Raw genomic sequence first — 144,179 nt, forward strand, 5'->3', positions numbered from 1 at the left:
ATATTATACAATCTACTTACTTGTGTTTGTTGTCTGTCTAACACAGACAAACACATACTAGTACACTCATAGAAGGTAAGCTTGCTGGAGGCAGGGATCTTTGTGTGTTTTGTCATTGATGTATCTCATGCTTTTAAAACAACTCTGGCCCTGGATAGGTAGTTCTGTTGGTTAGAGCGTCATCCTGATACGCCAAAGTTGCGGTTCAATCCCCTGTCAGGGCACACCCAAGAATCAACCAATGACTGCATAAATCAGTGGAACACAAATCAGTGTTTCTCTCTCCTTTCTTCTCTCTCTAAAATCAATCAATTAATAAATTACCGAAAAAATAAAAACAGCCCTGTTTTGTTTTGTTTTGGAGAGCAAAGAAAGGGTGAGGGGAGGGGAAGAGGGAGGGGGAGAGGGAGAGAGAGACAGAGAGAGAGACATTGATTTGTTCCACTTATTTATGCATTCATTGGTTGACTCTTGTATGTCCCATGACTGGGACTGAATCTGCAACCTTGGCATATCCAGACAATGCTCTAACTAACTGAGCTACCCAGCAAGGGTCTACCCCAGTAGTCTTTAAATGTTTCCTTGCATTTTGGCATAACAAAATGTCCTAGGCATATCTTGCATATTTCTTGTTCCAGGCTTGGAATCAGCAATTTCTCAGAGGAGCTCTGGTTTCTTTTATTGGGAAATAGCACTCATAGAATTCAATCAGGACACCATCTGACAGAAAAGCAACCTGATGCTGGTAAGTCATAGAGCGGTAAATATTAGAACGAAAATGTAAACACTGGTTTTCTGATTATATATCTCAACTTTCCCACTAGCCCATGAAAACCTTGCATTTCAATTCCATATTTTTAGAAGCTTAACACCAGAATGCTATGGGACTATGTGAAGCATTTTGAATCACAGATAACATTTTGGAAAAATTTAGGTTTTTTTTTTTTTCATTTATTGATTGATTTTAGAGACAGAGAGGAAGAGAGAAAGAGAGAAACATCAACCTGTTGTTCCACTTATTTATATATTCACTAGAGGCCCAGTGCACAAAATCGCACGCAGTGGCCCACCACTGCTCGCTATGCAAACCACTCCGCCCCGCCGCCGCAAGCCACTACTCGCAGGCCAGGGGGAGGGACTGAGAGGTGCTCAATGCACCTCATGGTGACCTGTTGTTTGGTCGTCCTGGTCGTCATGGACACTGGCTTTTTAAATATATAGATTGGTTGTATGTGCCCTGGCAGACCAAACCTGCAGCCTTAGCGTATTGGGACAATGCTCCAACCAACTGAGCTACCTGGCCAGGGCTGGCAAAGTTTAATTGGAGTAATTCTGAGTTACCAGCTTGGAGGCAGGAAGTAAGAGGACAAATGCAGAAATGTGTACATGTGGTCCCAAACTATATTAGATATTTGCCAAGATTGTAATTGTTTTACTAAGAAGCAAGGAATAAGTAAAAACAGCTTATTCTTCACTGTCACAAATGAACATTCAAGCAATATGCAATTAATCACAAGCTGTTTCTTATGCAAATATTATTTCAATGTGAAATCACTTCCATAAGTGCAACTGTGAAATCCTTCAGGAAATTGAAACAGAACACAGTTCAACTGTTACCAGTGAGCCTTGCTCTCTAGATATGTTTCCTAAATGAGAGCTGAATTTTCAAATCTAGTTTCTCATTGACTTTTATTACAAATTTAAAGATACTTTTCCATTTTTTTCAAGTAATATACATATTTTCCATTGCAGACTGTGTTGCAATATGAATGGAACTATTTACCACTATATACAAAGGAACACAGCCTGACCCATTTTATAATTAAAGCCAAGAAAAACAGGGCAAGGTGCTTTTAATAGTGACTATTCTATTATGGTGATTAAATGTAAAAGTCACCCTAGCTGAGTGACTTGAGCTTATTTCAACTCTTTCAGCCTTAATTTCCTTAACTGTAAAATGGGGATAATACCTACTTAATGGCATGATTGTGATTCCAACCTTAAAAGCCAGATGCAAGATGCCTCATCCAATAAGGGCTCAATAAATAATAATAGTAGAAATAGGAGAGAGAATAGTAGCAATAGTCATTGTAGTAGTAATACAGCAGTAATAGTAGCAGTAACAGAAATCATCAGAATCGAGGAGACCACTGGCAAAAGGTGAGACCCTGAACTCACGAGCGATGAGAGGAATTTGGAGGACTCTCCTGAGAGGAAGTGGGGAGAAGGAAGGAAAGGGGAGGGAAGAGAGAACAAGAACAAGGCGAAGATCTGGGCCATTCAAGGGTAAAGGCGAATGGAGAAACCCCCTGTGGTGGGCCAAGCAAAGGACATTTCAAAACAAAATTTCTAATCTGTTTTTTTCGGCTGAATTTGGCCAAGCAGTATGCTCAGTGGGATCCCTCCTGGTGACCCCTAAATGCTGAAGAAAGTTAAGTTCATAACAAATTCTTTTTTTGTGTGTAAGATTTTCTTTTCTTTTTTTTAAATATATTGTATTGATTTTTTACAGAGAGGAAGGGAGAGGGACAGAGAGTTAGAAACATCAACGAGAGAGAAACATCGATCAGCTGCCTCCTGCCCAACACCTCCTGGGGATGTGCCCGCAACCAAGGTACATGCTCTTAACCGGAATCAAACCCGGCACCCTTCAGTCCGCAGGCCGACGCTCTATCCACTGAGCCAAACCAGTCAGGGCGATAACAAATTCTTTGTGTGAGTAGATTTTTGTAGCCATGAAGGAAAGGGCAGAGCTTGACAGGGACGGCAGGCACCGACCCAAGAACAGTCCCAGAGATCTTGAGGTAGACTTTGAACTTCTGTGGGATGTGGAATGGACACCAGAGTTCATCCTAACTAGATCTTAGCCGAAGGGAGACATCGCTGACATCTGTTAGACATTTGCTCCCTAAATTCCTTTTAATTCCCATTCATCACCATCACCACCAACTCTAAATTCCCTTGGTTAGCTCCTAGGCACTGTTCTGATTGTTACTGGTCCAAAGTCCGTGTGTCCGACACTTTGAAAGACCAAAACGTCAGAACGTCAGAGTTTGGAGTAAGGAAATGTTTATTGATCAAGAGGGCGCCAACTGAGGAGATGAGAGGCCTAATGGTGCCTTGAATCCAGCTTTAGAAAGCACAGAGTTCGGGCTCCTTTCATGTCAAGGGAAGGGAAAATGGGAGGGGCAAGAGATGATTGACAACCACAGACATCTGGGCATCAGCAGGGGCCTGAGGAAGAAATCTCTAAATCTCTTTGTTCCCTGTAGGTTAACTCCAGCTGATCTGAGTCTGGGCTTGTGGCTCCTGCAACTCTTTGATAAACAATCATTATTTTTGTACATATGTCCCCCTCCCCCCTGGAGTGGCACCTTCCAGAGAAGGGCTGTTTTTGTGAAAACTCAAGCTGCAGCAGAATTCCTCTAAGGAGTCGCCTATGTATATGCAAGAACACGGCAAGCTTGAAAAAGATGGGAGTCAGAGAGGCTAAGCACTTCACTCTGTCACAAGATCTCAGTTTTCAAGCTACTGAAGGTCCTTCCTGACCCTCCTGTGTCCAGGTTCGGTATCTCTGCTGAGCTCTATAATAGCACCCTATATACTTACCCTGGCATAGCACTTTCCACCTTTATAATACGTGAGTCATTGACTCTCCCCCCAAATAGACTTTAAACTCTATGAAGACAAAAACTGTATCTTTTTGTGTACCTCATTCTATTTCCAGCACAGAGCACTGAACTCAATAGGAACTCAGTAAATCTTTAAAAGGGAAAACAAGTTGAAGAGGGAAGAAGGGAGCTAATACCATTGTAATAATCCTATATAATAAAAGGCTAATATGCAAATAGACCAAATGTCAAAACAACCAGAACAACTGAACAACTGGTCACTATGACATGCACTGACCGCCAGGGAACATGTGAGAAACATGGCGGGCATTGGCCCTGGCGGGATGGTGGAGCAGGTGAGCAGGGGCGCCAGACCAAGGCAGGGTACCAGTCCCTGTCATCAGGGCGAGCCTCTGGTGGTTACTGAAAATTCCTTGTTCCCACGCACCACGGTCCCTCCCGGTGCTTGCACCTGCTGCCAGCACCAGCCCCGCTCACACCTGCAGCAACCGCCGCCCCCACCCTGACGGCACGGGCCCCAATCGCTCTGTGCTGTCAGCAGGTGTGAGCAGGGCTGGCACCACCAGCATGTGGGAGCGGGGCTGCCAGCAGACAGGGGACCAGGGGCTGTGGTAGGAGGGGCCAGGCAGGGGCAGAGAATGGGCCAAGACCCGCCCCTGTGCCTACCACAGCCTTATGGCCCACAGTTCCTTTCAAAGTGCATGAATTTGTGCACTGGGCCCCTAGTCTTGTTATAAATAACTGGAAAGGAACAAAGGGAAGGCCAACTAGTATAGCCATGCCATTTGTGCAGCTTTGCCAGGAAGCTGCAGTTTCACACTCCCCAGGGTACCACAGGTTTGTCCCCTGCTGGGGGAAGGGACTGGACAGGGGAAGAATAGATGCGTGCCCAGTAAAGTCTGGGTGATATAGGGAAGGTACCTGCTTGTCAGTCACACCTGGGAACAGGTCATTGGCCAGAGTAGGCGTGGCCACTGCAAGCACGGGAGATTTGATGATGTAAAATTAAGGGGGTTCCCCTCCAAGGTCCCGTCTCTGTCTGTCCCACCGTGGGAAAAGTCCAATCTTGTCTTTGCCAGGGCTAGAATGAAGGCCACTGCCCAGAATTTCTGCTCCATGTTTAAGTCTAGTCCAGTCCAGCATCTAGCTAGCTTAGATTGTGTTCCCAGCTGCAGGTTATTGTATGTGGGGTCCGCATGGCTCATGGCTGCTTAAAGCCTCATGGCTATAAAGAGAACACAGGAGACCACATGGGCAAGTGCAGGTCACAGAGCAAGAGAGAAAAGGGGAGAGGGAACTCTTTAGGGATTTTAACTTTCCAAGATTTTGCGAGTTTCTGATGGGGTCTACCCCCAGCCAATCCATTGTTCACAGGCTAGACTGATAGGCAAGCACCCTCCCTACATCATCCCGACTTCACTGCCCGTGCACCCTTCCCCCAGGGATCTGCAGGGAATGGATTGGTAGTTCCCTGGGAAGCGTGAAACTGTAGCTTCCTGGTGAAGCTGCCCAGAGGACCATGCTTACAATGTCTAGTCTCCCCTTGGCTCTCTTCCTATTACTGATATTAATAAACCAGTTCATCATGATGATAATGAAAGTGGATCTCAATTTTCCCCCAGACTACCTCCCTTAGTGCCGACATAAGAAATGGGTGAGATTTGGACGGCCAGGAATAGGACAGCTTGGGTGCCATGCAGCCATCCACCTCAGTAAGCTCTTCATTGACCTGAGCAAGTCCGCCTGCTTCGGAACTGGATGTTAGGAGTTACACTGGTACACAGGAGAAAGCAGTCGGGGAAGTTTAGCCTGGGGAGGCTGAAGATGTAATCTTGAAGCAGCCTGGAACACAGAAACCCTGAGTGGTCGTGAGGCAACCAGTGAAGAAGGGAAAATTAGATGCCTTCAAAAACATGGAAGGCAGAGAGATGCTCCTATTTCTTGCCTGGAAAGGTGTCCCATTTTACCAGGCTCTGAAGCAAAGGGAGACAACTGAACGGGAAAATTACTACCCCTGCCTGGCATCTGGGAAGACAGGAGTCTCCAGGAAGGATTCAGCCTCTTGGTGGTGTAACCTGAGAAGCACTGGAAGAGGAATTCATTCATGTGTGTAAGGTGTCATTCTTCCCCCGCCCCCCCCCCCCCCCCCCCCATTCTTAGAGTGAAGAGACCAATTCAAACAAGAAAAATGTGAGGAATTCCTGTGCTGAGTCGGATGAGGTCAGCATCTGTCTACTGCTCAACATGGCGGAAAACCTGCTTGATCTTTATCAGATGATGAGATAAACAATTGTATAGAATCTGTAGGTTTCCTTTTTATTTGGGTTTTTTTTGTTTGTTTGTTTGTTTTTTCTATTTATTTTATTTGTTATTGTACACTTCTTTTTAAAATAATTTTAATTTGGTAACTGTATATCAAAGGAGCTAGTGACGTTTAATTATTGAGGTACAGAGCATTTTAAAAATAATTTTGAGGAGGTTACTACAAATTTGAGGAATGGATGGAGTATAGATGTTGACGTATTAAGTAATAACCATTTTTTGGTTCACGGTAAAAATGAAATAAATAAAAATGAGTCAAAATTAATTATAAAATTAGATTTGTTTTTAAACATCACCTATAAAATATATAATACTAAAATTGAAATACAAATATGCATGGGCCTTCAAAATTATTTCCATCTATTTATTTATTTTAAATATATTCTTATTGATTCCAGAGAGGAAGGGAGAGGGAGAGAGGGATAGAAACATCAATGATGAGAGAGAATCATTGATCGGCTTCTCCTGCATCCCTTCTCCCCGCTCCTGGGGGATAGAGCCCACAACCCAGGCATGTGCCCTGACTAGGAATTGAACTGTGACCTTCTGGTTCATAGGTCGACGCTCAATCACTGAGCCATGCCAGTAGGGCTATTTCCATCTATTTACCTGATAAATACTGACTCAAGAAATTTCTATGTTGAATTCAATCAATTATCTTTAGGTCCTCTAGCTACAGTTTAATTGTTCTTGTGTAGCTTTGGTTTTTTTAGTGCAAACACTATACTCAGTTTCCCACACATAGTACACTACTAACATATGGTTCCATGCATGATTTACTACTAAAACCTGCTTGCAGAGGAGGTCTGCAAATGAAGATTTCTCAGACGTCTGTGAGGATTCTTCTGCGCCTGCTGTTAAAACATATTTTGTAGATTTAAAATATATGTATGGAATCAGGTCTTCTGACTTTTCATCATCTATGACTGGATTTCTCAGTGTGCCAAGTATTTTTTTTTATGTTGCTCATTTTAGTAAACCTTTTTGTATCCCCTGAGTCCTCAATACAATGACACCCTGCCCATCTGTTCTTCTGTCTCTCTCCTCTGTAACTCCCCTGCTATGTTGCCAAGGCAACATTACCTGCTCCGACATCATAACGAATGGTTATCCCTTCACTGGACTTCTGATACCAAATGCAACTCTTGGCTTTCAAAACCGTGGCATTTCCTCCTTAGGGTTAAGGTTTCCTCTCTGGGAGACAGCTGCCTAGTGAGGCTGGAGGCATTGTTAAGAGTCATCTTCCCGCTGTTTCCTTAGCCAAGAGCTTCCTCTCACAGTTAGGAAGCCAATACCATCCCATCTTTCACCCTAGCAGACTCAATCACCCACAAAAGCATCTAGAATTGCTGGGGATAAAACAAGCCACTAGCAGGAATGGCATATTTCACAGAACAAATAATCCAAACATGTATATCAAACCAAAAAAGACCCCCTAATAGCCACAACAATCTTGAGAAAGAAGAACAAAGTTGGAGGAATCATGCTATCTGATCTCAAACTATACAACATGGCCACAGTAACCAAAGCAACAGGATACTGGCATGAAAACCGAAATATAAATCCATGGAACAGAATAGAGAGCCCAGAAATAAACCCACACCTTTCAATTAATCTTTGACACAGAAGACAAAAACATTCAATGGGGTAAAGACAGTCTATTCAACAAATGGTGTTTGGAAAATTGGCCAGATATGTGCAAAAAAAAAAAAAAAAATGGAACTAGACCACCTTCTTACACCATCCACAAGAATAAACTCCGGCATGTTCTCCCTCCCAGGAGCAGGCCCACCAGGCCTTTCCCCTCTCCTCTTCTTTCCCCACAAGCATGCATCTCCTCAACTCTAAGGGACCCACAAGACTTACAATCAGGGGAGCAATGGGAAGCAATGGGAAGCGGCAGCTCATCCTAAGCTAACCTCCCGGAACCAAGGCCTCTTCTGTAATTTTCCAGTGAACTGACACAGCGCCCCCTTAGCTCACTTCTCTCCCTGTGACTTCTCTTTCTCATTGAGCCAGAGCAGCCCCACCCAGGCTCTCTCCTGTTGCATCTTCTGTCCTAACCCCGTCCTTATTTCTTCCTAGATCAGACAAGATCGGGCGTGTTCAGGGTGGTATGGCCGTAGACCCGTCCTTATTTCATTGTCCCTGGCTTCAATAAAAGTTCTCTCAAATAATAATAATTACTATTATTATTATTATTATTATTACACATAAACTCAAAGTAGATTAAAGACTTAAATGTTAGACTCGGAACCATAAAAATCCTGAAGCAAACCTAGGCATAAAATCTCAGTCATTTCTTGTAGCAATATTTTTTCTAATATATCTCCTCGGGCGAGGGAAACAAAATAAACAAATGATGCTGTGGAAAGGAAACCATCAACAAAATGAGAAGACAACCTACTACATGGGAGAACATATTTGCCAATGATACATCTGATAAGGGGTTAAAATTTATAAAAACAGCAAAAAAAAAAAAAAAAAAAAAACAACCAAAAACACCTCATATAATCCAATTTAAAAATGGGCAAAGGACCTGAACAGACACTTCTCCAAAGAGGACATACAGATGGGCAACAGACATGAAAAGATGCTCAACATCACTAATCATCAGATAAATTCAAATTAAAACCACAAGGAGATATCACCTCACACCTGTCAGAATGGCCATCATCAAGAAAACAACAAACCCTAAGTGTTGGCGAGGATGTGGAGAAAAGGGAACCCTTGTGCACTGTTGGTGGGAATGCAGACTGGTGCAGCCATTATGGAAAAGCAGTGTGGAGTTTCCTCAAAAAGTTAAAAATGGCACTGCCTTATGACTCAGCAATTCCGCTTCTGGGAATATATCCAAAGAAACCCAAAACACTAATTTGAAATATATATATACACCCCTATCTATGTTTGTTGCAGCATTATTTACAATAACCAAAATTTGGAAGCAGCCCAAGTGTCCATCAGTAGATGAGTACATTCACACAGTGGAATACTACTTGGCCAGAAAAAAAAAGGAAATCTTACCCTTTGCAACTGCATGGAATGGACCTGGAGAGTGTTATCATAAGTGAAAGAAGCCAGTCAGAGAAAGACAAATACCATATGATGTCACTTACATGTGGGATGTACTGAACAAAATAAACTAGCAAACAAAATAGAAACAGACTCATAGATACAGAGAGCAGGCAGATAGCTGTCAGAGGGAGAGGTGTTGGGGGAAAGGGGCTGGGTGAAAAACGGTGAAGGGATTAAGCAAAACAAAACAAAACTACAAAAACAAAAACTCATAGAGAGAAACAACAGTATGGTGATTACCAGAGGGAAAGGGGGTTAGGGAGAGGTAGAAGAGGGTAAATGGGGGATAAATGGTGATGGAAGACTTGACTTGGAGTGGTAAATACACAATATAATATACAGATGATGTATTATAGAATTGTATACCTGAAACCTATGTAATTTTATTAACCAACTAGAGGCCTGGTGCATGAATTCGTACATGGGTGGGGTCCCTAAGCCTGGAGGGCAATCAGGGCTGATCGTGGCATCTCGCCCAATCCTGATCAGGGCTGGCGGGCTGGGGAGGGACCGTGGAAGGGCTCCAGGGCATGTCCAGCCTTCTTACCCAGTCCCCATTGGCCAGACCCCAGCAGCAAGCTAACCTACCGGTGGGAGTGTCTGCCCCCTGATGGTCAGTGCACATCATAGCGACTGGTCGAGCGATCGACCGAATGACCAATCGATCAGTCGGACATTTAGCATATTATGCTTTTATTATATAGGATTATATAGAATGTCACCTCAATAAATTAAATTTAAAAAAAAGAAAATCACTGGCAGGAACTCATACCAGTGGATTTCAAACTTCAGTGTGACTTGGAATACCCCAGTCTGCATGTTAACAATATAACGGCTGAAATCTGCTCTTCCCTGATTCTCATTTTCTTTTCCACAAGCTCCTGGGTAGATGCACAACAGAGCTTAGGGTAAGTGACCTGGATTTCCTAATTCAGGGAGCCACAGGCTCAGATAATTAGGTGATGTTTTGTGTGCATAGGACTTGAGTTACCTATGTCAGCTTTGCTGGGATATTTGATTTAAAATGCAGATTCCTGGGCCTCGCCTCCTAAATCAGAATCTGAACTTAGGGTCCGGATATCTGTATTTTAAACAAGCATGTGATGCCATTGTGATGACACTAGAGAGACCAACCAGATCTAGATTCAAATCCCAGCTCTACCACCTAGGTAACTGTAACACATTAAAAAAAAAATTCTCTGTATCTGTTTTATCTGTAAAATGATGGTGTACAGAAGGCCAAGAGACATATGAAAACATGCTCAAAGTCACTAATCATCCGAGAGATGCAAATCAAAACGACAATGAGGTACCATCTCACACCTGTCAGAATGGCTATCATCAACAAATCAATAAACGACAAGTTCTGGAGAGGATGCACCGCTGGTGAGAATGCAGACTGGTGCAGCCACTGTGGAGAACAGTATGGTGTTTCCTCTAAAAGTTAAAAATGGAACTGCCATTTGACCCAGTAATCCCACTTCTAGGAATATATCCCCAGAAATCAGAAACACCAATCAGAAAGGACATGTACACCCCTGTGTTCATAGCAGCACAATTATCAATAGCTAAGATTTGGAAACAGCCTAAGTGCCCATCAGCAGGTGAGTGGATTAAAAAAACAGTGGTACATCTACACAATGGAATACTACCATTCGCAACAGCATGGATGGACCTGGAGAGCATTATGCTAAGCGAAATACACCAGTCAGAGAAAGATAAAAATCACATCATCTCACTCATTTGTAGAATATAATGACCAACATAAACGGATGAACAAAAACAGATCCAGAGACAGGAGAATCAAACAGAGTGTCAAACCTCAGAGGGAAGGCAGGGGAGGGTGGGGTAAGGGGGAGAGATCAACCAAAGGACTTGTAATCATGCATATAAGCATAAACAATGGTCACAGACAACAGGGGGGTGAGGGCATGTGCTGGGAGGTGGGAGTGGCTGGGGAGAGGTCAATGGGGGGAAAAGGACACATATGTAATACTGTAAACAACAAAAATTTTTTTAAAAAATAAATAAAAACAGGTTTATTGAACAAGAAAAAAATGAGGGTGTTAATATCTATCTTATAAAGGGATTGTGCCCATGAAATAATGAGAAGCTGTGCATTGGGGCTATTTCTGAATTAGTCAAGGTGCAGCTAGAGAGGATATTGAATAGAGTTGGGCAAAAACACCATCTCGTCTGGTCATTATTCCTGAGTAATGATGGAGTCTTCTTAAGGACAACCCGGGGGGTACTTTCTTCCAACCAAAAGCCATGCTATAAAACTCCAGCACAGTTTTGAGAGACAGAGCAAAGGGCCACAGAAGTGAAGATGAGATTTCAATCATTTCAAGAATCTACCGATCCAGAAAATATGTCTGTATTTCATAAAAACCTGGATACGGGACGGTGTTGCGTATATATAATCCCAGGAGGGAGAAAGGTAAAGAACCGCCGTGCGGAATGGTGTTTGGACACGTTCTCTTCCCCTCCGGGCTGCTCCCCCAGCAGGGTATTTCCTGGACCGAAGAGGAAGAACACTTCTCTCTACCTGACTCTTGTTTCCTGAGTCAAGTTAAAGGTCTTTCTCCAGCAGTCACTGCCCTTCCAGGTCTCCCAGACGCTTTCATAAAGATGTATCCATCATGAAGAATGGCAGTTATTCCCTGGAGGTTTGCGTTGGCCATCTCACAGATTTGGGGGTGCAAAGTCAAGGCTATCTGGAGTTAGGGTAGAAGCAAAGTGTGACCTTCGGATTCCTCTGTTTCCAATTTCAGTGGGGCAGGGTCCTGCTCAGTTGAAGGTTGCTGTTCATTTCTAAACGGCCCTCTGAAAATAAAAAGCTCCCAGAAAAAAGAAGAAAAAAAAAGGAAAAAGATGCCTCCAAAGTAGCAGTGGTGACCTTAACCACCCATAACCCTTCCCACTGGCCAGCCTCCTCCGCTCGAGGTGGATGGAGAACAGAGGCCCTGATGTTGAGAGAAACACTAGGAAGACAATTAAATAATGGGGAAATAAAACCTTCGGGGAAGGGCTAAAGGAAATAAGGTATTTAGCCTGAAGAAGAGAAGGCTGAGGAAAGACCTAATTACAGGCTTCAAGTACATGAAGAATTAATCTACTCCAGATGGTGGCCAGCTGTTTTCAATTCCCATTGAATACAGTACAACAGAAAATTGGCTTAGAGGGTTAAAATAAAGGACTTAGGGTAGATAAAAGAAGGAATTTACTGGGTTTTGAGGGTCACGAAGGTTAAGAGGAGATAGGCTCTGTTACTTAGGGAGATGACAGCCACTCCTTTGAGTTTCCTGGTTTGGATTGGTTTGTTGAAGAGCACTGAGGGGGAAAGAGAGCTTTCTTGCGTTTGGCGAAGGCCAGACCCACTCTGTGGTTGCTCGTCACACCTGTGCATTTCATTCTTGCACCTTCTTATGGTTGTGTTTTTGTTATCAAGTGCCATGTGTATGCCAGGCGTGGTGAAAGGAAACTACACAGATTCCACTCTTTATCCTTCAAACATGTGCCATTGAATGGCTACATACATTTATTGAGTGCCCTCTGAGTGTCAGGCACACTGTTTCAAGAACAGGGGCCTATCCAGATTAATAAAATGGTTGTTCTCAACAGCAGTGGAAAGTATCTATGCGTGTGTGTGTGTGTGTGTGTGTGTGTGTGTGTGTGTGTGTGTGTTAGTAGCAAGGGAGGCAACTTACAATCAGGAATTTAAAAACACACACAAATGACATGCCTTTAGTGGCATATCATTCTGATACATTCTACCAAATCATATTCATCACCTGCAACTTGAGAATCCCCATTTTTTACTACAAAATGTGATAAGGAATACATTTTAAATTGTGATACAGTGTACACTCACATAGACATAGACATTCACTAGAGGCCCGATACACGAAATTCGTGTAAGAGTAGGCCTTCCTTCCCCCGGCTGCCATCACCGGCTTCCCTCTGGCACCCAGGATCCAGGCTTCCCTTGCAACCCTGGCTTCGTCTGGAAGGTCGTCTGGAAGGATGTCTGGAAGAACATCCAGTTTAATTAGCATATTATACTTTTATTATTATAAATAGTCACAGAATAGTACTTTACTGCCACTTTCATATTTTATTCATTTTTTATGTTGGTCAACTTCAATACATTGATTTTATAACTCTCTAATTGGTTATGACCCAGAGTTTGGAAATCACTAATATGGGAAAGTTTGCTAAAGCCTGAGGGACAATAACTCATATTTTTATTACCACTGGGACTTTTGTCCCCATACTCTTTCACCTTGGTGACTTGGATGGAACATATATGCCCTTTTAGTTTAAGGTTTGGAGAGGAGTGAAAGACTCTTGGCTTATTTCTCTTAGTGTGGAGATCCACACCCTACATTCTGCCCTGTGAGTGAGGCATAAAGTATGAGGTATTGAGCCAAAAGGAGAGAGAGAGAGAGAGAGAGAGAGAGAGAGAGAGAGAGAAACAACTCATGGACACCGACTGTGGCAGGGAGAGGGGTTAGGTGGAGGTGGAGAGGGTAGAGTGGGGGATAAATGGTGATGGAAAAAAATAAAGGGAAAAGAGAAACAAAAAGATACAGAGAACATATTGACAGTTGCTAGATGGGAGAAGTGTTGGGGAGGTGGGGGTGGTAATAAAGGTGAAGGGGGCCCTAGCTGGTTTGGCTCAGTGGATAAAGCATCAGACTGTGGACTGAAGGGTCTCGGGTTTGATGCTGGTCAAGGGCACATGCCCAGGTTGCGGGCTCAATCCCCAGTAGGGGGCGTACAAGAGATAGCCAATCAATGATTCTCATCATTGATGTTTTTCTCTCTCTCCCCTCTCCCTTCCTCTCTGAAATCAATAAAAAAAATATTTTTTTAAAAAAAAAAAGGTGAAGGGATTAAGAAGTACAAACTGGTTGTTACAGAATAGTCATGGGGTTGTTAAGTGCGGCATAGGGAATATAGTCAGTAATATTCTAATAACTATGCATGGTGTCGGATGGGTATAAGATCAGGATGATCACATAGTAAGTTAAATAATGTCTAATCAATGGGGTTATACACCTGAAACTAATATAATATTGTATGTCAACTGTAATTGAAAAATAAAAAAATATTAAATAGCTAAAAAAAAAAAAAACCACAAAACCCACAAAAACAAAAAGAAATGTGTCACATAATTTTGGTTGTCAGATGTCTTAGTTCATTTGGGCTGCCACAACAAAATACCACAGACTACATAGCTTACAAGCAACAGACATTTATTTGTCACAGTTCTGGAAGCTGGAAGTCCAAGATCAGAGCGACAGCATGGCCGGATGTGGGCCCTCTCCTGGTCACAGACTTCTCACTGTGTGTTTACGCGGCCAAAGGAACTAGGGAGCTCTGCGGGGCCTCTGCTAAACGTTTAAGGAAACAATAATGCCAATTCTACAGAAACCCCTTCAGGATTTTTTAAAATATATTTTTATTGATTTCAGAGAGGAAGGGAGAGGAAGAGAGAGATAGAAACATCAATGATAAGAGAGAATCACTGAACGGCTGCCTCCTGCATGCTCCCAACTGGGGATCAAGCCCGCAACCCGGGCATGTGCCCTTAACCAGAATCGAACCTGGGACCCTTCAGTCCACAGTCTGACGCTCTAGCCACTGAGCCAAACCAGCTAGGGCCCCTTCAGAATTTTTTAAGTGAAGGAAATGCTTACTCCATGAGGTCAGTATTAATTACCTTGGTAACAAAATCAGACACAGACATTTTGAATAAGGAAAACTATAGACCAGTATTCTTCATGACTATATGTACAAAAATTCTTAACAAAATTTTAGCAAATTGAATCAGCAATGTAAAAAAAAATCAACTGTCTTTATTCACAGATGACATCAGTTAGGTAGAAAATTCAATAAAACTTACTAGGAAAAGCTACTAGAACTAATAAGTGAATGGAGCAAGGTTGCAAGATATAAGATCAATACACAATATAATGGTATTTTAATTTTAGCAACAGTCTAAAATTGAATACCATTTACAAAGCATCAAAAAATATGAAATACTTAGGGATAAAAAGATATAAAAGATCTACAAACGTTATGGAAGACTTACATAGTGAAAACTACAAATCATTACAGTGAGGATTACAGAAACCCAAATAGAGAGAAATACCTTGTTCATGAATGGAAAATTAATGTTAAGATAGCAATTCTACCCCAAACTGATCTATAGATTCAAATAATGCCAATAAAAAAAAAATTTGGGGGGGGGGGTGGGTACAAATTAACAAGCCGATTCTAAAATGCATATGGAAATGCAAACCACCTAGGATAGCCAAGGCAACTTTGAAAAAAAAACCCACAAATTTTGAGAGCTAATCCCATGTGCTATCAAGGCTTACAATAAAACTCTATTAGTCAAGACAGTGTGCTATTGACATAAAGATAAATAAGCAGATCGATGAAATAGAACAGAAATTCAAGAAATAGACCCACATATGTATGAACAACTGATTTTTTACAAAGGTGCAAAGGCACTTGTGTTATAGTAAATTTTCAATAAATATTTGTAGTAGTAGTAATAGTACCTTGCACTTCTATGCGGTTGGAAAGGAGTAAGTGAAACATGATTGTGCCCATAGACGTCCATTCGTTAGCTGCTAGATGCATACTGCTTTGTGATGGAGAGATCACAGGCAAGGCAGCTCTCCCTGCAGCCAGGACACAGATCCCTCTTCCTCAAGCCAGCTGGGGCCGCACGTCAGAGATCACCACAGGGCACACCAGCAATGGTAGGGTGACAAAAAGCTTTGTGCCAGGTCCCCTGCATTAGAGGGTACACCACATTAATGATTTTATTCTAGTAAATGTTATATCTAATCAGTAAGCATGGCTAATTAAAATTACGAAGTTGGCTTGAGAGAAGTTTTGTCCTTTTAGCCGGAGTGCCAAAACAGCTGGCTAGGGCTCTGCTTGTCGGCCATTTTTGTGGTTGTATCCTGTGGGGATCCTGAACGATCTGGAACCTGGCTACCATTTCTAAGGGGATAAAGATGAGCCAGCCTGAAGGTATTTATGACTCCCAAGGCTTCCGAGTAATAGCCAGTCCTTAGGGCATATGGGTCCTTCCAGCTGAGTTGTCTTTATCTGGATGGACACGTGTTTAGGTAGATAATGAGCTTAATCTTTCTCTGCAATTTACAGATTGTGTGATTTCAACAGAAGACAATCAGGTATCCTCACAGCATGGAGCTGTAGCGGGGAGGGATGATACCGGAAGTCTAGTGTTGGAACAGCCTCACCAAGGAAAAATAAGAATGTCTTTCCTTCACCTTCCAGGCTTGTCAGTACCCATGAATCACAGCAGTTGGCAGTGAAAGATTATTAATCACATCAACAATTTTTAAAAGCACTTGGTAGGAGACAGGGCTCAGAAGGAATGAACTTGTATGGATAGAGAATTTCCAGCATTATCACTGGAAATATAACATGTGAAGGAGTGATTGGTCAGAACCATAGGTGGGGAAAATATTCAGCTGATGAGCAAGTAAGACATACAGTGAATAATGCTTAAGACTTTCAGAGTTCATGCGTTAATCTCTAACTGAAAAAGGTATTTGGAAGTGGATTGCACATTAGAAATAAAAAAATAATTCACCAGATGACTCATAAAACCATGAACCTATGGCTTCAATATTTAGAATGCATTTTGTTTACAACAACGTTTCTAATGTAAGAGGTTTTTGTTGGTAATATTGGTGGGTTTGGCTTTTGTTTTGCTTTTTCATCAGAAAAATCCAAGGATCTATAGTCTCAAGTTGTCATGTTTTCTTATAATTGCACATGACTGTGCATATAAATGTGCTCACTTGATTCAAAGATTTGAATTCAAGAAATGTAAACTCACAACTACCAATTTTTCAGTGTATGCTAATAAGTCAGGAAAAGTAGAAAAGACTGTAGTTATTTGCAGTCAGGCAGATCCGGGTTCATTTCTAAGCTCTGCCACTTATTAGCCATGTGGCTTTATGCAAGTTCCTTAATCTGTCTGAGCCAATTTACTTATCCGTAAATGGATCCAACAGAGTACCTATCATGTAGGGTAATCACAGGTATTAAATGAGACAACACAGGCCAAGTGGTTAGCACAGAGCCCAGGGAACAGTATCTGCCCACTAAACAGTAGCTGCTGCTACACTGCTGCTCACATCAGTTCTGCCACTAGCTGACTTCTGTTTACCCAGGGTTTTTCCTTTCTTACACTTCAGATTGGCAGGAAGGAAATCTGTATTACTTTTACAGCATGAGTTACTCTTCACCTCAATTCTTTTAGGACTCCAAACCTTTTGACATCAGCACACATGAAGTATTAGTACAGTACTATAAAATAAATAGTGATGCCTTGGCCGAATGGTTCATTTGGTTAAGCATTGTTCCATGCATCAAAAGGTCACAGGTTCAATTCCCGGTCAGGACACATGCCAGACCTGTGAGCTTAATCCCCAGTAGGGGGCATGCAGGAGGCAGCTGATCAGTTTCTCTTTCACATCAATGTTTCTCTCCCTTCCTCACGCTCTAAAAATCAATAAAAACATTTCAAAAAATACTAGTAAAATAAATATTGATGTCCTGGGCGGGTGGTTCAGTTGGTTGAAGCCTTGTCCCAATATGAAAAGGTTGGGGGTTCAATCTCTGGTCAGGGCATATACAAGAATCAACCAATGATTGCATAAATAGGAAGAACACGAATCTCTCTCTCTCTCTCTCTCATCAATAATTTTTTTAAATAAAAATAAAATATATATTGATAAATACTTTTTGGAGGGGCTCATGATAGTCACAATATAATCTGCATGCTAATTCTGTCATCATTTGCTGTTTTTACTACTTCTTTTCCAGCAAATCCCAAAGCAACCTGAACTGCAAGAGGGTTAATGACTTGTCCAAGGTAAATTAACTCCAGGTTGAGCCAGGAGGACTCATGTAATTGAACTCCTAGAACAATGTTCTTTCTTTTCCTCTAGTTTTATTGAGATGTTACTGATAAAGAAAATTATAAGATATTTAAAGTGCACATCATGATAATTTGATATACGTATACATTGTGAAAGGATTCCTTTCAGCTAGTTAACTAATACATCCATCACCTCACATATTTATACATGTTTTTGTGTGTGTTAGGGAACATTTAAGTTCTATTCTCAGCAAACTTCAATTATATATATCTAAAGAACCAAGATATACATTCACAAAAGACTACATATTGTATAATTTCATTTATATGACATTCTGGAAAAGATAAAACTACAGGAACATAAATCAGATTTGTAGTTGCCAGGGACTGGGAGTGGGGGAGGAAATTTGGGGATGACAAAAATGTTTTATATCTTGGTTTTTGTTGGCTTTATAAAACTGTATATATTTTTCAAAAGCATCAAATTGAGCACTTAAAAGGGGATAAGTTTTACTGCATGTAAATTATATTCAATAAGTCTGACCTAAAAAAAGTAACTGTAAAAATTTGTTTTAAATTTTATTTATTGATTGAGAGAGAGAGAGAGAGAGAGAGAGAGAGAGAGAACCACTGATTTGTTGTTCCACTTATTTATGCGTTCATTGGTTAATTCTTATATATGCCCTGACCGGGGATTGAACTCACAACCTTGGGGTATCAGGACAATGCTCTAACCAACTGAGCTACCTGGCCAGAGCTAGAAAAATATTTAATGACATAGAATGATGACCATGGGATATTACTAAAGGAAGAAAGCAGATTATAAAATAATCTATATTCATTTTTATAGGTCAAGCATTTTATGTAAAAATCGATAATACATAAATTCATGTACAGAGGAAAGAACACAAGAACATACACCAGTATTTCAACTATAGTTGCTTTAGAGACTCATGGGTGGATTTTAATTTTATATTTTTGAGCATATGCATTTTCTAAATTTTCTTTAATATGTACATATAATTTTTAAGTGGATTTTTGTTGATGGTGGTAGGGTTGAGGGTTTTTTAAGAACATATGAGAAGTGGGGGATCCAGACACAGAGATTCTAACCTGTTCTGACAGGCTTGGCTATTTAGGGAACTATTAGGAAGAGACTCAGCTCAAGGGAAGCATTTTTGTTTTGTTTTGTTTTGCCTTATTTAAATAAAAGGAGAGAGAGAGAGAGAGAGAGAGAGAGAGAGAGAGAGAGAGAGAGAGAGAGAGAGACTGACTTTGCTGTCTGGGAAGAGTGAGAACAAGATGCCCAGGCAATCGAGCACTGACATGATACTTACTCCCTGGGAGACACAGCCAGGAAACAGTGTTGGGAGCAAGATTCAATTATGCTCAAAGAATTGATGACTCATCTCTTCCCGAATAATGCTTTCGTTTTCCCTGGTACCCACCCACATATACTCTGTGTTCTCACCAAGAGTTTACTCAGCACTCCCAACCACAGCAGGCCTGAACTCCTGCTCCATGCCTCTACTCTGTTCTTCTGTCTGGAATGCTCTCACATCCCTCTCTCCTCAAATGAGAAACAACAGTTAGTCCCATGCACTCTACAAGAGGCCTGTACCTCTGACTCTGAAACCTAGCTATACTGTCTCACAGTTGTCCGTGACTCCTCTCTCCCTCATTAATCTTAACTTCTTTTTTTTTTTAAATATATTTTATTGATTTTTTACAGAGAGGAAGGGAAAGGGATAGAGAGTTAGAAACATCGATGAGAGCGAAACATCGGTCAGCTGCCTCCTGCACACTCCCTGCTGGGGATGTGCCCGCAACCAAGGTACATGCCCTTGACCGGAATCGAACCTGCGACCCTTCAGTCTGCAGGCCGATGCTCTATCCACTGAGCCAAACCAGTCAGGGCTAATCTTAACTTCTTAGGCTCTTTATATCCTCCACAACACAGAGCACATAAATGTGCTGTATAAATGTTTGTTGACTTTCATTGAAGATGGCATCAGATTGAGGGCACCATATTATGGTACAGCCATAAACTGAAATGTTTATATAATGAACAAGTTCTATTCCACAGTGATTAGCAAAAAAAAATAATAATAATAATAATAATAATAATAATAATAAAGATCTCTGTTTTCATGGGTCTTAGGGTCTATTGAGAGAGAGAAAATAACAAACAAAATATAAAATTGCAAACAGTGATGAGTACTATGAAGGAAAGTGTCACTGGATGTGGTAGACTTTGGTGGTGCCCAGTGAACCATGCCTCCTGATATTTTGCCCTTGTGTAATCCCCATGTTGGGGATTACTGGTTGGCCATATAATTAATTTTTGCTATTGAGACATTACATACGTGGCTCAAGCAAAGGCTTGATGAACACTTGCACAACGGGACTAGACCTCCTCGAATGCACTTTCTTAGAATCCAGTTATCATTCTGTGAAGAAGCTCACCAGCCACGTGGTCCATGTGGAAGATAAAAAGGGCCCTGGCCAACGACCCCAGATGAGCTTCCAGTAGGTGGTATGCCAGCCTTGTGACCTTCCAGCTACCTCAGCACTTCAGTGAAGACCATGTAAAGCAGAACCACATGATCAACCAAAAAAAAACAAAAAATCACGGTAAATAATAGCATTAGTATTTAAACCACTGAATTTTGGAGTGGTTTGTAACACTGCAATAGATAGCAAAAACACAAGGCTATGAGAACAAAACACAAAAAGTCCTATCTAGGCTTGAAAATTGAGAGGCCTTTCCAGAGAAATTGATGATTTACATGGACTCTGAAAAAAAAGTAGGAGTTATCCTCCCAACAGAGAACAGTATGCACAAAAGCTCATGTTTGAAGGGAAGAAAATGCATTTAAAACCAGAATGAAGGTAATTTTCTTATGAACCTTTGCCTAATTATGAAACATATAGAAAGGCAAACATATGTGTGCATACATATTTGTATTTTATACAGAAATAGTACATTTAAATAGGAGATGAAAGCCCAAAGCTAAAATTGATACGCCTATTCTTGTTATTACTCCAGACCTGCTATTATGAACCATCTGGGACATGAACACTTTGTGCAGGGACCATCTGTAATGCTCCTAATCTAATGGTTTGAACGATAGCTCATGCTATCATTAGAAGATATTAGCACCTCAAAAAACATTTGCTGGAAATAGCAAGGTACTGATCCCTTCAGATCCTAGCAAGTGGCTACACTGTAAACTAATGCACAAAAGAGCAGGAAGAAAGGACACCAACACTCACTGAGACCCTTCTATGGACCAGGCCATTTATATTGTCTCATTAATCCTCTCAGTAATCTCATGAGGTAGGTATTTTTATTCCATGTTCACTTATCAAACAAAATAAGGCCTTTTAAGGTTCATTAACTTGCTCAAGATCACACAGCTCCAAAGTGGCAGAGCCAGGATTTAAACCCCAGGCCCTCTGCTTCTAAGATCTGTATCTAGCTGTTGTTGGCTGCCTCCCCCGTACCCATTTGTCCCTTACTTCCAGAATTTTGTTCAGTTTTCCCAAACCCTCCAAGCAATTCTCCAATTCTCAGTGTACATCAACTGTGTGTCCTACAAATTTAACTCAATTCTGACACTATCTACTTGGAGACAGCATCAGATCCCACAGCTTCAGGGCTCAGTCCCCCAGACTCCTCCCACGTTAGATAACAGTCACAAGTCCAAGGGGCCACCTGTACTGCTTGCTGACTAACTGGTTATAAATTGGACCCTCACCAGGACTCTCACCTCAGGTCCGATAATTTGCTAGACTGTCTCACAAAGCTCAGGGAAATATTTACTTAACATTTACCTGTTTATTATAAAAGGATACTGCTCAGGAACAGCCAGATGGAAGAGAAGCAGTCTCCAGGCACACCACCCTCCAAGCTCCTCCATGTGTTCACCAATCTAGAAGTTCATCAAATCTCTCATTGTCCAAGAGTCTTGTTGTTGTTGTTGTTGTTTTATGTTTATACTAGAGGCCCAGTGCACAGATTCGTGCACCGGTGGGGTCCCTTGGCGTGGCTTGTGGGGATTGGGCCGAAACTGGCAGTCCAATGCCACCTGCTGCTCCTGCCTGCTGATCCTGCCTGCCACTCCCGCTCATCCCAGCCCCGCGCCAGGCCAGTCAGTCCCGATTGGGAGAGTCAGTCCCAGCCATGAGCCCTGCATCTAGCGCCTATCGGTCAGCTGAGTAGCACTCCTGCATTGAGCATCTGCCCCCTGGTGGTCAGTGCACATCATAGCAACTGGTCAACCAGTCATTCGGTCGCTTAGGCTTTTATATATATAGATTAATTTCATACAGGGGAAAGGAAAGGGAGAGAGACAGAACTGGCATTTTGGGCTGGCCAGTTCTCTTGCTCTGCAAGAAACTACTGTTATCTGATTTATGCCCCCACCTTAAGTCACCTCATTAGCATAAATTCAGGTGTGATAAAAAATGGGGGGGGGCTCCTTATGAATAACAAAATAACTCCTATCACTCAGGAATTCTCTAATGAAACTGCACTGGTAATGTGCACTAACACCTAAATGATAAATCCAATAGGCATTTTCATTTTTAGAATTTATAGTCTTTCTGTTAAGTGGGTTAATCAAGTCTTCCTTCAAAAATTCTCTCTTCTTTTGGTGTCTGGACTACCACCCACTGATGCACAGAGAACCTATCTGGGGTTTGGGACCACCTAGATATGGATGGGGTGGGGAAACTGCTTCAAAACCACATGTGACAGTGCAGTCAATGGGTTTTACAGCAAGGGTTCACCTAAGGACTTGGAAATAAGTTTCTACCCTGAAAGTTTATTTTAAAATTCAATACATAATGACATGTGGTAGTCCTATATAATAAAACCTAATATAAAAATCGACTGAACGGCAGAATGACCGGTCGCTATGATGTGCACTGACCACCAAGGGGCAAATGATCAATGCAGGAGCTGCCCCCTGATGGTCAACGCGTTCCCACAGGGGGAGCGCCGCTCAGCCAGAAGCCAGGCTCATGGCTGGCGAGCCCAGTGGCAGTGGCGGGAGCCTCTCCTGCCACCTCCGCTGCAGGCAAATGGTAAGGAGCGAGGGGTCCCAGACTGCAAGAGGGATGTCCGACTGCCGTCTTAAGCCCGCTTCCCAGGCAGACATCCCCCGAGGGGTCCCAGACTGTGAGAGGGCACAGGCTGGGCTGAGGGACCTACCCCCCCGCTCATGCATGAAATTTCGTGTACCAGGCCTCTAGTAATAACATACTAGATATAATAACATAATAATATACTGTAAGTTTCGTACATCCTCGGCACTCTATGGTAACCCTATGACTCTGATATTATCTTCCCATTTTACAGATTAAGAAACTGAAGTGCAGATGGAATCGGTGGCTTAGCTAAGTCATATAGTCAGAAATGAATGAGAGAGAGGGCATAATATACTGCAAAATGAAGTTACAGGAGTGACCTAAAGATCCAGATTGGATCCCAGGGCCAGAACTTGATGGTAATTTGAATTTGTCAAGGTATTAGAAGCAACTGTCCATCCGAAGGAGGGTTGGTCAGCCTTAGAAGCTCAAAAACTGAAAGATCTCAGAGATAAAAACTGGCATTATCTATTGAAAAACTACTCAAAGGTTTTCACTCATCAGAGTATTTGGTTCTTGGTTAAGGCTATTGGGCCAGGCTTAGAAATGCCTTCAGAGGCCACACAGATATGCCATGCAGCTCAGAGTGAGACAACAGCGTGTGGTCAGACTGATGAAATGAGAGAGTGAATGAGATGACAAAAGGCACTAGGAGTTACAGATTTTCTTCCCTGGAAAGAGGATCTCAAAAGTGAGATGCAAGCTTCATGTTCTCTTAGCTTGAAGTCATTAAATATTTCCACACATTTTACTTTTTGTCCAGGACAAGAAAAAGCAAATTGCATGGATTTTACATATTCCTGTCTCTTGAACAGTGATTTCTCATTGCAATCTGCTTTTAAAAATCAGACTCATAAACTAGGTGAATGCAAGTCCATTCCTGAAAGATGGGTTCACTCCTGCTGTAAGACTAATCAGGTTTCTAAGCCTGAGTTACTATCTATGCCATCCTGTGAGTTCCCTTGGGAGACTCAATACATCCTTTCTGCATGAACATGAAGTGTCCATCACTTCCTGTTGGAGGATAACTACATTTTTCTTATGTGTTACAGGCTGATGACTTCTAAGTTTGTATGTGGAGGTCAAAACTCTCATTAGACCCATATATCCAGCTTCCAGCACTGCCACGTAGCTGTCATAACATGAGAAATTATTTAATTTCTTTAAGCCTCAGATTCTTTCTCTATAAAATAAAGATTTTAAATGTAAAAATAACTGTATCGGATTTGTTGTGAAGTTTAGATGACTTGGAGTAGGCTGTTACATATTTTAATCTTGTGAGATGCTGAGTAGAGAACCCATTCACACCATGCCAGACTTCTGCCCTGCAGGTTAGTGAGATTAAAAAAAAAAAAAATGGGCTAAGCAAAATAACAAAACAAAAACCTCATAGACACAGACAATAGTATGGTAATTATCAGAGGGAAAGTTGGGGGGGGAGGAGAGGAAAGGTTGAAGAAGGTTTAGAGGGGATAAATGGTGATGGAAGGAGACTTGACTTAGGGTTGTGAACACACAGTACAATATACAGATGATGTATTATAGAATTGTACACCTGAAACCTACATAATTTTATTAACCAATGTCACCCTGTCGGAGCAAGTTTCTCCTTGATCCTGCTTAACTATATCAACTGTGGGAGCACGGTTTCCCTGCCAGGAACTGGACCTTCATGGATGCCGGATATTAGATGGAGAAGATATGAGAAGTCATCATCCCATATAATAAAAGGCTAATATGCAAAAAGACCAAATGGTGGAACAACCAAACAACCGGTTGCTATGATGTGTGTTGACCACCAGGGGACACGCACGGAACATGGTGGGCGTTGGCAGCAGGCAGGATGGTGGAGCAGGTGAGCAGAGGCACCAGACCAACACGGGGCGTTGGGCGCTGTCATCAGGGTGAGTCTGGTGGTTACTGAAAATTCTTTGCTCCCACACACCGCGGTCCTGCCCAGCACTTGCACCTGCTGCCAGCACCAGCCCCGCTCACACCCGCTGCCAGCACCCAGCGCCGGCCCTAACCACTCGGTGCCATCAGTGGGTGCGAGCGATAGCTGCCAACCCCAATCACCCCTCAGGGCTTCTCCACCTCCCCCTGCTCCTGAGGGGCAATCGGGCCTGGCAGCCACCACTCACACCTGCTGCCAGAGACGGCCCCACACATACCCGTGCTGGAGCCGCCGCTGACACCCACTGCCAGCGCCCAGCGCCTGTCCTGATCACTCGGCGCCATCAGTGGGTGCAAGCCACGGCTGCTGGCCCCAATAGCCCCTGAGGGCTTCTCCACCTTCCCCTGCTCCTGAGGGGCAATCGGAGCAGCAGCCACTGCTCACACCCGCTGACAAGACCAGCCCCGCTTGCACCTGCTGCTGGCACCAGCCCCAATCGCTCCGCGCCATCAGCGGTTATGAGGGGGCCGGAGCCATCAGCACGTGGGAGCAGCCGCAGTGGGAGCGAGGCTGCCGGCAGACAGGGAACTGGGTGCCACGGCCAGAGGGGCTGGGTGGGGGAGCGGAGGATGGGCCAAGACCCGCCCCTGTATCCACAGCAGCCTCGAAACCCACAGTTCCTTTCAAGGTGCACGAATTCATGCACTGGGCCCCTAGTTGGGTATATAAGAGAGACTTTATTGCAGATCATGTAGCCATTGCTGCCAAGTAGCCATCAGACAAAACAGTTCTTCATAAAGTAGCTGTACAAACATAGCAGCTATTGCTAATAAAGTAGCCCGACCAAGTAGCCGCAGTAAACATAGGAGCCGTTACACAAAGTAGTCCAGCACCAGCTGGTCAGTAACACATCGTTATATCAACTTAGACAAAAGAGGCTTCTTGCCAAATAGTGACATCAGTATTTGGGTTATAGAAAAGATACGCCTGAGCAGTGTGTACAGTATAATCACTATGTCCTTGCTCAGATTGGCCTGGGACATCTGGCGTACTCTGGACAGGGCCCCCACACCCCCCAATAAATTTAATTAAAAAGAAAAAAAAACATTGTTTTCAATTTAAAAATATGGTTTGTTTGTTTTTGTTGTGTTGGGTTTTTTTTTTGTTGTTGTTGTTGTTTTTTGCCCCTAAGTCTGTGATATTTTGTTATGCAGCAATAGAACACTAATCCAGTAGGACGTGCTTACACTGAGATGTGACCTCTACACTATATGATGTGGTGTGAGTCAGCACAGAAGGGCTTGTGGCACTCCTGGGAGCCTTTTCTACCCTGGACAACTTGCAATAATTCAAACTACACACAAGAGCGACTGAATAAATATTTTTCTTTTTCTTTTTTTTCCATACAAGGAATTTTACCTATTGTGCAAAGAGAGGATTATTGGCTCCCCAGAAGGTCTGGGCTCCATTAAGACTGTCCATTTCACAATTCTAGCTCCAGTTCTTCTTAGAAATTAAGAAAGAGATCCAAAGGCCTGGATGGGCACTGATGAGAGCAGCTCACTCTTTGGCTCCAGTTATATGTCTGATGCTTGAGGAGTTTGCCAACTGTGGGTGCTGGCTCCCTGGTCCTGCCGCACTCCTGAAGTAGCTGGTTTAGGAGTGTAAGGTTGCTGCGGGTGGGAGGCAGTTCCCTTTAGTCTAGATCACTGCTTTCTTGGCCTGATCCTGCTGATTCCGATTTGGGACCTGCAGCATTCTCGTGTAGCCCCCATTCTGACCTTTGTCAGCACTTGAAACAGCTTTGGGATCAAATCTTTCTCTGTGAGTCAGAAGTCCGTTATGCATGTGGCTCTTCCATACACACCCTTGACACTTCAAAGCGTCCATGTGGCCCTAGTCCCATAAGCCAGTTGAGCAATAGTGGGTCTCGGGGCCAAGGCCCAGGTGGCAGAATAGGTGGCCATGGGAGAAGGTGGCAGTGACTAACGGCAGCATGTTGCATAAATATTTCTTTTTTTATGTTTTATTTATTTATTTTAAATATATTTGTATTGATTTAAGGGAGAGAGAGATAGAAACATCAGTGAGAGAGAATCATTGATCAGCTGCCTCCTGCATGCACCATCCTGGGGCTCGAGCCCGGAATCAGGGCATATGGCCTGACTGGGAATTGAACCAGTGACCTCTTGGTTCATAGGTCGATGCTCAATCACTGAACCACACCAGCCAGCCTGCATAAATATTTCTTATGAAGCTAAATGTGTCCCCAACTCAACTCTTCCTTAATAAATACTATATATATACCTGTGGACACTCGCACCTCCCAACACAAGGGGAAGTATAACAGATAAGAAGTCTGAGTAGAGAGAAAGAACAGCATTCATAAATTAAGGTTTAAATATTTAACTTTTGCAGATTTTACACACACAAAAAAAGAAAGAAAATTGACTATATGAATACATTTGCCTTGGAAAAGATTCATGCAAGTGAGGGACCTTGAGCTTAAGCTTCATTAGCTTCATGGCAAATCCTTAGCGCCTGGCCTATGACTGGTAGGTCTCAGTTCTTTCTTATACACTCCATTAAATTAATCATTGTATAAGTTGTTTACTTCAGTGATTTGCTGACTTCAAAATTTTCTTAAGTGAACTAATGTTAATTGAGGGATGCCTAGATAGTGAGTCCACTTTCAATTAAAAAATGGATCACTTATAGTAACATGTATTATATATTTGTTTCCTCATCTCTGCTTGTTTCCAAGAAAGAGAAGGTAAATAATTCAGTTTTTGTGTTTCAAAGAGTAATTCAAGAACCTCTGTCTGTTCTTTTATAAGTAAGCAAAATAGCTTATCTCAGGGTTTAGATGAGACCATCTCACATTTGGTGTTTGCATTCAGTGTCTTTTGGAGTGAAGTGAAAGAAGAGCCTTCCAGAAACGCAGTCAATTCAAAGAGAGGAAGCAGGATCTAGTTCTAAAGAGGGTTTTGTCTGTAATTGGTTTTTCTAAAGGAAAGGTTAACCAAAAGTATAGTATATCAATGCTGAATAATCTGCTCTTTCTAACAGACACTTTTGTATTATAATTTGTGTCAAATGCAGTATCAAGAAAATTAAAATATCCATTTACTAAGAGTAACAAATGTTCTCCATTAAGTCTAGTAATGAAAACTTCAAGATAAAATTCTAAAAATGGCATAAGCCTGCAGTTCTTCTACTAAAGATTACTACACTGTAGTACCAGAAAAGACTACTTCTAGCGAATAAGATGATAGTCAAACTTCTACTTGTTTGTACCTTAAACTTGCTTAATTAAAGGCAGTACTTCCCCTACCTCTATTTAATGTAGATTTTTTTAACCTGAAACTTATATTGCATAACCAACTACTATAATATTTTGATATGAGTTTTTATAGGTAAGAAAATATTGAGGTCCCATAAAAGTATTTTTAAAAGTTGATGAAAAAGTAGAAATAAGTTGCTTACTCTGTTGAATCACATGAATCCTAAGGATGGAAACAAACACTTATCTTAAAATTTTTTAAAAAACAAATATCCTGAAGATATGTTTATTGATGAGAGAGAGAAAGAGAGAGAGAGAAGGAGGGAGAGAGACATTGATCAGTTACCTCCCGTATGCACCGGACTAGAATTCAAACCTTTTTGGTGCATGGGATGATGCCCAACCAATTTTTTTTTTTTTAATCTTAGAGAGAGGACAGAACTGGGAGGGAGGGAGACAGAGAGAGAAAAACTTAAATGTGAGAGAGAAACATGGATTGGCTGCCTCCTGCAAGTGCCCTGACCTGGAATAGAACTCGCAACTTGGGTATGTTCTCTGACCAGGAATCAAACCCACCACTCTTTGGTATAGGGGGTGACAATCCAACCAAGTGAACTATACTGGCTAGGGCACAATAGGCTTCTTTATAGACTAATCTATTTACAGTAAATTTGTATTATAGACAGGTTAAGTGAACCTGATTTGACCCAAAATGTATCTAATTTCAGGTGGTTAAACATTTATTAGATCTCTGTTTTTACTTCTTGATCTCTTCAGGTTGCGGAAGCCAGCTTCTAAGATAACCCCCAATGATCCCTTGAGCAGTCCCTTCCTACATTTTACCATAGTGGGTCTATGGAACCAAAAGAATGCAGAAGTGATGGTACATGACTTCCAAGACTAGATCATAAACGACTTTGAGGTTTGGCCTTGTACTTTCTCTCATATCACTTACTCTTGGAGAAATCAGCTTCCATGTCATCAGGATACTCAAGCAGTCCTATGGAGGCCCACGTGGTAAAAAACTAAGGCCTTCACCAACAGCCATGTGAATGAGCCATCCTAGAAGTGGATCCTCCAGCCCCAGTCAAGCCTTCACACGACTGCAGCCCTAGCTGAAAGATTAACTACAACCTCATGAGAGACCCCAAGCCAAAACCACCCAGCTAAGTTGCTCCTAGATTTTCGATGCACAAAAATTATGTAAGAATAAATGATGATTATTTTAAGGTTGTACTATACTTTCTCATAATCTGTTTATTTGAAGAAATTCTTGAGAATTGATTGCCAGATTCCTTAAATTGAGAAATTTAAAAGAGCAGCAGAAGTGTGAAACAATTCTTGAAACAAATCTAAATTAGCCTTGCAGATTTTTAAATGTGAGCCTTCAGATGTAATCTTAAATTTTTTTTAAATAATTTTTTATTGATTTATTTAGAGAAAGAGGAATGGAGAGGGAGAGAGCGAGAGACAGAAACATTGATGAGACAGAGAAACATTCTTCAGCTGCCTCCTGCAGGCCCCCTACAGGGGATGGAGCCTGCAGCCCCGGCATATTCCCTTACCTGGAAATGAACCGGCAACTTTTCAGTGCACAGGACAATGCTCAACCAACTGAACCACACAGGCCAGGGCTATAATCTCAATTTTTGAAGAACAGATTTATTCTTTTAATAAATTTTTAAATATATTTTTTATTGACTTCAGAGAGAAAGTGAGAGGGAAAGAGATCTAGAAACATCAATGATGAGAGAGAATCATTGATTGGCTGCCTCTTACACAACTCACACAGAGGATTGAGCCTGCAACCTGGGAATGTGCCCTGACCGGGAATTGAACCATGACCTTCTGATTCATAGGTCAGTGCTCAACCACTGAGCCACACCAGCTGGGCAATAATTTAATTGAATTTTTTAAAATAAGAAAATTTGAGCCCTGGCTGGTATGGCTCAGTTGCTTGAGTAGTCCAATGCACCAAGAGGTCACTGGTTCAATCGCTGGTCAGGGCACATGCCTGGGTTACAGGCTTGATAGGGGGCATGCAGGAGGCAGCCAATCGATGTTTCTCTCTCTCTTCCTCTCCCTTCCTCTGTCTCAATAAATCAATAAAAACATTTTTTAGCTCTGGCTGGTTTGGCTCAGTGGATAGAGCGCCGGCCTGCGGACTGAAGGGTCCCGGGTTCGATTCCGATCAAGGGCATGTACCTTGGTTGCGGGCACATCCCCAGTGTGGGGAGTGCAGGAGGCAGCTGATCGATATTTCTAACTCTCTATCCCTCTCCCTTCCTGTCTGTAAAAATCAATAAAATATATATATTTTTAAAAACATTTTTTAAAAGAAAATTTGGGAAAAGTGACGCCTATTTTCTCCATATTAAAAGTGAAATGTGATTATGTGGTGGTCATTTTCTTCTGACTCACTCCATATGTTGAAAATTCTGATAATGAGATTGTTAGAAGCAGAAGTAAAAATGAGATAGGAGAGAGAGGACATAGAAGAAGGTTGAAATGCGCTCTCACAATTCGCTGCTCCACTTATTTTCTAAGATCTTGTCTTCCACAAAAGAGAGTGACAGGAGGCTTTCTCTGTCTATACCTCCCAAGGGGACAGAACTAGCTTACCATTTCCTCAAAAAGAAAGAGAAAATGCAAAATGTAAAGACCTGTAAGAGTAAAGATTGAAATAAACTGAAGCACTTACGGAAGTTGTAAAGAGTTCTCTCTTCAGCACAGTTTTAAGAATGCTCCTCCATGCACCCCCATTCTCATTCCAATCCCAGCTTTTTCAAAACAAGCAATACCTACCAATTAAAACAAGACACAGAACACATCAAAGATAAACAGAGAGTAGGGTTTGAAGCAATTGCATGGTGTAGTCTCTGCTGACACACAAAAAAGCAGATAATAAAATATTACTGATGCTAAACGGTTGCCTTTTAATATACTTAGGTACATGTGCAGAAAATCGTTCACCCACGATTTAGTATACGTACCCTCTCCTAGTAATAATGTACTTTTCAGAGTGCTTTCATATCTACCTCCCAGCAATTCTATTATATAAGCCACCGGAATTATTACCTATTGAACATATGACAAAAAGTTTGAAGATAATTTTCTCAAAGTCAGCGAGGTAGTGGCAGGGAAGAAACTGTAACTCAGGCCTTATGGAATCCAATATTGGGCCTTTCTCCAGACCACTTTTCCACGGAAAGCATTATGCAAATGTTAAAGACTTAGAAGAGTAGTTAATTTAAGAAAACTACTCTGGGTTTTACTTTTCGGTTTTTTATTAATTATTAATTCAAAATATTTTATGTGCTCATATTTTTAATCCACTATTTTATAAAATAAGCTATTATTATTCCAATATTCACTGTTTCTCTGGTCCATGAACTCATGTAAATCCCTTGTATTACTAAAGTTCAGTCTATTGGTAAAAAGAATAGCCTACATATAAAAGAAAGTTTCTTCAGCCATCTACATACACATTGACTAAGTATATGAATATGTGATCATTCACTTTTAACTCTTCAAGTAAGCTTGTGAATGATGAACAGAATGGAAGAAACAGTCATATCTGGCTTTGACAAGTGGTCAAATAGATCAAGCACAGAAAAGTAAAGCAGGGAATACCAGGTGGGTTACCCAACTAGAATAGAAATGGCAGGTCAGGTGGATAAGATGAATAATATACAAAGGAGAGGGTTGAAGCAATTGGCATGACTAGGTTAAAGCAATAACCATGGAAGATTAATACCCTTAAAGGCTCAGTTTGAATAGGTCTCCTTCCATAAAATCTACTCTCATTTCCCAACACAAAATTCTGTCCTCTAAAATAACACAGGACCTCTCCTGTAGCCTTCCCAGGCCAAAGCCACGCATGACTCAGCACAAGGAGATTCTAATCTCCTTTAAGGGAGGGTCTTTTCTGGCCTCATTTAACTCCTACAGTTCTTGGTGACAAGTTGGAGGCGGAGAACACCAGAGTATGAAAGGAAGGGGGAAATGACTCTGATGTCTACTTAGTAGGCTTGACATCGTGCTAGATGCTTTACTTACGTCATCTCATGAAATAAATAAGGCTTAGAGAGTTTAGTAATTTATTCAAGATCACTCAACTGATAGGCGGTAAATTCAGGATTTGAAACCAGTTCTATCTTCCTCCAAATTTGGTATTGAGCTTATTAGTATTTGCTGAAAAATTAGTCCTGTCATGGTATTGAGAAATGGCTAAAGAGGGCCTTTCACTGTGATTCTTAATTATTTCTGGGTCATGCATGGACTCACGCAAGAATCTTTCCCATAAAATTACATGTATGCAAATACATACAACAGTTTGCATATCATTCCTGGAGGATCAGAGTTCCCAGAGTTCATTCAAGAACTGGCTATGGAAACCAAAGTAAGAACCTGTGGATTATAGTATTCCAAGTCACTCCTCTCCCATCCCATCCCTACCTTTCTTCCCACATCTCAGAGCAAACAAAACCAGAGAAAATGTAAACATATGGTAAGTTTGGCTGAGCAGTAAATGCAAATTTCCAATATTCCACTGTACTTTAAAATGTCATGGAACCCAGCTGGCATGGCTCAGTGGTTGAGGGTCAATCTAGGAACACAGAGGTCACGGTTCAATTCATGGTCCGGCCATCAGCCCTGATTTGCAGGCTCGATCCCCAGTGTGGGCCGTGCAGGAGGCAGCCGATCAATGATTCTCTCTCATCGTTGATGTTTCCATCCCTCTTCCTTCCTCTCTGAAATCAATAAAAACATATCCTTTAAAAAAAAGTCATGAAGAACTTGAATAAGGAGACCTTGGAGAATGTAGTCTTACAATTTTTACATTTCAGTTATGACCTTCACACCATATATGATGTAAGACTGAGAGATGAGGTTATTGGAATTCATACCCAAGGGGGTGAAATAGCTAAAAATCAAACTGAATGGAAAATCCCAGGAACTGCCCTACCATTTAAGGAAGAGAGGTTTATTTCTGTCATTTTGCCTGAGGAATTTTTCTTGAAAGTTGTTTCTGAATATTTGGGGTAAATGTTTTAAATGAAATTTCTGTAGTTACCCTGTATTATTTCAAAAAGACAGCATATAGGCTTAGAGAAAATATTATGGAGTACATGTAGGAAAAAGCTAGACATAATATAGAGATAGGAATGGAGCTGATTTAAAACATGAATTTATATTGTGATTAGGTCTTCACTCCCTCAAGGTACTGTAAATTTTTTTAAAATTTGCAGCACTAAGAGTTTTATGTATTAAACATATATTTTTCATAATTCACAAAATATCTTCATATACATTCTCTCATTTGATCCTAAATTTATTTTGTGAGGCAGTTATTATCTACATTTTCCAGATAAGGAAACTAAGGCACAGCGAAGGACTTAAAAATCAAGTCCTTGCTCTTTTGAGATTACACTGCTCTGCAGCAACTGATCTTTACAATTCCTGTGCACAAGTAAGTAATGCATCTCAGTTCTGTGCAAAAACAATATACATTTGACGCCTGTGGCCCTGACATCTAAATTAGACGATTATGACCTATTGTACATCTGCTTTAGATCTGGTGGTTGGATAGACATCAAATTAAAGGGCTTCAGACTTGGAACAACCCTCTTAGGTAACACTTAACTCCTTCACTTTATAGAAGAGTGCACTTACAGGCCAAATCATTTGTCACAATCATCCAATGTTAGTGGTAGGACCAAGATCAAAAGTAAAGTTTCCTAAGTTCTTTACTTCTTTATTGAATTTATTGGGTGACAGTGGTTAATAAAATTATATAGGCTTCAGGTATACAATTCCATAATGCATCATCTGTATATTGTATTGTGTTCACTATCCCATTCTTTTCTTTTTTTTAATTTTCTTTTTTTAACATATTTTTTATTGTTGGTAGAATTACAGGTTTCTCTCATTTCCCCCTTTTCTGCCCCCCCACCTCCCAGCCCATATCCATCCACCCCCAGGTCTTCAGTACCCTAATTGCCTGTGTCCATGGGCTATGCATCTAAGTATATAAGTTCTTTGGTTTATCTCTTCTCATTCCCCCAACCCCCACATCAAGGTATGTCAGTCTGTTCCATGCCTCCAGGCTTCGGGCCTTATTTTGTTAGTCAATTCATTTTGTTGATTAGATTCTACAAATAAGTGAGATCATGTGATACCCTGTTCTTTTCTTTACATACCATTGCCTCTATATCATTCTGCCCATTTCTATGACTTCTTATACACCCAATTCTGACCTTTCTCTTCAGTTTCCCTTGTGTCCATTGGGTGAAGTTCTATATGCATACTGACATGGCTACAAGACCCTGCAAGACCTGGCACCAGTGACTTCTCCAGCTACTCACCTCCTCTAACAGTATGGGAATGTTCCTGAGTTGTAAGGATGCTAGGTTTTTGTGTAATACCCTGATAGGGTTTCCTGTTGGGGCTATGAGTAAAGGCAATAGCTTTCAGAATAGTAGGAAACTGGGTTTCTCCTGGAAGGAGGGGACATTCTTGATATCTACCAGTATCACCAGAAAAGACTGAGGGAAGCACTCAGATGGGAGGGACAAGTGGGCTCTGCAACCGAGAGGCCTTGGGCAGGGACCTCCCCTCCCTCAGGGGAAAGATGAGTGAACCAGATTATGCAATTTCAGGTAACTTTTTTTTTTTTTTTTAATCCTCACATGAGGACATTTTTCCCACTGATATTTTTATTTTTATTTTTTACTAGAGGCCCGGTGCACGAAATTCATGCACGGGTAGGGTCTCTAGGCCTGGTTGGTGATCAAGGCCGATCTGTGGGGCAACCAGGGGAGTAATCAGGGGGCCACTGCTGGCACCCACCTTGTCTGGCCTGGGACCTGCGGGCTGGGGGCAGCTCTTGCATTGAGCGTCTGCCCCCTGGTGGTCAGTGCACATCCTAGCGACCAGTCAGTCGTTCCACCGTTCAGTCAATTTGCATATTAGGCTTTTATTATATAGGATTTTTCTATCACTGATCTTTAGAGAATGAAAGGGAGGGAAAAGAGGGAGAGAGAGAGAAAAAAAAAAACAAACATCGATGTGAAACACATCAACTGGTTGCCTACCTCACAGGCCCTGAACGGGACTGGGATCGAGCCTGCAATCGAGGTACCTGTCCTTGCCTGGGAATCTAACCCAAGACCATTCAGTCTGAGGGCCGATGCTCTAACCACTGAGATAAATTGGCCAGGGCCCAGATAACATTTCATGTCAAATTCTTGTATGCTGAACCTTTAGTAAAATCCCCTCCAAATACTCCAGAAAAAGTCCAGTGAGTTCACACTTTGCAAGGTCACTCAAATCGAGTAGCAACCAAGCACAGCCAGCCCAGCACGAACGTGTTAATAGAATTACATCGTGAGAGATCCCAAAAGAGAGGGAATATTAGGCAACAGGAACCAGGCCACTAAATTCCAGTCACTTCTCCCCGTTACACAACTTTAAATTCCCAGAACAGATCCATGAACTTTGCACATTTTGTTTCTTGTGCCTAAGACTTCATTCAGTTCCTTTCCCTAAAGTTTTATCCTTGTGACAAATTCCTACTCATAATTCATATGCCTGCTTCAGACATCATCTTCTAGTTTTGGGTAACCTATCCTGACACTAACACTGTCTTCTATTCTTCCCTCCTCCAAAATGTGTGCTTCTTTACAACAGGATCTGCCTTTAGTTGCAATTCCTAGGTATGCAGGAAACAAAAGATGTACTCACTAAGTATTAGCTGAATGAACAAAAAGTTATTTGTCCAGTTCCTTAACTGTGTTTTCCAATAGGTAATTTGTGAACACTGCAAAAAATTTCAAACCACACATGAATAATTCAGTGAAACACGGCTCTATCCTCCAATCACACCCCTCTCTTGGAGCCAGTTGTGTTTCCTTTCAGATTGACTATATACATATGGGTATTTAAGTATGTTCCTGTTCTTTATTTACACAATGGTAAAAATATGCATTTATATTAATGCAACAATAAAACGTAACTTATGTGTTATTTATTGCATATTGTAAGTAATTGTTATATATCATCTATGAATATATCTAGTATATACATTTATACACTGAGTCTTGTGCTTTGTTTTCGCTTACCATAAATCAGGCTTTTTATATTTTTTTACTTAAGGGAGGGCCGTGTAATACTCCAACGTAGGGGCATACCATCATATACTTCACATTCCCTCATTTACGGTCTCGAATATACAAACAGTTCATCTTCACTGTCAAGCCCTGGTCTCCAAATTCAGAAAGGTCATCGCACTCCAGCCCAGCTTATGCAGACGCCTGCATTTTCAAACACCTTTTCACGACCCCAGGGCGGGGCCCTGCTCCGAACGCGACCTTCCCACCGCGTGCCCCGCGCCCCCGCGCGCAGCGGCGACAGAACCGAACCCTCCCCTCACCTCCCCCAGCTTCTCCGGACCGCAGGGACGGCCCGCTCCTGGGCACCGGATTCACTGGCGCCCCGCCTGGCCCGGGTCGGGTGGGACGGGGCGCGGCTCGCTGGGCGCTGGGCGGGGCTAGGCCCTGTGTGGGCGGGGCTAGGCCCTGTGTGGGCGGGGCTCGGGCAGACCGGCGCAGCCGTCGTGCGGGCTCCTCCCCTTTACTCCGGCGACGCTGGCGGCCGAAGCCCTTCCGGGTCGGCGCGGAGGAGGGGCGGGGACGCCACGGCAGCTGTTATTGTTCGACTGGGCTCGGCCGGGCGCTGTCTTTCTCGTCTCCTCGGGTGTCAGTTTGTCCGGCTTCTTCTCAGCTCCTCACTCCCGGCTGCTGACGGCCACGGGCGGAGGTTGCGACGGGCGGGCCTGGCGCTTGGAGGCCCTGCGGCGGCAGGTTGAGGGGCGCGGAGGAGGAGGAGGAGCAGTAGCAGGAGGAGGAGCCGTGTGCCCTGGCACCGAGCGGCCGCGGCCATGGCGTACGCGTATCTCTTCAAGTACATCATCATCGGCGACACAGGTGAGGGGTCCCGGGCCTCCCGGGCGGGTGTCGGCGGCCTGCGGGCCGGGGCAGAGGGGCTTGACGGCGTCTGGCCCGGGCGCGGGCGCCGCCGCCGCCGGGCGCCTCCCTCCGGGCCGCGGCGCTCCCATTTCCGCAGTGCTAGCGCTGGTGACGTGGGCACTGCGAGCGCCGCGGCCTCGGGCCCGGTGCGCGGCCCCCGCCCGGAGCGCGCTGCAGCTGGGCCCGGGGCATGCAGCTGGGCCCGGGGCATGCAGCTGGGCCCGGGGCATGCAGCTGGGCCCGGGGCATGCAGCTGGGCCCGGGACAGCCGTGTGCGGTGCTCGGTCTGGGGAGTGTCTGACAGGAGCGGCCGCAGCCCAGGGCCGCCAGGGCCCGGCTCAGATGGTTGCAGTCCTTCGCCTGGGCTGCTCACTTTGGGGCCTCTTGGCCGCCCCCGAGAAAGAACAGGGGAGGCAGAGGAGGGCAGGAGGTGATGGATGGGAGGAGGGTCTGGGGGTTGCTGAAGAGTCCCACCTTCCCTGACCTACATGCATCCACCTTGGCCTGGGCATAGCGCTCCCTGGTGTGGGGCCGCCAGCTGAGGAGGAGAGGAGACCTTTAAAAAAATTTGTGTGTGTGTGTTTTTTTCAAGGCCTACAAATATATATATATAAAAATTTATTGTTTACCTTTTCTAACACCTTCACTTATTAAGTCAGAATAAATCTGATCCCATTACTTGACGGCTGAGGAATCCCTTTCGGGGTCGTTAAAGCACGAAATAGTTCCGTAGACTTTTGCCACGTGTAAACTGGGGTTATTGGATAATAATGCAAGGCCTTGGGTGCTCTGGGTGTGTGCGTGTGTGTCTGTGCGTTGGGGACATTGATTTTTTTCCATGTATCAAATCTGGGTCACAACTGCTAATTTTCGAGTTGACCTGATGACTGTCTGAAGCAGAAAGAAATTCAGTTATTCTCACTTTAAATAACATCCGAGTATATCTCACCGGTAAGTAAACAAACACGCAAAATAATTCCTCAAGGCCTGTGATTTTTGGTATTATGTGGAATCTAATAATACAACTGAGGCTTCTTCAGGTGTTATAACTATTAATATACCAGAGTCTGATTTCACTGATGACTCTTGCACAATTTTGGACGCTTTACACAACTACTTTGGAAATGTAAGATGCAGCTGTGGTTGCACTAGTGATGAAGCAGATTCAATAAGTAACACTAGGAGGATGTTGATCGCTACCTAAAAGGAAAACTTTCTGCCATAAGTAAGATTTTTCTGCTAGGTTTTTTGGTGTGTGTCTGTATGGAAACTGGATGATTTTTCTACAGAAAATCCCAGTGGTTGGCAAATGTTTAGTAGCAAATTTATATACTGTTAAAAACGCTGTGGCATGTTTTGAAGGAAAATGAAGTGGGGTTCCAAAACCCACTGACAAATTTTGATGTAGGCTGTAAATCCAAGACTGGAGAGGGACTTCACCTTAGGTGTAATATGAATGGTTTTGAAAAGTAGCGAGAAAAGTGATTGTGGACATTTGCAAGTTGCCCTCTGTCAGCTCATTTATTGAGCATGTACTCTGGGTAAGGCATGGTGTTGGGAGTAGTAGGGCTACAAATGTTAACCTGTTGGTGCTGTTCTCTTGGAGTTGGCTCTCATTTAAACACAGTCCCCAGGCAGTTCTTGCTGTTGCTGCTGTTCCCTAGTTCAAGCACTGAATATCTGACACCGGATGCTCTATTGCAGTACTTCTCCCCACACCAGTTCAGCCTGTATACTTTACTGTACGATTAATCTCACTGAATCATGACTGTTAGGACGCTGTTCCTCTGCCCACATTTTGTTTGACCTGGAAGGAACTCCGTATTTTAGCCCCGTTTACTGGTCATTATTCCTGACCTGGCTTCTGCCAGGGGCCCAGTGGCTTTTTTTCTGGCCCCTGTAGATCCCTCTGCTTGAAGTGCCTTCTCTGTGGAAATTAGATTAGTCTTTCAAAGCCTAACCTGGGTCTTCCATAATGCTTTCAGAGTCAACATATATTAAGCTCTTCAGATGTGTCAGGCTTTTCCTGGTAGCTGGCTGAAAGTGATTGCTCCTTATCTGGGTGCTATCTCACTTTGTATCATCTTTCTGTTACACGCCCCCCCCCCCCCCCCAGGCGGTACAACACTGGGTGGATGCTTGGAGTGGAAGCTCCTGTCCCATCTCCCTGCTCCAAAAGTCCATTTAATACATTGTCCTCAAGTGTAGATATCTGTTTTATCAGATTCATGTATAATCTTAGCCAGAAGACTGAGAAGTGATTCATCTTTCTGGTATTAATCCCAGAATGTTATAGAGGTACTTGTGTAGACATCTATATTTGATTATGTACTTCTTGAGGGCAGAAAAGGTGTTTTGTATGGTTTTATATTTCAGGAAGAACCTTGTAGAAGGTAGACCCTATACATTTAATTAACTTAATGCAAGAATAGCCAAACAGGCCACTGTGTAGCTATCATTATACATTAATAACTTTGACAGCAGAATTTTTTTAGCCCTATTCTGTCACTTTCTTACTGTTGATTTTGGTTGAAATGCTTTACTATAATTCCTTAATTCAAAGTACACCCATAGTTGTGAGATACACTTAATGTGGCCCTCCCCACAGAAGATGATATTATATTAGTAGTGTGAAACCCATCTTGATTTTTTTTAAGTCATAGTGTGAAAAATATACATCTTAGAATGAAGGAATCACTACTTTTCCTGTTTCACTTTCTCTAGCCTATAAAATAGTCATTAGCCTTCCCTACTCTCAGAAGTGAGAGAAAATGAGGACAGATGTGGAAGTAACATGCTCATTTTCCTTTTCAGAATCCCCTCTTTCATAGAAGAGGTGTGTGTGGTTTGTCTTTTGTTTTTAATTTCGAGAGTACGTTTATTAAAGTTGGGGACAGTGGGAAAAGGAAGGGCCTAGGATAGAGACAGCAGGAGAGAGACTAGGTGGGACTGCTTTGGCTCCCTAGAAACGTTATTGAAAAGATGTGAGCCAAGGTGGGGCTGCTGTCAGCTCACTGGAGAGTCATTGAAAAAGGGGGCCTTGGGAACAGGTTCAGGGGTTTAGCCCAGGACAAGCTGCCACTGCCCATTGCTCCCCTGGTTGCAAGTCTTGTGGGGTCCCTTAAAGTGGTTTTTTAAAATATATTTTACTGATTTTTTACAGAGAGGAAGGGAGAGGGATAGAGAGTTAGAAACATCGATGAGAGCGAAACATCTATCAGCTGCCTCCTGCACACTCCCTGCTGGGGATGTGCCCGCAACCAAGGTACATGCCCCTGTCTAGAATCGAACTGGGACCCTTCAGTCTGCAGGCTGACGCTCTATCCATTGAGCCAAACCGGTTAGGGCTCGTGGGGTCCCTTAGAGTTTAAGCGATGAATGCGTGGGTAGGGGGTGAGGGGCCATAAGAGGGAAAGGAAAGGTTAGGTCACAACTTTTTTACCTGACCAACTCTTGTACATCCATTCTTTTAAGATGATAACAAACCCACTGCTTATTGCATTTTACTGGTCCCCTTCACTCTTCATTCTTTTGAGGATAAGTGCTATATAAGAAAATAAACAAGACCAGCCTGGTTATACATTATTATATCATCTGAATATATTTTTTAAATTGAGATATAATTGGCATATAACATTGTATTAGTTCATTTTATTGATTTTAGAGACAAAGTTTTAGAGAGAGAGAATCATAGATGTGAGAGAGAAACATCAGTCTGTTGCCTCCCCCTGCACCTCAACCTGGGATTGAACCCACAACCTGGATATGTGTGTGCCTTCATCAGGAATCAAATCTGCCACCTTTTGGTGTACAGGATGATGCTCCAACCAGCTGAACCACAGCATGGGTGCTATGAGAACTTTTAAAAATTTATTCTTGCCCTAGACAGTTTTGTTCAGTGGATAGTGTCGGCCTGTGGACTGAAGGGTCCCAGGTTCGATCCCAGTCAAGGGCACATGCCTGGATTGCTGGCTCAATCTCCAGTGAGGGGCGTGCAGGAGGCAGCTGATCAGTGATTCTCTCTCATCATTGATGTTTCTATCTCTCTCCCTCTCCCTTCCTCTCTGAAATCAATTAAAATATATTTTAAAAAATTTATTCTTATCAACTTCCTGCTATATAATATAGTATTGTTAACTGCATGCTTTTCTTTACATTCCCAAGACTTACTTTTCTTATAACTGGAATTTTGTACTTGTGACCACCTTCTCCACAGACATTCTAAATAATCTTATTTTTTGTTGCTTGTCTGGAAAACTTTTGACTTTGTCTTAAATGTAAAGGTAGGCCTTTCAGTGTCAGAAATTTTTAATAGATAAGTGATGGGCCCTTGGGGGGAGATGTAGCAAGGCTTTACCTGGAAGGTGATATTTAAACTGAAATTGGAATGGTGAGTAGGGATTTGCCAGTGGAAATGAATGGTAGATAGTTGGAAGTTCATACCTGTTTTCAGCTCAGTGGATCAATCTCACCATTTGTGGTTTTAAAATGAGAGATACTGGGAAGTTAAAGATAGAGCCATTTTATTGAAGACTTTGAGTGTATAAGAGACGGAAACAATGAGAGTTGGTTGTAAGATCAGGTCGACTGGTGTGTGTATTAAGATAGGGCACACTTGAAGTTGAAAGGTTGAAAATATAAGAGAGAAAGAGCAGGAGCAAAATCCTAGAGGATTCTCTAGCACTTTAGAGGGATGAGGAACCTTTTTACTACAAAAGGTCATTTGGATATTTATAAGATCACTTGCTGGCCATACAAAATTATCAACTTAAAAATTAGCCTCCAATGTTTGGTCAAACATTTAATTAACTCACCCCTGATGCCTTGGCAGGGCCAGACCAAGTGACTTCTCGGACCTTCTCAGGCTGGATGTTCCCCACCCCTACTTTAAAGCTATAATAAAAGGAAGCCCTCTTCCTGTGAGAGACTCAGATTTGAGTTTCTTTAAATTCTTGTGAATCACCTACGGTGTTTTATGGTGTGTGTTTTTTTGTGTGTGTTTTTTTTAAGGATTCAGAGATTTTGAAAAGTTTATTAGATTATTTTCAGAAAATAAGCAGTGGAAAAAAACAAACTGGCAACTACCTGAATAGACCTAGAGAGTATTATGCTAAGTGAAATAATTCAGAGAAAGACAGATACCATATGATTTCCTTTAAATGTGGAATCTAAAAAAAATAAATGAAGAAACAAACTCATAGATACAGAGAACATATTAATGGTTGCCAGATGGGAGGAGGGGTTGGTGGAATGGGTGAAAAAGAGGAAGAAATTAAGATGTACACATTGTCTTGTATAAAAACAGCCATGGGGATGTAAAGTACAGCATAGGGAATATAGTAGTCAATAATCTATATACTAGTCTATATACTAGTATATAAAAGCCTAAGCAACTGAATGACAGATCGACCAGCAGCTATGACACTCACTGACCATCAGGGGGCAGACACTCAATGCAGGAGCTGCCCTCTGGTGGCTGGGCTCATGGCTGGCGAGCCCAGCTGCAGCAGCGCGAGCCTCTCACACCTCCGCAGCAGGGCTTCCGAAGGGCAGCAGTGGGGTCGGGATGAGCGGGAGCCGCACCCGCCGGCTGGAGCTGCTCCCCAGCCTCCTGCTGTTTTGCACACTGCTACATCCCTGAGGGGATCAGGCCTAAACTGGCAGTCCAACATCCCCTGAAGGGTCCCGGGTTGCGAGAGGGCGCAGGCCAGGCTGAGGGACCCCACCAGTGCACAAGTGGGCCTCTAGTATTGTAATAAGTACATTGGTGCCATGGATACTAGACTTATTGGGGTGATCACTTCATAAGTTACATAAATGTCGAATCACTATGTTGCACACCTGAAACTAATATAATAGTATATGTCAACTGTAAATGAAAAATTAAAAAAAATCTTTAAAAAAATTTTTAAGCCCTGGCCAGGTAGCTCATCAGTTGGTCAGAGCGTTGTCCCAACACACTAAGATTGCAGGTTTGATCTTCGGTTCGGGCACACACAAGAATCAACCAATGAATGCATAAATAAGTACAATAAGTCCATGTTTCTCTCTCTCTCTCTCTCTCTCTCTCTCTCTCTTTCTCCCTTGTTCTCCCTCCCTCTTCCTCTCACCCTTCCTTCCTATTTCTCTAAAAACCAACAAATAAAATTTATAAAATAACAACTTTTTTTAAAAAGAAAAACCAGAATTCAGAGGTAGAAAAATTCCACTAACATTTTTTTAGCTATGAAATATGAATATTTTAGTTATATAACTTCATAATTTAATAGTTTTGAAGAATAGCACTAAATTAAGCACTCATGCTAAAGAAATATAGATCCTCATCACAAATCTCTCTCTCTCCCAGGCTTCCACTAGCCTGGAGTCTGTATTAACCTTCCCTTCATGTGTCACTTATGCATCTCTAAACTATATTGTTTAGTTTGTCTGTTTTAAATGTGTTTAGTAATTTTATTAAAGGAGAGAGCTAAAACATGTCTGAAACATACCTTTTAACATCATCTAAAATTTAGACAATATACTTTTTTTGTTGTTAATCCTCACTCGAGGATATTTTTCTATTGATTTGTAGAGAGAGTGGAAGGAAGGGGGAGAGACAGAGAGAAACACATTGATATGAGAGAGACACATTAATTGGTTGCCGCGCTTCTCCCCCTCCCCTCACCCCCTCCTCTTGGACCAGGGCCAGGATGGAGTCTGCAACCAAGGTATGTGCCCTTGACTGGAATTGAATCTGGGACCCTCAAACCGGCTAGGGCAACAGTATACTTTTGTTATATTTAAATTTTTGCTTTATGCATGTTACATGTAGTCTTTCAAGATTTTTGACCAGTCTTTTCCTTTTCTGTTTCTCCTAACCAGTTTATTTGCTGCTTGCTTCCCCTAATATTTATATTGCTCCTAAGACTTTATATTGAACTATAATACCCTTGACCCTGTGTTTTTATTCTTTTTTTCTTTCTTCCCTTTCCTAGTGAACTTACCTACTCATCTCAAATAATACCCCTCTCTGCTATCTCATTGCTCTTGTCTTTTTTATCCCGTCTCCATTCCTGCTCCTGCTCCAACATGAAATTAATTTTCTTCTTTATCGTTAATTTTCTTCTTTATCGTCCCCTACTGCTCCCCCACCAGTTTATCTTGCTAGCTCTCCTCCTCTTGCTGTCGCCAGTAATTTTGCTGTTTTATTTGAGCCGATCCTGATTTTGCCAGCTCAGCTGTTTTTCCCTCTCACTCTGGCCCAGCTGTGCTTGTTCCATTTTATTTTGCTCATCCTTCTGTCTGTGAGGCTGTGTCCTTTGATACAAAAGATGCAGCCACATCCTGACCTCCCTTGCCCTTCTTTCTAGCTTTTCACTTTTTATATGAAACTTTACCTTTTGATTCCATCAACCTCATTTATTTGCAAGATTTTAAATACTCTACATTCTACTTGTAAATAAAGGATGCCTGTCAAGAAGATGCTGGATTCCCTCTGCTACCATAGATGCAAGTCAACCTTCTCCTTTGCTAGTAATTCCTGTAGTGTTTGTTAACTCAAATGACTTGGGTCTCATCCGTGGAGGTGCTGTTTTAGTAGAGCTGAAGTGAGCCTTCGACATCTTTTTCTTTTTTCTTTTTTCTTTTTATCTTAATTTTCTTTCCTTTATTGATTAAGGCAGTGGTCGGCAAACTCATTAGTCAACAGAGTCAAATATCAACAGTACAACGATTGAAATTTCTTTTGAGAGCCAAATTTTTTAAACTTAAACTTCTTCTAACACCACTTCTTCAAAATAGACTTGCCCAGGCCGTGGTATTTTGTGGAAGAGCCACATTCAAGGGGCCAAAGAGCCGCATGTGGCTCGCGAGCCGCGGTTTGTCAACCACTGGATTAAGGTATTACACATGTGTCTTTATCCCCCCATTATCTTTTTCTTTTTTAAAGCATTGTTCATTCTATGACATTTCCCTCTACTAGTCAGTCTTGGGCCTTTTTTGCTTGCCTAATTTTCTAAAATTGATTTTTTCTTTTTATTGCAAGATTTTCTGCTTTCTGGGATTTTATGGATATGCCTGAGACATATCCAGACTGAATTTATATAGAATTCTGTATCACATTAGCTTTTGGCACTGTGTCTGTAGTAGATTCTTATGAGGAATTCTCTATATTTTTTGTAGTTCATACACAATATTAAAAGCTTTTTTAAAAAAAAATCCTTCAACAGATAATATGAAGTTACTATTTTATAGATAAAGAAATTGAGCTATGTCATTTGGGACAAATTATTTATTTACTTCTTCCTTCTTCTTACCCTCACCTATCATAAGTTTTTAGTTTTCATAGCTATGATGTGATGTAGCTCTTTAAGTTTCTCCCAATTTTCTCTTCAAAATATTTCTATTTTCAGGTGTAGCTGACAATTAACTGTGTGTCTGGTCAAACCTGAGGGAGAAATGAAGAAAATTCATTGAATTTGCTGCAGCAAAATTCTTGAAAACAAGACCATGCCTGGCACAGAGTTAGTGCACCAGAGGGTGTGTGCTAGGTAGGTTAAATGCTGGGTAGGCTAAATGCACTGACCAGTTCATTTTCCCTGCTCAAGAAGAATTAAGGACACATAAATTTTTTTTAAAGTACAGTCTTTTTAATGAAAATGAGAGAAAGGGTGTATTCGTTTTGTGTTGCTACCATAAACTACCCTTAGCAGCTCAAACAACACAACTTTATCTTACAGTTCTGAAGTTCTACATAAGTTCATGTACATAACAAAAGTATGACATGTGTTTCACCAGACTAATGTCAAGGTTTTAGCAGGGCTGGGTTCCCTTGTGGAGGGTCCTTGTTCATTCATGATATTGGTAGATTATAGTTCTTTGCAGCTGCAGGGCTGATATCTCTATTTTCTTGCTGTCATCTGCGGGCTGTTCCCCACTTTCTAGAGTCCACCCGTATACCCACATTCCTTGGCATATGACTCCCTTTCTCCATCTTCAAAGCCAACAACAAGGACTCAAGTCCTTCTAGTGTCAAATCTGTCTGACTCATCGCATCTCTCTTATTGAAGCTGGAAAAGGGTTTCTGCTTTTAAAGACTCATGATTAAGTTGGGTTTGCCTGGATAATCCAGGATAATATCATCTCAAAGTCTGTAATCTTAATCACATCTGCAAAGTCCCCCTTGCCTCCTAGGGCAACATAGTCATAGGTTCTGGGGATTAGGGCATGTATATCTTTGTGTGGTGATGGTAGGGGATGGGGAGGACAGCATTATTCTGCCTACTACGGAGAGCTAGGGAGAAACATAAGATACAGTAAGTTGAAGTCAGAAGCAGCATTAATACTTGACAATGACTGTTGTGTACACCTTTTAGGTTGTTTATTTTTTGTGTTAACTTTTATTGATTGAGAAAGAGAAACATCAATTTGTTGTTCCACTTATTTGCATTCATTGGTTGATTCTTGTATGTGCCCTGACTGGAGATCAGATCCGAAACCTTGGTGTATCAGGACAACGCTTAGTGTAACTGAGCTACCTGGCCAGTGCCATGTGTATACCTTTTAGAAGTAAGCTCTGTATTTAGCACTAAGCAGTGCAAACAGAAAACTCTGCTCATTTACCCTAATTATATTATCTGTTGCTTTTTTTTAACGTATGTGCATTCATGTACTTAATTATAACTGATAATGGGTCTTAACATAGTGTAATGTAGTGAAGAATGTAAATATACAACTGGTATATTTTTTACTACAAATAATGGCCTTTTCTAATGGTCCAACTCATTGAATCTTAACAGTAATATCCACAAGGAAGGCTACATTTTACAGATGAGGAAAGGGAGACTAATCACATCACACAGCTAGTAGCTGACCAAGCTGGAATTTGAGACCAGGTCTTTCTGACTACAAAGTCCATCTCTCTCTTCCATATCATACATATCTCTTGATTTCCTCAAATTCCATCAGACCTCGTCTATTGGCTTACCGCTGCTTTGTCAGTTCCCTTTACTAAAACAGATAACCACCTCCACTCCACTCATGCAAACTAGGGATAAAGTCCTTTCTCTGCTCCTTAGTAGTTAACCTCTTGAATCTCCCTGAGTCTCAGTGTCCTCATCTATAAAAATGGAATGAATGCATGAGATAATGTATAACACTTGTCATGAATAAGGAATGGTTAATATTTCATCTTTTTGTCCTTCTTTTTAAAAATGTATTTTTTATTGATTTCAGAGAAAAAGTGTGACAGAGAAAAAGTCAATAATGAGAGAGAATCATTGATTGGCTGCCTCCTGCACACCCCCTACTGGGGATCAAGCCTAAAATACGGGCCTGCTTGTGCTCTTGACTAGGAATTGAACTGTGACCTCTTGGTTCATAGGTTAATGCTCAACCAGCTCAACCACTGAGCCAAACCGTTAGGGCCATCCTGCTTCTTTAAATGTTTCTATTCTTTCTCCATATGCATTTAAAAAACTAACCCATACTTGATCAATATTGTATAGTAATGCTGTTCATAGCAAACATTATTCTTTGCCCTTCATGTGTCCTGCTATGTTGATTTCCACTCTCCCTCTCCCCCCATCCCTGCTTGCTTTGCTCATTTGGGGCCAACTGATAACTTTGAGGAATCTGCTATACTTGACTCTAATAGTTTCCTAGCTTATGTTGGTGTTTTCTTGTACTTAGCATATTTCTTTGCATCTAGATGTTTTATGGGAAGTTCTGTAGTTTATCAGCATTTTTTAACAAGAATCAAAATTGTTTATCAAGATTTCTTTTATTCCAGGTATACATATGCAGTATTGCTTTATTTAGTCTAAATGACCACCCAACTACACTAAGGAGTTAGAAAGACTGTAGGATAAAAAAATTAGCCCAGTCGGCATGGCTCAGTGGTTGTGTCGATTTATGTATGAATCAGGAGGTCATGGTTTGATTCCTGGTCAGGGCACGTGCCGGGTTTGCGGGCTCCATCCCCAGTGGGGGGCATGCAGGAAGCAGCCGATCAATGATTCTCTCTCCTCATTGATGTTTCTATCCCCCTCTCCCTTCCTCTCTGAAATCAATAAAAAATATTAAAAAGTATATATATATTTTTTAAATTAAAAATACAAAGCCTCGGGATTTATTCTAGGAAGGACCTGTTTTATTATAAGGAACAGAAACCTATTCCAACTAGCTCACAAAAAGAGTTTTTTTGCGTGTGGGTTTTTTATTTGTTTGTTTTTAAGTGAAAGAGAGTTTATTAGTGAAACTGAGACTGAGAGAGTGACTTCTTCACAGGCATAGCAGCCATGAAAAGAGGTTTTGATAATAATTTAAAGAGTGCTCAAAGGGCCCTAGCTGGTTTGGCTCGGTGGATCGAGCATCAGCCTGCGGACTGCAGGGTCCCGGGTTTGATTTCAGTCAAGGCCACATGCCTGGGTTGTGGGCTCAATCCCCAGTGGGGGGCGTGCAGGAGGCGGCCATTCAGTGATTCTCTCTCATCATTGATGTTTCTATCTCTCTCTCCCTCTCCTTTCCTCTCTAAAATCAATAAAAATATTTTTTTTAAAAAGAGTGCTCAAAGGAACCCGGGCTGGGGGGGAGAACACACCTGTAAACAAGTCTTGGGGAACTGGCCACTCTGAAATCTTTGTTTTCTTTTTTAAAAAATATTTTTTATTGATTTTTTTACAGAGAGGAAGGGAGAGGGATAGAGAGTTAGAAACATCGATGAGAGAGAAACATCGATCAGCTGCCTCCTGCACACTCCCCACTGGGTATGTGCCCGCAACCAAGGTACATGCCCTTGACCAGAATCGAACCTGGGACCATTAAGTCTACAGGCCGTCGCTCTATCCACTGAGCCAAACCGGTTAGGGCTGTTTTCTTCTCAGAGCTTCTCTTTCAACCCTAAAGGTAATTAGGACTGTGTGTTTTGGGTTTTAAACATTCTTTTCTTTCTTTTTTTGTTTTTTGGTCTATTTTTATTTACTTCAGAGAGAAAAGTAGAGGGAGAGAGAAATAGAAACATCAATGATGAGAGAATCATCGATCAGCTTCCTCCTGCACTCCCCTTACTGGGGATTGAGCCCACAACCCGGGCATGTGCCCTTGACCAGAATTGAACCTGGGACCCTTCAGTCCACAGGCTGACGTTCTAGCCACTGAGCCAAAACTGGCTAGGGCTATTTTCTTTTTTTTAAAGACAATCTTTTTATTAATGATTTCTGATTTTATGTCATTTAGTTATGAGAACATAGACTATGTGTATTGATTCTTCAGTGTTTGAGACTAATTTTGTAGCCAAGTACTTGGTCAGTGTTTATACATATCCCATGTATGCTTGAAAGTGTTTTGTGTACATGCAGGGTTCCACACATGTCCATTAGATTAGACTTGCTATTTGTGTGTCATGTCTTCTGTATTAATAGTCTTGAATTTGGGGGTTAGATGTTAACATCTATTATGATAATGGATTTTTTTGTTGTTGTTAGTTCTGTCATATTGAATCCCCCCCCCCCCAGTAAATTTGAGTGCTTATTTGTAAGATGTATATGGACTCAGGTCTTTACATCTTGCTGAAGTTACTCTTTTGTTACTGAGTTACCTTCCACTTTCTATATTTGGTAGTGTAGTTTTTGGTATTCCGGTATTAATATTACTTTTTGAATATTAACTTTTGGTTCATATTTGCCTAATAGTATGTACTTTATTCTTTTAATCCTCACTCAAGGATATGTTTTTATTGATTTTAGAGAGAGAGGAAGGGAGAGGAAGAGAGAGAAACATCGGTTGCCTCCCATACACATTATTACTGGGGATTGAACCCGAGACCTTTCAGTGTACAGAACGACTCTCCAACTGAGCCAAATTGGCCAGGGTGCCTAGCATGTACATTTTCATCCTCTCCTTTTTTCTTGGAATCAGATGTGGTTTTTTTGTTTTGTTTTAGGAAACAAAAATTACAGATACATTCGAAGCCCCTTATATACTCTTTTACCTTTCACCTCTTCATCCCTGGAGGTAATCTTCTCCTGAATTTGGTATTTATTATTCCTATGAAAGTTTCCAAATTATTACTACATATGCATGTATTAGTAAACAATGTACAATATTTTATGTAATTTTTTCAACTTTATGTTAATGGAATTGTGCTTGCTCTGAAACTTTTTCAACATTATTTTCAGGGATTTATCTGTATTAATATGTTTTGCTCAGTTTTGTTGATATTAGTTGTTGGATTGGTTTAATTTTAATTATGTTCTATTTTCTGGCTATACTAAAATTTTCCCATTCTTTTTACTTAAGGAAATTTTAGGGTGGGTTGGTTGTTATATTGTAAAAGACAGTATTGCATGGATTATTCATGTGCCTGCCTACTTGAACACATGTGCTAGAGTTCTGGAGGTATATCTTGAAGTGGAGTTGTGGGTGGAAGGTATACATATCTTGAGTTTACCAGCTAATCTGAATCATTCTCCAGAGTAGTTATCAGTTAACTTTCATTCTTGTTCTTTTAGCCCCTATATCACCCTTTTTTTTTTAAAGCCTGCACTTTTTATGATATTAAAAAATCAATATAAAAGGCTGTCTTTTACCAGGGGAATTTAATTATAGATAAATTTGAATTTATTTCTATCAGGTACCACCTTGGTTCAATCACATGGGGGAGGGATCAAGGCATAGATCACAGGTACGTCCATTTGCCATGGGCTTTTGGGTAAGGCAGGCACACAGCAATATGGCGGCCATGTTTCCCAAGCATATATAATGTCACCTGTTTGTAGGACAATGTAGAAAGAGTAATGGAAAAAAGATACCTTCTCCTAACTCTTGTTTTTTGCAAATTATCAATTAATTTAAATCCCTAAGTTTTTTATTTATAAAATGTCTATAGTACCAATATAGTGCTCCCTATAGCGTTGTTCATCAGTTAGGTTCTTTCTGGTTATTGCAGCTTAGACAGCACACTTGAAAATTTTCCAACAGCCTGCTATTTGTAATTAGAAAATCTTGATTAGTGTGGTGGCTGCTCTGCTTACTTGTTACTTTGGTAAAGTTCAAATCACTTCAACTTTCATTTTCTCATCTAGAAAAAAAGCAGTAGAAATGCCTGGCTTATCTTAACTCAGGATTTTTGTGAGTTTGAAGTAAACAATGTATGCAGGTTCCTTCTAAGCTGCAAAGTGCTTTTATTAATAGTAGTATCTTAGAGATAATGTTTCTAATCTGTTGAGTATCCTAAAATTAAGTTGCAGGGGGAGGGAAAGGAAGTGGGAAGGTCTTGCCTGTAAAAAAAAAACTATTCACTATGCTGACTTCAAACTGTAATCACTCGAAGAAAACAAGATCATGCATTACTCTGCAAAATGGCAGTTATTTGACCCTGAAATTCTCTCTGGATTTCATAAAAGGAAAAGTCTGTTTCTATTTCAACTGTTCTCGTAGCCCACTTGAGATTGAGAAGGATATCAAGTAGGAGGTGCTCTTTTTCATTAGTCTTCAGGGAAGAGTGGTAAGGCCAATATATAGTTGTTTTATAACTTGATTTCTTTTGGTACCTTCTGATAACGTCTTGAATGATTTCTCTCAATTTTGAACCCCTTTGGGAAGAGGCAGGTGTTTAGATCTGTGGAAGTCTTCAATATAAATGAATCTGTTGATCGAAGGTTATCATCTCTTTGGACAAAGTTTTTTTAGTTCAGTTTTTACTATTTTTTTATTATTTAAATATATTTTTATTGATTTTTTTACATAGAGGAAGGGAGAGGGATAGAGAGTTAGAAACATCGGATGATGGGAGGTGGGGGGGTAATGGGGGAATAAGGACACATATGTAATACCTTAATAAAGAAATTTAAAAAAAAATCGGATGTGAGAGAAACATCGATCAGCTGCCTCCTGCACACCCCCTACTGGGGATGTGCCCACAACCAAGGTACATGCCTTGACCAGAATTGAACCTGGGACCCTTCATTCCGCAGGCCGATGCTCTATCCACTGAGCCAAACCGATTAGGGCCAGTTTCTTCAAAGGGCAAAGTAAAAGGGTAGGTGTCTAAAATTACTTAGGCTCAAACTGTGGTACATCTACACAATGGAATACTATGCTGCCATAAAAAAAGAAGGAATTCTCATCATTTGCAGCAACCTGGATGGAATTGGAGAATATTATACTAAGTGAAATAAGCCAGTCAATGAAAGAAAAATACCACATGATCTCACTCATTTATGGATAATAAAGAACATTATAAACTGATGAACAAAAAGATAGATACAGAGACAGTAAAGCAACAAACAGACTTTCAAATTACAGGGGGAAAGTTAGGGAGGGGGGGGAGATAAGAAATCAAACGAAGGACTTGTATGCATGCATATAAGCATAAACAATGGACGCAAAACTCTGGGGGGGTGAGGGTGGGGGGGGTAATGGTAAGATATGTACACATATAATACCTCAATAAAAAAGAAAAAAAAAGAAAAATAAATAAAATTACTTAGGCTCAAAGTTTTATTTAACTTGATATAAAAATTATTAAATAGGGAAATGAGTTAGTTATTAGTTACACATTGAAGCAGTAATAATTGTATGCCTGGTGAGTTGATTCACCAGTCCTTTAAAGTATTTGTTACATGTTTTCAGGATAACGTTTGGTATGAGGTAAAGAAATTCAACTGATTTTGCAGACAGAATCCAAAATGATCTTGACAAGCAGAATAATTGGCTAAATTTAGCAAAATGGAATTTAATAAAATGAAGTTTAAGTCCTATATTTACTTTTATTTTTCAAATCTTAACCCAAGGATATGCTTATTGATTTTACAAAGAGGGCAAGGGAGAGAGAGAGAGACAGGCAGACACATCTATGTGAGAGAGAACATCAATTGGTTGCCTTTTGTATGTGTCCCAATGGGGGATCAAACCCACAGCCTTTAGATATATGGTACAGTGCTCCAACCAACTGAGCCACACCGGCCAGGGCCCTATATTTACTTTTTAAAACAACCATACAAATAGAGGTCAGCTGATTAAATAGCAGCACATTTTCTAAAAACTTAGTTTGACATGACATGGTTCAATTTGAGTCAGTTGAGTGATAAAGCTAACAAAGGAATAATTGTGCTACTGGGTTAGTAAAAGTAAAACGTATAGACAAGGCAGGTAATAGTTCTATTCTTGTCAGGACTCAACTATAAGTTAGTTATGGAAACACTTTAAAAAAATTTTTTAATGTTTTTATTTATCTTTTAGAGAGAGGAGGGAGAGGGAGAGAAGATAGAAATAGGAACATTGATCAGCTGCTTCCTGCATGCCCCCTACTGGGTTTAGATTCCACCACCCGCCGATCCACTGAGCCAGGCAGTTATGGAAACTTGTTACATATTGGAGTCTGTGCTCAGGAGACTGGTCAGGGTGGTATACGAAAGCGCTATCAACCATGACATTTTAGTTACAGTTGAAATAATGGAAACATTTTAACCTAAAAAAGACTTAAAGAATATAATAATGACTTATAAATACTTAGGTGATTGTCATATAAAAGAGGGCTTAAACAGCCTTTTGTGGCTTTTCACTGGCAGAACTAGGACCATGAGTAGAAGAAAGATTGATTTGGACCCCTATGAAATGGAAAGAGCTTGTTAAATGGTGTGTTGGGCCCTAGCTGGTTTGGCTCAATGGATAGAGTGTCGGCCTGCAGACTGAAGGGTCCCAGGTTCGATTCCAGCCAAAGGCACAGGCCTGGGTTGTGGGCTCAGTTCCCAGTAGGGGGCATGCAGGTGGCAGCCAATCAATGATTCTCTCTCATTGATGTTTCTATCTCTCTCTCCCTCTCCCTTCCTCTCTAAAATCAATAAAATATATATATTTTTTAAAATGGGGAGTTGGTTTGTTACTGGAACTGTTCTGATAGGGGTTTGATTGATTTCTATTGGGGCTTGGGTGATGGAATATATGCAAAAAATAGATGATTGGATTGGGTTTTTATTGATTTTTTTTTTTTTTTTTAGCGAGAGAGAGAGGGGGGGGGGGGGGGCGGGGATCACTGTGAGAAACATCAATTGGTTGGCCTCCTGTATGCACCCGGACTGGGGATTGACTGGGGATGGAACCCAAAATCTGGGTATGTGCCCTGACTGGAGATCAAACCCAAGACCCTTCAGTGCTTGGACAACACTCCAACCAACTGAACCATTCAGGCCAGGGTGGATTTTTTTTTCTTTTTAAAGAAGTTTAAGGTACTGTTTGGGCAGTCCCTATGGTGGAGTTAGAAAAATGAACAAGACTTTTCTACCCTAAAGGGGAAACCAGTTTGCTGCAGTAATTACAAGGTAACGTAACAGAGATATGTACAAGGAGTAAGAGAGCCTGGAAAGGGTTAATTGTAACTGGAGTGAATGGCTCAGAACAGATTCAGATTTTTGGTAAGCATTTATTGAGCACCTACTGTATGCTCAGTGCTGTGCTCTGACTTTCATATGTGTTCTTACAGTAATCCTATTGACCCTATTTTACAAATGAAAAATACAGGTGTGACATAATCAGACATAGTCTCATTTGTTTGAATAATTCCCTACTTAATAATCCTGTAGAATCAGTTTGTGCTTTTGGTCCTGTTTTTTATATTTGTTATCTGTTGAGAACAGAGAATTGAGCTGAGCTGCTTACAGTCTTTTATTTCACCAAAAAAGTTGGATGTCCTTATACCAGCAATGTGATACAGAGTGTGGGGGTATAGGGTTTTTGTCAGGATTTTGTGGGGGCCTAAGACTAAAGGATTCTTGGGATTGTAAAGAGCGTTATGTGGCATAGAGAATCCGGTTTTTATCCTCTGGAAAACTTCTAAGAAATAGCCTTATTCCCCATCTCTAAACAGGATAATTTTCTACCCTTTACTCATTTTTCTGACATTAATTAATGAGCCCTTTCCACTATTTAACCTTTCTTTCTTGACCTCCCCCCCGTCCCACCCCCAATCCTTTCTGGCTTAACATTTTCCTTCTTGGAGAATTTACCCGAGAAATAGAAAAATCATGTTGGATTTGAGTGTGAATATGTGAATTTTCAGCCTTAGTCATGAGTAAGTATTGTTAAAAAGTTCTACTGATCCTTTAGTGGTTTTTAGGGTTTTGAAAAGGAAACCAAAGCCTTTTATTTCACAACTCATTATTTTACTTGCAGGCTTCCTTGTAATTTTCTTATCACACCAACATTTAGTGTAACTATTTTTGATCACACTAGAAGTTTTGCTAGTTATTTAAATACCACGTATTATGGAGGTTGTTGGATGAGGCCCTAAAAGTATTGCTCACATAGTGTTTGATCCTAAAATAGGTCCATTTATATCTATCTATCTATCTATCTATATATATATATACACACACACACACACACACACACACACACGCGTGTGTGTGTGTGTGTGTGTGTGTGTGTAAATAAAATGGTGAAAGTGATAAGTGCTCATGGTAAAAAATGAAGATTAAATTCTCTACCATTTTACATAAATATGGTAAACAATGGTTTGTGTATCCTTCCAGAAGTTTTCTATACATCTATGTCTTACTTCGTGTGTGTTCCAATCCCACCAGTAGGGATTAGTACTGTTTTGTCCTATGCAATTAGTACTGTTTTGTCCTACGCATTTTTTTTTCACATAAGGGTGAATCTTGGGTGTATTAAAATATCACATATAAAACCTCTCTCATTGTTTTTAAGCACCTGCATAGCTGAACCACAGTTTAATCAGTTCCTGATTCTGTTAGTCTTTTTTTTTTTTTTTAAATACATTTTATTGATTTTTTTACAGAGAGGAAGAGAGAGGGATAGAGAGTTAGAAACATCGATGAGAGAGAAACATCGATCAGCTGCCTCCTGCACACCCCCTACTGGGGATGTGCCTGCAACCAAGGTACATGCCCTTGACCGGAATCGAACCTGGGACCCTTTAGTCCGCAGGCCGACGCTCTATCCACTGAGCCAAACCGGTTTCGGCTGATTCTGTTAGTCTTGGTTTGTGGTTCCAAATAGTAGAAACCTACTATAGCTAAATTAAGCATAAGATTTTATTGGGAAGATTAGAAGTCCACAGAATTGATAGGAAGGCAGTATTGTCAAGCTTGAAAATGGCAAAACCAAGGAAGGCACAAGGCACAGCCAAATTCCTGCTGTCAGTATAGCCTTCTGAAGAAGATGCGGGGCTCATGCCAGTATCTCTCATCTCCACTGTAGCTACCGTGGAGTCTCCGATACTGGAACACTCCTTCAAGAATCTATATTATGGACAATAGCATCTGATTAGCTCATCCTAGGTCACCCGTCTATTCCCTAGCTGCCAGGGAGCTCAAAGAAGGGTTCTCCGATGCTAGGTTGCCAAAAACCACAAATGTCCGGGACACTTTTTGATGAATATTATACGTACACGGTTCTGTGGTATGCATTCTTGTGCATTTGTGTAACAAAATTTGTGGGTCAACTAGGATATACATTTTACATTAGATAAATACTGCCAAATTACCTTCCATTAAAAAATATACGAAATAATATTTAATTTTGAGCTTGCTATATGTTTCATGTACTTAAATTCAGCAGGCTACTCTCAACATTGTGTTGACTGATGCTTCATCTACTAGTATGTTTGGGAGTTTAACAGTTTGACTTAGTTACTGTTAACATGTACTAGTACTTCTTGGGCTCTTATTAGTTTAATCTGGCAACTGCATAAAATAGTTCTTTTTGCTTACAGCCTTAACTTTGATACCCATTTCTATCATAACATACTATTTAGACATCATGTACAGTAAATTTTTTTCACAATTATTATAATGTACATTTAAGCTTTTTCTTTCCATAGCATTCTGAAAAAATACTCTCTTCAAGCTACTTCATTCAAATGTATTCCTGAGATGTGCACTTCTTAGTTGGCATCTTCGCTTATGAAAAACTGGGCAAATGCTCAGATTAGTGTACATTTAATATACCTGTTATTAGCTGGATCATTGTTTAGGATAAAGTCAGTATCAAAGAAATAGTATTCATTTTTTAAAACTTCATTAAATTTCTGCCCTATTCGGGTCATTTAGCTTATGAATATTGCCTCCTCCTTCTTAATATTGCTACTAATACCTGGAAAATGTGATAACATTCTTTTTAGTTAAGGGAGATATTGGATGCAAATAGTAATAAGTATCTGAGAAGAACAAATTCAGGAGGTTGGTGTAATGGAAAATATGATTTAGAATCAAAACACCCAATTTTGATTTTCAATTCTCCCTCTTATTTTATTAACTTGAGACATAACACTTACCTCAGTTTCTTCATCTTTAAAATAAGGTTGTTATTCCAACTTTACTGATTTCATAGACTTACTGTTATGGTGAGATTGTGTATGAAGAGGGAGCATATTTTCACCTTCGTATTGTCAAAGGCCATGCAGATATTTTACTAAGTGTACCGGTTAATAATGCGAATTTTGTAATAAAAGAAAACATGATAATTTCAAGAGAACCCTCAAAAGTGTTTTATTCAAAGTAATGTCCATCGCAAGGTACACATTTCCCCATCTTTCAGGTAATTTGTGGATACTGTCCTAATAGAACTTCTCTTGATTTGAGGCAAACCATTCAGAGACCCAATTTTCCACTTCTTCGTATATTTTGAAGTGCTGCTCAGAAAGTGCGTGTGCCATCGATCGGAAAAAGTGGTAATCTGAAGGAGCAAGGTCTGGTGAATACAGCGGGTGGGTTAATACTTCCCAGGCAAGATCTTTTAACATGTCTTTAACTGGTTTTGAAGTGTGTGATGGTGCGTCATCATGAAGCAAAATTACTTTGCCGTGTCTTTTGGCCCATTCTGGTCATTTCACCATCAAAGCATGGTTCAAATTGATTATTTGTTGTCGTTAGCAATCAGTATTAACGGTTTCACCTGGTTTTAGAAGCTCATAATACACCACACCTTCCTGATTCCACCAAACACAGAGCATTGTCTTCTTTCCGAAGCGATTTGGCCTTGCAGTTGATGTTGATGGTTGACCTGGATCAACCCATGATTTTGTGTGTTTGGGATTCTCAAAATAAATCCACTTTTCATCACCAGTCACAATTCGATGCAAAAAAGACTTTCTTTCGTGCTGTTGAAGCAGCATTTTACTGATGACTTTTCGGTTTTCCATTTGTCTTTCATTCAGTTGATGTGGCACCCATTTTCCTTCCTTTAAAATTTTTCCCATTGCTTGTAAATGATCATAAATAGTTTGCTGAGCAACGTTTAATCTTTCTGCAAGTTGTTTTTGAGTTTGACACGCATCTTCACCCAACAATGCTTGTAATTGTTGGTCTTCAAACTTTTTCTGTTGACCTGGACGTTCTTTGTCTTTCACATCGAAATCATCACTTTTAAAGAGTTTAAGCCAGCGTTCACAAGTATCTTGAGATGGAATATGTTCATCATAAGCTTCCCGAAGTATACAACAACTTTTTCTTCAAAATAAAGTAATGAGTTAAAACTTTCCACAAATGCTCTTTTTTCGCACGAAATTCGACATTTTTAAGCATAAAAATATCTATGATGTTAACACCGTCAGCAAATTTGACATATGAAGTTTTGAAGCTTGCTGTCAATACAACAAAATAGCATACATATCAAATCGCATATATATCAACATATGTGTAACTCCATCTATTGAAAAAAATCCGCATTATTAATTGGTACACCTAGTAAATAACACAAGTATATTAGTATAAACTTGGTTTATAGGGCTCCATAGATACAATAAAAAAGAAATGTCCATATTGAAGTGGTTTTTTGAATATTTGACAGATAGCATGTAGTCCAGCTATTTTAAACTGGGTAATTGCCAAAGATAGTAAGTCAAAACCAAAATCATGTTTTGAACTTAATCTGTACTGTGGTGAAATATATCTCCAGCATTTTCAGTTATTTATCTGTTATACTTAGCATGTAGTAGCTTCAGATTGGTTGTAGTTGGAAAACTTAAACTGAAAAGGATTGGACACTGAAACTACTAGCATTTTATTTTTTATTAGAGGCCCGGTGCACGAAATTTGTGCATGGGGGTGTGTGTCCCTCAGCCCAGCCTGCACCCTCTCCAATCTGGGACATCCCTCCACAATCCAGGATTGCTGGCTCCCAACTGTTGCCTGCCTGCCTTCTTGATTGCCCCTAACCACTTCTGCCTGCCAGCCTGATTACCCCCTAACCACTCCCCTGCCAGCCTAATTGATGCTTAACTGCCCTCCCGTGCACGCCTGGTCACCCCTAACTGCCCTCCCCTGCAGGCTTGATCGCCCCCAACTGCCCTTCCTTGCAGGCCTGGTCCCTCCCAACTGCCCCCCCCCCTTGCTGGCCATCTTTTGGCGGCCATCTTGTGTCCACATGGGGGCAGCCATCTTGTGTGTTGGAGTGATGGTCAATCTGCATATTACTCTTTTATTAGATAGGATAGAGGCCTGGTGCATGGGTGGGGGCCAGTTGGTTTTCCCTGAAGGGTGTCCCAGATCAGGGTGGGGGTTCCCTTGGGGCGTGGGGCAGCCTGGGCGAGGGGCCTGTGGTGGTTTGCAGGCCGGCCACACCCCCCAGCAACCCAAGCAGAGGCCCTGGTATCTGGGCTTTATTTATCTTCTATAATTGAAACTTAGTAGCCTTTAGCGGAGGCCTGGGCCGGCCAGGATGTGCAGGAAGCTTGGCTTCCTCCATCGCCGGGGGCAACCCAAGCCTCCTGTTCGCTTGTAACCACAGCCATTTTTGTTGGGATTGATTTATCTTCTATAATTGAAACTTTGTAACCTTCAGCAGAGGCCTGGGCCAGCCAGGGTGTGCAGGAAGCTTGGCTTCCTCCATCGCCAGAGGCACCCCTAGCCTCCTGCTCGCTCCGTGGCCGAAGCCATCTTGGTTGCGTTAATTTGCATACTTGCTCCTGATTGGCTGGTGGGTGTGGCTTGTGAGTGAAGCTGAGGTACAGTCAATTTGCATATTACTCTTTTATTAGATAGGATTTATTTATTTCCACTGTGAAGAAACTACTAGCATTTTAGTTGGATGTATTTAGGGTAGTGGTCCTCAAACTTGACTGCACATTAGAATCACCTGGAGAGCTTGGTAAACTACAGACTGCAGGGTTCTACCCCAAAGTTTGTGATTCAGTAAGTCTGGGATGGTGCTAATTGCATTCTAACAAGTTTCCAGATAATGCTGATACTGCTGGGGTAGGTGTTTTAGGGAAACTGTATAATTTATATCTTCCAAGATGATCCATACTTTATCAGAACAAGAGGAATAACTGAGCCTGCCCCTGGTAAACCAGGATAATATAAGGTCATCCTAATTTTATATAATGGAAAAACCTTTTTACAAAGAGGTTTATGTAATAGAATTGTCACCTGGTGGATGACTCATGCTACCCAAGTTGTATTTATTATGTTAAATTGCGAACAGATGATTCAGTCAGATTTCTCCCTTGATTCCTGTCCTTGTAAACGTTAATTAAAAGATAATAGAAGTATTCTAGATTCTTTAGCTGATTTATTTTGCCATGAATACTGGCAAAATTATTGTAGATGAGTTCTTGAGTTCTTTCATTGGATGTGTAGCTGGATTAGATATTAGAAAGTAATTTCCAAGTTTGTTTTTGTTAATCTTCACCCAAGAATATTTTTTTCTGTTGATTTTTTTTTTTTTTTAAAGAAAGAGAGTGAAAGGGAGGGAGAGAGAGAAACATCTAAGTGAGAGAGATACATCGATTGGTTGCCTCCTGCATGTACCTGACCAGGCGAGGATTGAGCCCGCAGCAGAGGTATATACCCTTGACCGGAATGGAACCCACGACCCTTCAGTCCGCGGGCAGACCTCTAACCACTTAGCAAAACCGACTAGGGCCCAAGTTTGTTTTTTATAAGCCCCAATAATAGGTACATATTATGTTGCAACCCAGTGTTCGGATATGTTCTAAAACAAAAGTTCCCAAACAGTACTATCCTAACCTTGTATAGTACTAGTATATACAGTCTAATATTTATTATTTTGTTCTAGTCATTTTTTAATGCTAGTTGTGACCTAACTGGTTATAGTCTACTGTTTAAAAATCACTGCACAGCCGGGCTGGTGTGGTTTGGGTTGAGTGTCTACTCAGGAACAAAGTGGTCTGGTTTGATTCCTAGTCAGGGCACATGCCAGGTTTTCGGGCTCAATCCCCAGGAAGGGCCAGGTAGGAGACAGCTGATAGATGATGTTTCTTTCTCATCGATGTTTCTATCTCACTATCCCTCTCCCTTGCTCTCTCTTGAAAAATCAATAAAAACATTTTTAAAAAATCTCTGCGCAAAGGACCTCTGATTTCAACAAACTGTGACATTCTAAGATTCTGAAAGGTAGGTAGTTATACTTCACTTTTCTCTACTCTGATTCTTCTCAAACACTCTAGCCATTCTCCACCATTACAATAAGGTAATGGGAGAAGTTGTCAGGAATTAGGAAAGAAAGGAAAATGATGCTATTTTTACCACATTCTGCTACCTGTCTTGCTGTTAGCTTTAATTTATTTATTCCCTGTGAAAATTGGCATATGCTCCATTTTATTTTCTAATTTATAAAAATTTAAATTGCATGTAGCTTTGTATTTGTGAAAATATTGCACCAAAAAAAAAAGACAAATGAGGTCTTTGCTAAGAAAATCTAAACTCATCTTATATTCAGAAACATTCAACTTCAAAATAAATTTGACTTACCTTAATAAAGGATGTATTAATCATACTAGTTGTATCAGTCAGTGTCCAACTAGGAGACAGAAACCACACAGGAATTTGAACAGGGGAAAGTCTAATGTAAAGAATCATTAACTATAATGTGGAATTAGAGTAATGGAAAATTAACTAAGAAGTAAAGAGAACACTAAAGAATATAGTACGCAGATAAAGGGCATAGCTACTACCCGTAAGACTGAGGCAGAGCATGGAAGGAAGGAACAAATCCGGCATCCATACCTCCTTGGAGGGGCATGGTTGAGGCCCACTGGATGGCAGAGAATTTCACTGAGAGGCCAAAAGTACTACATTGGAAAATTCCGGAGAGAATTCAGTAAACAATTCATAAATTTTAAATTGTATGCAGATCTGAGTAGTGTGATGATATCTCATGCTGTCCCACTGTATCCTGCCCAGACATGAATCATCCCTTTGTCCAGTGTCTCCACATTGTAGACGCTTGCCGCCAATTAGTCCCTCAGTAGCCATCTGGATTATCAGATCAGCTGTGGTGGTATTGCAGTGCTCATGTTCAGGTCACCTTATTTTACTTACTGATGGCCTCAAAGTGCAAGAGTAGTGATGCTGACAATTTGGATATGCCACAAAAAGCCATAAAGTGTTTTTCTTCAAGTGAAATGTGAACGTTCTGGACTTAATACGTGGGGGGGGGGGGGGGGGGAATCATATTCTGAGGTTGCTAAGATCTATGGTGAGAACAAATCTATCTGAAAAGTGAAAGTCATGCTAGTTTTGCTCTGCCTCAAACTGTGTTAAGTTATAGGTACAGTTCATAAGTGCTTAGTTAAGGTGGAAAAGGCATTAAGTTTGTGGATGGAAGATATGAGCAGAAAATGTGTTCCTATTGACAGCAATGTGTTGCAGCAGAAAGCATTGTGCCTTTAGGAAGATTTCAGCAAGGGGTTCCCTGAAATGAGTGACCACGTTCAGATAACCTTTATTGAAGTATGTTATTACAATGTTTCTATTATTTATTGCTAATTTCTTACTGTGCCTAATTTATAAATTAAACTTTATCATAGGTATTTAAATATAGGAAAAATCATAGTATAAATGGGGTTCAGTACTATCTACAGTTTCAGGCATTCACTGAGGGTCTTAGAATGTATCCCCCCAGATAAGGGAGACTGCTGTGCAAAAAGGTGAATGTTACTGCTTTTAAAGAAGGAAGGTGGATGTATGAACTGACAAAGCATAATTTAATAAGTGCTTAATAAAGTATGTATAGAATATTCTGGCTTTGGCACGGGATAAAGTGTCAGCCTGCCTTTAGGCATTGGGGAACAAAAAAGAAGGAGATATAGTATCTCTTTTATTCTCCACATGCTAGCTCTTGTATTCCTCACAATAGTCTTATGAATAAGGTAGGTGATAATATGATAACTATCTATACTAATAGCCTAGCCCTGACGCCGTAATGCCCTCATGCCGTCACAAGATGGCTGTGCGTGCAGAGGAGGCGGGGCCTGGTGGCCGCTCCAGCCTACCTCTTTGGGGCAATCCATCGAGGAGCCCCAGATGGGTGGGCGGGGCCTACCTCTTTGGGGTTATTGATCGCGGGGCTCCCGCACTATGAGAGGTCACAGGTCAAGCTGGGGGACCGTCACCGCCCCCCCCCCCCCGCCCCGCCGAGTGCACGAATTTTGTGCACTGGACCACTAGTCCTATATAATAAAGCGGTAATATGCAAATTGACCATCACTCCAACGCACAAGATGGCCACCCCATGTAGACACAAGATGGCCGGCAGGGGAGGGCAGTTGTGGGCAATCAGCCCAGCAGGGGAGGGCAGTTGGGAGGGACCAGGCCTGCAAGGGAGGACAGTTGCAGGGGACCAGGCCTGCAGGGGGGCAGTTGCGAGGACCTGGCCTGCAGGGGAAGGCAGTTGGGGGGAACTAGGCCTGCAGGGGAGGGCAGTTGGGGGGAACTAGGCCTGCAGGGGAGGGCAGTTAGGGGCAATTGGGCTGGCAGGGGAGCAGTTAGGCGTCGATCAGGCTGGCAGAGGGAGTAGTTAGGGGGTGATCAGGCTGGCAGGCAGAAGCAGTTAGGGGCAATCAGGCAGGCAGGTGAGCAGTTGGGAGCCAGCAGTCCTGGATTGTGAGAGGGATGTCCGACTGCCCGTTTAGTGGGATTGGACCTAAACAGGCAGTTGGACATCCCTCGAGGGGTCCCAGATTGGAGAGGGTGCAGGCTGGCCTGAGGGATACCCCCCTCCCCCAGTGCATGAATTTCTCACACGAGGCCTCTAGTCTATATAATAAAAGCCTAAGCGACCATTACGGCTGAATGACCAGTCACTATAATGCACACTGACCACCAGGGGGCAGAAGTTCAACGCAGGAGCTGCTCCCTGCTGGTCAGTGCACTCCCAAAGGGGGAGCCCACTCAGCCAGAAGCCGGGCTCACGGCTGGTGAGCACAGTGGCGGTGGCAGGCGCCTCTCTCGCCTCCACGGCAGCACTAAGGAGTAGCAAGCAGGTGGGCAATAAGAAGTGAGGGGTCCCGGACTGCGAGAGGGTGCAGGCTGGGCTGAGGGACAGCCCCCCCCCCCCCCAGTGCATGAATTTTGTGCACTGGGCCTCTAGTTATATAAATAAGCAGACAAGGCCTAGAGACCTGAAACAACTTTTTCTACCAGTATCATACACAGCATTCAGATGTAATCCAGTATATTTGTTATCTCTTAAATTGGTGGTGTACTTTGAAATGCAGAAAGCTACAATAGTAAAAGTTGACCAAATGTAAAGCACAGGACTAGGTACTACTATGAGGGATTTCAAAAGTGGCTCCAGATGGTGTGGCTCAGTGGTTGAGCATCTACCTGTAAACTAGGAGGTCACAGTTAGATTCCCGGCCAGGGCACATGCCCGGGTTGTGGGCTCAATCCCCAGTAGGCAGCATGCAGGAGGTAGCTGATGTTTCTCTTTCTCCCTCTCGCTTCCTCTCTCTAAAATCAATAAAAACATTAAAAAAAAATAAAATAAAACACTGGAAGGGCAGAAGATTGGATGTTGTGGGTGGGGTTGAAAGATGACATCACAAAAAGAAACAAACAGTTTAGGGGAAAAGGAGAGGTTAAAACTTAGGTAAGGATTTAGGCTACACAGTGACTTCCTTCAAAGAGTATATATGATAGAAAGGGAAGGAAAAAAAGTTATTTTGTGGTGGAGAAACTTGGCAAGCTACCTCACTTAGGTGATCAAGGTTAACATCAGTAGTAATCAGTCAATTGATAGTATGTACCCTTATTTTGATGTGATAAAAATTGTACATTGTGATCTTTCTCCCAAACACCCATAATTACAGTCAATCATGGGAGAAAAAAAAAATCAGACAAAACCCAATTAAGGGACATTCTACAATATACCTGACCAGTACCCTTAAAACTGTTAAGGTCGCCGAAACCGGTTTGGCTCAGTGGATGGAGCGTCGGTCTGCGGACTGAAGGGTCCCGGGTTCGATTCTGGTCAGGGGCATGTACATTGGTTGCGGACACGTCCCCGGTGGGGGGTGTGCAGGAGGCAGCTTGTAGATGTTCTCTCTCATTGTTGTTTCTAGCTCTCTATCCCTCTCCCTTCCTCTCTGTAAAAAATCAATAAAATATATATATTTTTAAAACATAAAAATAAATAAAACTGTTAAGGTCATCAAAAACAAGGAAAGTGAGAAACTATCACAGCCAAGAAGAACCTAAGGACACATGACATTCAAATGTAATGTGGTATCCTGGGTGGGATCGTGGCAGAAAAGAGGCATTAGGTAAAAACAGAGGTTTCCTAAAGAATGCAGGCTAAGTAATTAACTACTCAAGTTAAGGCTTCTCCACTCACTCTTGTGTCTATAGATGCTCAGCAAATAGTAAAAAGAGAACTCATTAAAAATGTTAAAACTCCTAAGTGATATAACCATCAAATGATCTAAATGGTAGAGTTAGAAAGGAATATCATCTATCTTCATTTTCTGGCTCAATTCTCTGCACATATAGTACAAATCACATTGGTAATCCCTCTCAGGCAGCTATCTTCCTGAGATAGTGAGAAAAATTCAGAATTAGCTGTATGTGCAAATTTACTCTTTTTTAAAATTTTGTATAAGCGTTAATTTAGGCCAAACTGATGACAATGTCCAGGAAGCAAGATCTCAAATGCTTTTCTCTCCTTTTTAAATAGACAGCTAAGACAATTTTTGTAGTAAGATAGGAAGGAAAGAAAGAGGCTTTATAACACTTGCTTTGTATCCATTATGTACTGGAGATACATTCTTTTTTTAAAAAAATATATATTTTTATTGATTTTAGAGAGGAAGGGAGAGGAATAGAGAGAAACATCAATGATGGGAGAGAATCATTGATCGGCTGCCTCCTGCACACTCCCTACTGGGGATCGAGCCTGCAACCCAGGCATGTGCCCTTGGCTGGAATCGAACCTGGGACCCTTCAGTCCGCAGGCCAACGCTCTATCCACTGAGCCAAATCGGCTAGGGCTGGAGAAGATACATTCTTGAATGTGGCCTCTATCTTAATGGAGCTCGTGTTCTGTTAGTGGTCATATTCTGTTGTGGGAGAGCCAATCATTCAGCAAAATTAAGTGCCTTATCTCTCATAAGACAGCAAGTGACAAGATGTTCATTGTCCTTCTCTCATGAGTTTATAATCTAGAAGACATTGAACAGCTTAGTTTAAGTGTCACTTCCTCAGAAAGACCTTCTCTATCCCTTCAGTCTAAATTCTCTTCTGTTACTCATCCTAATAACACTTTATTCTCTTCTTTCAAATGGTGATTATTACAATTATTTCAAATTACAATTCATACAAATTATTTGGGCATTCATCCTGTTTAATTTCTCTACCTGTATTAAACTATAAGGATGGAAGCAAAACAGTTTTCCACACAATTGGATTTTCAAGTCCCTGGTGCAGTGCATAGTTAGCATTCAATAAAGACTTTTTGAATAAATGAATGAATGAATGAATGAATGAATGAATGAATGGAAATGAATGAATGATGTCTGCCTTTAGTGTTTTGAAGAAGTGCAGGATGCTATCAAGCAGGCAGACTTGGACTCTAGTGTGAGGATAAGTGCCTGAAAATGAATAGGAAGATAGTGGTATTGATATTCAATATACAATTCTGATTAAAAGGCAAGTAGGACAAATATAGGAAATAGGCCTTCAATTTAGGAATGTGCAAGTTATTTATAACCTTAATGCAGTGAAATTTGGAGGTAGAGTGAAGGAATGCAATTCAGATTATAGTTCATCCTGAAATGAATTAGTCAGAAGATACAAAAGCTTTTTCAAGAAAAATTGATCCAAACACTGCTAGCTTATTTATTTCTAGAGGCCCGGTGCACGAATTTGTGCGTGGGTGGGGTCCCTCGGGGTGGCCTGTGGGGATTGGGCCCTAGCTCTCTCCCCAGCACCGCACAGTGGCCTGGTACCGCCCGCTCACCTGCTCCACCATCCTTCCGCGGTCCCGCTCTCTTGCTGCCTCCACTGCTGCCCACTGCCAGCACCACGGCGCCGATGCCCGCCATGTTCTACGCCACCCCCTGGTGGTCAGTGCACGTCATAGCAAGCGGTCGAACTCCTGGTCAAACAATTTGCATATTAGGTTTTTATTTAGGATAGAAAAGAAGATAAACTACAAAAAGAGGAAATTGTTTTTAGATATTTTTAGTATTACACAAAAAGGAAGCATGAACACTTAATAGCATGAGTACTGTGGTAGAGGCTACTGGGAGGACCTCAGTTATCTTCTGGGAGTTTTTCCCACTTTCATCTTTCATATTGAAATGTTGAATGAATAAGAAAGGATGAAAGGATGTTTTGGATTGGTTAACATCTTTCGTCTAAATTCTCAGTCCTCTAATTTCTTTCTTTCTTCTTTTTTTTTTTAATCCTTACCTGAGGATATTTTTCCATTGCTTTTTAGAGAGAGTGGGAAGACAGAGGGAAAGACAGAGAAATATCAATGTGAGAGAAACATGTCGATTGGTTGCCTCCTGCATGAGGCCCAACCAGGGCCCAAGCCAGGGAGGAGCCTGCAGCCGAGGTAATTGCCCTTTACTGAAATCAAACCCGGGACCCTTTGGTCTGCAGGCAGACGCTCTATAGCCCTCTACTCTCTTAAGAGCACTGGAAACTCTGGCTGCCTGTTTTCCTTGTGCTTTTGTAAAATTTCTTCATTTCTGTGAGTTTGGTGTCTTAATTTTTATTTTTTTTTAACTTTCAGGTGTTGGTAAATCATGTTTATTGCTACAGTTTACAGACAAGAGGTTTCAACCAGTGCATGACCTTACTATTGGTAAGTTTTATAAATGAGATGAGAAGCATTAGAAAATTTTGGATAGTGGAAATGGAATATGCTTCCAGTCGGGAACAACTAGGGTCCAATTGAATAGTTATGAGTCAAAAAAAATCAGTGAAACTATTTGTTGCTGTGCAGAGTTCAGTCTCCATAACTTTTAAAAAATATAAGTATAATTAATATTGCCAATTTTGTAAAAGTGATTGATATGCAGCAGGACATTAATACTTGCTTTTTAACTTTTATTGTTGAAAGTATTACATATATCCCCCGTTTTTCCCCATTGACCCCTTCTAGACTTCTCCTGCCCCCCATCTCAGGCTTTCCCCACACTATTCTCTGTGTCTATGGGTTATGCATATATGCATACAAGTTCTTTGGTTAGTCTCTTCCCACCCACCCAAGACATTAATAATATTTTTTATTGTGTTTAATGATTAAACAAATGAGAGACAATATAGCATAGGGGTAAGAAGCATCTTAGAGCCCTGGAAACAGCACCTGTACAGTGGTTCTGCAGCAGAGGTGGTCTTAGCCGGTCAGTTTCAGTATCTTCATCCCTCTACCCCAAATGTCAGTCCCAGAGAAGCAGCATCTGCCTGCCTTGTCTGCCCACCCTTGATAATAGTAAAGGGCCTGTTTCTTGTTTGTAGTTGTTTTTTTGTCATATTTAACATTGTGCATTGGATTAAAGAAATCTTTTTTTTTAATATAGAAATCTTTTTTATTGATTTCAGAGAGAAAGGGAGAGGGAGGGAGAGAGAGAAACATCAATGATGAACCACTGAACCAAACCGGCCAGGGCAGCTTATATCTTATTAGCACCTCTACCTTAGCTTATATGTTTACTAAGGATAGGAGCTGTATTTGTAAAAATTCATCTGTATATCACCTGGCATAGTATGTCCTCCAACTAAACATCTTTTTCTTTTTAATACTTAAATGTGAAATATATTCCCATTAGATTATGTAACAAATCGTTTTCTACTCTATTCAGGTGTAGAGTTTGGTGCTCGAATGATAACTATTGATGGGAAACAAATAAAACTTCAGATATGGGATACGGTAAGTATAGCAAAAATACATTGTATGACTTGAGTAAAGTTCTATAAAAATACATTGTGTGTTTATTTTGTTTTCATGTTATTTTATGCCTGTTATGATTTGTTAAACACAAACACCCCTACAGCCATGAGATGAAATGTAGTACCAGAAAGATTAGTTTTTCTCCTTCTTTTTTTTTTTAAATCCTCACCTGAGAATATGTTTATTTATTTTAGAGAGAGGGTAAGATGCGGGGGGATGAAAGGGGAAAGAGAGAGAGTGAGAGAAACATCCAGGTCAGAGAGAAACATCGATCGGTTGCCTCCCATACATGCCCTGACTAGGAATTGAACCCTCAACCTTTCAACCCACTAAGCCACACCAGCCAGGGCAAGATTAGTTGTTTTTTTTTTTTTAAATATATTTTATTGATTTTTTACAGAGAGGAAGAGAGAGGGATAGAGAGTTAGAAACATCAATGAGAAACATCGATCAGCTGCCTCTTGCACACCCCCTACTGGGGATGTGCCCGCAACCTATACCAGGTACATGCCCTTTACCGGAATCGAACCTGGGACCCTTGAGTCCGCAGGCCAACGCTCTATCCACTGAGCCAAACCGGTTTCGGCCAAGATTAGTTTTTTATGCACTATTTTCAACAGGTGTACCCCAGCTATTGGATGTTGGTGAACATGAATGCTCAGGCTGTGATCTAAACATAAATACTACAGAAATATGTTTTTAAGAAAAACAAGCAGCATGTCTGAAATACACATGTGAGGTACAATATGAATGCCAACACTGTAGAGCCTTGATCTGACAGTGCATTAATTTTACAAGTTTGATTTAGTGTCAACCACTTGAAGCCACCTTGCTTTCAATCCTAATTCTATCATTTACGTTCACTGACTGCCTATTACTTGCTATATAATTTTAAAAAACCTTTTTATTGAATTTATTGGAGTGACATTTGTTAATAAAATTATATAGGTTTCATGCCCAGCTAGTGTGGCTCAGTGGTTGAGCATCGACCTATGAACCAGGAGGTCATGGTTCGATTCCAGGTCAGGGCACATGCCCAGGTTGCGGGCTCGATCCCCAGTAGTGGGTGTGCAGGAGGCCAGCTGGTTAATGATTCTCTCTCATTATTGATGTTTCTATCCTTCTCCCTTCTTCTCTGAAATTAATAAAAATGTATTTTTAAAAATTACATATTTTCAGGTGTGCATTTTATAATATATCATCTGTATATTGTATTGTTTTCACCACCCCAAGTCACATCTCCTTTCATCAACATTTATCCTTCTCTTTACCCTCTTCTAACCTTCCCAAGCCCTCTTTCCCTCTGGTAATCACCATACTGTTGTCTGTGTCTATGAATTTTTTTTCCTTTACTTAATCTCCTTGACCTTTTTCACCCAGACCCTCTCTCCTCTGATAGCTGTTCATCTGTTGTTCTCTGTATCTATGAGTCTGTTTTCTATTTTGCTTGTTAGTTTGTTTTGTTCATTAGATTCCACAAGTGAAATCTTAAGGTATTTGTCTTTCTCTGATTGGCTTATTTCACTTAGCATAATACTCTCCAGGTCTATCCATGCTGTCACAAAAGGTAAGATTTCCTTTTTTTTGGTCCAATTTCATTGTGTAAGTGTACCACAGCTTTTTTATCCACTCATTTACTGATGAACACTGGGCTTTTCCAAATCTTGGTTATAGTAAATAACGCTGCAATGAACATAAGGGTGCATATATTCTTTCGAATTAGTGTTTTGGGTTTCTTCTTGTATATTCACGGCAGTGGAATCGCAGGGTCAGAAGGCAGTTCCATTTTTAATTTTTTGAAGTAACTCCAACTGCTTTCCATAATGGCTGCACCAATCTGCATTCCCACCAATAGTGCACAAAGGCTCCCTTTTCTCCACATCCTCGCCAACACTTGTTGTTTGTTGATTTTTTTATGATAGTCATTCTGACGGGTGTGATGTGATATCTCATTGTGGTTTTAACTTGCAACTCTAATGATTAGTGACATTGAGCATCTTTTCATATGTCTATTGGCCATCTGTAGGTCCTCTTTGTAGAAGTGTCTATTCAGGTCCTTTGCCCATTTTTTAATTGGATTGTTTGCCTTCCTGGTGTTGAGTTTTATAAGTTCTTTATAAGTCTTGGATATTGATTGGCAAATATGTTCTCCCATTCAGTGGATTGTCTTTTCATTTGTTGATCGTTTCCTTGTGCAAAAACTTTTTAGATTGATGTAGTTCTATTTGTTTATTGTTTTCTTTTGTTTCCCTTGCCTAAGGCTATATATCAGAAAAATTAAGGGGAAGTTTTCTTTCTTGTGTCTAAAAGGGTGGTGCCTTTGAAGACATCATGACTCCACCCCCAAAGAATTCCAGAGCTTTCACCTGTAGGGTGCTAGGACCCAGTGGCTTGTTCCAGAATTTAAGGAATGTTTAAAAAAAACTGCTTTTAAAAGTTGTTTTCTGAGTGTCTGCCTTATAGGCTTTTCTCTTATTGTCATTGGTTTTCTTCCTTTCATACCTGACTTCCAAAACTCTTTAATGTACGTTATCTGACAAATATTAAGGTTGGTTCCACACTTAGTTTATATCTGAGTGAAACAGTTTCCCATATTGTTGTTTTGTAGTTTGTCTATACCATGGATAGCAAGGTACACTTTAATTAAGAATCATGTCTATTCCTGGCCCAAGACATTTACAAAACTATTCTAGAGTCCTTCAGGGAAAATTTTGCTAAATCTTATGGTTAATTGTATCAGCTTTAAAGAAATGATTTTTCCCCCAATGACTAAGTCTCAGTATCTTAATATATTGTCATCCATTGTATATTCATTTCCAGTTTCAAAAATAAAAGTAAGGCATTTTCCTTGAAAATATCCACAACTACCATGTATGCTTTCTTTTGAGAATAGTTAAGTCCAGCTGCCAGCAGATACCTCTGGAGGCCTTGCTGGAAGCAGTGATAACAGCAGATCACTGCCTCCCTTAAAGCACTCTCCCTTGGCCCTGTGTCACTTTGTATCTTTTATCAGAAGTCAGATGTTGATATTCTTCATCTCTGTCACAGTAAGTCAATGAAGGAACGTAAGTTGCACTCAGTTCCTATTCATTTACCCATGGCAGAAGGGCTTAAGAAGTCTGTTCTCACTATTAGACCCTCATCTAGCCTTTATCCACCTCATTTTTCTATTCTTACTAGTCATTTGCTTTTTATCACTTTTTCATTCACCTTCCACATAAATTTTATTCTCACCCAAAATTTGTAATATGGATGTTTTAAGTCTGTATATCTACTCAATTTCTCTAGAAATATTTTTATTTTATATTTACAAATATTTTTTACCTCAAGTAAGAGTTAGTGAAACTGTGTAAAAAAATCATGTGAATTGTACATGCTAAAAATACCTTTTCAGCACAGACATTTTCTCAGTCCTTTATAAAATATGTCCGTTTATACCCAGCGCCTCACCTGAAAAATGAATATTTTTGTGTATCAATGAAGCAGTAAGAATGGATGACCAGAATTCGGTGGGGATAGGGGCGGGGCCTGGAACCAAGCACTGGGAACAATCCTGCCTCTGTCACTCCTGTCTGCTCCCATCCCCCCAACTCCCAGAGTTGAGAGGCTTTGGGAGGCCCAACTATTTGGCCTCCTTCTGCAGCTGTTCATCCACTCTTCTTGAACAACCGCAGGGACCCTATATTAGACATTTCAGTCTACTCTGCTGTTTACTTCCCACCTATGGTCTCTATTTTCTCTTAAACGGCTGCATTAAAAGAATCAGAAGTTGATAATCACATCCTCTAAGTCTTATTTACAGCCCTGTTTCTCTTAGGATCTACTTGACTTTCTATAGGAAAGTCTCTTAAAGGGCCTAAAATTATAGTCCTGGTTGACTTTCTCAAACATCCTTGCTGTGGACACTGAGGCAGCCTAAAAGTCACTTTGATTCTTACGAATGTCACTGTTGTCCAAAACAGAAGTCTTGTTCCTGCATGTAGATCTCAATGCATGAAATTCTCAATTTCCTCGATGATAGCAGTTCCTTGATCACTGGTCTAGATTTTTAAGTTGAGTCTGTTTAGTGAAGTACCTGAGATTTCATGCTTGTGCACTAGACAACTTACTTGGCTGTTTAGAAATCCTTTTTTTTTTTCTTCTTTTTGGTTCTTGGCTAGGGTTTGATAACTGGAATTGTTAGATGAGTGACTAACTGAAAGTAAAAGTTAATACTGTAATACTGATTCTCACAGATCTTAATTTTCTAACTTATTTGCTCTTTGGGATCAATCAAGATAACATTTTAGTGCCTACTATAAATATACTTTACTATTCTGTTAGGATATCCCTCAAGAACCAAAGAGGAAAACAGATAAGCATTTGAGCAGTGTGTTAGTTTTATCCATTTGGTAGTATTAGAACTAAATGATTACATGAAAGTGCTTTTGGATTTGTGAGGAGAAAAGGATAACTATGGGCTGTGGAAGACGAGCTTGATAGCTTTGTGAGAGAATGGGGCTTGAATTGGTTATCAAAGGTTGTAGAAATTGAGTAGGTGATTTTTTAGTCAAAAAAATAAACATACAAAAGCAAAAAAAAATCAGAATATAGATCAAATATCAGACAAAAAAAATAGCTGTGTAAGCAAGCCTTTTATTGACTAAGAAGGTAAGATTCTACCCAATTTGCTCAGTGGAAAGAGCATCAGCCTGCGGACTGAAGAGTCCTGGGTTTGATTCCATTCAAGGGCATGTACCTTGAATCCAGGTTGGATCCCCAGTTCTAGTTGGGGCATGTGCAAAGGCAAAGGCAGCAATTGATGTGTTTCTCTCACATCGATGTACCGATGTTTCTATCTCTGTGTCTCTTTCTCTCCCTTTTACTCTCTCTAAAAATCCGTGGAAAAAATATCCTCAGGACAAAATTTTGAAGAAACAAATAGAGATCAACTCCTAAGAGCTTCAGGGTATTTAGAAAGTTTTAAGCAGTAGCTTAATGAGAGTAAAGTTGTATGTTATAGAGGTAATAGGAGAGGAAGAAGAGTTAAATTGCCAACCTGGTTACTATAAAAGTTATCAACAGAAAGACTCAGACACATGGGGAATCCAGTTTGGGGGAATCTTTATGTGGCAGTGGAAGTAAATTTTAAAGGTATGGGGAAACTAATCAAGTTTATTTGACTTAGCAATCCTCACATGAAAAAAATGAAGGTCTATAAGGCTTCTTTTTCACAAATGTTTTATGACTCTGATTTTAATCCTAAGCATTACTAAAACTGGAACTTACCCATTATCTCTCAAAGCCGATTTACTCTATTATACTTTGTGGAAATCTGGGTATCTTCGCTGATGTTTTACAGAAATCAACAGCTGTATTGTCCACTCTGACCACCAGGTTTTTCTGATGCAATTCACTTACTTAGTCATCCTCATCTCATTAAATACATTTTTCTCTACATCCTTAACTTATATATACATTTTTCTCTACATCCTTAACTTATATTAGGAATCCCTTACTACAGAGAATTCTATATCCTGTTCTGTTTCAAGCTTCTAAAATCTCTTTAACCCAACACTTTATTGTGAAGGGGATCGAAAAATAACATCACGCCCTAGCTGGTGTGCGTGCGGACCAAAGGGTCCTGGGTTCGGTTCTGGTCAAGGGCACATCCCCAAGTTGCAGGCTTGGTCCCCAGTAGGGGCGTGCAGGAGGCAGACGATCAATGATTCTCTCTCATCATTGATGTTTCTATCTCTCTCTTCCTCTCCCTTCCTCTCTGAAATCAATAAAAATATTTTAAAAAAATAACATCTCTAGTGGGCTTCAGTGTCAATATGACCAAGTCCAAGAACCACACCATGCACAACCAGATCCGAAAGAAAATGGCACAGAAATGGTATCAAGAAACCCTGACCACAAAGATAATCTCTTATGAGTGTAGACCCCAAGTTCCTAAGGAACAAGTACAATAAGAAGGGCCTGAAGAAGATGCAGGCCAACAACACCAACGCCATGAGTGCACTTGCCAAGGTTATCAAGCCCAAGGAGGTCAAACCCAGGATCCCAGCAGCTGCAAGCTCAGCCAGCTTACGTATATTGCTCACCGTAAGCTTGGAAAATGTGCCCGTGCCCGCGTTGCCAAGGGTCTCAGGCTCTGCCACCCAAAGTCCAAAGACAAGGCTCAAACCAAGCGCCAGGCTGCTGCTGCAGCAGAGGCTCCAGCTCAGACTCCTAAAGGTACCCAGGCCCCCACAAAGGCTCCACAGTAGAGGCCTCTGTCTGTCAATGTGAGGACAGGATTGGTGTGACTCCTGGGCTGCTGTCTGCATGGAGCTGTTGTCCTCCTGTGTACATTTATTGTGCAAATACATCTGAGGCAGAGGGAAAAAAATCTCTATTTCCTAAGTGGGCATTCTTTTTCATTTAAAATACTATATGTCAATTACAGTTTGGACAAGTTTATGTAAGTGCTTTTTTAAAAACTAGATTACTTAACTCAGTGATGGGCAACCTTTTGAGCTTGGTGTGTCAAACTTCGCCAAAATACTGAGCATAACTCGGGTAGTGTGTCACTTTGAGGAAAAAACATTATTTCGCAAATGTTTCATCCTCAGGACCAGCAAATGTTTCATCCTCGGCATGCGGCCGCGTGTCATCAGAAATGGCTACGCGTGTCAGTGCTGACACGCGTGTCATAGGTTCGCCATTGCTGACTTAACTATTGGCTAGCTTTATGCAGTTAGCTGTTGTTTGTTTATAGTTGGACTACAGAACCGGTGCACGAAATTCATGCACTCGGGGTAGGGTCTCTCAGCCCGGCCTGCACCCTCTCGCAGTCCGGGACCCCTTGCTTCTTACCGCCCACCTGCAGCAGAGGTGGGAGAGGCTCCCGCCACCACTACTGCGCTCACCAGCCGTGAGCCTGGCTTCTGGCTGAGCGGCGCTCCCCCTGTGGGAGCGCACTGACCACCAGGGGGCAGCTCCTGCGTTGAATATCTGCGCGCTCCCCCCCCCCCCCCCCCCCCCCCCCGTTGGTCAGTGTGCGTCATAGTGACCAGTCATTCTGCTGTTTGGTCGATTTGCATATTAGAGTTTTATTATATAGGATAAGCCATAGTAAAACACTTATTTGAGCAAAATCTTTTTCGGCTACTAGTGCCATTAACTAGGCCAGAGTGTAGGGTGTTTTCCTACAAGTCAGCTCTCAAGAATTTGAAAACTATCCTGAATACTGGTCTTTGCTTATTATGTAATTAGAGATTTTTAAGATACAGTCGACATTCATAGTCCTCACTTGGAATGTGTGTGGGGTTTTAATTGCATTTTGTTTGATTTTTATAATGGTGGGCAAAGTCCAGATTCAGTGGATTCAGTATAAGGTGTGTATATGTTATTTCCGTATTGCAACATGTTTGTTTTTGGTAAAATAATTAGAGAGGAAAGGGAATGGTATGTAGATGTGTGCTTTTCTCCTTTTCCTAAACTATTTTCCCTTTTACTATTTCTTATCTGGGCTGTAAACACGGAAGTTTTAGGTCTGTAGTGGTGTTCCTCTAGTAGCGTATTTATTTTAACTCATCCCACAGAATGTTCCAGCAAGATTGTTTTAAAGGACTTTCACCTTACTCAGTGTTTAGGTGTGACAGATACAAGAGCTCTAAAATTGATTTTTATTTTAAACTAATAAAATATTTATCTTTTTTGTGTTATTTACCACAGACTTGGTATATATATATATAATTCACGGTGAAATGAATCTCTTAAAAATTTAGGCCTTAGTTTTTCCATGCTAAACAGTTAAAGGAGAAATTCCCATAATGCTTGCAATTTTGAACTTGAATTGGAAAGGTCTTCTTTGAAAGATATATCCCAATAAATTATATTAACATAATTGTAATTAATTTCATGCTTCCAACTCGTAACATCTAATGTTTTTACCTCAATCTATGTGAATTGAGTTGGCTATTTTTACAGCCCTTTTATATGTGGCTTTCTCAGTATCTAATTTAGCGTGACATTATTCTAAGTGCCAGAATTGAGTTACCAAGAGAGGATCTAATCTTTAGTTTCCACATAGAAGTTATTTTACTGAATCTTAGCATGTTATGATTTACTGGCATGTATACTTATTTAGGTGGGATGCACTATGACACCAGGATTCATTCTTTCACTCAACAGGCTTTGTCTGAACATTGTGTGCCAGATCCGGGCTGGGCACTGGGTGTGGGGGCATGGGAAGGAGGGAGTGTGGTGGGAGGGCCAAGAAGAACAAGGAATTATAAAGTATTGAGGGTTAGAACAAGGCAGAACTTGAGCTCTCTGTGTGCTTACTGAGAGTAAGAGGGGCTTGATATTTGCATTAGAAGATCAGAATTCAGAACATGCAAACATAAATATGTTTCAAGAAATTAGTAGGTTTTGAATACAAAAAAATTGTGAAAACTGGCTTTATGTTTACTTAATTTACATATTTTTTCTCAAAGGTAGAAAAGAAGTGATTAAAAATGAAAAAATATTTTATAAGAACTGTATCAATTTTAATCTTAAAGGAAATAGGCATATCCTTCACCATTCTTTCTTGAAAATCAGAACATTAGTGCCACCAGTAAAAGAGAAATTAACTAATTTTGCATAATCTCTGAAGTCTGTTTTCACAAGTGGATATAAAGATGACTTTTACATCCTGTTGCCTTTTGACAGCATTATATATCAAAAACAGAGAAAATTGATTAAGTGTGGAGAAAAATTATATAAATTAAATTCAGAACCATTTTCTGTTTTTCATAATAAAATGATTGCTCAAAGAATTCCATCTGATGACTGTTGAAAGCTCACTGCAGTTTGTGATATAACTGATAAAATCTGCATCCTTGGCCTTCCAACAACCTTTATACCAGCAGATGGTGGGCGTAAAGATGTCATTCATCATTTATTTACAATGGACTTTATTTATTCTAGTGTCAACAGCTGCCCCAGGGAGTGGGTTATTGAATTCAAATGTGAGGCTCTGGGTTATTTGCTTCCTTTCAAATTTGTCTTCAGAGCTTAGTTGCTAGGAGTCCATTCTGTGCTCTAATAATGATTCATGTATTGTGAAGCCATTCAGTAAATTGGGTTGTCAGGGATTGCCAAAAGAGGTTTAGAGGTCTTGGGGGTAGGGAGGTTGCATGTGCATCTGGTTGTCTGGTTGACTTGAGCAATAGTAGTAGTATGTGACTTTTTCCTAAGATTGGTAAAGTTAGGGTTCCTTCTTTTCCTTTATGCACTCATTCCCTACCTGCCCATATTCTACATATGAATAATAAGGAAATGAAGAGGACAATTTATTAAAGGAAATTCTCAACCTTTTCTTTCCTCACAGGCAGGGCAAGAGTCCTTTCGTTCCATCACAAGGTCATATTACAGAGGTGCAGCGGGGGCTTTACTAGTATATGACATTACAAGGTGAGAACTTAGAAATTTTTCAGTTCAGTGGTCAATGAAAAGAATTTTTCTAAATAAATGTTACCAGTAATAAAAGTATAGCTTTGCCTTTATGCTCTGGCTATTTGCCTTTAAACTTGTATGTCTTAAAAGAAATATAAATTTACTACAGAAATTTGTAACTAAATTATTTTCTTATATGAAAAACTACCCCCAGGTTGATCAATTTGGTAATATTATTTATATATTGAAATTTAATAAAGTGCTACTACATTTAATTTCTAAACTGAACTGTAATCACTGGATTTTAAGTCCAAATATATACTTGAAACCTGTTGTCATTACATAAGTGGATGTGGCTAAAAATAGTTATCTTTAATAAGTGTTCATTGTACACTGCAAGGGGAAATCCTTTGACAATAGTAATAAAATTATCATTTATGTTTAGGAGAGATACATTCAACCACTTGACAACCTGGTTAGAAGATGCCCGCCAGCATTCCAATTCCAACATGGTCATTATGCTTATTGGAAATAAAAGGTAAAGGGAATAATTTAAAGCTTTTTTTTTATTAATTATGAAGACTGTGGATAGTTGTTTGTGTGATCACTGTTGAAGTGCTTATCTTGTACATTTGTCCAAATGTAAGTTAGTGGTTTCTGAAATTATAAAATTTTGAAAAGCCTAAGATTTTTTTTTATTAAAATGAGGTGACATTGTTTAATAGTATATAAGTTTCAAGTGTACGTTTTTATGATACATGATCTGGATATTGCATTGTGTGCCCACCACCCAATGTCATCATCTTTCGTCACCATATATTTGGCCCCCTTTACTCTTTACTACCCCATCCCCACTCCCTTCCCTCTGGCAACCACCATCTGTTGTCTGTGTGTATGAATTTCAGTTTTATATTCCACATATGAGTGAAATAATTTGGTTTTTAAAATACAGAAAATAAACTTGGTTGGAAATTACTATTTCAAGTAGTCTTTTGTTCTTAAAATCCCAAAACACTTTTAAAATTGTTTAGTAGATATTACTTTAGTACTTTTAAACTTACCTCTAAGGCTTTATATTGGTGTCATATTAATCTTTTTTTCTTCCAAACTTTATATTTCTAGGGAGCATTATCTGCAACAAATGTCCTTGTGCTTTACATTTAAAAAGATAGTACATGGGAAAATGTTCTTTCCCGTAGTTTCTGTAAATTTGCAAGAGTGTGGGAAAGTTACCACTAATTTTAGTAGAAAATGAAATTAGTATTTCTGAAATGCTAGACATAGTTCATTCATTCTTTAGGTTTATAAAATAATGTTAAAAGATAATGTTTTTAGAAAGGTAAAATCATGATTCTCAAATGATAATGAACACATCAAAGCTTTTATTTATCTCATTGATTAAAAGGGAACCAGTAAGATATTAAAGTTTATTTAAAAGAGAACACAGTACCATATTTATAATCAAATAAGGAATGCCTACATGAATTTACAGATGGATAAAAAACTGAACAATATCCATAGGATGATAATTATATTTCAAGAGGCTCAGTCTGCATTTCTCCGAACCACATTATTTGCAATATTATCTGCTTTACAGAAGTTATTTTCTATTTTTTGCAATCTTTGAGAATTTGTGGGATGCAGTAAAAGCAGTGCTTAAAGGGAGATTATCTTCTCTAATAAAATATGCAAATTAACCATCACTCTGCTACATAAGTCACGCCCACCAGCCAAGCCACGCCCACCAGCCAATCAGAGCAAGTATGCAAATCAACCCAAACCAAGATGGCTACAGCCACAGAGAGCAAGGTTTCCCAGGTAACAGAGCAAGCCAAGCTTTCCATAGCCGTTGCAGGCCTAAGCCTCCACTCAAACTACAAAGTTTCAATTATAGAAGGTAAACAAATTCAAACAAATGGCGACAGAATGGAGCTTGAGAGAGCAGGCCAGGGTTGCCGGCGGCAACAGGGGAAGCAAAGCTTTCCGCACACCCTGGCTGGGCCCACCCGCTTAAGGCTACAAAGTTTCAATTGTAGAAGGTGAATTAACTGCCCACAGAAATGGCTGCCGCCCCGGAGGGAACAGCAGGCTTGGCTCCGCTCCAGGCTACAAAGTTTCAATTGTAGAAGGAAAATAAATCCGAGATACCAGGGCCTCTGCTTGGGTTGCCAGGGGGTGTGGACGGCCTGCAAACCACCACAGGCCCCTCGCTCAGGCCGCCCCACGCCCCAAGGGAACCCTACCCTGATCCGGGACACCCTTCAGGGCAAACCAGCTGGCCCCCACCCATGCACCAGGCCTCTATCCTATCTAATAAAAGAGTAATATGCAGATTGATCATCACTGCAACACACAATATAGCTGCCCCCATGTGGTCAAAGATCCTGCCCCCATGTGGACATAAGATGGCCACTACAAGATGGCCAGCAGGGGAGGGCAGTTGGGAGGCACCCGGCCTGCAAGGGAGGGCAGTTGAGAGGGACCAGGCTTGCAAGGGAGGGCAGTTGGAGGTGATCAACCCTGCAGGAGAGGGCAGTTAGGGGTGACCAGCCCGGCAGAGGAGGGCAGCTGGAGGTGATCAACCCTGCAGGAGAGGGCAGTTAGGGGTGACCAGGCTGGCAGAGGAGGGAAGTTGGGGGCAAACAGGCTGGCAGGGGAGCAGTTAAGCATCAACCAGGCTGGCAGCGGAGTGGTTAGGGGGTGATCAGGCTGGCAGGCAGAAGCGGTTAGGGGCAATCAGGAAGGCAGGCAGGCAAGCAGTTGGGAGCCAGCAGTCCTGGATTGTGAGAGGGATGTCCGACTGCCCGTTTAGGCCCGATCCCACCAGGATCGGGCCTAAACGGGCAGTCGGACATCCCTCCAGGAGTCCCAGATTGGAGAGGGTACAGGCTGGGTTGAGGGACAAACCTCCGCCATGCACGAATTTCGTGCACCGGGCTTCTAGTAACTAAATACTTACATTAGGAAAATGTTTCAAATCAATAACATAAACTTTCACTTTAAGACTAAAAACTAAAACGATAAGAGAAAATAAAACCCAAGGTAAGAAAAAAAAAGGGGGTAATAAGAAAACCAATGAAACCAAAAGTTAGTTCTTGAGAAGATAAATAAAATAATATTGATCATGAAAAAGACACATTACCAATATCAGGAACTGCTTATCTTCTACAGATATCACTACAGATACTTCAGATATTATAGGGATAATAAGAGAAAATTGTAAACAAAATCAACAGATTGGGGAGATGGTCAAAGGGTACAAACCTATAATTAGAAAATGAATGAGTTCTGGAGATGTAATGCACAGCATTGTGATTGTGGTTACCAATTACATTCTTCAAAGATCCTAAGAGACTAGATCTTAAATGTTCTTAACACAGCATGAAATAATTGTGTGACATGGTGGAGGTGTTAGTTAATGTTATGTTGGTAATCATATTGTTATGTAAATGTATCAAATCAATAAGATCGTACAACTTAAACTTACATGGATTATGTGTCAGTTATATCCCAACCAAAAGTAAGTGATTCCTAAATAATTATTTAAAAACTATTTTCTTCATAGTTATTTGGTTCCTCAATTTAAAGCTATAATTACTTTAGTCTTCCTAAAATTCCTATATTAGATGACTGCATCTTTAGAGTTCTTAAAAAAATAAAAATAAATAAATGGAGAGAGAGACTGTGTTCGTGGATAGAAAACTAAAAATATTTTTAAGATTGATTTAAAGACTCATTGTAATCCCAAGATTCATCAGACTTTTTTTTAGGAGGTAGAAATAGACAAGCTGATTTTCATTTTATTTTTTGTTATTCCTCACCTGAGGATATTTTTCCATTGATTTTTAGAAAGAGTGGAAGGGAGAGGGAGAGACAGAGAGAGAGAAGCATTGATGTGAGGGACACACATCAATTGGTTGCCTCTGGCACATGCCCCACTAGTGTCGGGGAACGAGCCTGCAACTGAGATAAGTGCCCTTGACCGGAATTGACCCAGGACCCTTCAATCCATGTGCCAATGCGCTATCCACTGAGCCAAACTGGTTTTAAAATTTATATGAAAATAAAATTTGGAGGATTCACTGGTTTCTCTAATACTGATTTCAAGATTTATTATGCTACTATAATCAGTTTAGTGTGATAATGGCATACATAGACAAATCAGTGGAACAGAGGGAGAGGTCCAGATATAGATCCATACATATATGGTCAAATAACTTTTTTACTAAGGTGCTAAGGCATTTCAGTGGGGGAAAGGATAATTAATCTTTTCATCAAATGGTGGTGTAACAGTTGAATAGCTATGTGCCAAAAATGAACACTGGACCCTTACCTCACACCATATATAAAAATTAAGTCATAGACCTAAATGTAAGAGCTAAAAGTATAAAAAATTCTAGAAGAAAACAAAATTTTAGTGTCTCCAGTATTGTGAAACGTTTTTTAAATAGGACAGAAAAAAGGCATAAGAGGGGGGAAAATAAATTATTCTTCAACAAAATTTAAAATTTCTCTTCAAAGATAGTTACAAAAATGAAAAGGCAAGCTACCAGCTAGGATAAAATACATGTGGAACATATATCTGACAAAAGATTTGAATCTAGAATAAATGTAGAATTCTTATAATTCGTTAATGAAAAGACAACCCAGTTTTTAAAAAGATCTGAACTAGCACTTCACCAAAGAAGACATACAGATGATGGCAAGTAAGCACATGAAAAATACTTAACACTACTAATCGTGAGGGAAATGCAGATGAAAACCTCAGTGATATGCTATTGCACACTCACTGAAATGGCTAAAATTAAAAAGATTGACAATAGTAAGTGTTAGCAAAGATGTAAAGGCACTGAAACTCATACAGCTGGTGGGAGTATAAAGTGATATAACTTTTTAAACAATTGGATAGTTCCCTTACAAAGTAAACATGCATCTGCTATAGCACCTATCCCCGTGGTCGGCACACTGCGGCTCGCGAGCCACATGCGGCTCTTTGGCCCCTTGAGTGTGGCTCGTCCACAAAATACCACGGCCTGGGCGAGTCTATTTTGAAGAAGTGGCGTTAGAAGAAGTTTAAGTTTAAAAAAACTTGGCTCTCAAAAGAAATTTCAATTGTTGTACTGTTGATATTTGGCTCTGTTGACTAATGAGTTTGCCGTCCACTGACCTAGCCATTTCACTCCTAAGTTTTTACCCAATATACACATTTCATGTGTCCACACAAAAAATTATACTCAAGTTTTCATAGCAGCTTTATTTGTAACCAAAACTGGAAACAACCCACATTTTAATTAACTGGTGAATGAATAAAGCCATACAATGAATACCACATAGTGATGAAGAATGAGCTATTGGTATGTACAACGAAGTAGATGATTATGCTGAGTGAAAAACACAGACAAAAAAGAAGACCTAGTGTGTGATCCTATTTATATAAATTCTAGAAAATGCAGACTAATCTATAGTGGCAGAAAGCAGATCATTAGTTGCTTAGGGTACAGGTGGAAGAGAGGATAATATTATAGTGGGGTATGAGGAAACATTGGGGAAGCTGATGGCTTCACAGGTATACATATGTCAAACTATATTAAAGGTACAGTTTCCTTTATGTCAATTATGCTGTTAAAAAGAAAGATAACAAATAACAGTATACTGTATAGATTTGATTATAGAAAGTATTGTTTTAATAGAAATCTAGGTTTGCTGTTAAAAGAAAATATTTACTTAAGCAATACTTCCATTGTAAAAGGCTAATTTTTTATTTTGTAACTAGATGTATGTATTATCTTGGCTTTCACTCAAGGGCTTTCTTGCTTATCCTTTACTCATTTAAGTCACCTCACTAAACCATTTAAGATTAAGATTGTTGGAAGGAAGTTTTAGTCTTTGTAATATGGAAGTATTTATACTGTCATTCAGTGGTGATGTGTGAAATAATAAGAGGAGAATATTTGGAGAAGAAAGGGAATTTTTATATATTTATCTCCAGTGTTTTCCTGTGTCTGAAACATGATGGGTGGCTTAAGTTTGGTTGCTGCCCATGATGAGCTTATAGTATATACAAGAGGTGTTTCTAATGACTATGGATGGGTGGCCCATACAATTAGGGATATCGTAGCTATGGAAAGTCATTTTAAGGAAGAAGCTAGAAGAAAGGAAAAAAGAATGTATGACATGCAAAGAGTGAATGGGAGTGAGCAGAGATAAATGAGGTGATTATTATTAGATGAGATGAATTGGGGTAGACATGGAAACAGGGAATAAGCAATTTTTGAATTAGATGCATTAAGCACTAGGGAGCCAATGAAGAGATTTGAGAAGGGCAGTGACCTAGTCATAGTGACAGATAACACTGATTTTTCTTACTGTGGCATTTTAAATTGGTTATACAAGAAATAGAAAGTAAAATCTACAAAGATGAACGTTTTTAATAGCTAAAGGATTAGCATACAAACCTTAAACAGAAAGTGGATATAGTAAGAGAATGATTTAGGAAAGAAAGATTTAAGTAATGAAAAGCAACTTAAATGGGACTAATGGGGATGAAAAGTCAAAGACAACAATATGATTTTATGCCTGGAAAACTGAGGAATTGACCAAAGTAGGATGATAACACAGAAGAAGACCATGAATAGCTAAGTGTTGCTTCCTCTTTGAACAATTCTTCAAACATCTAGGTTCTTAACCCTCTTTGCTAAAATAACATTTCAAAAGGCAAACATAATCAGATACTGATAGTGGGAAACTGGGAATAACTAAATATTCCCATTGTAAGAGATTGTTTCAGTAAAACATAGCATATGCATAAAATGGGGAATGGGGTAGTAAGGGAAGGTTTTGTGTAATTCAAAGCTAATTTTCCCTTAAGAATGATTGTCAGATAAATGAGCTGAATTCAGAAGCATGTATCCCCATCCCCTGTCACTTCTTCTCCACCCCCAAATTTTTCATTCCTACTAGAGCAGTGGTCGCCAACTGGTGGTCCGAAAGGTCCGAAAGGTTGGCAACCACTGTACTAGAGTGTAAGCTCCATGAGTCCAGGGGGAGTTGGATTTTTGTCTATTTTGTTGAGTAATTTGTTCTGGGATCCAGGAAGAGTCTTGACTTAAAGGAGGCCCTCAGATTATAGTTGGATAAATTATCCTTGCCAACTTAATGCTATAATATTTGCAAACTTAGTTTGCCTGTTTTTAAGTTCTCATCTTGCCATTAATATTTTATAGTACGGTCACACTTTTATACTTGCTGTTACCTTTATAGTATCTTATATCACACCTTCCAACATTTCAGGTGGTGTGTGTGTGTGTGTGACTTAACACAAGTTTATAATCTGACAGTTGTGGAGGTCAGAAGTCTGAAATGAATTTTATGGGGCTAAAATCAAGGTGTCAGAAAAGCTGTTTCTCTCTGGAGACTAGCGGGAAATTCATTTGTTGTCTCAGCTACTAAGGGCTGCCTACATTCCTCTGCTTAGAGCTGCATCACTTCCCTCTCTGCTTCCATCAACACATTGTCTTCTTCCATTTCTGATTTTTAGGAGTGTTTTGTCAGCACTTGTTAAACTGAATGAATGCTTAGATGGCATTTAATAAATCATGAAATATTTCTAAAGTGTAACAGCTTGCGAAGGTTACAAAATAGTCACCAGAATCACCCACAGAAGTTTCAATCACAGAAAGGAGGTGACTGATATGGCAACTTTGTAAACATAATTGACAGCCTACCCAGTCAGCCAGCTTTGAGGTTATGAAGTTCCTGCTGAATTTTGTAAAGTTGAAACACTGACATTGCTTAACATTAGGTGAATGAGACTTTAACATCTTTGTTTTGTTTGTATTATTCCTAATTTGTGCAGTGTAGATTTGCATAAAATATACTGCCAATCTTTACTGTGTACTAAGTAAAAATAACATTGTAAAAGACTGCAAAAATGACATGGGAAAATGATCCACGATGTAGTCAATGGGAAAAAAAAGCAATTACAATGAATAGTGAATACGAATATATTCCAGTAGGGAAAAACAAAATCAGTTATATTCACCAAGATGTTAATTACTTGGGGAAAGTAAATTATGGCTAATTTTTTTCTTCGTATTTTTCCTTATTTGACAAAAGTTCTTCAATATAATTGGTTATCAGAAAAGGTAATCATTAAAAAATGTTTTAATGATGCAGTATAAGTATAGCACAGTGATCTGGATGGAATCACTCTACCAGCTTCTCCTAGAGTGTGAGCTTGGATGTTTTCTTAACCCCTTTGTGCCCCAGTCCCCTGATCATCAGGTGAATTAAATGAAATTTTAAATAACTATGTCAATGGAGAATTAAAAATGAATTGTTGCATTCATTCAATAGAATATAATACAACAGTAAAAAATTAAGAAACTAGACCTATATACATTATGTATATAAATCTGAAAAACATAATATTGACCAAAATTAATAAGTTGTAGAATGATAGCTACATCTAAATTTTTAAAAAATATGTAAAAACAAACAAAAAATCCTTCTTTACATGAGTATAAATATAAAAGTACCCTGAGATTGAAAATGCCAAATATAGAGTGCTGGTTACCTTTGAGGTAAGAGAGAAGAGAATAAGATCAGGAACAGACAGGCACACGGGGAGGCAGTTGAGCTGTATAACTACTGATTTTATTTCTCAACAGAAAAACTGATATAAATCCATCAAAATACTGTGTCAAGGCTAAATGGATATTATATTATTCTCTATACTATTCTTTGTGCTTAAAATACTTTATAATAGTGAAGTTTTAAATTTTTTACAGTAGAACACACTTGAAGTAGACTGTTACTTTCCCTCTCTGCTTTACTAATATAGTTCCAGGATGATAAAAATGAATACCATACTTTTGTCCCAGATTTCTAGCTTAGACTTTTGTTTCTCTTTTTCTATTAACAGCTTTACTGGTAATTAGGCCAACTTGGATTAATAATCTAATTAATATATTTTCTTAGTACTTTGAATTTTATTAAGCAATTTCCTTTAGCTTTTGAGAATTGTGTGACTTATTTTTAATCACATTCATAGAAAGTCAGTCTGGCTGAAGGATGAAGAAACTAGTGTAGTTCTGTTCTCTCAAATTATTACTTGAGTAAAATGGTTCCTTCTTTTTGGGAATCCACTATACTCAAAGGCAGGGTGTTGGGCTAGATGTTCCCTTGAGGTTTCTCTTAGTTTTGGCATTATAGGCTGTAATTCAGAATCTTCTGTTTGATCATTAGTTCTTTGAAACTAATCAGTGTTTCTAAACACTTTGACCCTCATAATACCCAGCATAATTCAGTTGCTTATTATGTATTAAAAATTAATTGAAAGAGCCGAAACCGGTTTGGCTCGGGATAGAGCGTCAGCCTGTGGACTGAAAGGTCCCAGGTTCGATTCCAGTGAAGGGCACGTACCTTGGTTGGGGGCACATCCCCAGTGGGGGGGGGGGGGGTGCAGGAGATGGCTGATCGATGTTTCTCTCTCATCGATGTTTCTAACTATCTCTCTCCCTTCCTCTCTGTAAAAAATCAATAAAATATATTTTTAAAAAATAAAAATTAATTGAAAGAATGGTCAGTACAACTTTGAAACACTTGGTACATTTTCTACAGATGCCTCTATTTGTCCTGTGTTCATTAATAACATGGCGCTTTCTTTCCTGTGTTTAGTGATTTAGAATCTAGAAGAGAAGTAAAAAAAGAAGAAGGTGAAGCTTTTGCACGAGAACATGGACTTATCTTCATGGAAACTTCTGCTAAGACTGCTTCCAATGTAGAAGAGGTAAAAAAGAGGTCCTTTTAAATGTTTATTATCTTTTTACTTAATACACTTGTTTTATATACTTTAATATTTATTAGTGTATCTTCCATAAGCTTTTAATCACTGATAGTCTTTGAATATCATAAAGTGGGAAAATTTCTTTGCTTTGAAATGCCTTGTAACATTCATCTTAGATCAGACTCTTGACTTATATTCTGAGCCTTCTCTTAAAGCCAAAATACTTTAACACATCTTTGTATATACATTTTCCCTAAAATTGTTTTTATGTTGCATGAGAGGGAGGAAAAGGGACACTAATGAAGTTTGGAAATGTTTCAAGATGCTGAACATTTGTAGCTGATTTATAGCCACTTTAGATTAAATGGGTAAAGTATTACTGCTGTATAATATTATACAAAGCATGGGAATTCTGCCATCTTTAATAGATAAAATTTGCAGTATGTCAATTATTTCCATTAATCATCTTGAACTTTTGGAAGTTATCTGAACACATTATGTTCCTTTATGCTGTATAGGTCTGAATATGGTGTTAATATAGTGTACATAGATGAGTAGACAGTTGATCCTCTCTAAGGTATATATGTTTTGTTACATTCTATTTTAGAAAAAGTCGGAATGAGGCTAAAAATAAGTAGTTTGCCTAGAATAATGCTGTAGTTCTACTTTTTGGGTAAGACTCTTAACACATTGCGAACCAGTAGTTTTATTGCTAGTTTTACCCAGTGGCCAGATAAGTTTCTATTGAACGAGTACAAAAAATGTTTTACATAAATGTTAAAGGCATACTTTAAAATCAAATACCCATTGCATTTTGAAGTTATTTATTACATGTTCTTACAAGCTAATATCTTTTTAAGGTATGATTGGCCACAAGCCTTAGAACAGAAAACACGAGAATTCTCGTGATCCGTCCCCAATGTGTTAAAAGCAACTGCCAGAAGGGATTCTAGAAAACAAATGATTAAAGAATCTCATTGTTCTAAGGATAGTAGAGGATGAGGTCATAGGCAGCACTTAGCACTGTGCCTTGGACATAGTAAACAGTGAGTAAATATTTATTAAGAATGATACTTGGAGTTCTTCTAATTAACCCTTGATCCCAGAAATTGACTATAGTAATTGAACAGCATTGGTATTCACTGAAGAATTCTTTCTTAGGTAAGATATTATACTTATCTATACTTGATGAAATGCTCTTGATTGTCCTTATTGCATTTCCCGTAGGCACCAACTAATGCTTTACCTGTTATTGCCAATAATTTCAGCTTGATAACATACAAGAGCAATGTCTCACTTCATACAGCAAATCCAGAGAGAAATCTGTTCCATCACTTTGTTAACTTATAATAAACATGTAAACCTACCTGCTTCAGAAAGGGACTCCTTTATTACAGGTGTTGTATTTGAAATCATAGGGCCAACATGTTATGGGAGTTTAAAGAAATATGAAACATGTCCTTATTGATTATTAACAATGGGTTTTCTTGTTGATTTTGCAAACCACACAGAAAATTGTGTGCATTTTAATATGGTACCATACTATGGAGTCAGATAACAAGATGTCAACAATCTATAATAAAGCGTAATATGCAAATCAAACAGCAGAACGGCTGGCCGGACGACCACACTATGACACCCACTGGCACCAGGCCAGCCAAGGCAGGTGCGATGCGATTGGTGGGGGGCCGGCCATCGCCCCATGATTGCCTCACAGAGGGAGGCCCAGGCACTACAGCAGGTGGGCGGGGTCTCCCAGACTGTGAGAGGGTGCAGGCCGGGCTGAGAGGGGACCGCCCCCCCTGAGTGCACAGATCTCATGCACCGGGCCTCTAGTTGGAAAGTAATCCTAGGTTTCTAGTTCTATATCTAATGCCTTTGTGTTCATTTCTCTTACTCTTAACAAGTAATAGGTGGTGTTTATTTATAAGTAGCAAATTACTGTTGTCATTTAAATGAAATACAGGTATCTCCTCCACTTTCAAAAGTTCCCAATACACCACTTTGCTTTATTGTACTAATGTAAGTCTTTGGTGAAAGCAAAGTGTCATAATGTGAACTTTCAAGGAAGTAGAGGATGATACTCTTCACTTTGTGCCATTTCAGCTTAGGAAAGGTTTCATAGGAACACTGTACTTCAGTTAGTTGTGGAAACCTGCTTATTCCATTAATGTTTTGGCAGCACTTGTTACAAACATTCCGTATCTATGGTTAATAATAAAAATAATTGTTTAACCCTTTGCACTCACTTGCTTTTTTCTCGATTCCTTTATTCTAATACTAGCCATGTCGAGTCACACTCGACATCCGAGTGCAAAAGGTTAAATTTGATCTGGGCAGGAATTCCTCATACTCATGAGAGAACAGCATTTTATTTATTCATGTAAATTAATTTGCCTCAAAGCTAAGAATTTAAGAAATAATCTTTTTAATTTTTTTCTTTAGTATATTTTTATTGATTTCAGAGAGGAAGGGAGAGGGGGAGAGAGAGAAACATCAATGATGAGAGAGAATCATCGATCGGCTGCCTCCTGCACGCCCCCCACTGGGGATGGAGCCCACAACCCAGGTATGTGCCCTGACCGGAAATCAAACCATGACCTCCTGGTTCATAGGTCAACGCTCAACCACTGAGCCACGCCAGTTGGGCAGAAATAATCTTTATAAATCTATTTTTAAAGGAATCATAGACAAGCATTACATAATGAAGTCATCCCTGAAATTTTACCTAAAAGCTGAAAATATTTTATGATAAAGTGTTAAGATGGTGGGCATTGTATGTACTATACAAAAGGGTGAAAACAAACCTGAATCTCCTTACACAATTTAGGAACTGATTGAACTTGAAAATAGTAACCAGAGACTTCTGCATCTGGAAAGATGGAGTAGACTTACTTTCACCTGTTTCTCCTGCTAAGTACAACTAAGACTTTAAGCATTATATACAAAACAATTATAAGAAGACTTTGAAAGGTGGAGGGAAGAAAGGTGACCAGTTAGAGATCTTGGGACTTGAGAAATGAGACAGCAGTGATTTCCCTTGGTTTTCTTCTTGCCTCATATGTCTCAGATTGGGTGCCAGAGAATCTGATGATCTAGGAAGGCTAACAGGTGCAGGGGAGCGGAAAGCTTACTCTGTAGCCAAAGGACCAGGAAAGGCACTGCCTAGCAAGACAGAAAGCTTTTAGAAAAGCAGTCTACTGCCCAGCTGGCTGGCTCAGTGGTTGAGTGTCGTCCTATGAGCCAAGAGGTCAAGGTTTGATTCCGGACCAGGCACATGCCCAGGATCCCCAATAGGGGGCGTGCAGGAGGCAGGAATATCGTTCTACAGCCAAACAGGAAAAAAATGAGTGCTGCTTTCACTATCAACTGACTGTAATGATGTTCTTCCATGCTCATCATTTCCCCGTGGGAGCAGTGTCAGAGGAAGCCATAGAAAGTATAGATTTAAAAATACCCAGAGGCTAATGAAACAGTACTCCAAATGTCAAGTTTTCAATAAAAGTCACTCTTCCCATCTAGAATCAGGAAGATCTCAAACTAAATGAAAAAGAAAAAAAAGATAAACAGATGCCAACAGGAAGATGACAGATGTTAGAATTATCTGATAAAGATTTTGTTTTTAGACAACCATTATAACAGTGTCTCAACAAACAATTAGAAGCTTGCTTGAGCTAGCCGGTTTGGCTCAGTGGATAGAGCGTCAGCCTGCGGACTGAAGGGTCCCGGGTTCGATTCTAGTCAAGAGCACATGCAAGGGTTGCGGACTTGATCCCCATTGGGGGCCTGCAGGAGGCAGCCGATCCATGATTCTCTCTCATCATGGATGTTTCTATCTCTCTCTCCCTCTCCCTTTCTCTCTGCAATCAATAAAAATATATTTTTTTTAAAAAGAAGCTTGCTTGAAACACATGAAAAAAAATTACAAGTTAGAAAGAAGAACCAGATAGAAATTTTAAAACTGAAAAATATAATAATTGAAATTAAAAACTCGATGGATGAGATCAGCAAAATGACAGGTACAGCCCTAGTTGGTTTGGCTCAGTAGATAGAGCATCGGCCTGCAGAATGAAGGGTCCTGGGTTCAATTCTGGTCAAGGGCACGTGCCTGGATTGCAGGCTCAATCCCCAGTAAGGGGCACGCAAGAGGCAGCTGATCAGTGATTCTCTCTCATCATTGATCTATTTATCTCTCTCTCCCTCTTCCTTCCTCTCTGAAATCAATAAAAACATTATTTTTTTTTTAAAGAAAGAAACAGAGGAAAGAGTGAACTGGATGATAGAAACAACTCAGTCCAACTACAGAGAGAAAATAGATGGAAAAATTTACAGTACCCCAGAGACCCGTAACACAGTAACAAAAGCTCTAACATTGTGTTATCAGAAATCTAGAAAGAGGAGAGAAAGAAGATGTTTCTGAGAAAGAACTCAAAGAAATAATGATTGTGATAAGTTTTATGTATACAATTTAATACCTGGAGCAACTTAAAATATTCAGTGAGATACACTAAAAAACAATAGATAAATCAATATAGAATTCTAAAAAATGTTCAGTTATTCCTCAGAAAGGCAGGGAGGAAAACCAAAAAATAGCAAATAAAAATAAAATGGCAGATATAAGCCCTAATAATTACATGACATGTAAATGATAGAACTATAACAATCAAAAGACAGAGATTGGCAAGGAGGATTAAAAAACATGGTGTCTGCAAGAAACTCACTTCAAATATAAACAATATAGGCAAGTTGAAAATAAAATGATGGGAAAAGACATATCACACAAAAATCAAAGGAAAGCAGGAGTGGCTCTAGTACTATAATATAAAGTAGACTTAAGAGCAAAGAAAATTGCCAGAGACAGTAAGACATATAATAAAAGAAGAATTCATCAGGATTCTTATATTTATTCTTATATCTAGCAGTCTTATATTTGTATACACCAAACAAAAGAGCTGAAAGATATGTGAAGCAAGAACCAATAGAACCAATGGAATTAATCTAGACAGTGGAATTAAACTAGAAATCAAAGACAGTTCTAATGATGATTATGATTTTGTCTATTTCTCCTTTCAGCTTTCTTGGTTCCAGTTATTAATAACAGATAATTGGAAAAGTTTCCAGAGACTTAGAAACTAGACAGTACACTTCTAAATAATATAGGTGTGAAAGGGAAGTCTCAAATATAATTTTAAAAACATTGAACTTTATGAAAATGAAAATACAATGTATCAGAATTTGTGGAAAACACAAAATTCAGAGAGGGAAATTTATAGCATTAAATGCATACATTAGAAAGAAGAAAAGTCTCCAATGAATAATCTTAGCTCCTAAGTCAAGAACCCAAAGCAAATACAAGGCAGGAAATAATAAAGATAAGAGCAGAAATCGGCAAAATTGAAAACAGGAAAGCAATAGGGAAAATAAACAAGAAAAAAAGCTAGGTTTTATTTGTTTTGTTCTTAATATATTTTCGTTGATTTTAAAGAGGAAGGGAGAGGGAGAGAGAGAGAGAGATAGAAACATCAGTGGTGAGAGAGAATCATTGATTGGCTTCCTCTTGCAAGCCCCTTACTCTGGGGATCAAGCCCTGAACCCTGGGCATGTGCCCTTGATCAGAATTGAACCAGGGACCCTTCAGTCTGCAGGCCAACACGCTATTCACTTAGCCAAACCAGCTAGGGCAGAAGCTAGATTTTAAAGGCCAGTAAAATTGACAGATTTTTGACAAAACTGACAGAGGCAAAGAAAGAAGGCACATATTACCACTATCATGAAGAAAACAAGATACCGCTACCGACCCTGCAGACATCAAAGGAATAATACATTAATATGATAAATTAGATGAAATAGACCAAAAAACCCCATGAACTATCACAACTCGCCTAGTGTGAAACAGATTATTTGGAATAGCCCTATAACTATTAAGGAAATTGAATTAATAATTTTAATATTTCACCAAAAGAAATCTCTAGGCCCCAATTGTTTCACTGGGGTTTACCAAACATTTAAAGAAAAATTGCAGCAATTCTACACTAACTTTTCCAGAAAGTAGAAGAGATAGAACATTTACTAATTCATTTTATGAAGCTAATATTACCCAGATACCAAAACCAAAGAAAGTACAAAAAACAGAAAGTACAGACTGATAGCTTTTATTAATATATAAACAAAAATTCTCAGCAAAATATAAGCAAATAGAATTTCAACAATATATGAAATAATATACTGGTACATAAAATATGTACATCACGGCCAAATGAAATTTGTGCCAGATGTGCAAGGCTCGTTCAGTATTCAAAAGCCAGTCTGTATAATCCACCATTTTAATAGGAAAACCACATTATAAGCAGTCAATGCTGAAAAAGCATTTGACAAAATTAAACACTCACATATGTTTTAAAATTTTCAAAAAGGGGGTGGGGGGATTGAAAAGGACTTTCTCAGCTTCTTAAAGAGCATCTACAGCTGACATTATACTTAATGGCGAAAGGCTGAATGCTTTAGCCTAAAGATCAGGAACAAGACTAGAATGTGTGCTCTCACCATTCATTTAATATATTGGTGGAAGTCCTAGCCAGTGCAATAAAGCAACTAAATAAAGGCACACAACTCAGAAAGGAAGAGATAAAACTGTATCTGTTTGTGTATGATATGATTGGCTCTATAGGAAAACCCAAGGAATTCAAACACACACACACACACACTGTGAAAAGTGGGTTCAGCAAAGTTACAGACTATAAGACAAATACAGTCAAACCTTGGTTCTCAACCAAGTTGTTCATAAAAAAAATGTCTTAGGTTTTCGACCTGAAAACCTTTTCATGCTGATATCTCAGCATGACAAAAAGCTTCTCTCTCCGGGCCTCACCAGCAGCCAAGTCCCTCTCTCTCCCAGAGGTCAGCAATTCAGCCTGCTCGCCAGCAGCCTGGGGTGGCTGCTGATCAGCCCCACCTCTCTGATCAGGCCCGGAGGTGTTGACTGGCATAGTGACCGACCAATCAGAATCAAATCTGGGTGAATTGCGAGGAGCCAATGGCTGCCTAGGAAGCAGAGCTTGTGACGCTGACTGGCATAGAAACTGACCTATCAGAACCAAATCTGGGTGAAGTGCGAGGAGCCAATGGCTGCCTAGGAGGCGGAGCTTTTGACGCTGACTAGCATAGAAACTGACCAATCAGAACCTACTCTGGGTGAACTGTGAAGGCAGAACCTAAGGTGAGGGCTGAGGAGGGGTTTTAAGGGCAACAGCTGTTTGGTGTAAGGTGTAAGAAAGCAAATCAATTTTTTAATCACCCATTTGGCAGTATAGTGCATATGGCTGTCTATCAGTCCAGATATATGGATTATGTGTTTTTGTCTGCCAAGAGCATCTCCTCCTGCTGATAAAGGCTCCCCTCCCCATTTAAGCAATCCTATCCTGTCTGATAAAAGAGTAATATGCAAATTGACCATCATTCCAACACAAGATAGCTGCCCCCATGTGGACACAAGATGGCTGCCACAAGAGGGCCAGCAGGGGAGGGTAAATGGGAGGGACCAGGCCTGCAAGGGAGGGCAGTTGGGGGTGATCAGGCCTGCAGGGGAGGTCAGTTGGGAGGGACCAGGCCTGCAGAGGAGGGAAGTTGGGGGAGACCGGGTCTGCAGGGAAGGGCAGTTGGGGGGGACCCAGGCCTGCAGGGGAGAGCATTTGGGGGGGAGCAGGCCTGCAGGGAAGGGCAGTTGGGGGGGACCAGACCTGCTGGGGAGGGCAGTTAGGGGTGACCAAGCCTGCAGGGGAGGGCAATTAGGCATCAATCAGGCTGGCAGAGGAGTGGTTAGGGGGTGATCAGGCTGGCAGGCAGAAGTGGTTAGGGGCAAACAGGAAGGCAGGCAGGTGAGCAGTTGGGAGCCAGCAGTCCTGGATTGTGAAAGGGATCCCAAATTGGAGAGGGTGCAGCCTGGGCTGAGAGACACACACCCCTGTGCATGAAATTCATGCACCAGGCCTCTAGTCCTATATAATCTATCTATACTAATAAATGGGTAATATGCTAATTAGACCGGGTTGACCAGACATCCGACTTCCTTCCGAACAAAGCCATTGGTGGTGGGGGCCTAGGCAGAGGCAGTTAGGGGTGATCAGGCCAGCAGGGGAGGGCAGTTGGGGGCGAGATCAGGCCGGCAGGGGAGGGCAGTTGGGGGCAAGATCAGGCCTGCAGGGGAGGGCAGTTGGGGGCAAGATCAGGCAGGCACAGGAAGGCAGTTGGGGGCGAGATCAGGTCGGCAGGGGAGAGCAGTTGGGGGCAAGATCAGGCTGGCACAGGAAGGCAGTTGGGGGCGAGATCAGGTCGGCAGGGGAGAGCAGTTAGGGGCAATCAGGCAGGCAGGCAGAGGCAGTTAGGGGTGATCAAGCAGGCAGGGGGACAAGGTAGGGGCAATCAGACTGGCAAGTGGGCAAGGTAGGGGCGATCAGTCAGGCAGGCAGGCAGGTAGAGTAGTTAGGGGCAATCAGGCAGGCAGGTAGGCGAGTGGTTAGGAGCCAGTCGTCCCGGATTGTAAGTGGGATCCCAGATTGGAGAGGGTGCAGGCTGGGCTGAGGATTCCCTCCCCCCCACCCCTCCATGCACGAATTTTGTGCACTGGGCCCCTAGTATACTCATATATGTGATAGAAGTACACCCTAGAGTTAATCTCCTAAATGTCAATGAAATTAAAAAGCCAATTTTGACCAAATATTCTTGTCTATATGGTATTCCCATAGTAATAGGAGATCAGAACTGACTTTTTACATTTTCAATTTCCAGTACTTCTGATTTTTCAAACAATATTTGGATGCTATACAGATTTGAGTGCATAACATATGGGGTGGAACCCTTTATTTAGTTGCCTACCACTCCTCAGGCTTGAGGAGAGTTTAGTTTAATAAATATTTACTACTATCTTGCACAAATTGGAAGATTTTGCTAACTAGCATCAGCTTCTCTATCCTTATTCAGCCATCACTCTAGAGAACTTTAAGGATGATCCAAAGCACACTAAAGAAAGTTACATTCATCTTCTGTACTTTTAAACCAGGATAGCTAAACTTTACTGAAGAAAATCATGCTAATGTATGCAGATCACACACTTAAACATTCGCACATTGATCTGTAGTATATATTCATAGGTTCACAGTTTATATATAAATCACCAACTACCAAGATTTTCCCACCTGTATATGACCTAAGCATTAGAATTCCATGTATAAAATAACTCTTCATTCCATCCTTGAAACCTGATTTTCTTCCTTTTTTATTTATCTCAATTCACGGCATACCCTTCCATCTTAATCACTTAAGCTAAAAGTGGAGTCCTCCTTAAACACCTTACCATTCTTGCCCTACTTAAGAAGTCCTGCTAATTTCTCCAAAGTAGATACTAAGTGACTCCTTACTGGTCTCCCTCTTGCCAATTTTACCTCCTTATAATTCATCCTTTAAACCAGGGGTGGGGAACCTTTTTCTATCCAGGGCTATTTGGATATTGATAACATCGTTCACGGGCCATACAAAATTATCAACCTAAAAATTAGCCTGCTAGGCCCTAGCCAGTTTGGCTCAGTGGATAGAGCCTCGGCCTGTGGACTAAAGGTTCCCGGTTTCGATTCTGGTCAAGGGCACATGCCCATGTTGGGGGTTTGATCCCCAGTAGGAGACGTGTAGGAGGCAGCCCATCAGTGATTCTCTCTCATCATTGATGTTTCTCTCTCCCTCCCTCTTCCTTCCTCTCAAATCGATTAAAATGGTGTGTTTTTTTTAATTATCCTGCTATATTTGTTCAAACATTTCATTAATTCCTAATGCCTTGGCAGGGCCAGACCAAATGCTTTAGGGCCTTATACAGCCCACGGGTTGGACATTCCCCACCCCTGCTAAACTGTCCTCTCATATTGTATCCCACCTGTTTCCTACCTTTTCAGCGTTCCTTAATGTCTAGTGGGCCACTTCTAGACATGTCTGTCTGACCTCAGCTTCGAACTGAGCTTAAAATCCTCCCCTCTGTCCAGAATGCTCTTTCCTCCCCTCAGTTTTCCTAATAAATGAATAGGAGCTTGCTTATTGCTTAGGCCTTCACTCACAGGGTTTTTTCTCTTGACAGTGTTTACCATCAGCTGTTCATGCCACATTTTCCCTATTGTGGAAGTTTCCACGCTATGTTTCAGTTTTGAATTACATCTATCCTGTACTATACCCTTGAGGTTAAAGATACTCATAATTTACGAGTACGCTCCATGCTTGGTACTAATCAAGTACTCAGTAAATGCTTGTTTAATGGAAGAAATAAATTACTAAGGAATTAAACATATCTGTGTGTTGTCTCTGACAGAAAATAGGAACAGGAAATTCTTAAATACTATAATCTCCCAACCCCTTCTAACCTAATTATTTCAGTTCCTTCCCGCCTTTATTTTCCTGGTAAAATGGTCAAGATTTGTTTAGGCCACCTCCTGTCATTATTAATAAATATTTACTGGTGCTGTTAGTTTTAGTAAAGGGAAGGAAGGACACAAAGGATGAAAATAATCAGAAATAATAAGTACTTCTCAAAATAATCCTAGAAATCCAAAATAATTTTTAACTAGAAGCTTTTTAAAGGATGTGAGACGTGTGCTTTTAAAACCAAATATAGCAGTGGTCCTCTTTCTTTTAATGGAACACAAGAAACTCAGTATGAAAGAAATAAAAGTAGACTGTGTTTGCTTTGGAATTGGGGGTGGGATGCTGTGGGAAATGGGGGGAGATGAGAAAATGGTCTCCCTTCACTGGGCACTGCCTACTTCCTACCTCATCCCCAAGAGTGGCCCTTGCAGGATTTCCATGAAATACAATTTGAAAGCTAATATATTGGATGATGTATGTATGAGTCCTCTCCCACTGAAGCTAAATCAAATAAAATCAGAACATTTTAAAGTCGCAGAATTTGAAGGAGTTTTGTATTTAAACTACGCAATCTTAAATTCTAGTCTAATGTTCTTTTCCCAAAACTTTCCTCCTTTAAGTCTGACCTCAATATATTTTATTCTTTAGGGCTCACGTTACATGTTGCTAATTTACTTTTTCAGTGTTTAGCTTTATTTAATCAAGAACTACTATCAATTCACTGAAGAGCGTTGATCACTGTTTCTCTCCTTTAGTCTACAGTGTTTCAGGGCACATTCACATCTAGCACCTGTGTCCTCTTCTCCTCTCATTCCCCACGTGTCACCACACTCAGATACTTGGATGAGAAAAGCTAGCGTGCATCAAGTGCTACATGGCAAGCACTGTTTTCATTGTGTTATATTCATGAATGTGTTATATTCATCCTCCCAACAATTAATATGAAGTAGGCACCATTATTATCCTGTTTACAGAAAGGTTAAGCAGTGAGTCCAAAGCAACACATGAGGTTTGAACCTACACAGTCTGGTTCTAGAGCCCCACCCTTAACCATTCTGCTAATCTTATAGTAGGTATAAATACCTTCATCCCACAAACAGATTTTTTTAAAATATATTTTTATTGATTTCAGAAAGGAAGAGAGAGGAAGACAGATAGAAACATCAATGATGAGAGAGAATCATTGATTGGCTGCCTCCTGCACACCCCTTCCTGAGGACCCAGCCCACAACTTGGGCATGTGCCCTTGACTGGAATTGAACTCCGGAACCTTCAGTCTGCAGGCCACGCTCTATCCACTGAGCCAAATCAGCTAGGGCACAACCAGATGTTCTTGAAAGCAAATGAAAGAAAATTAATTTCCTTATTTTTATACATTCCTTGACTTTTTTACCAGAAGTAATCGACACCTATGTAAATCATTTAGAATAGTGACTGGCCTATAGTAAGTACTTAGTAAATACTGGTTATTATTAGCTTCGGCAAATGGACATCTGTAATATCCATAGCATTGTTAGCAATTGAGAAGAAAAGTAAACAGCATTTTAGTTATCTAAAGAGTCGCTTATTTTACAGGGTACTTTGTCTCTAGCATTTGTTCAAGATGTTTAAATAAAACTAAGGTACTTCGATTTATTTTTAATTCTTACCTAACAGGCACTGTAATTTTTATCTTTCCACCAGGTGGCAGCATGTTACATAAGGAAATAATTTGTGTTACTCTGTTGTAGAGAATTTATTTTCAGTGTTTTGCCTTTAAAACTGTTAAACCATAATAACAATACAGTTTGGCCTCTATTCTCTCTCATCAGCTGTGAAGGCCCTCTTAGCACATTGTGCACGGCCTGTAGCCAAACCTGCCTCAGTCCTGCACATGTTCTCCCTATGCCACTCAGCACAGAATGTTTATTTTTCCTGCATCTTCACAGAGTTCAGCCCTGTGCTTAGATTCTCCCAACTAAATTGTTTATTTCAGCAACAATAGGAACTACATCCTCTTCCTGTATCTTCCATAGTGCCTAGAGAAGTGTTGACCTGTGGTAACAATATAATAGATGCCCTTGGGTAAATGACAAATGATAAAGGTAGATGTTAGTGTTTGCTGAATATGTATTTGAATCATAATGCATTTATAGTTTTGCCTTACATTTACTTTGATTTGTGCTGTAAAAGTCCCTGAAAATTTACTTAACACCAGTAGTTTTATTGTTAGCTTTACCCAGTGGCCAGGTAAGTTTCTATTGAACGAGTACAAAAAACGTTTTACAAAGTATCGTACTTTAAAAAGATATTAGCGCCCTAGCTGGTTTGGCTCAGTGGATAGAGCATCAGCCTGCGGACTGGAGGGTCTCAGGTTCAATTCCGGTCAAGGGCACATCCCCAGTAGGGGGTGTGCAGGAGGCAGCTGATCGATGTTTCTCTCTCATCGATGTTTCTAACTCTCTATCCCTTTCCCTTCCTCTCTGTAAAAAATCAATAAAATATATTTTAAAAAAATAAATAAATAAAAATAAAAAGATATTAGCTTGCAAGAACATGTAATAATTAACTTCAAAATACAATGGGTATTTAATTTTAAGGCGTGCCTTTAACATTTGTAAAACACTGTGTAATATGAAAACACGAGAATGCTCGTGATCCGCCCGCGATGTGTTAAGTTTAGATATTATCAGGACCATTCAGATAACTACTGCCAAGGGTTGAAAGATTAGTGTATGAGGTGGAAGGCAATTAATGGCTAATGAAGGTAAAGGACTGAACATGGCAATTAATCAAAGTAGGGCAAAGGGGGAGAGCTAATGGTAAAATGAAGAGAGTCGGGCTCCTGATATGAAGTGGAGCACTGCGTGGGAGAGCAGGAGGCTCGCCACATTAAGTTGGCTGCAAGGACATCTGTTTATACTTCATAACCATGGATCTGCCTAGATATTGTTTGTTTCACAGGGTTGATAATGCAGTCTTTTGACATGAGTTTCTCAGCAAATATTTTTCCTATTCCATAACCTATTAATATTTGGATTGACTATATATGAAATGTAAAGTATATATGAACATGATATTCTTACAGTTGTAACTTATGTGTCACAAAACCTGTCATGATCTTTAAGATGTCATGTTTCACAAATATTGTGTTAACTAATGTTAAAATTTTTCTGTAGGTATGCCATCAGCTTGCTCATTTTTCTAATATTAAGGAAATAAGTGTTCCACATAGATTTTTAATCTTACCCCTGTATACATCAAACTTGTAAGAATAATGATAAAAGTTCTCAAAAACGTATTTTCTATTTCTTATGTTAAACGGGAAATACTGAACCTCCCTCTCCGGGATGACTTGGACCATCGTCATTAACACTTGTACTCTGCCGTCAGGAACTGTCTGCACAAGTCTGTTGTTGCCACAGCTGCTGTCGAGTGCAGTCCCCCCAGTACCCCTCCCCCTAGTGCTACACATGCTCATCCCCACTTAACAGGTGCACAGACACACCCCTCATGCCCGTTCTCTTTATTTCTCCTCCCCCCTGCCTCAAAATTTGCTTCTTACAGCTTGGGAAATAGAAAAGGTAAAACTGGTTAAAATTCTAAAATTGGAAGGCATTTTAAGTTAAGGCAATCTTGTTAAAAGCATGAGCTTTTAAAGTAAAGCCTTTGTAGTATCTATTTAACTTGTTGCTAATTTTCTCATTTTTTCCCCGTGTTCTAGAGATATTTCAGAATGTTACATTTCTATCTTGAAAAATATGTATGGGGCTTGATTTTTAGTGACCAGAGTGAAATGAGAAATTAAAGAAAATGTTGGCCAATTATTGCAATAATTATGTATCTCTTGTCTTTCCAACTTCTTGAGATGCTTTGCCGTTTTAGTGGACAGATATTGCCTGTGACACCCAAGACTCTTATCTTAAAAGTTTCATTTGAGCTCTAATAAGCCTTAATGTTCATTCTATTTAGGAACTGGATAATTTCTGTTTATAGCTGGTCTGGTACACATTTTTAAAGCAGGTACACTAATGTGTACATTTGTCACATTGGGTTTTAAACTCTGAGGACTCATTAAAATTGATCAGTAATTAATCACTTAATAATATTAAATATTTTTCACTATGATGTAGTTAAACAATCCACTTATCTAGTATCTGCTCTATAATAAGTACTATTTAGGCAATAGAATTAGTAGTGATTAGGAAATTTTATGTAGCGTAGCTTTCTTAAGGCAGGTTTTATTTTTTTTATTAAGGCAGTTTTTAAAGTGATTTATCAACTCCTTAGCAAAAAGTCAATTTATTAAATTGCACATTTAATATTGACTTTTATAACGTAAGTGTTTATATGAAGTTGTAACTCACTTATAGAACCGTGTAGCTCTGTGTAACATTCTAGTAAAATGTACACAGTGGGTGCCCCTGTAAGGAATTCCAGCCCTGTGAATTTATGAATCTATTGACTTCAGTATTTAGTCAGCCTGGTTTCTGAGGCCATCACCATAATTGCCATGTTATTGGAAATAAAGTTAAATTTTTCCTGATTTATCAGGATAACTTCAATTTTGAGGAATGTAAATCAATTCATAGCTGGCTGAAAGCCCGTTTCTTCTTCCCTTTAACTCAAGCACACACATGAAAGGTGCACTCACTTCCCAAGTGCCTTATGAATCTGCAGTGATTAATTCTTCTCATTATTTTGCTGCAAATTCTCATGACCCTCTCTGATGATTCGATCAGCCATTTAGAGTTTATGCATATTCATATCTCTCTGCTCCTGCCGCAGCCATTCATGTCTCCTTCCCTGACTGGTGTGTTCTTGGTGCAGTAATTGAGCTGCAGTAGATTGATTACTCTGGGGAGCTGTAAGGCCTTTAAAGGTGAAAACATATCAGTCCTGTTAATTAGGAGACAAAAGCTCTGGTGGCAAGTTCAGCAGTCAGATATTTCCAATGTAGAAAAGACGAAAGGTGTGATTTGTTCCTCTCCATGAACGCTGTTTACTTTTCAAATTTTGAATTAAGTCTGTCTCAGTGGTAGTAAAGAAAAGATATCTTTATGAATTTTTATAGAATGCTAAAGAGGACCTGTCTTCTTAATACTATGTTTTGTGATCTCTCAAATCTGATAATTTAAAAACACCTTACATAGCATTGGCAATGCTTGCATAAAATGTTTTAATATTTTGCATAACTATAGAATGTTTGTGGATTAATGTTGGTATTTAGTAGTATGCTGTATGAAAAAAGGGTGAAACTTTATTCAACATGGCATGAGCTGCCTTTTCATCTCTTGGATTTTTCTGTCCCTAACTGAATATTAAGTAACTAGAGGCCCGGTGCACAAAATTCATGCAGGGGGGGGAGGGGTGTCCCTCAACCCAGCCTGCACCTTCTCCAGTCTGGGATCCCTCTCACAATCCAGGACTTCTGGCTCCCAACCGCTCACCTGCCTGCCTGCCTGATTGCCCCTAACCGCTTCTGCCTGCCAGCCTAATCACCACCTAACTGTCCTCCCCTGCCAGCCTGGTCGCCCCTAACTGCCCTCCCCTGCCAACCTGGTCACCCCCAACTGTCCTCCCCTGCAGACCTGGTCACCCCCAACTGTCCTCCCCTGCAGACCTGGTCACCCCCAACTGCCCTCCCCTGCAGGCCTTATCCCCCACCCAACTGCCCTCCCCTGCAGGCCTGGTTTCTCCCAACTGCCCTCCCCTGCTGGCCATCTTTGACAACATGGGAGCGGCCATCTTATGTGTTGGAGTGATGATCAATTTGCATATTACCTCTTTATTATATAGGATACATTGTCCTGGCCAAGAGGACTTTGTGTGGAACAGTAACCTCCAGAAGTAAGCTAGTTTCAACATGGATGTTAATGCAGCTTATATAGTTGACATATTTTTCTCCTGTGTGCTGTTAAAGGGTACAATGCAATGGATTTTAGCATATTCACAAAGTTATGCAACCATCACCACTAATTTTTGGAACAGTTTCATCACCCTAACCTGAACCCCATATTCATTAGCAGTTGTTCTCCATTCCCCCCTTCTCTTAACCCCTAACAACCAATAATCTACTTTCTCTCTCTACAGATTGACCTCTTTGAACATTTCATATATATGGAATCAAATTAAATGTGGTCTTTTATGTCTGGCTTCTTTTACTTGGCATAATGTTTTTAAGTTTCATCCATATTTAGCATGGAGCAGTACTTCATTTTTTTATGGCTGAACAAAATTCCATTATATGGCTATACCACATTTTGGGCTTCATTCATCAGTCAAACATTTGTGGTGTTTTTACCTTTTCGCTATTGCTGCTAATAATACTAATGAAGGTTCATATACATTTTTGCTCTGTTCTTTTTTTAAAAATATGTTTTTATTGATTTCAGAGAGGAAGGGAGAAGGAGAGAGAGAGATAGAAACATCAATGATGAGAAAATCATTGATTGGCTGTCTCCTGCATGCCCCCTAACTGGGAATTGAGCCCGCAACCCGGGCATGTGCCCTGACCAGGAATCGAACGGTGACCTCCTGGTTCATAGGTCAACACTCAACCACTGAGCCATGCTAGCTGGGCTCTTGGCTCTGGTCTTGATCTTAGGGAGAAAGCTTTCAGTCTTCTCCACTGGATACAATGTTAGTTATCAGTTTTTCTTAGATGCTGTTTATCAGGTTAAGTAATTTCTCTCCTAGTTCTACTTTGTTGAGTGCTTTTACCATGAAAGATTGTTGGATTTTGTCAAATGCTTCTTCTGCATCTATTGACATTATTATGTGATTTTTGTCCTTTATTCTATTACTATAACGTATGACTAATTGGTTGATTTTCTTATGTTGAACTTCATGATATTCTATATAGCTTTTATATAATAACCTTTTTCTATGTGGTTTTAAATAATTTGTACCAATTTTTCTACCTTATATTTCAGGCATTTATTAATACAGCAAAAGAAATTTATGAAAAAATCCAAGAAGGAGTCTTTGACATTAATAATGAGGTATATAAATATAAAAATTATTGGCTAATATTTATTTGTATGTGGTTGTGTTTTTTTAGTATAGTTTACATTTACTCTTTGTATTAGTTTCAGGTGTACAGCATAGTGGTTAGATAATCATATACTTTAATTAATTTAAAACTGAATTTTAATTACTACTTGGATTCATGACTTTATATTCTTTAATTCCTAAAATGGATATGTGTTGTCCTTTAATACATTAGTTTATAATCATATAACTGAAAATTGTTGGATATTGTAAAATAGTTAAATGTTTGTGTTCTAGTAGAGCATCTCTCTATATCTGTGCAAATGAATTAAAGCCAGTGACCCTATCCATTTGTTGTAAGCAATGCAAAATAATATAATCCTCCAAAGAGAGAAGAAAATCCACTTTCATCCACATGTCCATATGGTGTCATCTGCTTTGGGGAATAATTTTCTAGTTGTGTAAATGCATGTACTATGTCACTAATGCAAGATGATGCTCTCCCTGTTGTCTGATATGAAAGTGGGAAATACCTAATTTGAAAATTATTTTTAGTATAGCATAGCATATTTTCAGGAAATTAAATTAATATATGTAATTGGCCATTGGCACTGGTTTGCTTTTCTTGGGGGTTTTGTGTTTGTTTTTTATAAAATTATTTTGAGCCCATTTTGATCAACATGATTAGGATAAAATGTAAAGCTATGAAGCATATAATTCAAAGTGTTTACTAAAGGTCTTCATTTTGACCTAAATCCCCACTTTATGGCTATAGCATATTATTTACTGTTACATAAACGTATTTGCCATTCTATAGTAAGCCCTTTTGCTTCCAAAAGCGAAACTCTTACTCCTCACCCAGTTACAGTTAGAAAAGCACTGTATTAGAAAACCATTGCATATGTGTCTCTTGGCCTATACATAAATGAGGCTCTTTATTATTTGCCTCAGTATTCTTTGCTGAAACCAAACAGTTTGCCTAAATTTTCTAAAAAGTACTTGATTTTCTCATTTGTTTTAATTTGGAGTATTATGGTTCCTAAATCCTATCTTCTAGGTTTATATGGCAATAGATCTTGTGTTAATTTAAAGGCGATACCATTCAGAGACTAATGCCATATAAATTGAACAGTAATTGAGCCTCTCTGTAAAAGTGCATGTTCATTGTTTCTGTCTGGTTTCATATAGTAGCTGACTGCTGCACTGTGCCTGGTGCAGCTTTGATTGTAACGTGCTGTCAGGAGCCAACAGGCCATGCGATTTATTTGGCCAAATGCCAAATCTGACTCCTTGATTCCTCAAGAAGTTGCTACCAGCCCAGAGGGGGCAAAACCAATGAGCCATAGGGCATGCTTTTTATTAAAGAGGAGTCAAAAGAGCGAAAAGAAACCACATCAGCTGCTGTCAATACTGAGCTAGTGCCAGAAACCCCAAGGCTACTACTGTTGCAGAACAACTGCCAAGCACTATAAATCTGAGATTTACTGTGACGTAAAGTTTCCTTAAGAGCTTAATTTCTGAAGCTACTGTATTACTTTTCTCAAAGTGTTGTATTTTTAGGTAAAATCCACTTGAGGGAGTGAGGGTTAAGACATAAGTGTGAGTTTGATGAATGAAAGAACTGCTCTGTGTGTGGGTTCTTGGCAAGCTGCCATGTCTTTGGGGATCATAGAAATTATTGATGACACAGAACACTCTTATGCCCCTAGCCTGTACAGCTGATTCAACATGGAGAGAAATGCTGTCTACAGAGAAGATTTGACATTGTATTAGAGCAGCATAGGCTTTACATAGTTTTATCTTTTAAAGATGACTTGCAATAATTGTTTTCAGAAATATTTCCACAATATTGTTCCTAAAAGGAAGAAACAGCCCCTGAGAGATTGTTTTAATTGTTGTAAAAATCTCCTTAATATTTTTCTGAGTTGTTTGGTAAAATTGTATCATTAAGAATGCAGTGGATTTTTATTGGATACAGTTACATGTATTATTCTTTGTCTTTTATTTCAGGCAAATGGCATTAAAATTGGCCCTCAGCATGCTGCTACCAACGCCACGCTTGCAGGCAATCAGGGAGGACAGCAGGCTGGGGGCGGCTGCTGTTGAGTCTGTTTTTACCGTCGCGCTGCCCAGATGGGGCTACTCACTGCTCCTTTCACCCTCTCCTGCTCAGCTGCGACATGAAACTATTTGAAATGGCTTTATGTCACAGAAGACTTTACTCTTTCAAATTCTTGTATAACTTTGAATAAATGGTTAATGTTCACTTAAAAAGACAGATTTTGGAGATTGTATTCATAACTATTTGCATTTGATTTCTAGGTCAATTGATGTGATTATTTTTGTTAAATGTTGTCTTGTGCCCTTACCTACGAACTGAATTGTATTAAACACTACAGAGTCATCTTGAGTATTTTAAATCAGTTTGTGTAGTTAGGTTTCCCAACACCTGTGGTTACCTAATGTTTAATATTAATAGAACTGTCCTCAAAAAGTTTGTCAACTTTCAAGGCTACAAGGAAAAACAGAAGGATTCTTTTAATTCTATATTTATCAGTTACTTTCTGTATATATAGTTTAATAACCTGCTTGGGTGTAATTTGCCAAGCTTGAATTCATTAATGCATTTGCCTAAATTCTAAACTGTTTAGAGCTTAAAGCATTGTTAGGAATTGCTTGGACACTGAATTTTAAACTTTTTGACATTGTTAGCAAGCATGTTCATCTTCTCTTGTCACTAGTCCAAGAAAAATATGCTTAATGTACATTATAAAGGCTATGTATGTGTTAACCTGTTTTAATGCCAAAAGTTTGCTGTTTGTCCACAATTTCTTTAAGACCTCCTCAGAAAAGGATTTGTTTGCCTTAACGAATGCTGTTGGGTAAAAACACAGTATAATGAGTGAAATGGGCAGAAGCAAGAACTTCATACACCTAAGCGACTCCAAGAAGAATGAATGTCCACATTTAGGTGGCACATTATGAGGACTTCAATTTTTCCTTAAACACAATAACTTTTCTTTTATTCACATGATTTCTAAGTATATTTTCCATGCAGGACAGTTTTTCAACCTTGATGTACAGTGACTGTGTAAAATTTTTCTTTCATTGGTAATCTATAATCTTTTAAATATGGTAATTCTTGTCTGTTTTGAAGGGGATATGACAATAAATCTACCAGATGGAAGATCCTGTTAAAAAGTAGAAAAGCTTTAGTAACTTACTCAGTGTGATGGTTTTATCCTTTTTTTTTCCCCTTTTCTTCCCTAGTCTATAATGAAATTGTTATAGCAGTGCAAAATAAAATCCTATGTATAAAAGTGTTCTTTTTTTATTATGACCACATCAGTTTTTAAAAATCTATTTTTTTAGTTCATCCACAGCTTTTACATGTATCTAAGCATATTTTTTAAAGGGTCAGAATGTTTAATGCCCTTTTTAAAAAATTTGCTAAAATGTTATAAAACTTCACAATATTGAAATTCTTTTGGTTATTGATGATGTAAGCAATATTTTCTTCTCAACCAGCACAAAAGCACATTTAAACTAGAAGAAATCTTTATAAACAAGTTCTAAATATGAAACTAACCTTCAGTTCGCTCATGATTTCACCTATTTTCTAGTTCTAAATATGAAACTAACCTTCAGTTCGCTCATGATTTCACCTATTTTCTATGTCTTCCCTGAATGTTCTGCAATGCCCTGTGAAAGCTATAGTATTACTCTTAGGGCATGTCACCTATCTTAGTTTTGTGTTAACCAGCTCCTGGAGGGCAGGGGAAGGGGAGAAGAAATGGAATATCTTGAGTATTTTTATTACAAACTATTTTTCCTTGAAAGTGGTCATACCCAGAATCATTGATTGTACCATTCACTTTCTCTAGTGATGAGTAGAAAGTTAAAGCAATTAGAAATGTTCCACTCCACACCAAGAAGAGGATGATTCTTTGGATATTATTTTTAAATTGCTATGAGGTTTTCCAGAAGTTTAATGTGTTTCTTTTCCATGCTGTCTAGCCTAATTTTTTTATAAATCAAGTATAAGGAGAGCAACTAATGGTTAAGTAAACAAAAACAGCACATGTGCTTTAATACCCTAAGAAAAGATAGAGCCCTCAAATACAGCTCCTACCACAGCAACCTTAACCTGCCTCTGGCCTGGACTGCAGGGGTGAGTAGTGAGTGGACTCCTCTAGTTCATTACCACTTTCTCTGTATCTCATCTACTTAGTCAATTGACAAAGTAATGTTACTGTCTGCTTTCTTTGCTCGTTTTATCATTTCTATCATAAGTAACGTAATAGTGGCACCTGTAATTGAATCTTTAATACTGTAATTGAGACTTTAATCTTGGATTAGTTTTTATATCGGTCACTAAAAAGATAAATACAACTTTTAAAGTCTCAACATGTAACCTTCCAATATTGCAATCTTCATAAAAGTAGTTTTACTGTTTCTCTTCTGAATTTAAGACAACTGAATGGAGAGCAGACTTTTGGAAGAGTAGCATATAATTCTCCAATACAAGGTGGAGCAAATGTAGGTTTATAGTTGTGAGTATGGGAAAGACAGGTTATTCCTGTATTATTATTTATTGTTATTTTCTATACAACTGTAAACCTACTTTTGCCACACTTTGTGTATGGGAACTAAAGTGAATCTTCATACATTTTGTTTGTGTGTGAGGGTTTTTTTAAATTTTTTTTAATTTTTTTTATTTTTTATTTTATTGATTTTTTTACAGAGAGGAAGGAAGAGGGATAGAGAGTTAGAAACATCGATCAGCTGCCTCTGGCACACCCCCTACTGGGGATGTGCCTGCAACCAAGGTACATGCCCTTGACCGGAATCGAACCTGGGACCCTTCAGTCCTCAGGCCGACGCTCTATCCACCAAGCTAAACCGGTTTCGGCTTAATTTTAATATACCCTATTAACTGGAAAATTGTCTCTTTATCTTCTAATAGTCAATAGGGTAGGAGTGTAAATGATACCAAAATGTGTCTAATTATTCAAAAAATACCTCCACACAACCACATTTGACTGACTTCCAAAAAAAGAAAAAAATAATTTATGTCTAGCTTTGGAACATATTAAGTACTGATTTTTCTCATAGGTAGTGAAGCTTCATCTGAGCTCAGTAGTAAAGTTGGCAGAATAGGGTTTGACTATATGAGCTAAAAAATAATATAAGCAGAAAACCTTAATAATGAAAGAAGATAACCCTGTTTCATAAGAATTGACTATACAACGAGACAAACGAACATATCTACTTGTGTTCCTTAGAGTTTACATGTGCTTGGGTGTTCAAATGAAAATAGGACCTAACTTATAGGAGAGCATCTCGCATTGCATTGGGATATATACAAGATAATAATATATATACAATGGTACCTAACTTGGTTGAAGTCATGATGGGAAACTTTAAAGTGCCAGTGTATATATTCAGTGTTCATTAGCTTTACAAAATCATGAGGCCAACTCAAACATTTAAGGGCAAAGGACTGAACACCTGATAGAAAAAAAAGGAAAAAGATAGGTCCACCAAAAAGAGCTATAAAATATATATTTTAAAAAACATATTTGGAGGAATGCAAATTAAAACAAATACCAAATAATATTTTCACCGGAAGACATGTTTTTATTGATTTTTAGAGAGGAATGGAGAGAGAAACATCAATCAGTTGCCTCCCCATAGGTGCCCTGACTGAAGACCAAACCTGCAATCCAGGTATGTGCCCTGAGAATAGAGCCCACAACCTCTTGGTATACAGCACGGTGCTCCAACCAACTGAGCTGCCTGGCCAGGGCCTGTGGGATTCTTGCCAAAATATATAGCCTCAACTAATCATTAGGAAACCTCAGACAATCCCAAATTGAACATCATGCAAAATAAGTGGCCAGTGCTCATCAAAAATATCAAGGCTATAAATGGGGAACTCCCTGGCTGAGCAGCTCAGTTGATTAGAGCATTGTCCCCATACACCAAGGTTGCAGGTTCAATTTCCGTCTGGGGCATATGCAAGAATCAACCAGTGGATGCATAAGTAAGTGGAACAACAAACTGATGTCTCTCTCCCACCTCCCTCTCTCTAAAATCAACAAGTAAATTTAAAAAAGAATGAGGAACTGTCACACATTGGAGGAAACAGGGTGGCATTGACAATGCAATGTGGGAAGCTGGGTGGATCTGGAGGAGGGTGTTGATGAAGGAAGGGCACCCGGGCCTTCTCTGGTAGCAGCAGTGGGGGTTACATGGGTATTTGCTTTATAATAAATGCACCTGTGCTTTATGCACTTCCTTGTAAATACGATTTTGTCTCCATTAAACAAAAATGCTGCCTTATGAGTTGCCCTCAAAACTTAAGTGTGTGGCCGGGCCAGTGTGGTTGAGTGTTGACCCATGAGCCAATAGGTCACCTGTTCGATTCCCAGCCTGGGTTTTGGGCTTGATCCCCAGTAGGTAGGGGGCATGCAGGAGGCAGGCGATCAATGATGTTTCTCTCACCGATGTTTTTCTCCCTTCTTTTCTCTCTCAAAATCAATAAAATCTAAAAAAGTAAATATGTGAAGTTTACCTTACTCCCTTGATACGGGTTGAATTGTGTCTCTCCCTCTTCATGGAAAAAAAAAATGCTGATGTCCTAACCCCAGGACCTCAGAATTTGTCTTTATTTGGAAATAGGACGGTTGCAGATGTGATCAGTGAGGATGAAGTCCTATTGATGTCCTAAGAAGACAGCATGTGAAGACAGACACACAGGGAGGCCACGTGACGACAAGGTCAGAGTTTGACATTAGACAGCCTCAACCAAGGAACACCAAAGATTGCCAGCGAGCCACCAGAGGGAGGATGAGGCTAGGAACGTTTCCCCTACAGGTTTCAGAGGGAGTCAGGCCTGCTGACATCTTGACTTCAATCTTCTAGCCTCCAGAACTGAAAGAATAAGTTTCTGTTGTTTTAAGCCACCCAGTTTGTGGCACTTGGTTACAATCACCCTAGAAAGTGACTATATCCCTTCTAGTCTATGAATGAAGACATTTTTTTACAGGTTGTCTATACCTTCCGTGAAAGGTCATGTTGAAGCCGTGGGTTTAAGGAAAGGTAACAACTGCCTTTCTGCTCAGCACATTTGAGCTAGCTCATCCTGAGAGAAGTGAAATTAATCTCTAGAAATACTATGTTTACATCTTCCTACTTCAGAGTAATTTAATTTATACATCAGGATGACATTCAGAATATGAAATTTTTGTATATAGAGATTCCATGAGAAATAGATGCTGCACATAGGACATTAAAGATAGGATTTTTAGAACTCATTTAAAATTGAAGCACGTGTCAAATGTATACAAAGTGTGATCTTATGATGAAAATGAAAGTGAAGATGTAACAAATGCTAAGAAGGGTGTCCTCCTGTTGTGGAAGTAAGAAAGTAGGAACAATTAAAAAGTGGGGCAAGCTGACCATGAGGGGTTGTGTTTTGGGCTTGAAATCATTTATGATCATTTATGAGTATTGCTAAGGAAGTACAGAGCATGAGGACACGAGTGAAGGCGACTAGCTGGAGGGTGAGGGAATCACGGGAGAAAGCCATGGCAGTCTCCTAGTTGACAATTACTTTTGCAGTAAAATAGCCACATTCCAGTCCCCATGAGCTGCTGCTGCACAGAAGCTGCATGTACAAGAACGTGGTACACAACCACAAACCCTGCCCTCCGCTGCGTCTTTTCCTAAGTGCCCAAGTACTACGTTTTCATAAATGATGGCATTACAAAACAAATACGGGGGCATGGGGATATGGCAACCTGTTTTGCTATGAACCTAAAATTGCTCTTAAAAATAAAGTCTTATCGGTTGGCCCTGGCCGGGTAGTTCAGTTGGTTAGAGCAGTGGTCGGCAAACTCATTAGTCAACAGAGCCAAATATCAACAGTACAACGACTGAAATTTCTTTTGAGAGCCAAATTTTTTAAACTTAAACTTCTTCTAACGCCCCTTCTTCAAAATAGACTCGCCCAGGTCGTGGTATTTTGTGGAAGAGCCACACTCAAGGGGCCAAAGAGTCGCATGTGGCTCGCGAGCCGCAGTTTGCCGACTACTGGGTTAGAGCATTGTCCTGATACACCAAGGTTGCAGGTTCAATCCCCAGTCAGGGCACATACAAGAATCAACCAATGAACACCTAACTAAGTGAAACAACAAAACTAACTCTCTCTCTCTCTCTCTCTCTCCCTCTCTCTCTCTCTCTCTCTCTCTCTCTCTTTCTCTCTCTCTCTCTCTCTCTCTCTCTCTCTCTCTCTCTCTCTCTCTCCCCCCCCCACCACCACCACCCTTTCTCCTCTCTCAAAGCAATCAATAATTTTTAAAAGTTATTTTTATTTTTATTTTATTTTTTTGAGAGCGAGAGGAAGGGAGGAGAGAGAAACATTTGATTGGCTGCCTCCTGCATGCCCTGATTGAGCCCACAACCTGGGTATGTGCCCTGACTGGGAATTGAATCAGTAACTTTTTGGTGCATGGGACAATGCCCAACCAACTGAGCCACACTGGCCAGGGCAATATATATATATATTTTAAGATTATGTTCTTCCTACTTCTTTGGTGCTAAATGGCTTTTCTCAAGTAATAATGGTCGCCTCTGTGGGAGGGACATTTACTTTTCACTGTCATCCTTCCTACCTTTTGGTATTACCTATCCAAAATAAATAGATATTTAAACAATCTAAGTCCTTGCTTTTATAATGGCAATTTTTTTAATGTCCATAATTGGCAAAATAAGTTTTAAATTGCAATCTTATATTAATTTCCTGGCGTTATTTAAATTTTTTTCTTTTTTTCCTTTTTTATTTATAGCAATACCCCAAATCCCAAAGCACTGAGTACAGTGTCTTGCATATACTTGGCACTCAAGTATTTGATGAGTGAATGAAGCATCTCTAGTTTTTTGTTTGTTTTGATTTGTTTTTTACTGATTTCAAAGAGGAAGGGAGAGGGAGAGATAGAAGCATCAATGATGAGAATCATTGATCAGCTGCCTCCTGCACACCCCCTAGTGGGGATTGAGCCTGCAACCCGAGCATGTGCTCTTGACTGGCATTGAACCCGGGACCCTTCAGTTCTCCCCCCTCCCCCCACCCCCGCAGGCTGACACTTTATCCACTGAGCCAAACCAGCTAGGGCGTAGCATCTCTAGTTTTAAATGCTTGAGCTTAGTGTATGAACTTTACAAATTTAAAAAAAAGTCTCCTGCCATCCTTAAGGGCCCTTATCACCTGTCACTGTACTCTAACAACAAACTCCTCTAACTGCTTCCTCCAGGACTCGTTTTCCCACTCCCCCTATTGTCTGTCTACAAGCACATGGGGGTCCAGGCAGGGTGTGGGTGAAGGCTGGGAGGGATGGGGACTTCCAAGGGCTCCTGATGCCCACAGAGGTGGGTTTCAAGTGAGGCTGTGTGTGCATCAGGAGCTCGTCGGGCTTGTTGCAAACGCAGATTCCAGGGCCACAGAATGTAAATGAAAGTGGGAGTGGGGAGGGTAGCCTGAAGTCTGGTTGGAAAGACACCCTGTGAGACCTTCCTGCAGCCCTGCCCTCCTCCCCTGACCCCGACCTCCTCCTCCTCCTCCTCCTCCTCCGGCATCCCGGGGTCTAGCAGAATGTGACCTTATTTGGAAGTAACATCGTTGCAGGTGAGGTCATACTGGAGTTGGAGGAGAGGGGACTTAATCCAATATGACTGGTTTCCCCAAAGGAAGAAGAAAACAGCGTGTTGGAGGCAGACACCCAGGGACAGCGCCATGTGCCAACCAGGACCGAGCCTGGAGCTCGGCAGCTGCCAGCCAGGGACTGCCAGGAACCCCAGGAGCCAGGAAGAGGAGGGAAGGATGCGTCTCAGAGGGACCTTAGCCTGGCCTACACCTGAATTCTGACTTCTAGCCTCCAGAACAAGAGAATAAATTTCTGTTGTCACTTACTCTGGACTTCTTCATTACAGCAGCCCTAAGAAATGACTATTTAAGGGTAATACTGGCCCACTGAGTGGCACTCTCACCCACCACCGGGTTTTTTTTTATCTTGAAGGTGATAATACAAATTGAACAATATGTATTGATCGAGCTTTGTGAGATAAGGATTCCCTTTTAATCCACTCCCCCTGCCCCCAGTCTTTCTATTCCCCAGAAACACAGGCTAAAATTACATACATGACATAAAGGGGGTCACGCTTCCACAGCCGTGACCACTCTGGGTTCATCCCCACTCAGTTATGCTCTAGGCCTGGCTTCTCACCGTGATGTGGCCACAGCCCCCAAGGATCTGGTTAAGCACAGATTTGGATTCCGAAAGCTCAGGGGACAGCCTGGGCTTCTGCATTTCCAACCAGGTCTTCGGTTCTAAGAAGCTGCTGGACCTCAGACATGCTTGGAGCAGCAAGACGTTTAGTTCACAGCCCATTCAGGTCCGTGGGCACCTTTTATTTTTATTTTATGCTTTAATATATTTTTTTATTGATTTCAGAGAGGAAGGGAGAGAGAGAGAGAAACATCAATGATGAGAGAATCATTGATCTGCTGCCTCCTGCACATTCCCTACTGGGGATCGAGCCCACAAACCAGGCCTTGACCCAGAATCGAACCATGTCCTCCTGGTGCATGGGTCAATGCTCAACCACTGAGCCACCCCAGGCGGGCTGTGGGCACCTTTTCGAAGACAGCAAGGGCTGACCTGGGGAAAGGACGAAGCAGGTTTCTCAAATGGGGATGTGAGTCAGGGGAGAGTCCTGCCAGTTTGGGATGCCCACGCCAACTGTGATGCAGGCAGGGCACAGCATCCCTTCACCAGGGTTACTTATTTTTATTGCCAAGGACTTATCTTTTGGATTCCAATTTACTGATGGAGAAATGGTTAAAAATGCTTTGCATGAAATCATAGAGACTTTGTTATCAGCTCACAGTTTCCTGCTTGTCAGTGACTCTGATTTCTCTCTGGAGTTTTTAAGTTCTTCGTAAATCCAGATGCCCTGAACACTTAAAGGTGCTTTAGTGGTTCCAGTCAAGATGGCAGTGTAGGTAAATATCATCCTGGAATCCTCCCACAATCACATCAAAATTACAACTAAACTACAGAACAACCATCATTCAGAACTGTCTGCTATCTAGCTGAACAGAAGTCCTACAATGAGGTATATAAAGAAAAAGCCATATTGAGACTAGCAGGAGGGGTGGAGCAGTGGACTGGGCTAGATAAAAATCAGGAGGGATATCTCAGCTGCAGAGGTCCCCACTGAGGAGGGAGTGGGCCCAGGCCCACACCAGGCTCCCAAGCCCAGGGTTCCAGCACTAGGAAGAGAAGTCCCTATAACTTCTGGCCATAAAAACCAGTGTGGATTGAGGCTGAGAGAGACAGGCTGCTGGAGTCCCAGGAAGTTCCTCTTAAAGGACTTACTCAGACTCAATCCCTCTTAGCTCCAGCACTGAGAATGCAGCTCAAAGGCACCAGGGACATACGGGGAGGAACTAAATTGCCCAGCATCAGGGTGAGATCTGGAAGGGCAGATTTCTCCCAGACACAAGTGCTGGCAGGGGCCACTGTTCCTTTTCTGAGACCTCTTCACACACACAGAGCAGGTAGGTGGGCACCATACCTGAGTCTCCATCAACCTGACTCACACTATTTGTCCTGCTCTAGTAATTCCCCGAGACTCTGGCCCTCTCAACTTGCAGGCCCACCCGAGCTATTTCCAGTGTTGTTGTTTTTTTTCATATGAATGGCCTGTCTTTGCTCATGCTTCAGATTTTCTTAAAATCCCTCAAACAAGCAGCATCTGCCCTTGCTGTTCCCTGTAGCTCTCACTAAGTGACCCCAGGCCTGGCTCTAGCAGCAGAGAGCCTTGGTTCACAGGTTGGCCTCCCCTGGGCACCTCCAAGCCCAGCACAAGTAACAGTCATCTGCAGATTACATTGTAGCTCATTCCATTTGGCTCCAGGAAGTGCACCCAGTGGACAGGTTCAGACCACATTGAAGCACCATCCAATCTCCTCTACAAGGGACCCACCCAAATGGCAGACCCAGCAGGCATCAGAGCCCTGCTGAATGAAGTAAGTCTTGTTCCATAGGGTCAGCCCCTGCACAGCTGATTCTCCACAGTGGTTGCAGCCAGTCTGTGCAGCCAATCAACTTGGGGGTAAATCCCTCCCATTCAGGTGCCAACAGCAATCAAGGCTCAACTGCAACAGGAGAGTATACCCAGGTTACATGGGGGCACAGCTCACATGGAATGCTGAGCTCTGCTGATTGGGGAGACTGTGTCACTGGATCCTACAGGCACCTACTACATAAGGCCGCTCTACCAAGCTGGGGGACGTAGCAGCTCTACCTAATACTTGGAAACAAACACAGGGAGGCAGCCAAAATGAAGAGACAAAGAAACATATCTAAAAATAAAGAACAAAATTCCAGAAAAAAAAACTAAACAAAATGAAGATAATCTGCTAGATGCAGAGTTCAAAACAATGGTTATAAGTATACTCATTGAACTTAGAACTTCAACAAAGAGATAAGAAGCATAAAAAGAACCAGTCAGAAATGAATAATACACGAACTGAAATGAAGAATACATTACAGGGAATCTGCAGTGAAGTGGATGAAGCAGAAGACAAATCAAAGATTTGGAAGATAAGAAAGCAGAAAATACCTAACCAGAATAGGAAAAAGAAAAAAGAATTTTTAAAAATGAGGATAGTTTAAGGAGCCTCTGGGATAACTTCAAGTGTTCCGACATTTGCATTATGGGGGTGCTGGAAGGAGGAGACAGAGCAAAGAATTGAAAACCTATTTTGATGGGGTGGTGAACACACAATACAATATACAGATACTGTATTATAGAATTGTATCCCTGGAATTTATATAATTGTATTAACCAATATCACATGAATGAATTCAATTTAAAAAAAAAAAAAGAAAATCTATGTGAAAAAATAATGATGGAAAACTTCCTAACCTAGTGAAGAAAATAGACATGCAAGTCAAGAAACACAGGAAGTCCCAAACAAGATGAACCCAAAGAGACTCACACCAGGACACATCATAATTAAAATACCAAAGTTTAAAGACACAGAGAGAATCTTAAAAGCAGTTAGTTACCTACAAGGGAGCACCCATACGACTGTCAGCTGATTTCTCAATAGAAACTTTGCAGGCCAGGAGTGGCAAGAAATATCCAAAGTGGTGAATAGCAAGGACCTATAACCAAGATTGCTCTACCCAGCAAAGCTATCATTTAGAATGGAAGGACAGATAAAGAGTTTCCCAGACAAGAAAGAGCTAAAGGAGTTCATTACCACCAAACCAGTATTCCAAAAAATGTTCAAGGGCCTTCTTTTGAAAAAAATAAAAATACACATTTTTATTAATTTCAGAGAGAAAGGGAGAGGGAGAGATAGAAACATCAATGATGAAAGAGAATCACTGATTGGCTGTCTCCTGCACGCCCCCCACTGGGGATTGAGCCCACAATCTGGCATGTGCTCTGACCAGGAATCAAACCATGACCTCCTGGTTCATAGCTTGATCCTAAACCACAGAGCCACACCAGCCAGGCAAGGATCTTCTTTAAGATGGCAAGGGGCTGGGGGGATAGGTGAAAAAGGTGAAGGGATTAAGAACTACAAATTGGCAGTTACAGAATAGTCATGGGGATGTGAAATACAGTACAGGGAATATAGTCAATGTTATTGTAATAACTATGCCTGGTGTCAGGTGGGTACTAGATTTATTGGGATGATCACTTATTGCTGGGCTGTACACCTAAAGCCAATATAATATTGTATATTAACTGTAATTGAAAAATAAAAAATTATTTAAAGAAAAAAGAGATGCTTTCATCATCATAATAATTGCAACTGTACAAATAATATTTAAAGTAAGTAATAATTTAAAAGGAAGTCTCAGTATTTTCACTTGTCAAACATCTAATTATTAAAGCAGAGAAATTGATTGTTGGGACACTGTAACCACCGTCTTAGGAGTGATGGGAGGGTTGGATAGATTATAAGCTCCCGTTGCTTTTTCATGTTAATGTTTGACAATGTGAGAAGTGGATTTCATCAGATTAAGAACAGCCTTACAGACACTATATCAGAAGCCTATACCCCGAATAAGCTTTTGTCCTTCTGAGGATACAGCACTGAAGTCAGCCCAGCCTCCCACTTACCCTGTCCTGGGCTGGCCTCTGTGCAGGTAATTCTCACCCTCTGCACAGGTCACCGCCAGCATTTCTTCAGTGGCTTTTATTACTGTGAAGAAAAACGTTTTATTTCTATCACATGATTTGACACTAAAAATTATTTAAAAGAACTTAACAAAACCAAAGCCACGACGGAAAACCAATGTGCTGTGTAGGTATCATTTTTTATGCTTGGGACCAGTTTTATTATTTTTGGAACTATTACAAGACTTCTGTTAAACATGTTGAATGTTAAGAGGAAACAGACTCTTGGCAAATGTGGAAAACCAATTACAGAAAACGTCTCTGCTAGAGCTCCAGAAACACCAGGGAGGCCAGGGAGCTTGTCCTCCCCCTTCCCTGACCGCCCCAAACACAGACGGAGGAGCTGCTGAAGAAAATACGCCTGCTACATTGTTGTCTTTGTTTTTATATTTACAGGCAGAAGACCATAAAATGATACTTCTCAGTTAAATCTACTTGTTATGGAGTGGAGTACAACATAGAACTACTTTTCCTAAGGCAACTCTGATGTAAGGAAAGTAATATTTTAAAAATAAAAAACCAAATGACTATTTGCTACACACACACACACACACACACACACACACACACACACACACACAGCTTCACCACTAATAAAATAAATCAAATTACCTTAGATTTTAACCACTTGAACCAAAAATATTAATTCACTCAACTTTTGAGCAAATTATTTACTCAACTTTTATTGGTAAGAGCATGCTATCATGTTAATATTCAATATCAATTAAAGAATATAATTTTATTGATGTAAACACTGACAAGATTGAAATAAGTGAAACTTCAATTTTGAATCCATTACATTTTGAAAAACTAGAAAGCTGATCTAGAAAAAGAATCAATAGAGGGAACAAAGCATTTTCAAATTATTTATCCCAGCTCGTGCGGCTCAGTTGGTGGAGCACTGTCCCATGCACCAGGAGGTGGCCGGTTCAATTCCCAGTCAGGGCACATGCCCGTGTTTTGGGCTTGATTCCCAGTAGGGGGTGTGCAAGAGGCAGCCAATCAATGATTCACATCATTGACATTTCTATCTCTCCCTCTCCCTTACTCTCTCCCCTCCCCCGCCAAAAAAAATCAAAGTAATATTAAAAAAATATATTTAGCTATTATTTCATGATGTTATTCCATGTGTTCAGCACTGTCCTAAGCACCAAGGTTGTGTCTGACTCTGCTCACAGCCATGTGGCTGTGTGTTCTCAATTCCTCACTAAACAGACTTATTTATTTCTATAGATTTGGTCATTAATCCATTTTTGATCAGATCTCTTTGACAGTTACATATTTCAATATTTTTACATTAGCCCTTTCATGGGTAAGACTTGATCTTTGATCTCAAGGAACTTCTAGCTTTGAAAAGGCAAAGCAGTGTTTCAAATACAATGTGGTAAATGAAGTTACAGACACAGCCCATGTGGGTGGGGCACAAGGACGATCTCACAGAATATTCCTGACAGAAAGAACAGCATACTCGAGGGTCAACGTGTAGGGGAGAGGAATTTGCTGTGTGAGAGAAAAAGGGTGAAGAAGGGAAAGGCCACCGCTTAAACTCGAGGTGTGGGTAGGCGCCAGGTCATGATGGAGTCTGGGGCAGACATGATCAGAAGATGAAAGAAAAGACACATTCATCGGGGCCTTTTGAAAAGCCTGTTAAGAAGTGTGGGCAGAGTGAAAGGTAAGGCATGACAGCAACCGTGGGAAGCCATCAGCACGCTGAGGCTGAGGAGTTGAAGAGAGAAGACGGCATGACCAGAATCCGGTTGTGTGCTGGGGCCCAGGAAGACAGAGTGGCCACCGGTGGAGTGCTAAGAAGTCCTAGAACAAAGATAAATGAAAACAAACAAACAAGAAAGATGCGACTGAAAATATATTTTTTAAAGTATATTTCTTTATTGATTTCAGAGAGGAAGGGAGAAGGAGAGAGAGATAGAAACATCAATGATGAGAAAGAACCATTGGTTGGCTGCCTCCTGCATGCCCCCTACTGGGGATCACACTCGCAACCCAGGCCTGTGCCCTTGGCCGGAATCGAACCTGGGACCCTTCAGTCGGCAGGCTAACGCTCCAGCCACTGAGCCAAGCCGGCCAGGGTTGAAAATATTTTTACACATTTATAAGATGCTTTAATATGTGGATTTGAGAACTATTAAGTGGTAAGAGCTTAATTACGGAATTTTGTAAAAATAAAGTGAAAAGGCAGTCACTAGCTAATAAGAGGCCTGGAGGCTGTCTGTAGTTGGGCCTGCCTCTCTGGGTGTTAAGACTTGATGCAGCCGTGCCTGTCACCCCCTGATGGCAGTGGGACTTGGTGGGTCAGGCTTGCCTGCCTGATGTTGTCCTGTGCTCCATGCAGCTGTGTGGCTTGCCTGCCAGTGTTTCACGGGCGGTGAACTGCTTGCTGGCCAAGGACAAAGCGCTAAGTGCTAGCTTCCTGTGCGGGTGGGAGTGGGAGGACGGCTGAATGCAATCCTTTTATCCTTCTGGGCCGCCAGCACATCAAATCCTAAGGCCAATCCTTAATCACAAAAGTTAAACAGACTTAGCCAACTCAATTTTCAGTGATAATGAGCATCAGAAAGCACATGGATTAATGAGTCACATATGATCCCCTTCAGAATAATTTTATTTCTGGTTTTTAACAGGCACTGTGAACAAGCAATGATGGGGACTGATTTCAGACTGACTACCCTCGGCCCCCCACCTCTGTCAGAGCTATAGAAGACCACCTTCATGGCCACTGACTGTGGAACCAATGCCAAAAAAGACCAAATAAATGGAGGGGCAGCAACCCTTTACCCCTGATTGTCATTAAAGATGTGCCACTTCTCAGCCAAAGGTACAGAGTGAAGAAGAAAGGCAAATTATATATATATATATAATATTTCCCCCCTGAAAGGCACAGCCCTATTGAACCCCCAAAATCCCTGTCTTGTGTTCGTGACTCCTCATCCCTCTCCACCTTCTGAAGGACTGGGCAACTTGTAAGTATTCGGCCAATAACTGAATGGCTGACTGCACCAGCACCTCTTCTGGGCCTGACCCCAATTAGATGCAGTAAACACGGCCAACAGGTATTATTGGGGTCCTATGAAGTGATACATCTGAAAGAAGGAAAGGGAAAAAGACAGAAAAGCAGAGGGTGAGGACTGAGCCTTGTGCTTCTGTCCATGTACATGCCTGTTTCAAAAAGAACAGTAGATGCAAATTTGAGAGGTGCTTCTTATTTATTTATTTATTTTACAAATCCGTTTTCTTTATTTTCAGTACGTGTAAGTCCTTGAGGGGCACAGCATTACACGGGTTCTGTGTCCAGTGGCCTTAGGGGGAAGGTTGCTTCGGAATTTAGCAAGAACCACGCCACTGTTTCCATGAGCACGAGTTACCTTTCCCCAGGCGACTCTGGGTGTGTTTGGTTCGCCACCAGGAGTCACTGTGGTGTTCTTTGCTCCGTGCACAGAAGCACATCTCTTGCCTAGACAGAATTCTGCTTCATCTCGAGCATAAACACCTTCAATTTTCAGAAGAGCTGTGTGTTCCCTCTGGTTCCAGAACCCCGCTTATAGCCAGAAAAAATGGCCTTGGACCACAGCCTTCCACACATATTTGTCCTTAGAGAAGTCCTGTTCCCAGCAGGCCTCCACAGGGCCCAAGATGGTGGAAAAAGAGAGAGGTGCTTCTTTAAAAAAACAAATGATAGGGATGCTTGACTTTCTGTAGCCAAATAAATACAGACGGCAATCTTGTAGCCACATGGTCACCTGAAATATAAATGAATGAAAGCGCTATAGCAAAAATATTCAAATGCACAACTGTCAAAAAGATCTGATCAAAAATGGGTTAATAATCGTAACCATAAAAATAAGTAAGTTTGCTTAGTGAGTGGTCGAGAACACATACCCACATGGTTTTGAGTGGAGTCAAAAAGGATTTTAGGCCCCATTCCTGGCTCTATACGCAACAACTGTCAGACCTTGGGCAAGCTAGCTAACGTCTGGAGCTTCAGTTTCCATGCTTCTAAAATGGGGATAATTGTACCTGCTCCCTAGGATTTTTGTGAGGGTCAAAGAAGAAAGTTGGTTATTCTTTATTATACTATTTCATCACCTAGAAAACTTCTTTAAGATGAAAGAAAACCCTGCTCTTCACATCGACTAATAACTGAGAACGGTGTGTGGCATATACCAAGTTCCACAAATATTATCGCTCTATATAGATTAATCTATAGTTATATATCAAATACCAAAGCAAAATTCCTAAGGAAAAGACTTGCTGGAAGTCTCAAACTTATTTGGCAAGACTTTTCGGACCTTATAGACTGTATCATATTACCTGCTGCTTGTGTTTATTATTAATTTCAGCTTAATCTTTAAATTTTAATCACTTATTCAATCACTTTTAAGTAAAATTTTTTAAATTATAAAAACCAACCATTTAAATGCTAAAATTTTAAATAATCAAAACTAAATTTACTGCAGACATCCACACAGCTACCTGTGTCACTTCTGGAGAGAGCTATTCCTTACGCTGAATTCTGCTTTTTTAGTCCTTTATTATGATGGGTGAGGGTGAGGACCCTGGGAACAATTTTCATCTGAGGAAGCTGCTACACTATTTTAAAAGTTTTCCTTGTATCTCTTCACCGTATAATACCAAAAAGAGAGGGACAAATCAAATTAGTATCATCTGTATAATAAATTTATTTAACATCAAATCTGGTTTAGTGGAAATCCCTCTATCCCTCTAATAAGGAATGAGGTCATGTCTCCTACGATAAATCATGTCCATTAAACTTATCTTCTTTTCTGGATGCTTTCCTTCTTTCATTTGTTTGTCATTTCCAAGTCTCTAATTCTTGTTGATTGCTCAGTTAAATGAAATTACTGACTTTTTTTTTTTAAATGTTGAAGAGGGCATGCAACTGAAGCTACAAAATATTACCTATAGCAACACAAGCCTGCTCTTAATTCTACAACAATTTTCCCCATTCTATTTTTTTAAAGGCAAATACCAACTTAATTTTACTCAAAACTCTCCAAACATTTTTTTTATATTTTTTGTGTGTATCTTTTATTTCATGTGTGTCTTCTCTCTTTTGCCATTTTTCTACTCCTTTGATACTAGGAACAAAATAGGAAAGTTGGTTATAGTTTATTACACTATTTCATTACCTGGAAAACTTATTTAAGATGAAGGAAAACCGTGGACTAAGAACTGATTGATCTCCACACATCTCTTTACTGCTCTCATTTTCCTTTACTCCAAAATTACACACGGAAAGATTACAGCTCTGCCTAAGTAACTCCCACATATTTTCAAAGACAATCTGAGAACTATGATGTCCTCAAGGGCTCTTGAACAGGTCTCGTCTATTCCCAGGTCTTGAGCTATGATCCCTTACATAGGATATATCAGGATTCTAAGTCTAGGGTCAGAACCAGAGTTATTTTAACAAAGGGAGCAAACTTGGAAAGCTACCAGTCTAGGGTCGACTTTTTACACATGTGGAAACTAAGACCCAAACAGGCTGTACTGTCCAGAACAAGGTTATTTCATATAAATATATTATATATATATATATATATATACACACACACACACACACACACATATATAATTTGCTTAAAATTCTTAAAGAATATTCAGATGAATTATCATAGATCCTAATTAAAGAAATCTTGAAGACAAAACTAAGCCTTAACAGTTGGCCTTTTCCAACTACCTCAATACATTTAATCGTAAAGGAAGGAGATCTTTATGTCAAGCACAATGACTTTATTTCCTTGTGGATAAATGATTTTGTGTTCTGAAACGGCACCTCGATGCCATTCTGAAAATCCATAATCTCGAAAACGTTACGTTTTCCCACTGCGGGGTTCCCACCGCCGCGGGGCCGCCCTGGCCCCGCACCCATGTTGCCTGTGGCGGGCGGCGGGCGAGGACAGAGACGGCCGCCGACAGACAATGTCCTGCATTCAGCGCGGCCTCGGCCAATCACAGGCCGGCGCCTCCCGGCCCCGCACGGCGCCACCGGCCACGGCTCGGCCGCAGGGAAACCTGGCCTCCGGGCAGCCATCTGCGGCCACCCCCGGCCGGGCGCGCCGCTCCCACGGCGCCCACCGGGAGGAGGGGGCTCGCGGCGGCGGCGCGCGGCGGCCCCTGGGGGCAGGGGTCGCGCACAAGGGCAGGACGCGCCGCCCCTCCGGCGGAACGCGGCGCTGTCCCTTTAAGACGAGCCTCCTCCCGGGGCCTGGGAGCGCGTCGGCGGCCCCGCCGCGGAGGGCAGAGACATCCGGGCTACCGGGCTGGCGACGGCGACGGCCCCTCGGGTAGCTCCCGGTCCCCGCGGGGCGCCCGGCTGGCCGTGGCCGCGGAGTGCCGCCCGGGCCAGAGGGGCTTTCGGCGCCCCGCCAGCTCCAACCCGCTGCGCCCCGCCGCCGCCGCCCGCTCGCCCCCACCTCGCGAACGCCCGGGCAGGGACACCGGGGCCGGCACGCGGGTCACGGACGCTCCGTCCGCGGAGCCGCGCCGCGCGCGCCCGAGCCCGTCCCGGGACGCCCCGCCTCCTGCGCGTGCACGGGGGGCGGGGCGCCAAGGAGGCAGCCAATCAGCGCCGGCCGGCCAGGGACCGCCTCCCAAGCCCTCGCGGGGGGCCGTGCGGGAGGGAAAACTTCGTGGGGGGCGCCGCGCGGGGCAGCGGCGGCGAAGAGCGGGAGTGCGCCGGGGCTGGGGAGCTGGCGTGGAATGGGCGGGCAGCACTCCGAAGCTCTGCCAAGCGCAAGGGGCGGGAGCGGCCGTGAGAACCGGCGCGGGCGGGCGAGCGGGAGAACGGGGAGGCGCCGGGAGCAGGTGGTGCCGCCGCAGGGGGGCGCGGGAGGGGCGGTGCAGGGCGGCCGAGTAGGTGCCTCCGGGAGATCGGGAAACCGGGGATGAACGTGCCGAGCTAACGAGCTTCCAGCCAGAATCTGTCAAGATTTGTTTATGCCGCACAGAGAACTTGAAGAACTGGTAGAGAATTATTCTAAAATTCAGCTCTGTCCGAGTTTTCTGTGGTTGTTTTAAAGGAAAGTGGTTATATATTTTTACTTTCTAGTGATGTTTATTAAAATTGAAAGTTGATCACATAAATTTTTTTTTCATGGGGTTTGGGGAAAAGGAACACAGACATTTTTAGAAAAACAAACCTATCTCTGTGACCTCCTCTACCTAACATGTGAGAGGAATGAATAGATGTCAGCGATCGGGTGCATTGCGTTCATGTGCAGAGTGGCGTGGAGGCGGTGCTGGCTGGCCGACTGGACGTCAAGGTTCACCTCCAGGTGATTAGGAACAAGCCCTCACCCCAAGGTCTCATTTTTCCCACCGGCAGCCTTAGAGCAATGACCCCCCTATCTGCCTCGCAGCATGTGGCGTGATGATCTGGTGTGTATTTGGAGAAAAGTGGCATACAAGCACCGTCCCGCCCCGCGGGTGGGGTCCCCTGGGGAGCTGTCCCGGCCACCTCCCCCACCCCCGTGCACCCCCGGATCCGCTGGGCCACTCGCAGAGCGTGACCCTACTCGCAGACCACGCTGTCCTGCAGTCCGGGCGTGTTGACTAGTAACTCGGGTGCCACAGAAAGCTCATCCTCCCTGTGTATGTACTAAGCGGAGCTCCACACCTCCCCCCCAAACTTTCCGTGTTTCCCGTTTTAGCGTCACGACACCTTGGTCACCGGCCCCCCCACTTCATCCTCCAGTCATTAAGCCCAGGATCCGTCCTACTTCCGTACAACCTGTCGCCGGTGGTCGCTCCTGCCCCGCTCCACTCCTGCCGTGCAGGCCAGCAGCGTCGCCCACTGGATTGCTGCAGGTACCAGCTCCTCAACCCAGGTAACCTCTCCGCGTCCGGGGCTTTGCTCCTCCCCCCCAGCTCGATCTTTCAATCAGATTGTTTTAAAGGGACTCAGATGGTGTTTCTCTCGTTTAAACCTTTTAGGGGATCTCTGTGGCCCGCAGGTTAAAACCCTCTCTCCTTACATTTGCTGTATAAGGCCCTCCGAATCTTGTTTTCATTTGCGTCTCCTCTCCAGCTGGCTCTGCACCGCCGGCCCGAGTGAGTTCCAAATTCACCTGACAGGCTCTCGCTGCTCCAAACGTACCCGCTCTTCCCTGGCTCTGCCCACTGCCCCGTCTGTCTCCTCCTGCCCTCAGAAGTGGCTGTCTGTCTCCCCTTCCCTCGTCTATTTATTTACCCAAAGTGAGGGTCGGGGGCGCCACTGCACCCCTCCCTCTACGGAGCACCCAAAGCCTTACACCGCGGTCGGTCGCCTGCCGTCCTGCGCGAGTGTCAGTTACACCCCACGCCTTCGCAGCGGGGGGTGCATCCTGCTCGCCATTGTTCCCAGTTCCCAGGATGGTCCTGGCAATACTGGCCGTAGACCAGTAACCCTTTTAGCATGTACCGTGGTGGGCACAGGAAAGCAAACATAACTAGTGGTCCTAGGCATCTACTAATAGATTCATTTTATATTGCTGCTGTATTTTTCAGTGAATTCCTCCTCTCTCAGCTATTCTATAAGATTAACATATTTAAATTATATACATATATATACATATATATATATAAAATTAATTTTACTTAAACCAATGATGTGTTTGTCACAATTACGATAAATGTCTAATAGCAAAAATAGTGTGTGTGGATTGTGAAGTGAAATTCTGGAACAGTGCCTGGCTGTTCAGTGCAAGTGGGCAGAAATGTTCATTTTAAACTCAGACTCTGAAACTTCAAAACTGAGCTGAAACTAATGCCCTCATTATGATTGAGGGAAGGCGTGGAAGGAAAGACTATTAAGCTCAGAGTTCCTGTTCCTTGTTTATTAGTAACTTCTAGGATAGCAATTATTGATTTTTAAGAACAGTCTGATACTGACTTTTTTTTTAAAAAAAAATCCTGACACTCTTGATATTTTTCTTTTGTTTACAGGAGACGTCAGTGTCACAAATTGAATTTCTCGTTTTCTTTGGGTTCACTCACAGCTAGCACTACTAACATACGTGCATTTAGATCTGTACTATTTCTAAACACCGCCCTGCTACACACTTTGCAATAAAGTGAAACAAGAATTCTTTGTTAAGAGATGTAATATTTAGAGGGTAGGATAAGGGAATAAATCTTAACTACTACAAATTGTTTCCCTTCAGCCTTACTCTGAAGGAGATCCTTGTTGGTTTTCTCATTACTGTACAACTATTCTGTTGACTTTGTTACGTTTTAGTGGAAGAAAGTAGAATTTAGTAAGAAATAAAAAAATTTTTTAAGAGAAGAGAGGGAAAGTTTGTTTCTTTAGTGTAATAAGCAAAACATACATGGGATTATATATGAGTAAAAACAAGAAATGTATTTAAAGTATTTAAATCAGAAAAATATACATTATAATTATTTACTGTTTCTATAGAAAAGTATTCTCGTAATATGTTTCATATCTGTCTATAGGACACACCAAATGATTATTATAAACATATTATAAGGGAAAAGTAAATGCTGGAGAATCATTTTCAGTTTAGAAAACATTTTAGACACTGTGATTTGGCAAAAGTCCTGTAAATACACTTACATTTTAGCAAACTGTTTTTCCGTTTTTAAACCTTTTTTAAAATCTTGCCCTGGCTAGGTAGCTCAGTTGGTTAGAGCATCATATACACCAAGGTTGTGGGTTTGATCCCCATTTAGGGCGCATACAAGAACCAACCAATGAATGCATAAATAAGTAGAACAACAAATCATTGTCTGTCTGTCTCTCAAATAAATTTTTAAAAATTTTATTTCCAAACTTTATGGAGTGGTGAAAAAAAATTTTAAATGTTGCCCTGTTCTAACTCAGTGTTTAGAACACCTGCCCATGCAAGGAAGGGTCTTGGGTTCTGTTCCCCGCCAGGGCATGTATGCATGCGAGTGGGTTGCAAGTTCCATCCCTGGCCTGGTTGGGGTGTGTGTAGAAGGCAACCAATTAATGTGTCTCTCTCACATCAATGGTTCTCTCCCCATCCCTTCCTCCCTTCCTCCCTTCCTACCTTCCAGTCTCTCTAAAAACCAGGGGAAAAAATATCCTCCGGTGAGGATTAACAACAACAATTTTTTTTAAGTTTATAGTGACACATTTTTAAAAACAACTAACTTAAGAGTATATCTACAATGAAATACATTTCAGCCTTATTTCAGTGTATCAAACCTAAATAGGTGACCGCTTGAAAGAAACATATTTAAGATTGCCATTTGCTACACTTGTTGGTTTTAGCAGTGATTTCAAGCCAATTGGGCATTGAAAATACACCGCTGGTCCAGTAGAGATATGCCGATGGTAACGACCAGCAGAAGTGGAGTGGAAAGAGGATGGGATTTGGAATGAAGAGATCAGGTCGAAGTCAGCTTAGTTTCATACCTTCTGCAAGTTATGTCTGAGACTTAGTTCCCACATTTATAAATTGTACAATGCTTTCCCAGCTCGACCACCTCACAGTGCTGACATGAGGATCAAATGAGGATAATGGATAACACCAACACTAAACTAGGGCACAAATAGTTACCAGGATTGTCCTAAACCTTCTGCGTTGGACTTGAAGACATTTAGTTTTCATGGAAATCATTATATATATGAAGGAAATAAGTTACTTTTTCATAAACTCGGATTCCCTAAAGGGGAGTCCTATCCACTTGCACTTGTTTATGAGTAATGGCTGATATTGGAGACAACTGGAGCACTGGCTATAAAAAAGAATCGTGTAGCAAGTACAGAAGACTTGCGTACACTCTGGGGTTTGTTATGCTCTATGTGTCATTCAAGAGCAAGGCGATATTTGTATGTGTCAGAAGATGAGAAACAAACTAATAAAAATGGATAAGGAAGAACAAGGGAAATAGTTAATAAAGTATTATCTTTCTCAGTGCCCACTGTCAAAGGTTAAGAGAGGAAGATATTCTTCAATGACAATATTATTTGTTATTATTGATCAATGATCAACCTGAAGGATAAAGAAGCAGCAAAAGCACATCTATGATCCTTGACTCCTTCACCCCTCTGCCAGTCCACCATTAGAGTCTTATTCTTTTGAATCCTAAAGTTTTTAATGTTCTAAAATTGTTCCTGAAAACTTAAATATCCCTGGAAGAAGTGTAGATGGCACGCTAAGCTAACCAACACCGAAATAATCTTTTACCTGCTCAGCAGAGATTGTTCTTATCCTGTTGAGACCGAGAAAGGGAACAAGCCCAGCCAGCATAGCTCAGTGGTTGAGCATCGACCTTGAACCAGAAGGTCATGGTTCGGTTCTGGTCAGGGCACATACCGGGGTTGCTTTGGGTTGCGGGCTCGATCCCCAGTAGGGGGCATGCAGGAGGCAGCCGATCAAGGATTCTCTCTCATCATTGATGTTTCTATCTCTCTCTCCCTCTCCCTTCTCCTCTGAAATCAATAGAAATAGATATTTAAAAAATGATTAAAATGGTACATTTTATATTATGTATATTTTATCTCAAAAAAATATTTTAAACAAAGCAATCTGGAAGCCCACAGTGGGACCCTGGCTGGAGACCTGTTTGTGCAACATGCCTAATGCCACGCCCTGACTTTTCTGTGACTTATCCTCAGCCCCTCCCTGCGGGAAGGGACCCTCTCCCTAGTCTTCTCCAAGTATTCCCCCTCTTCCTCCCTCAGCATACACACTCCTGGACCTGGGCTGGAAGCTGCTTTCCCCCAGCTCTTCTCAAGCAAAACTCTCTGCTCTGCGCCTCGGCCCCCAGTCTGGAGCTGCCATTCCAACCCCAGGCCTCGCTCCCCCTCGTTCAGTAGGGGCGTCTCCTGGCACTACCCAGGTCTGAAGTGCGCCCATGGGTAGCCTACACCCACAGCCTCCATCCTCCCCCGTGACTTCGATTTTATTCCATCTGCTCTTCAGTCTCACAGAGACCCCACTCCCTCAGCCTCTCCCCCAGCACCCACTCTGGCCCTCGGGGGTGGCCCGCAGTTGTGTGCCCCGGTGCCGCTGCACATGGGCTAATTGTCTGCAACCCCAACTGAGTTCAAAGGGAAGTTGACCAGCCCTTTTCTACAAGTCTGGTGGGGACTTCCTTTTCCACTCTGGAAAACGGAACTCTCTTTAAGCCCCATGCCATGTCGATGTAGGCCTCTCTAATGCCTCCTAATAGAGCGCCGTTGTGTCATGTTCCAGCGCAGTTCTGCATGAACAACCCTCATCTTTAATTGCCTTTCCTGCAGCCCTCCAGACGTCTATGCGCCCTCTGTTCCAAGTTTCCGCACCGGCAGAGCCCACCGCCCAGCATCTGCTTCTTTCTTCTTCTTGGTCTGCCAAGCTCCCATTGGTTCTTCAGGTCTCAGGGGGACCTCGGCTCTGAGCAGGCATTCGCTGGCCCTTTCCCCAGCTGCAGGAGGGTGTGCCTTAGCACCCTCTGCTTAGTCCTGCTATCAGAACTGCGTTACAGTTTCCCCAGGTGTGAGATGCAGGAGGGCGCTGGCGGTGGCTTATTCATTACGGCATCCTTAGAGTCTGGTACAGGGCCTGATACAATACAGTTAACTGAATAAGTCACTGAATATGCTTTTAAAAACATCATTGTATGTTTAGGCTCATCGATGATCATTTGGCTTACAATTTGACTTCTGTGATTTTATTATATTCTTATAAATACCTTTTACATAATTTTTTTTTTAAACCAATAACTAGTTAATTGTAATACTTATATCTCAATTAGAATTGGGTTTGGCTGCACATAACAGAAAGTTCTCAAATAACATTAGCATAAACAGAATAGGGGTTTTATCCCAATTCTGTACAAGTTCATGTACAGACAGTGTTGGGCTGATAGGTGTCTCACTCCAAATCTGCAGGGCTCAGTTTTCTTTGGCTTCACCTCCCCCTGCCCGGGCTGTGCCACTGTCTTTGTGGTCCAAGATGAAGGCTGGACTCGAATTCCAGGCAGCAGTGTGGAGGAAGGAATAAAGAAAGGGTGAAGGGCACGTGTCAACTGTCTTTCTGGAAATTCCTCAACATTTTTGCTTACATGCTGTCAGCTGACGTAATCACACTTAGCTGCAAGGGAGGCTGAGGTACACAGTCTTTATTTTGAGCAGCCATGCACCCAGCTAAAAATTCTATTGGTGCGGCAGGAAAGAAGAAGTGAATATTGGGAGATTAAAAAGGAAAGCAGGCCATACCTGAGTTTAACAGGATGTGTAAATATAGTTGTCCGCCCTTGTCCGTGGGGATATGTTCCAAGACCCCCAGTGGATGCCTGAAATCACTCACAGCCCTGAACCCTATAGATACCATACCGTTTTCCTCAAACCTCCATATCTGTGATAAAGTTTAACTTCTAAATTAGGCATACTACGAGATTAAGAACACGTAATGATAAAATTAAAACAATTATAACAATGCTCGCCAGTGATTTTTGTATTTTTTAGTCCAAACCTATTCCTGAGTCTGTGTGACCATCCCTCACTTGTAGTAAGTGGCGAGGTGTTACTCATTTCAGGGGATCCCTTGCTGAAGCCCTCTTACAAGTTCGATGCTGTCTGGCAAAACACAGGTGGTCAATCGGGACATGTTTTTTGTTCATGTCTTCCACTCTCAAAGGCAATGCCTTTTTCCATCTTCACTGAGCATTTATCACGCACTGTGGCCCTAACTTTTGCAGTTTGAGGTGCAACAGCAAAGCTAGCACAAATTTCTTTTTTCCTTCCTCACAATTTCACAGAAGATTCTCTCTTACAGTAGATCTTAGCAACTTCAGCATACGCCTTTTTTTTTTTCCCTTTCCTTATCAAGTTGAGACTTTCGCCTTTTCATTTAAAGGAAACAGTTAAAGCTTCTCTTTGGCATATCCGAGTTGCCAACATCACTACCCTTGCACTTGGGGGCCATTAGTAAGTAAAATAAGGGTGACTTGAGCACAAGCCCTGCCATACCAAGACAGCCACTCTGATCGCCAAGACAGCTGCTCAGGGACTCCCTGGTGGGGGTATGTACAGTGTGGCCACACTGGACACGGGTCGGAGGGAGCGGGACTGTGTGAGACGTCATCATGCTACTCAGAACCACTCTCACTTTAAAAGTTATGAAGAGTTTATGTCTCGAATTTTCCATTTAATACTTCAGGCTGCAGTTGGCCACAAGTAACTGAAACCACAAAAAGCAAAACTTTGCGCTGAAACCGGTTTGGCTCAGTGGATAGAGCGTCGGTCTGCGGACTGGAGGGTCCCAGGTTTGATTCTGGTCAAGGGCATGTACAGCTGGTCGATGTCTCTCTCTCATCGATGTTTCTAGCTCTCTATCCCTCTCCCTTCCTCTCTGTGAAAAATCAATAAAAAAAATATATATTTTTTTAAAAAAGCAAAACTTTGGATAAGGGGGGACTCCTGTCTGTCAACATTATAATTCAGAAAAACCTAGATTTCAAATGTATTCTTCTCATCTCTCTCTCTCTCTTTTTAATGTTATTGATTTTTAGACAGAGGGACCTTGATGTGAGAGAAAAGCATCAATTGGTTGCCTCCTGAGCCAGGGATCAAACTCCAACCTGGGTATGTGCCTGACCAGGGATCGAGCCCACAGCCTTTTGGTGTACAGGACGACACTCCAACCATCAGAGCCACAGTGGGCAGGGCTCTTCCTATCTCCTAATCTCCTTTGTCGGAGGATCATGATCTTTAGACCCAGGAGTTTCACACCAAGCAAGTCCCTACATTTCCAGGGTTTTTTCCCCTCTGTGATCAGGTAAAAATGTTAAAAACAAGTACTATCATCCTGTCCTGAGGCTGATGTCGGAGATGGGCCGAGGAGGAGTGGAGGTGGAGGGTGTAAGTGGAGAGAAGGGCTCAGTAGTAACAAAGGGAGGATTTCACATTGTAGCAGTTCTGGTGTGACCCCTGAGTCTCACCGGCTGGCTTGGCTTTGTCCTGGTTTTCTCCCTGGGGAGGGCTCATAGCTCCCATCAAGCACCTGCAGTTCCGCCCCGGGAAGCTGGAGGTCTCTATTCCACCACGCGCCTCTGTGCGCACAGTCTAGCACTGGGTGTCAGTTGACACCCTTCTCCAATCTCCCACGGGGAGGTGTCATCAAAGGCCACACGACGATCTCTGGAAGAGGACAGGGTGCAGATGCTGCCGGTGAGGGACTCCACTCTGCACTCCACACACCTGTTCTTGCTTAGTACCAGCCTTGCCATCCTTCCTTCCTCCGCCATTGACCCAAATGTCAAGCCCTTTACTCAACTATTCTCTCTTTCACTCTCATTCCGGTACTTCTCTGTGCTTCTTCCTTCCCCATCTGGTCTTTTTACCTTCCATTGTTTTTCCTCCTTCACAATCCCTTCTAGTGTCCTCAGGAACCCTGATTCCTCTCGTGGCTTTGTCCTGTCCTTATTCTCCACTGTACCAGCTTCCCCGAGTCTCTGACCCCACCACACGGCCGGCTCTCCATCTGCCTTCCTCAGCTGAGGACCCTCTGCTCCTGGCTCAGCATCCTCCAGCGCTCCCTCCAGCAGGCTCCTCCTTCTCGTCCTGCAAACTTGCAAGGGGCCCCCTTACTTTGAGAAAGGGCACCCTTGTCTTTGCTGCACTATCCCTTTCCTTTCTTTCATCTCCAAATAAGGAATACACAGCATCCACCGCTTCACCACCGCTTCTAACTGAATTCCTGTCATGGGGGGGTGGGGGTGGGGGCGGGCGGGGGGGCGGGGGAAGCAGGGAGGTACCTTCAGCAGTACCTTTTTGAAACTACAGTGTTGACATCGTCAATGACCTCCAAGTTATTCCTTGATTATAACATGACACCATTGTCATTGCCCTTTCATCTAAATTTTCTCTTAAGTTCTGTCATGCTGCATGTTATGGTTCTTTTCTTATCTTTTATGAACAGTCTAATGAACACATTCATTTGATTTCACCTTAAATTTTCCCGCCCTCGCTGGTTTGGCTCAGTGGATAGAGCCTCAGTCAGCCTGTGGACTGAAGGGTCCAGGGTTCCATTCCAGTCAAGGGCATGATTCCCCAGTAGGGGGCGTGCAGGAGGCAGCCAACCAATGATTCTCATCGTTGATGTTTCTGTCTCTCCCTCTCCCTTCCTCTCTGAAATCAATAAAAAATATATTTACCAAAAAATAATAAGATTTTCCTAGGATTCTTCTTTGGGCTATCTGCTCACCTGTCTGCAGGCACTTACTTTTACAAGGAAGTATTTGACTTTCATGGGGTGAACACATTTATTTATTTATTTCCTATTTATTGTGGAGCATTTTAAACACACAATGATAGAGAGGATTGTGCAATGTTCCCCCGCCTCCAGGTACCAGCATCCAAGTCCAAAAACCATCTATTTGTGGCCACTCTTGTTTCATATGTACCATAACATTCTTGGTGCTCTACCTCCACCAGATTATTTTGAAGCAAATCGCAGCAATCAGTTCATCTGGAAACATTGCAGTATATATTTTAATAACGTAAGGACTTTGCAAAAGCCTTAACCACAAAATATTAATATGTCTAAAAATAGAGAAGAATCCCTTTATATGAGCAAATAATTAGATCAGATTTCCTTAATTCTGTCATAATTTGCTTAAAGAGTTGGTTCAGATTAGGATCCAAATAAAGTCCACAAATTGCACTTGATTGATGGGACTCTTTAAATAGCTTAATATTTAGATTCTCTTTTCCTCTTTTTTTTTAAATTTATTTTTTAAAAATATGTTTTTATTGATTTTAGAGAGAGGGGGGGGGGAGAGAGCGAGGGAATCATCCATGTGAGAGAGAAAAACATCGAATGGCTGCCTTCTGCACGTCCCCTATCAGGGATCAAACCCAAAACCTGGGCATGTGTTCCAACTGGGAATCGAATGCCAACACTTTGGTGCATGGTATGATGCTCAACCAACTAAGCCACACAGTCCAGGGCTTTAATTTAAATTTTTATTTATTGATTTTGAGGAAGAAGGAGGAGGAGGAGGAGGAGGAGAAGAAGAAAGGAAGAAAGAAAGAAAGAAAGAAAGAAAGAAAGAAAGAAAGAAAGAAAGAAAGAAAGAAAGAAAGGAAGGAAGGAAGGAAGGAAGGAAGGAGGAAAGAAAGAAAGAGAAAGAAAGAAAGAAAGAAGGAAGGAAGGAAAGAAAGAAAGAAAGAAAGAAAGAAAGAAAGAAAGAAAGAAAGAAAGAAAGAAAGAAAGAAAGAAAGAAAAAGAAAGAAAGGGACTTGGTTTGTTTTCTATTTATTTATGCATTCATTGGTTGCTTCTTGTGTGTGCCCTGACAGGGGATGGAACCCACAACCTTGGTGTATCGGGACAACGCTCTAACCAATTGAGCTACCTAGTCAGCTTCCCTCTGTTTTTATCCCTTGCAATTTATTTGTAGAAAACACCAGCTAACTTGTCCCATGCAATATCCCACATTCTGAATTTTGCTGATCCCATTCCCATGTGTTGTTGTTTAACACCTTTGTCCCTTCACCCACCCAAATTTCCAGTAAATTGTAGTCAGATCTAGAGGTGTGATCTGATCCAAATTCATTTTTGGCGAGAACATTTCATAGGTGAACGACATACTTTCATCAGGAATCTTATTATTTATTTATTTATTTATTTATTTATTTATTTATTTGAGAGAAAGGAGGGGAGAGAGTTGTTGTTCCACCTATTTATGCATGTATTGGTTGTTTCTTGCATGTACCCTGACCAGGGTGTCACCTTTTGGTGTATCAGGAGGATGCTCTAACCAACTAAGCCGCCTGGCCAGGGCCAGGAGTCTTACTTATTTAGGTGGCTTCTAAGTCTGTGTTCAGCGTCATTCCTTTATCTTCAGCTAACTTCTAGATCATACCTCTTAGATAGCCTTCCACCATCTCAAAAAACAAACTTATCTTCCCACAAACAAGCTTCCCTTTTGACATCTTCTCTTATTTCTGGAATTCCTATTCTCCTTTTAAATCACTTGGGCCATGGTTCACTTTTCCTCAGCTCCCATATTCAGTCACAAAGACCTGCCAGTTATTTCTCTACAGAGTGTCAGCATCCTTTCCTGAGGGTTCTCACACCATTACCCTGTACGGGATTTAAAAGCAATTCCCTCCCCTTCTGGTCTCCTTTTCCTCCGCTTTACTCCATACACTACCACTGGATTAAGCATTTATACATTACGTGACCCTTACTATGTATTTCCTACTCACAATCCATCCATGAGTACCCATTACTTATGGAATAAAGTTTAAACTACGAAGAGTTTTCCAACACAAACTGGTCCTAGCCTACATTTCCAGCCTCCCCGCCATAGTTCACCTTGCTTGGGTTTAGATGTTTCCCCATAGGTGAAGAAACCAATAGAGTTGAAAATGCTTAGAGCAATGTTGAGTATTGGAGATGCAAATGAACAGTTACCTTAGCACTGGAATAAGCAGAGTTTCTCTCTGAGAGCCATCCAGGATTTGTCTCAGGGGACACCTGGGGTCCCACACTAGGGGAAGGGAAGTTGCCTGTCACCTGGAAAAACACTGCTCGCTAGCTTTCTCAACTTTCCTAATAGGATATTTACACTACTACCAGTTTGTCTGGTCCATTGACCAGGAATAGAGAATGCCAGCCACCCAGGCTCTGCCCTCATCTCACCTGCTCTCTGGCTCTCAGTAAAAGCCAAGCACACAAACACCCAACAACACAAAGAACTCTCAGCGGAGAGGGGGACATTTAGGGACATTTCTCTAGGGGACAATATTCATCTACTCTTCCAAGAACTTTCCAAGGTAGAACAGTGAACATCCTAGATGACCTCCAACCAAGATGCCCTTGAATATGGTCCTGGCTTACGCGGACCCCGCCAGGGCCACAGCTCGCTGTCTCCCCTGTGATGCTTCCTTACCAAATTTGACAGAAAGCACTTGTATTCCAAGAGCTGGTACGCCCTCCTTCATTCCGCAGGAAGAGCTCCGCCTTTATAGTGTTCCTTTCACCAGGAGGCTGAGATACAATTCCAAAGCTCAGTAGCTGGTTAATCCTTTTCTGTGGAAATGTTATATTTGGCCCTGGGTTCTGATTTCAGTTTCTATTTCTACCTTAAAAAATTTGTGCTGTTAGTCATCTTATAATATGCATTTTGGAACGAGCCGGTATATACACTAAGTAAATAAAATACTCCCACATTCTTCCACCCAGGCAACGTCGATTGATTTACCTCATCTGACTCCCAGTTTGCTTATTCTGTGCAGTTTTAATTGGAATGCTGTCCTGCCCTCCTCTTCTACCAACACCCCCCGCCCTTTCAAGGCCTACCCATCCTGTCTAGTTCCTTTGAGGGCTCCTCCCCCACAAACAGCCTGACTGCCCCAGCCTAGAGCAAGCCTCCCTCCCTCTGAGAGCTGTTCGTACACTACTCGTTACACCACTTCCCACACGCTGTCTTTTATTGTTAGCGTTATGCACATTTTTAAAATAATATGTGCACACAATAGAAAATGCATGAGAGAGGTTGCACAGGTAAAAGTGCCCCTAACTGCCTCAGAGCCTACCTCTACTGCTCATTCTTGGTGCATCATTCCAGACATACCTATGCATTCACAAGCACACATGAATATTCATGTAAGTACAAGCAAACATAAATACGTATACACGTGTGTGTGCTTATACATCCTTCATCCTTTTCTCATAACTCTAAACATACCATATACATTTGTCTGCGTCTAGACATTTTTTTCATACAACTGTACAGGCTGACAACTATACCGTAGCAATCAGTACGTAAATATCTACCTCATTTTGTGTCGCTTCTATCATAAGATAAAACGTGCTTTATTTGATTAGTTATGCCATCATGGTCTATATATGTCTGATTAAATGTACTCTTTCTGAAAGCAATGGAGGGAATATGTCTACACTTAATATATTCCCCCAGAATTCCAGAGTATAGCACCCTCCACATAGGAAAAGCTTAGTAATTACCGATTGTCGTTGTTATCAGTAAATATTGGAGTAGCAAGTAATTCTATTATATAAAAATATTTTAAGAGTAACTTGAAAAAGTCTTCTAGCATCATCCAGTCAGGCACATCTGCTTTTCACGGAACTTCCATGTTATAATATGCCTGTCGTATTATCTACAGCATGTTTTAGAAAGGTTTGGCCTTGCCTGGCTGGCGTGGCTCAGTGGTTGAGCATCGGATCTATGAACCAGGAGGTCACGGTTCGATTCCTGGTCAGGGCACATGCCCGGGTTGCAGGCTCGATCCCCAGTGGGGGGCATGCAATAGGCAGCTGATCAATGATTTTTCTCTCATCATTGATGTTTCTCTCTCTCCCCCTTCCTCTCTGAAATCAATAAAAATATATAGTATTTTAAAAAAGAGGAAGGGTTGGCACTGAGCTCCTGAAGAGGAGGGCTGAGGGGGTTGAGGTCCCGTATCTAAGGACAAGAGCAGGGGCTCTGCAGGACCAGGCAAACTGCCCCAAGGAAAGAGCACAGCAGTGCGTGAGGAAGCCAGCCTCAGTCCTGCTCACCGGAGGCGAGGCCTTCACAGGGGGTGGGCAAAGGGACGAGGGGAGCGGGGTGAACTGAGCTGGTCTTAGGGAAGGGGGAGTTACAAAGTGCCAGGACTTTTGTTGGATGGGTCCCAGTCTTTAAAAGGATCACACTATACCCATGTTCATAGCAGTGTTATTCACAACAGCTACATGGTGGAAACAGTCCAAGCCAGGTGAATGAATAAAGATATATCTATATCTCTATATCTAGCTATCTGAATATTGCATATATAATGGAATAGAAGCTATAAATAATAGAATATTATATATCATGGAATATATATTACATATATCCTATATGGAATATATATTCTATAATATATATATATTATATATAATGGAATATTATTCAGTCTTTAAAAGGAAGGAAATTCCACTCTGGCCAGTGTGGCTCAGTTGTTTGGGTGTTGTCCTGTGTACAAAGGGTTGCTGGTTCGATTCCTGGTCAGGGCACATGGTGAGTTGTGGGCTCAATCCCTGGTCGGGGGGCATGCAGGAGGCAGCCGATCAATGTTATGCTCTCATATCAATGTTTCTCTCTTTTCCCTTCCTCTCTCTCTCAAAACTAATAAGCTATTCTTTAAAAGAAAAAAAAAGGAAGGAAATTCTGACAGATGCTACATAGGTGAATGTTGTGTTAAGTGAAATACAAAAGAACAAATATTGTATAATTCCACTTAGGTACCTAGAATAGGCAAGTAGATAGAGACAGAGAGTAGAATAGAAGTTACCAGGGCCCGGTGGAGGGGAGAATGGAAAGTGTGTATTAAATGGACACAGAGTTCTGTTTGGGATGACGGACAAGTTCTGGAGATGGATAGTGCTGATGCTTGCACAACCGTGAATGTGCTAATGCCACAGACTTGTACACTTAAAAATGGTTAAAATGGTATATTTTATAGTATGTATATTTCATTACAAAAAGGCATTTTATATTTTAAAAGAGCAGGAGGCAAGGGTAACCCATACGCTGTAGAATGTGGTCCCCCTCTGCCCCCTGCAATGCAGTCATTCTTGTCTCACTGCCTTGATCTGTGCCACCTCGGAGCTCACAGGTACCACCTTACCCTCGCAAGTCAAGTCTGGTGATGTTGCCTTGTCTTTCCCTGAGAGGGGTAACAAATGAACAGGCTGCTTTTGTCTTTCCCTGAGAGGGGTAACAAATGAATAGGCTGTAGTGAACCATGTGAAATCGCACTGAAACGACTGTAGACCCAGGTGACTTAGGAGTGATTCAGGGCAAGGGCCCCGCCATAGCACTGTGAGGATGGGAACAGGAGTGAGGGGGTGGGGTCGGGCATGGTTCCGCATCTGGTCAGCTTCTGCCTTTTTGATCCCATGAAGCTCTGCCCTGTGAACTGAAGAGAGCAGCAGCCTTACCTGCTGGAGAAGCTCCAGAGAGGAGCTTAGGAGACAGGTTAATATGAATTCTTGCTAGCTGTCTAAATGAAAGGCCCCATTAGAGCAGCTCAATCATATTATAAACACAGTATAAATATATTAAAAAGTAATTACTTGGCCTGGCTGGTGTGGCTCAGTGGTTGAGCGCAGACCCATGCACCAAGAGGTCACCGGTTTGATTCCCTGCCTGGGCACATGCCTGGGTTGTGGGCTCCATCCCTAGTGGGGGGTGTGTAGGAAGCAGCTGATCGATGCTGATGTTTCTCTCTCATTGATGTTTCTCTCTCTCTCCACCTCCCTTCCTCTCTCTCTCTCTAAAAAAAACAAGCCCAAAAAACAGTAAAAAATCATACTTTAAAAAGTAATTACTTGGGTGGAAGTTAACTATATTAAAATACAAATTAAAATAAAATTAGGAATGGTTCTACTTTCAGATTCAAGTACACAGAATATTTCTTTAAAAATTATTTTTGGCCTGGCTGGTGTGGCTCAATGGTTGAACATTGACTTATGAGCCAAGAGGTCACGGTTCAATTCCTGGTCAGGGCACATGTCGGGTTGTCGGCTCGATCCCTAGTGTGGGGTGTGCAGGAGGCAGCCAATCAGTGATTCTCTGTCATCATTACTGTTTCTATCTTTCCTTCTCCCTTCCTCTCTGAAATAAATAAAAATATATTTAAAAAAATTATTTTTGGCTTTCTGTATCCAGGCATCCCAGAGTATGAAATGCAACACTAATTCCATGAGCCTCTGTCATGTGCCAGGCACTGTACTAGGTTGCTGTCCTGAATCTGTGGGTCCCTGTGACTGCATACTTCAACGTGGATCAGTTAGGTGTAGAGTCATCAGTTTCCCAACCAGGAGAAAGGGGTTAATCATAATTGTTGCGTAACTCTCAAGTCAGCCTTATCCAGAGCTGCCGCCTCAGGCAAGATCTTGTGAAAATCAAGGTGCAGACTTGTCTTGCCAATGTGACTTTTCCCCCTTTAATGCAGAGAAGGGTAAACAACTGGATGTAAAGGAGGTAAGTTCACACCGGGTCATGAGAGAGGCAAGTGGCCTTTTGGCAGTGTTTAGGTTTGTTTGGGGCAAGCATTAGGAGACCAGCGTTTGAATCGCATTTCTGTTGTTCACAGCAGGGCAACTTCTCAAGCCTCAGATTCCTCACCTGTGAAAGTGGGTTGTATGTCCACGATCTGCAAAAACCAAACCTAATATTCTATCTGCTGTGAATCTTTTGACCGAGGAGGAAGAAGACTGGAGTTTTATGTGCTAGCAATAGTTATTGGCAAATATCTAAACCAGAGTTAAATGTAGGAGTATCATGAGGCCTGATACATGAGATATGGAATTAGGCAACCTCAAATGCTGACCTGTTCTCATTTTACATGTCAAAGTACAACTCTGAGTTTGACATAGTTTAGCCTAGAATTGTCCAAGAACTTGCAATGATGATATTATGCCCCACTGCATGACATTGACATTACTGAGATCACAGAACAAAAACAGCACCCAAGGCCTTGGCCTGCTGACACTGCAATTCAACCAAATGAACCAACCAGCCACCAAGGGACTTAATGGAATAAAGGGAAGAAGAGCTATTTTTTTGTTTGTTTTTGGTAGCATATTTATTTCCAAAGAAAAAGATTTGAGCCCTGGCCAGCTAGCTCAGTTGGTTGGAGTCTCGTCCCGATAACGCCAAAGTTGTGGGTTCGATATCTGGTCAGGTCACATACAGGAATCAACCAATGAATACATGAATAAGTGGAACAACAAATTGATCTCTCTCTCTCTCTCTCTCTCATTAATAAATAAATAAGAAACATATTTGAGATAGCCAGAAATCTCTCTGTGCCATATTATAGTCACATACAACTCATGTCTTCCATTTAAACAAAGGACCCATGATTGTGGCTACTTCATGGCTCCAGGT

At 41.0% G+C, this 144,179-nt stretch overlaps 1 protein-coding gene, 1 long non-coding RNA gene and 2 pseudogenes across 4 annotated transcripts; 2 read left to right on the forward strand and 2 right to left on the reverse strand.

Moving 5' to 3' along the window:
• The first annotated feature begins 36,956 nt into the window (after positions 1–36,956).
• On the forward strand, positions 36,957–108,438 carry RAB2A (RAB2A, member RAS oncogene family). Its single transcript, XM_079796473.1, has 8 exons — positions 36,957–37,288; positions 68,309–68,380; positions 69,381–69,448; positions 78,813–78,895; positions 79,323–79,415; positions 88,556–88,667; positions 105,977–106,045; positions 108,045–108,438. The coding sequence occupies exons 1-8, from the start codon at positions 37,243–37,245 to the stop codon at positions 108,138–108,140; spliced, it is 639 nt and encodes a 212-aa protein (XP_079652599.1). The 5' UTR covers positions 36,957–37,242; the 3' UTR covers positions 108,141–108,438.
• LOC307114202 (large ribosomal subunit protein eL29-like) lies at positions 72,184–78,802 on the forward strand (annotated as a pseudogene). The gene has a single exon. The product of its transcript is annotated as a large ribosomal subunit protein eL29-like (transcript).
• A 480-nt stretch (positions 108,439–108,918) lies between the features above and the next one.
• On the reverse strand, positions 108,919–110,447 carry LOC307114203. Its single transcript, XR_013814955.1, has 2 exons — positions 109,677–110,447; positions 108,919–109,623 (listed from the first exon to the last, which is right to left on the reverse strand). It is a non-coding gene; the product is annotated as an uncharacterized lncRNA (long non-coding RNA).
• A 13,109-nt stretch (positions 110,448–123,556) lies between these two features.
• On the reverse strand, positions 123,557–123,897 carry LOC307114114 (large ribosomal subunit protein eL33-like; annotated as a pseudogene). The gene has a single exon. The product of its transcript is annotated as a large ribosomal subunit protein eL33-like (transcript).
• Between the last annotated feature and the right edge of the window lie 20,282 nt (positions 123,898–144,179).

This window comes from Cnephaeus nilssonii (genome assembly GCF_951640355.1).
Source record: "Cnephaeus nilssonii genome assembly, chromosome: 18".
NCBI classification, from domain to species: domain Eukaryota; kingdom Metazoa; phylum Chordata; class Mammalia; order Chiroptera; family Vespertilionidae; genus Cnephaeus; species Cnephaeus nilssonii.

Coding starts and splice junctions, on each gene's coding strand:
- RAB2A (XM_079796473.1), top strand. CDS start 37,243: ATGGCGTACGCGTATCTCTTCAAGTACATCATCATCGGCGACACAG. Junction 68,381..69,380: donor AGTGCATGACCTTACTATTG/GTAAGTTTTATA, acceptor TACTCTATTCAG/GTGTAGAGTTTGGTGCTCGA. Junction 69,449..78,812: donor AACTTCAGATATGGGATACG/GTAAGTATAGCA, acceptor CTTTCCTCACAG/GCAGGGCAAGAGTCCTTTCG.